This window comes from Arvicanthis niloticus, chromosome 24 (genome assembly GCF_011762505.2).
Source record: "Arvicanthis niloticus isolate mArvNil1 chromosome 24, mArvNil1.pat.X, whole genome shotgun sequence".
NCBI classification, from domain to species: Eukaryota; Metazoa; Chordata; class Mammalia; order Rodentia; family Muridae; genus Arvicanthis; species Arvicanthis niloticus.
The window spans coordinates 4,201,330-4,304,544 of NC_133432.1; the positions used below are offsets into that span (position 1 = coordinate 4,201,330).

Genomic DNA, 103,215 nt, shown 5'->3' on the forward strand with positions numbered 1-103,215 from the left:
ACCTGACAGCCCAGCTCCAGTCCAAGGGCTCCGTGCTGGTAAAGGGCCATACGTGTAGCTTCCAACACTGACCTTGTCACTCAGCAGAGAGCCTGGTCTACACTGGGGTCTCAGTAAACATCTGTAGATGACACTGTGATGTGCTATAATCGGAGAAGGGCTTCAGCCACCAGAGAAGTCTGTGGCTGTAAGTCACGGAAATCTACCCTGAACTTGAGCCTACCAGACCCCTGCCAATCGCCTCTTTTGATACAACCACAGAAGGTGAGGGACCATCACAGGCCTCTTGGGATCTCCAAAGTCCAGGATCACTGAAAATATACCTGCTTCCCATCAACGGAGTTCCCTAACTAGCTAAACACGTCCTGGACTAATAAGTATAACTGGGGCTAAGGGGGCTAAAGATGGTGCAAGAAGGCTCACAGGCATGGCCGTGAACTCAGGTCTGGGGTTCTGGGGTTCACTCTGGCCCAATGGTAGTTCGAGGTCAGCCTGGTCTACAGAATGAGTTCCAGGACAGCCAGAACTACACAGAGAAACCCTGTCTCGAAAAACAAAAAAAAAAAAAAAAAAAAAAAGAAAAGAAAAAAGAAAAAAAAAAAGAAAAGAAAGAAAGAAAAAAGAAAAAGAAAGGGCAAGGGAGCTGGTGCATGCTGGGTAGGGAGATGGGAGGAAGGCAAAAGGGTTCCCAGCATATACAAAGGTCAGGTGGTGACTGTGGAGATGCAGGTGGAGCCTTCAAGAGAGGGACCTGGTGGAAGCAGAGCAGGAAGGGGACTTGAGGCCAGACACAGAAGTCTCTGGATACTGGGGAAGCAGCTGGGCTCTCAGCTATGGGTACCAAAAGGTCTCTGGGAAAGCTTTTGCAGGGACAAGATGTGGCCTCCATTTTCTTCAAGGATGAGAGACATCTCTGGTTCTGACAGAGCAGGTGCTCCCTCTCTGGCTCCTGCCTGCAGCTGGGCCTTGGCTGGCTTTGAGTTCCAGCCCTGTGCTGGACATCAGACAGGCAATCCAACTTTCCCCAAGCCTCAGTTTTCCCATCTGGAAAGTGGGGTGGGAACATGTCCTTGGCCAGCAGTCGTAATGTTGCAAGGCAAAGCAGACACGATGGCTCTTGGTGGGTAGACATCAAACTTCCATGAGACCAGAGCCAGGAAAGTATTGCCTTTCACCAGAAGTTCACCAGAAATGGTTTGAAGTGGAAACTTCTAGTTTCTTTGGAAAATTAGTTATGTCAGATGATGGTTTGCTGGGGCACACAGGTGAAAAAGGATGTCTTGCTAAACAAACACGTGAAAGATTGCTTTCCTGAAGCAGACACAGGTGAAAGCCTGTCTTGACATAGCAGACACATGATGAAGGACCTGTGATGAAGGCGTATAAATATGACCCCACAGGCCGTGGGAGAGGCGCACTGAGCCTTGGTTTGCTTTACTCCGCCTCACTATTCTTTGATAAGGACACACATGTATGTCTTGCGTGGCACTGAACTCAACTTATGGTAACGTTGTCATTGAGAGAAACTTGCCCAAGAACTGCCCATGAGGTTCCTGGGGCAGCTTGCTGCCTCCATGGCCTCGCCTTAGGCTGGTTGGCGAGCCTGGTCATTCCTTCAGGATTGAACTACAGCTGCCTGGTGTCTGCTTGCTGTAAGCACTGGAATGTAGCTGTCAGTTTGTGCCTGGTGTCTGCCTGCCTAGAAGACTGGTCTGCAGCTGCTGAGTCGTATTTGGTGTTTGCTGTGGGACTGAATTGCTGAGAAAGAAGATCAAGCTCGCCCCCAAAGAATACTGCTGAACAGGTCCACTTCCCCCATATCCTAATAACTTTTCTCTTCCACTGCCTCTACTGGGTGGTGGGCTAGAGAAGAGATTGAACCCCCATTAAACATAGGTTGCAAAATACTTATGCCTACAATGGTTCCCAAGTATATTCACTCAGAGAAGGGGTGACGAGTGAGGACAGGAAAGATGGCAGCAGCCCTGTAACTAGCTACACTGACTGCTGTCAAGTCCAAGGTAAATATTCAGCAGCCTAGGGCCCATGGTTCTCTTTCCTCTTGAGAGACAGGTGTGTCCAAATTGGAAGATGCCCGAAAGCCAGTCCAGTGTCTCTCTGGAGAGAAAGGGGTCTCTGGGGTTGACTCATGAGCCTGTCCCACCAGGCACAAGTCCCTGTGGAAAATCTCCATGAATAATCAGGACATCCCAGGCCTGACACCTTCATGCTCTATGGTTTTGGAGAAGTCCCTTTACCCTTGGGGCCTCCTGCATCTCTATTTACAAGGTGCAATTAAATCAACAGATCTGAAGGCCACATGGTCACACGGCTATTACTGCAGCTAGGGTCCCTAACAACGTGGAAATCCCCTGGAGGACGCTATCTGTGACAGTAAAAGAGGCCTCCTTCTGGAGCAGGCTGCGGCAGGGTCTAGTCACTGAGGCTGCCACTCTCTTAAAGGGGTGCGGCTGCTTCTCGGTGGTTACTACTGGTTACTACCGACCTCGTTTAAAGCAGATATGACCGTTCTCTTTCTTCATGAGTAAACTGAGCCCAGAGTACAGGATGACTTTCCTAAGGCCACATGGCGAGGTCTACCTGAGTCTAAAACTTGAACATCTTGACATCTGACGTCTTGAGTCCTCATTTGTATCATTAAAATACTCCATCTAGGATGCAGGAAATGCGTGTCAGTCAACAGTTGCAGGTTGGCCAGAAGCATCTCCCCAGCAACTACTACAAGCTAGACTTGCTTTGGGGACAAGATACCCTTCCCTGATGCAGTTTAGGGACCAGTGAAGAAAACAACCACCACATGGAATAAGTACAAGTGTCCAAGAAATGCTCTGTGCATCCCCTCCGACCCTCTGGACACCGCCTGCTCTGGTGATACTGGGGAATGCTAGTATGGACCAATCCCCTTGACCCAAGGCTCTGCCCACTGGGCAGTCTGCTCTGTGGCTCCTTTGGCATAGGGGGTCCTCCTCAAAGCCCCCCACACACACACACACTGTCTCCCTCTTTCATTTTCCATCCTACCCTCGGTTCTTCCCTCTCTCTCTCTCCCTCCTTCCCCCATTCCTTCATTCCTTCCTGCATCCTTCCTCTCCCCTCCCAGATGCCTGACCCAAGTGACAGCCTGAAGCCCTTCCCTGCTCCCTCTGGCTTCTTCCCCCTTCAGCCTCCACACACCCCGTGTAGATGGATGCAAGGCTGCTGGAGGCCTACTCACAGTGGGGCCTGATGACAGAGGTAGGAAATAGGAAAAGTCCCTCCTTAGGACAGGTGTGTGAAAACCGGTTCAAAGCCAACAACCTCCTGAGGACAACTCCTTAGAGCATTCTGGGCCTCAGTTTCCTCCCTTGCCCTTCCTGGGGCTGCGGGGTGAGACTGGATCAGATGATGGTTCTGAGGGGTGAGCTGGCCGTGCCTCTTGCCAGGGCATAAAGTTCCAGTGAAAGGCAGGCAGGTTGGGGCCAAGCCCACCCGGGTGTTCTGTGCTCTCACAGATTCCCATGATCCTCCTGCAGAAATCAGACCCTAGGGCCCTGGCCCTATTCTTTCTACCCACAGGGTGGCCCCAGCCAAAAGGCCTCCCTTACAGATATTCTGGCTACAGTGTGTGGTGTCACGGTGGCCGGTGCCATTATCTGGTTCATTTGATCCCGGGAATCTGCCAAATCAGATAATTTGGGCGGCCAGCCGGTCTCTCTGGATCACATGTCCCATTCCTGGCCCTCCCTCGTCCCCACCTGCCCTGGCTCCCCGAACACTATCCCCCTTTCAGGTAGCTCGAAATGAGCCTGCCTGAGGTGGGCGAGGGAGGTCGTTTAGCCCTGCATACACCCTTCCAATCAGTTAGCCCAGCCAGGGTAACGCCTGTGTAGCCAAGAAAGGTTACACTGTAACCTGCAAATGCTTTACACATAATAATAATAATAATAATAATAATAATAATAATAATAATGAAATCAGTAGGAATATGGGTCTGGGTCAAAGAACACAGCTACAAACCCAGCCAGTTCTCAGGACACAGCCACAGAGTCCCGATTTATCGCCCAGCATCTTACAGCCTCCTACTCAAAGTGCGACCCCTGTCTCAGTTCTAGAGCTTCTGACCTCCATATAGGAATGGCAGTGGATGTGGTAACAGTGGTTAGGTGTGGCTCCTTTTGTCTGAGATGATGTCTGTGACCTTCATCTGTGTGCCCCTGAGAGCCACGGCTCATTCCTTATCTCTGCTGTATACTATTCCACCAGAGGAAGCCGGTGCTGTGGAGCTATAGTGTATCCCACAGCATTCGCGAGTTAAGACATAAACCTGTGTGTTAAATTTGTTAATTATGTTTCTCATCGCTGTGTCTGAATACCCAAGGAGCAGCTTGGGGGAGGAAGGCCTTCTTTTGACTCACAGGTTAGAGGGATAGAATAGCCCATCACTGTGGAGAAGACATGCCGGCAGGAGCAGGTTACATTGTATCCAGAGTCAGGAAGCAGGGAGACCAGACAGGAAGTAAGGCTCTGGACCCTCAGGAATCCATTTCCTTAAGCTGTGCTTTACCTGAAGGGCAGCTGGGGACTAAGTGTTCAAACACAGGAGTGATCGGAGAGGTTTCACATCTAATTCGCAACATTAATATCAGAGGTGATGCTGTTCAGAAAAATACAACAGAAAGGATGGCTTTGGGGATGGTGTGTGGCTTAGCTAGCGTGGCCCCAGACTGATTGATCGGGACTGATGGCCAGTACCTCATAAACTCAGCAGGTGATGCATTCTTGTAATTTAGAACTCAAGAGCTGGAGGCAGGAGGATCAGAACTTCAAGGTCACCCTCAGCTACTTCGTGGAAGCTTGGGATAGCTGCAACCAAAATTAAAAAGAGAGAGAGAGAGAGATGTTTCAGAGGCCATTTCACAATAAATGAGCCCTAAGTACATTAAAATGCCTAAAGGCAAGGCCAGGTGTATTGAATCCTAGCACTGGGGAAAGTGAGGCAGGAGGATCACAAGTTCAGGGTTAGTCTGGGCTACAAGTGAGACCTTGAAACAACAACAACAACAAAATTAAATAGGGTATTGGAGGTGGCTCAGTAGATAAGACACGGAGCCCCAGGGACCCAAATTCTAATCCCTGGAACACATGTAAATCCCAGTTCTGTAAACACCCCAACTGGTGTGTCCCCTCAGCCTCTAGGATGAACTTTCCTGTTTGAACTTAGTATGTTGCCCAGGCTAGCCTTCAACTCTGGCTCCTCCTGCCTCAGCCTCTGGGATGGCAGTTCTCTCACCCCGCTCGGCTCTCAACTACCACGGACATCACTCTGATCTCAGGTCACACAGCTCCAATGCCTAATACATGCATAGTCAGCAGTGTGGCAAGCTGTTCACAGATGCCACTCAGTCTGCCCACAACCCGAATGCACTGGGAACCGTTACCACTAGTTTTAGAACATGGAAGCCCAGAGAGGTTAATTAATTTTCCCCAAGGCTGCCCAGCTGTCAGGTGTCAGGGCCAGGGCTCGAGCTTCATCCCAGGAGTAGCTGGCCCCACAGTCCTTGGTCACCAGGATAGTCTGAAGGCCATTCCCCTCCCTTCACGAGAACAATGCCATCAAAGGGAGTTACTCACTGCTGGACACGGCCCTCTCCAGTCTCACACATTCTTTCCTTTTGCCTTAGCTACTCCCAAAATTAGAGCAAATTCTATTTTTAGAGGCCATCCCTCGAATGGCAGAGACGCATGGGCTGTGTCTATTCTGTGGACGTCGCCCAGAGGTGGTGTCTGATCTTCCACTGAGAAACTCTCTGGCGTCACCATTTGATCTTTCTGATTTCTTTCAAAGGCAAGGAGTCTGCTTGCATCTCTTTACTCTAGCAGCTGACTTTGGTCAGAAGCCCCACGCCCAGGTCACAGCGGGGGGGCCCGGGGACCAGAGCACAGCCAGCCCTCAGCCCCTCAGCGGTAGGGTTCAGAGAACCAGGCTCCAGTTCCTTCCTTCCCACACTGATGGGTCTGTGCTCTGCGAACCCCACAGCCCCTGCTCACATTCCACAGCCAATCTTGCGAAGACCAGCAACGTAGGAGTCCTGGCTGCTCTCACACACACACACACACAGGGGAAACAAGAATGGGTTGAGGAGACCCGTCAGCCTTAAATTATCTGTGAGGAAACTGGGAGAGACTTTTAACTGAGTGTCTTAGGGGTATGATCGTTGTGATCAAACACTATGACCAAAGGCAAGTTGGGGAGGAAGGGGGCTTATTCGGCTCACACTTCCACATCCCAAGCATTGGAGGAAGTCAGGACAGGAACTCAAGCCGGGCAGGAACCTGGAGGCAGGAGCTGATGCAGAGGCCATGGAGGGGTGCTGCTTACTGGCTTGCTCCTCATGGCTTGCTTAACCTGCTTTCTTAACCCAGGACCCCAGCCCAAGAATAGCCCCGCCCACAATGGGCTGACCCCGCCCACAATGGGCTGACCCCGCCCACAATGGGCTGCACCCTCCCCTATCAATCACTAATTAAGAAAATGCCCTACAGGCTTACCCACAGCCGGGTCTTACGGAGGCATTTTTTTTTTTTTTTTTCCCAACTGAGGCTCCTCATTCTCTGATGACTCTAGCTTGTGTCAAGTTGACAGAAACCTAGTCAGCGCACTGAGGGAAGGGGGATGTACCCTGAACATGGTTGGTTTCATCCCCTGGGCTAGAATCCCGGACAGAAGAAATAAGAAAGCAAGCGGAGGACCTCATTCGCCTCTGCTCCCGGTCTGTGGCTCTCATGTCACAGTGCTTCCCCTCCCTGAAGGACTCGGCAGCCAAAAGGGCCTCTTCGTTGGCTGCTTTTGCTGGCTGTTTTGTCGAAGCAACTAGAACGGTAAGAATCAGCAAACAACCAACGCAAAATGGGCAGGGGATTTGTAATTCCAGGCAGTGCTGATAAAGAGAAGAGTTGGGGGAGGCTGTGAGATTTCACACTAGTGGTACAAACATCAGTCGGCATCTTTACACACTTTGCCAGGCCTAAACTCACTCTCTAGACCAGGCCTGACACCCATTTTCTCTGAGGTGGCCATCGATACCGATACCGTGTGGTGGCCCACAACCTTCATATGGCCAGCATAGTAGGTCTGAGCTGCTCCTGTTCAGTTGGGGAAACTGAGGCAGCTTGGTCAGAGCCATTCAGGCAAAAAACAGCTAAGGGGGTTGGGGGAGGCACTTGAACCCAGTTCTGTTTAGCTCAACAGTCAAAACACACAAAAAGAAACAAGATCTCGGGCTAAGAAGGGGGCTCCGTGGTTATACTTGCTCTGCAAGTTTGAGGGCCTGAGTTCAAATCCCCAGTAGCCACATTAAACAATAGCTCACCCTGTAATCCCAGTGGCCCTGTTAAGACATGGGAGGGGAAAGGTGGGAGAACCCAGGGCCTTCAAACGGCTATCTGCAAACACAGAAGTGGACAAGAGACCACCACCTCAAGCAAGGCAGAGGCTAAGGACTGACACCTGAGGTTGTTCTCTGACCTCAAACAAGGCACGGCGTCACACAAGTTCATACGTGTGGGCTCACCCCCACAGGCATGCGCAGGTGCACATGTAACACGTGCACACACACACCCCCCCACACACACACACATAAAAATAATTTACACCTGAGCCAGATGTAGTGGCTCACACCTTTAATCCCACCGCTTGAGAGGCAGAGCTAGGTGGACCCTTGTGAGTTCAAAGCTAGCCCGCTCTACATCCTGAGTTCAGGACAGCCAGACCTGCGTAGAGAAACCCTGTCTGGGGTGGGGAGAAGTAAATAAATAAAATAAAATGAAAATATTTATGCCTAGGTTTTTTCCATTCGCCCTTGGACCTAACCTGGAGGCAAGCTAGATCTGCAAACCAGGAGCCCCTGTGTTCCACTCGTCTGATGCTTCTGAGGCCCCTCAGAGAACCTCAATGGAAGTCATCCAGGAGCCGGAGTCACACAGCCAGAAATCCAACAAGCTCAGAGAGGGAGTGTGACAGCCCAGAAGCCACACAGGCAAAACTCGGGGCCTGTTAAAACAACACGCTGAACACCCATCAACAAAACTGTCCTTTGTTGGATTTCTTTGAGCTGCCTGCCGGGCGGGCTCGGGGCCAAGACTCCAAGCAGCGGCAGCCAGCGCGCACCACGCTCACGCCAGGCGCCGGCCCTTCGCCCTGTCTCGGTGCATTGCATTTCGCTGCAGCCCAGGAGCGGGGCTCAGCGCACTGCACAGCCCGGATCCCAGGCCTGCGGCGGGCGCGGCGGGAGGCCGGGACGCAAGGAGTTAAGTGCGGGCGGCCGGGCCGGGCTGCGGGGAGGTGGCGGGCGCGGGAGCTCGGGCTGCAGACTGCTCCAGCAGGGCCGGGAGTGCGGGCGCCTGCTCAGCCCCAGCCTCATCCCCCGGCCTCAGCCTCGCTCAGCCCCAGCCCTGGCTCCGCGCTCCGCGCTCCACGCTCCACGCTCTGGGCTCCAGGTTTTCTGCTCCGCGCTGCGCCCTACCGGGCACGGAGAGCTCGGCGCATCCCCAGGTAAGCAGCGGCCGCGGGTCCCCAGCGAGCCCCAAGCTGCAGAGAGGTGACAGGCGGCTCCGGGGAGATGACAAACTTTCCTCCGGCCGCGGACGCGCGTGGGGACATCCCTGGGGCTGCCGGAGCAGCGGGGGGCCTTGGATCACACTCATACACTCCGCTGCCGGGCCAGCTTCCAGCCTGGGGAGAAGGGGCGAGCGGTGCCTGTGAGCCGGCCTTGGGGTGGTGCCCGCACTGGGGAACCAAACGGCAGCCAGGGCCCCACAGCGTGGGCTCTGTGAAGCCCACTTTGCAGATTGGCTTCTGTGGGTCCTGAGGGGCGTGTGGTGGGAGAGAGCCACTTGCCCCCGTCTAAATGCCAGCAGGCCCAAGTGCCCTTCCAGGAGACCCTCGACTCCTTCCCAGGGCCCCAAGGGGCACACCCCACTCCTTGAGATTCCAGAGGAGCTGCCCCTTTAGGGAGAGAAAGAAAGCTTTTTAAAAAAAAAAAAAATCAGATAGAGCTGCCTGCACTCCTCAATGAGAGGAGCAGCCGCAGGGAAGGGGGCTGAGGGTACCCGGGCTGCTGGTGACCTCCTGTCCAGTCCGTAGCTGCCCACTCGAGTCCCTGAGGCTGTCTCAACCTAGAACACCGCTGCCTGTGGCCATAGCACCTTTCTCCCTAGTCAATGGACACTTCTGAGAGGCCACCCCTGTGTCTACATGGAGGACATCACCGTCTTCCATTCCTGCCTGGGGCTGGGGTCAGGGACATACTGGTTGATCTTTGGTAGGCTTGATGTCCCCTAAAGACATAGTGGACAGTCTCTCTTCTAGCCTGGCCAAGAGTGGTATTTGGAAGTAAGCCCTTGGCCATGGATCGGCGTCCTGCTGGAGCTCGGTGTCTTCCTATGGGGAAAGCCTTGTTGGGGGTTCTTGAGCTCTTGGGCTGGTGAGTGAGATTCTAAAGACTTCCTGCCTAGGCTTAGGATTCTGATCTGAGACCAGAAGCCACTTTCCCAGGCTTGCCCAAACCCACGTACTCCTCCAGGGTGTCAAAGGGCTGTGGTGGATATCTTTGGGGAAACTGCAGCTCTGATTCATTCAGGAAGTGGCTTCAAACTTGCCTTTGACTTGCTGTGTAACCTATGTCCAACCACTAACCCTCTCTGGGCTACAGTGGCCACTTCTCTAAGAATGAAGAGATGGCACGTATCCTCAGAGATCTTCATTCAGGCCACTGTGTGGCCCTGAGCAATGTGACCGATGAGATCCTCAAAATTTTGGGGTGTGTGTGTGTGTGTGTGTGTGTGTGTGTGTTGCACATTAGTGTTTAAGAACTCAGGTCTCAAAGTAGATCTGAGTGGCCCCTGGCCACTCCCCCACTGTAAAGTAAGAGTTCCTTGTTCCTACTTTGGAATGGTCCTGTGAGTTGTGAGCACTCATGAGCTGATGTGGGAGCACTCGTCACGGTCTTGCAGAGTACTGGAGCACTGGGGATGCCCATGTGATGGTCTTGTGCATGGATCCTGGAAACCGTTTCCCAAGGGAGACTTTCCCTGGACCTGAGAATCCTCAGCTGGGGCCAGGGTATTAGGTCTCTCCAATTGTAGGATACCTGCAATCCCCGCCCCCTCTCTGCTTCCTTTTAAAACCACTGCTGGACCAGCTGCTCCCAGTGGGGAGCCCAGGGCAGTCTGGGAGGGCTGGATGCACCCAGCTGCTGCGTCGTCATGACAACGGGAGACGGAGGTAAGCTGTCTCCATGGCTTCAACTTTGCAGCTGTCTAGGGACCCAGAGCAGGGACATTCTGTCTGTTCCGGGTCAGGCATTTAGTCTGCCTCGGGGCTGGGCATGCCAGGCTGCCGTTTCTGGTGGAAGAGTGTTTTCTGGGTCTGTGGTAGGGGTGGGGCCTAGTCAGAGATATGCAGGGAGCGGGCAGTGGGCAGTTTCTTTCTGACTGGTTGTAAAGCTTGCACGGGTAGGGAGCAGAGTTTGTGCCAGCCACTGTGGGCAGAGGTGCAGCTTAGGGATGGAGCCACCACACACTGGTAGAGTCTGCAGGGTTGACTTTCTGAATAGAAAAAAAGAAGAAGAAGAAGAACAATTTGCTCTCCAAGTGGACTAGGGTAGAAAGCATCTCGACTGAAGCCATGTGCAATCTCTGTAGCCGTGTGCACTGCAGCCGGGTGCACGTACAGTCATGACTGTACCAAGCATGTGTGTAGTGAATAGCCAGGGTGGACTTGACATCTCATGAGTGTGTGCCTGTGGGTTTATGAGTGTGCAAGCCGCATGTGTGCCTCGGAGAGAACAACTACTCGTGAACGTGCATGCGCGTGTGTGCCCATGCACGCAGGGATGTGAGGTGAGTGTGCGGTGCAGTTAGGGACACTCGTATCTGTGTGGATTTCAGCATATCCAGGTTTGTCTAGGCATGTTTAGAGCCACAGCCTGACACATCGGCTCATCCCTCTCTGGGCGTGTGTATATTTCTGCATTCAAGTGTCTGCAAGTCTCTGCACATGATTTCCGACCCTTGCGAGTGTCCTGTCTCTGCACATGTGTATGTTTCTATAGGTGTATGCCTCTGTCTTGCAGTGCACACTGTGTGTACACAGACATACGCGTGAGTGTGTGCATGCGCGGAACATTGCATGCTTAGTTGTATCACGCGTGTGCACGTGTGTTTCCTAGTGTGGGCATCTTCGGTGTCCATTTGAGTATGCCTGTGTTCTCTGGAGTGTCTAACTTTCACACACATCTCTTGTGGGTGAGTGAGCTTCTGGATGTATGTACCAGGGCTATCGGCTTACAACATCTTGTATGTTATTGCAGTGTGTGCCTGTGTATGGCCATGTGACTTCTGCATGAGCAGGGGTGTGTGTGTGTGTATCTGAGTGGCTGTGGAGGTGCAAACTTGTGCAGAACAGGATGACTATGACCGGTGCTTCCAAGCCTGAGCTGTGACACCTCTATCATGTGCCTCATTCTGGGCGCCCTGTGAGAGCCAGTTTACCTGTACCAGCTCTAAGCTTCCTGGGCTGATGCGCGTGCCCCGGGCTCTCCAGAGCACACTCCCAGTTTCCCTCATCACCCACATGTCCAAGACTGTCTTGCCAGAAGACTCCACCTAGCACTGTTGCTGCGCACACCCGCAGATGCTGGGAGCACAGGTATGCATTCAGGCAGAATGTCTGAAAGCGGGCAGCTCGGGGGAGCTGAACAGCTCCACAGCGCTTCTAATTAGAAGCGACTTGTTTTCCTTAAATAAACAAATCAAGTGAGGGAAGAAATTGCCAGAGATTAATGGCTCCCCGGAGCAGGTCCAGATGTTTGGAAGGTGGGAATCAGGGTGAAGCGGGAGTTGGGTCTTTGGTCCTGGGGACGGAAAGAATGCCTGCTGAGGGTCCTCCTGGCATGGGGGGTCAGGGCAGGGTGAAGAGGAGAAGCTGATGAGGACCAGGCTCTTCCCCAGTCTGGCTGCTGTGGGGTTATGGGATACATGTGTTTCTGACCCCTTCTCCAATGTTGGTGGCCTTGGCCCTGAGACCTCATTTTGCTCTTACTCAAGGGGCGAGCGGTCTTCACAGCCTCAGCCCCATGGTTGGACTCAACCCCGTGACTGTCACTGCCTATTAAAGGAGGTAGGACTAACAGTACATGTGGCCTTGCTTAGGCCTCATGGAGCCCAGGCGCTTGCGTGTGTGTGTGTGTGTGTGTGTGTGTGTGTGTGTGTGTGTGTAGCTGGCTGACAGGGCTCCTGTAAGGCCTCTGCTGCCTCCCAAGCCCGGTGCCAGCCTCAGGGAGGATCAGAGCTCAGCCTGGGCAGAAACAGATGAGCTGGAGAGACCACGAGGGCTTGTTTGATGTGCATCATTGTTGTGGTCCTGACAGGGTGACATGGTGGCCACTAAATAGCTTTGACTCCTGACCCTGTCTGATCCTAGTGTTCTATATAGAACCACACAGTGTGCTGCTCGCTGTGGCCACCCTGGCCCCACCTTCTCTCTGCTCAGACCAACACAGTGACACTCAAGATAGTGCTTACTCAGCTCACACCACGTATGTCACACACACAGCACCCATCACTCACGGAAGCCCTGTGAGGCAGTTTCTGTTATGGTCTCTTGTGAGCTTCAAAAGCGTGTGTTGATTATCTGGATCACACGACCCAGAAAAGGTCTTCCTGAGGCCTCACAGAAGCCACCCTGTGTCAGAGAGTGCGTTTTAAATATGATGTCATATTGCCTCCCCAGCGCCGGAAGGCAAGTTTGACATAATGGATGTCAGAGTCGTGAGGCCTTTTCCGATTAGCTCACCTGAGGGATATGTTGGTGGGTATGAGTCATGGCACAGAACAAGCCTGTGTTTGTGTGAATGTGGGGATAGCGTCCCATCCACTCATCAGCCCATCCCCTACCCACACACCAACCCATCTTTCCATCTACCCACCCATCTGTAGATGCAGCTGTCTGTCCATCCATCCATCCATCCATCCATCCATCCATCCATCCATCCATCCATCTGTAGATACAGCTCTCTATTCATCCATCCATCCACCCACCCACCTATCTATTATCTATAGATATTTGTCTATCCATTTATCTACCCATCATCCCTCCACCTGTCTGCCTATCTGTCTGTCATTTTGTTCTCTGTTCATCCATAGACACATGTGGATACAGCTGTCCATCCATCTATCCATCCATTCATTCATCCATCCATCCATCTGTCTGCCTGCCCATCTGTCCATTTGTCCATTCATCTGTCCATCTGTCTGTTCATCTGTCCATCCATTATTCATCCATCTGTCTGTCCATCCACCCATCAATCATTCACTCACATATACATCCATCCACCAATCCATCATCCACCCATCCATCTGTAGATACAGCTGTCAATCCATCCGTCCATTCATTCATCCATCCATCCATACATACATACATCCATTCGTCCACCTGTCGGTACATCTACCCATCAATCATTCACTCACATATCCATCCATCCATCTGGTGTCAGTATTTGCTGATCCCGGTGCTTGCTCAGGTTCCTCTAAGTGACATGTTCTGTGATGACCACAGAAGTTACAGGGGTGAGATTCCCAGCTCTGTAAGGGTGTAGGCTCTGAAGGGATCTGAGGCAGGACTGTCCAGTCTTCACCCTTCCTGGGAGGGTCCCTGGTCCCACAACACAAGGCTGTTGTAATGAAGAAAATGTTCACCAAGCCCTTTGTGAGTGAGTACCTGGCACAGTCCATGCCACAATAAATGGCAGTCCTCCCCTCACCTTTACAGAGCAGACAAGCCAAATGGCATAACACAAAGCTGTCCTGGGAGGAGCTAGGACTCCAGGACCCCAGACAAGATAACCCTGTTGCCTGCTCTGAAACCAGTCTTCTCAGATCAGGACTTTTCATGCTGGGAAAGCCCCTTCACCTCAGGACAGCCTCCTCAACCCAGCCCCAGAGGAGGTACCAGACTCTGCTCAACAAGAGTGCAAAGAACAGAAAACTGGTAAATCGGGCTTATGATCTGGTTTTTGTAAATAATATTTTATTGGCACACAGCTATGCCCACTCATTTGCATGCCCTCTGTGGGGGCTCTGAGCCACGCCTGGCAGGGCTGGTAGTTGGGACAGAGAGTATAGGAGAGTAGATGGGCAGTAAATATAGCCCACTGTGTTTACTGTTTGGACGCTGCCAGAAAATATAATCACTGATCCCCAAACTCCTCCAGGTCCCCAAGCTGTGGCCGGAGAGAGGAGATGAAGCCAGCATTAATGAACTTGGCTGGATCACTGTGGATCAGGTGGCATGTGAGGTTTCTGTCCTATACTGGTGAGGTACCCAGAGGCCAGGAAAGGCTGGCCACCCCTGAGACTATGAGCCACCGGCTTCTTGAGGGATGGGAAGCAGAGATGAGATGGGGCTTCTCGGGGCCATTTGGATGGTGTGGGGAGGCAGTGGCTATGATGCAGGTGTCTGAAAGGACATCTGTGTCCCCTCTAGCTCTGACTCCAACATGTGTCAAGAGCCACAGAGAGTGGAGTACCCCAGCCCACGGGTACTGATTATCCACACTGGGAACTCGGCTGCTGGATACTACATCCCGCACTGATTCCTCTCTGCTCCGTGTGTGGTCCTGTGAATGTGAGGTTAAAGGGGAGTTCCTGAGTGGGGAGTGAAGGCAGGAAGCTCCTTCCAGCTTCGTCCGAGCAGATATGACAGCTTTGCATAGACCCCTTCCTCTGCATGAGCCTCAGTTCTCTTATTTGGAGAATGGAAGGGGACAGGTACCCAGGAAGAGGCTTCTACAGCCTGGTTTCAAAGGTCCCCAGCTCCCTTTCTACTCAGAATAGCTCTGAAGCCTCCTCTCCTGGAAGCCTTGCAGAACATCCTGATGCTTGTGTATCAGGATGGGGATGCCCTCAGAAATGGTGGTCACCATTGCTGGTGCCAAGATCAAAGCTCTGTTTCCACCACACTGGATCTTCATCTTCACTTTACAAATAGGACAGTAAGGCTCAGAGAACGTCACTCCCTTGCTCAGGGTCACACAGCCAGCAAAAGGCAGATCTGAGGCTTGAGCCCGGATATGTGTGACCCCAAGGCCTATGTCTCAGGTACCGTGCTTTACCATGAAGCCCCCGTTCACAGCAGACGTTCAAGGTGGAGGGGGTGAGCATTGAAGGAACTCTTAAGAAGTGTATCTCCGTGGCCGATGGTAGTGCACGCCTTTAAATCCCAGCACTTGGAAGGCAGAGGCAGGTAGATCTCTGTGAGTTTGACACCAGCCTGGTCTACAGATGAGTTCCAGGACAGCCAGAGCTGCATAGAGAAACCCTGTCTTTAAAAAAAAAAAGAAGAAGGAGGAGGAGGAGGAGGAGGAGAAAGGAGGAAACGAAAAAGAAGTGTACTTCCCTTCTGGTGTGTGTGTGTGTGTGTGTGTGTGTGTGTGTGTGCGCGCGCATGCACACGCATGCATGTGTTAGTGCGCGCATGTGTGTAGTTAGATATAAAAATGGCCTAGCCTGACTTGGTTTCCTAGAGCTGTCACCAAAACTGAATGCTGGGGAAGCATGGGTGACCACAAAATATAGAAGGTCCCCAAAGACAGAAAAGAGCAGCAACAAGGGCAGAGCTGAGCCAGGCTGGGCACCCGAGCTCTGGCCCTGTGGCTTCACAGCACAAAGCCCAGGGAGCTGCTGCACAGGGCAGAGGAAGTCACTGGGATTCTCCAGCTGCTTCCCTGTAGCCTCCACTTGGCTAAAGTGGCCTCATTGCCCCCTTCAGTGTGGCTTTTTGCAAAATGGCAACCTAGGCTCTGTATTGTTAATGCTTGCCTTGAGGGACTAGTTAAAAATAACAGTAATAAAACACTCACACACTCACACTCACACAGTCACACACTCACACACACTCATACTCACAGACTCACATACACTCACATTCTCACACACATAGTCACACGCTCTCATATTTACACACTCATTCACACTTACACACTCACATGCATGCATACTCTCACACACACATTCACACACACACTCTCATATTCACACTCTCACACTCTTGCACTCATATATACTCACACTTTCACACAATCACACACACTCTCATATTCACACACTCACATACTTTCACACACACACACTCACAGTCACATATTCACACACAGTCACACACTCATACACACCTACACACTCTACAACAGACTCCTCCTTTCCACTCTTGCATGTGTCACCATTCATTCTGAACACTCACCCGCACCTAAAGCACAAGAACCATGTCCCATGTCAGTGCCAGCGCCTGCTTGCTTCCTTTGCCCGCTGTTTCTCATAAGCTTGCTGACCTGGTTCTCAAGATGACCGCGTCTAGGAGTAAAAGAAGACCGTGTAGGATGGAGAAGGAGACACAGCTGGGCGTGACAGCCGGCAGCCCTGGGACACGGGTGGGTGAGGACTGCAAAAAAAAAAAAAAAAAAAAAAAAAAAAGACGCTGGAAAATGAGGCTCAATGCCAGGGGGAGCCTGGGTGGGGAGCAAAGGACCCACTGCGGTAGCGGCTTTGCAAGACAGCTGGTGGCCCTAGTGACAGCCCAGGACATGGTCAACCAGGGCAAAGAGCAGGGAGTCTGCACGGAAGGAGTCAAGCTACTGTGGGTGTCTGACATGGGGAAGACTCATCGACAGGTGATGCTTTGCTTTGGTGAAGTCTCCCACCCCAGGCTATACTGATAAGAGAAGTGGGCTCACAGCCCAGCCTCAGGTCCCCAGCATCCTGAAGCATCAGACGTGGCCAGGCTTAGATCTCAGCTCCATCATGGCAATGAGCGGGTGGCTGTCCAGCCTCCATGCCCTTCTCTGGACACTGGGTGCAGCTTCAGAGCTGGGGTTCAGTGGTAGAGCACTTGGCCGATATTTACAAAGGCCCTGGGTTCCATTCCAGTTATGAAAAGAAAACCCAAGGGGGGAGGGATAAGAGAGAAACAAATGAGGGAGGGAGAACAGGGGAGAGCATCTTGGCAGGTAGAATCTTAGATGGCCAAGACAAAGCTATAGAGAATACAAGCTCTGGTGTGAGAAGCTACACCTTCAGCTGACCCTGACCTTGGACCTGTGCTTATCCAAAGTGCTCATCACCTTCACCTGGTGTCACACACAGCAGAGAGGCAAGGATAGACGGGAGGAAGGGTCACACGCCCTGGGCTCAAACCTCATCTCTTGAATGTGTGATCTTGGCCACGGAAGCAACCCCACTGAGACTCAGCTTGCTCGTTCACCAAGTGGAAGGGAAATGCCAATGCCGGTGACCACCATCCCATGCCTTGGTTTACCCATCTGTAAATTGGGGGTGGTGAGCTTATGGTGCTAGGTAGTGTCCCCTCACAGCTGGAGGGTGTCCAGTTCAGAGAGCGAGGGGGAGAAGGTGGCCTCCCGGGGACTCAGCCCTGACTCTCTGTGGTTGTGGTGAGTTTTGGATACACCGATTTTTTTGTTCCTGGTGGATCATATGCGCACCCGTGCAGGAGCTGTCTTTGGATCTGTGAATGAAAGACACACACACATACACACACACACACACACACACACACACACACACACACACACACACATTAGCTTGTTTTTTTAAATGCCTAGGCTACATCAAAGGCTTGGCACTCCTAAACCTTCCCCTGCTACCCAAGGCCCAATGGGGCAAGTGGTCAGTGGCCACTCACCTGAAATCTCACATGGCTAGTTGGCTTTATCGCCTGTTGCTCCTGTATCTCAGCCTCCTTCCCCGAGTCGTGGAGATTCTCTCCCATTCCTCTCTGCATCCTACCATGTAACTCTAAGTGTCCTGCCCTGTGCCCAGCCATTGGTCTTGGCATCTTTATTGACCAATCAAAACCCAACTGGGGACAAACCTTCAGCGTCTGGACGTGCAGATTCCTGATGGAATCAAAGCATTAGAACCAGTCTCCAACCCTCTGTTGCCTGTTAGTGACTTCGGTAAAGATCCTCTGTGCCTCAGTTTCCTCTTTTGTAAAACAGAGGTGACAAGCATCAGATCTACCCACAAGGCTGGTCGAGAACTTAGCATTGAGAACAGAGCCACGGTTGTATCCACGGAGCTCAGGGAGTGTGCCCGGTCACTACGTCCCTGCACAGACAGTACAGGGGGCAGGGGAGGGAGGAACTGGAGACCCCTGGTTTGGGTGCTGCTCCCAGTCATCCACCCCCAGAGGATGAGAGGGGCTGGCTTTTATTCTTCTCTGTCCCTGTCTTTCATGCCAGCTCTGCCTATCCCCTACCTTGGGGACTTAACTCGAGGTTAAGCTGCAGCTTCTCCCTGAATGCCCTGGGAGTGTTCGACTCCCCCCAACCCCATGTTCCTGGCTAGCCCTCGGTACCCACATGCAGGCTCTGCTCTTCAGGGCCACCCTGTCTGTGAGTTTGAATTTAAGCGAAGAGGAGGGGGGAGGGGCAAAGGGCCTCCAGGGCTCACAAGAGTAGCCACTCAGTCATGCCATCCCCAGGCACCGGGGCACACTGGGGCTTGCCTATGGCTGTGCAGCATTGCTGACAGGGCTCGTGCTAGAACCTGGACTTTCTAAGATGCCACCTGCAAGGTTCCCTCTTGCTTGACATGAGCGCGTTCTTCCTGTAACTTTGTAACAAGTGATGGCAGGTGCACGAGCCAATGCAATGCTGACTTAGTCTCATACTCCGCAGGCCAAAGTCATAAGCAAGCCAGGAGGCTGTCATCCTCCTAGAACCTCCGAAAGCAGGATCCGTTGTCCTTCTTTTCAAGCATGTGGAAGCCACCCACGTCCTGAGGCTCACAGCCCCATGCGGTCCTGTGTCTGTGATCTATCTCCATCTGAATTCCATGCCTCCTTGGTGTGAGAATCCCTGTGAAGACACTGTCTTCCCTTCACCCCCACGTGACCCAGGCTAAGCCTGCCGTCAGGGTCTTCAACTGCAGCTCCAGAACCCCTGACGATATGGACAGGCGGGTACACCAGGTCCACTCGGTGCCCCTGGGGACTCCTCGTCTGCCGTCTGTGATAAGATGACCGTCAGGCGGCCTCTGTGTGCACACACTTGCTTACTGATGGTTGTCCTCCATATGTTCGAGAGCTGTCTGTGGCTGGTGGTGGAGCAGGAACTCGTGTGTCCTAGGGAGGAATCTGAGCTCAGGGCTGATCCAGAAGCACCCACTAGGACTGTGTGCCGATCAGCAGCTCCCAGCTGGGTCCTCTCCCTCAGGACTCTCCCTCAGGAATCCTTCTGGATCCTAAGAACTCCACTGTCCTGTCCTGTTTGGCCTAGGCAAGGTGACCACTGACCATAGTCCAGCCAGCCAGAGAAACTGTACTCATAGCATCCATAGGTGACTGCAGGGTAACCAAACTGGAATTGTTGACAAGGTGTAACACACACACATGCACACAAACACACAGAGATGCACACACACATGAGCACACACATACACAAACATGCATACCCAAACACACACAAACACCTACATGCAAACACACACACATGCACACAAACACACAAACATGCATACAAACATACACGCACATGCACACAAACATATACATAACCTACACAAGCATGCACATGTGCACACAAACACATATACACAGACACAAACACACAAACATGCACACACAGACACATGCACACAAACACACACTTGCACACAAGCATGCACTCACTTTCATGTATGTACACAGGACGAAATTTTGATACGGACAGCAACAGACCGTAGATGTGCGTTTAACATCCCTGAAACACACGCGTAGACCCCACTGTGATGATGTGTTACTTGGTTTTGTTGGTTGTTGCCACTGGATTTTCTCTTTCTGTTATGAGATGCTGAGAGGCACCCAAGGCCTCAAGCATGCTGGGAAGGTTCTGTGTCCCAGCCATACCCCAGCCTCCTGGGTGCTTCACAAACTGAAGGTCTAGATGCTGAGAGCGAGCCCCTTGACTCCAGACCCAGAGGCAGAGCTGGTATTTCAACCTTGACCCACTCCTGCCCTGTGAGCTAATGCAGGGAGACCTCACACATTTATAGGAGGGAGCGTTTCCAGAAGTCTGGAGTCGGGGCCCAGATATTTGGGCTGTGCCTAGGGAGAGCCCACAGGTCTGTGTTGCGGTGTGTCAGACTCTGTAGAGACCTGAAAAGGAAAACGAGAATCCTTCGTATTATTATGGCTTGAAAGAAGCCTGGAAACATATATTCCAAGATGGAAGGTGAGCTCATCCAGGAGTACATGCCAGGGGGGCGTCCGCAGGCAGCTTTCCAGAGAAAAGCGATGGGGGGAGGAAGCTGAGGCTAATGGCCAGATCGTGGAAACAGCAGGGGCAAAGCTGGAGGCCCCGTGACTGAACCCAGGGGCACAGGCTGGAGGGTTTTGTGAGTAGGGAGCGGATGATGGCCAGGAGAACATTTAGGGAACCTCAGGGGGTTCTGCTCTGTCTTCAGGCTCCTAAAGGGTTTGATTAAAAGGGCTGAGGCAAGCTGTCCTGCGTGAAGGGAGTCCACAGAAATCCCCCAGGGAGTCGGGGTACAGCAGTGGCTTCTATCCATGAAGTAGTCTTGGTGTTGAGGTCGGGGTAGCAGGAGGGAGAGTCCAAGGGGTTTCCTAAGCTGTTCCTCAAACCCCCTTAGTCAGCTGGTGGCCCGTGGGCTGTTTGAACGACTATTGGTGAGAGTTTCTTTTTATTAAAAGGGGACTCCCACCCTTCCGGAAAAACAACCCCCAGCTGTGTTTTGATGAAATTAAAAATGGCACTGGGGGAAATGCCACTGAGAGCTTCAGTTTTTCTCCTTATGGCACAGGAACAGATTCCAATAATAATTATGTTCCCTGTTTCCGCGCAGCCCCTTTTCCGCCCACCCTAGCGCAGCATCAGGCCCAGTGAAGTCTGGACACACACAGCTTCTAAGTACCCCCCCCCGCACCCCCCCCCCCCCCGTGCCTCTGCTCCTGGAGGCAGGGGACAGCATCCTAGGAGCTAAAGTTTCTAACCCAGCTGCCTCTGTGAGAAATGGGGATGGGGGCAGGGTGCCAGGTCGGGCTCTCTGCAAACAAAGCCCACAGATGGGTATCAGGTGACCTTAGCCCAGTCCCGTGCAATGTGGAAATAATGGTGGCGTCCACCCATGATGCATTCTTTGTGTCCTGAGAGATACAAATCTCAACTTAAATATTATTGCATTCTTTTCCTCTCGGTCAGAAAGGGGGAATGTATCCACTTACGTAAGCATCAGCTAGCTTCAGGCTTGGCTGGATCCAGGAGCTTGAGTGTACCCCTCCCCTCTCCCCCTCCCTCCCCCTCACAATTTACTTGTCCTTAAGTTCATGTTTTCTTTTATGAACTTTCTTCTCTGACAAGCTCTTTCCTTCGAACGCAGACTCTCCTCAGCATCCCCATAACCACATAATTGAACCACTTTGAGTGATTCTCAAATTACAGCCAAATTCTCTATCAGGGTTGCTGGTGATCAACCACAGCCTCGGGGACTGAGAGGTGGGTTGTGGATTGCCCTCTGTGGTTTCCCAGGCCACCGACACTGGCAGATGATCGGGGAGGGGGTGAGCCTCAGGGGAGAGCCAAGACCTCTCCAGTACCGGTCCTATCAAAGTGACTGGCAGGCAAGCTGAGTGCTTCATGGATGAAAGGAGACTTGGCGAGCATGGGCTTCCCCTGACTCCAGCACCAGGCAGCTCCCAGCACACAAGCTGTCACTGACTGACATGGTGTCCCACAGACCAGGCAGGCTCTCAGCTAGGGCTCGGGGTAGTGAGAAGAGAGCCCTCAATCTGGGAGCTCACAGCTGGACTTCACACCCGTGGACTACTAGCACCTCCCCCCTCCTGTCTGCACACTCATACGCTCATGTGTGTGAATACATGGGTGCTGAACACTGGCCTCCATTTTCTAGGAAGTCAGTTGTACCTCCTCCTACTAAGATGGGTCTTGCTAGTGTGGGTGCCAGGAGACTCCCAGGGCTGTGAAGGACCGCAGAAGCCCCCGCATTGCTCTGAATCAGATGGTGACTTCAGGCACCTTCGGACATAGTCAGCTTTGCCGTGGAGACTCAGCTGAGTGGAAGCAGTTGGGTCTGCTGCTCTCTGGGATGATTAATGCTTTTCCTGGTTTCCCAGGATAAAGCTGCAGAGGCTGAGGAGAAGGTTGGGCTGCCATACCTCCAGGGAAGGGAGGACAGCCTCCTGGTTGTCCCACTTTGAACTGCGTGCCCAACTGGGCATACAGCGCAGGGGTGCTAGCACACAGTAGGCGTGCAACAAAATAGGTCTTTGCACACTACAGCCCCAGCAACCGAGAAGAGTAAGGCAGGTCCTTCCCAGCTCTTGCTCTCTTGCTCTCTTGATCTGTCTGTCTGTCTGTCTGTCTGTCTCCCTCTGTCTTCCCCCCTCACTTCTTCCTTCCCTCCCTTCTTCCCTCTTTCTTTCTCCCTTCCACTCCCTCTCTCCCCTTTTCTGGCTTCAGCTCTTGCCTCCCCTATGCACCCCCAGGCTCTGATGTCACAATCAGCACTTGCAGAACTGAGGTTTTAATCCCAGCCCCCTCTTCCTGTGTCCACAAGCCTCTTCTGCCCAACCCTCTGCCCACTTGCTGTGTCGTGTCAGAAACAGACAGACGCGGCTGTGTTTCCATAGTGTCAGAATTTATCGACTAACAAATTTGCAAGGTTTAGTGTCTCAGTGATCACAATTTGTCATATAATTTGCCTGCCTTGGTGGCCTGGCCCAAGAGAATGCAGGCTCTTACATTACTGTCGTAATGACTAACGTTAGCTCTCAGAGCACACAGTAAATGTGTGTGTGCACGTGTGCATGTGTGAATGTGTGTACCTGCGTGTATGCATGTGTCTCTGTGAACACTTGTATGGTGTGTATATGTGTGCATGTGTGTATATATGTATATATGTGCATATGTGTGTGAAATCATGTGTGTGAACACGAGGTATGTATGTGTATGCATGTACATATGTGTGGATATATAAGTGCATATGAACATGTATGTGTAAATGTGTGCATGTGTGTGAGAACATGTGTGGTGTATATGTATGTACACTTATGTGTTAAATGTATGCATGTGTGTGAGAACATGTGGGGTGTGTGCACATGTGTATGAATGTGTACATATGTGAGAGAACATGTGTGGGGTGTTTACACATATGTGTATGAATGTATATATGTGTGAGAACATTGTGTTGTGTATGTATGCACATGTCTATGAATGTGTGCATGTGTGAGAGAACGCGTGGGTGGTGTATGTGTGCACGTATGTGTATGAATGTGCGCATGTGTGTGCATGGGGGTGTTGTTTCAGAAAGGATACAAGTCCCGGCAGCTGCCGCCGAGGTTGGGAGGCTCCAGAAGGCTGAGGAAGTCTGTGGAGGAGATGATGAGCTGGGTTGGAAGGCAGAATTGCAGAGTTGAGCCGTAAAGTGAGAGGTCAAACCTGAGACCAACAGCAGGAAATGGTCCTTGGCAGGAAACAGTGGGGCGGGTCTGGATAGGCAGACAGACAGATGGGTCAGCCGACAGTAGGCCCGCATCAACATTGAGGGACCAGGCTGGGGAGTCCTGGGTCCTTCATGTACATAGCAGGTGTCGGTAACGGGTGACAGGTTAGTGTGGGGCATGCCAGCACAGGGGTGGTGTCCATCACTTTATGGGGTCCAGGTGAGGGAGTTCCACCCTTTACTTGGTGTCTCCTAAGTTCTGGGCCCCGTTTCCCTATATGATGTTAACATACCCCTGTGTCCCCAGAGTCTCAACTCTCCCTAATAAATTTAGAGGCAGCTGCCTTCCTAACCCTGGGGAATATGCCATTTATTCCCTTGCTGGATGGGTGGAACCTGACAGATGGTATAGTTTCTGGCTCCACCCAGGGGCCCAGAGTCCTCCTCCTCCTCCCTCAGAATGGAGTCAAACCTGCTTATAAAATGGAATCTCCTTGGCAGCGTGCATCCTGGAAGACTGTTAGTATGGACACCCTGATGTCAGCTCTGTCATTTCCACTTTCTTGACCTCTCTGAGCTTCTTAAACTCATGTTGCCTGCCCCAGGACCTTTACACATGCTGTAACACCCATTTCTTAAACTCACATTACCTGCCCCAGGACCTTTACACATGCTGTGACATTCGTTTGCCCAGTTGGCTACACTCCCCATTTCAGGACAAAGCATTCCTTCTTGGCAGACCTGGGTCCCTCCCTGGATCCAGTCACATCTGGAGATGTGTCAGTCCCTTAGAGACCTATGACTGACACGTGACCTGAGTCGCCTCTTCCAGACCATCTGCCCGGGAACTGGGAACTGGGAACTAGGAACTGGCTGCCACTGGGTCTGATCCTTTTCCAGGCTCACACTGGTGCAGAGAGCTTAGTAGATTGGAAGTTCACAGATGAAGCTGAGTGGAGAGAGACATTAGGACACCCACATACATGTTAGGGCGTGTAAATCTACATGCCTGTTTGAGAACACGGCAGCGCTGACTAACGTAGTTCAGCCAGCCCCACACCATATCAAGATACAAGATGTGACGGAAAAGAAGCCACTTAAAACATCTGGGATCCCAGAATGCACAGGGAGCCTGAGACTTGAACTAAGCAAGGAATACTATACAGCCACAACAATGGACGTACGCCACCAGCGGAAGCCTGTGCTAAAATAATGCCAACAGAAAAAGGCCCAATTAGCAAAAGGCACATACTGCAAAACTCTGTAAGAAGTAGAAGGTAAACTACAGTTCTGGGTGTGCGCTCAGGGAGAGAATGTCAATCAAACGGTGGGGGGAGGGGGGAGGTGGTGCATAAGGGAATTTCCCAGCAACACTATTCACCAGTGGCTGCACAGATGTGTTCATTGTTTGTATATATAGGTCTCGATTATCACAGAGACGACCCCCATATTCCCAGATAATTCTGTCTGGGGCCAGCAGGCCAGGAAGCGCTTAGGCCCCAGGCACAGACCATGCCTGGTTGCTGCACTGCTGCAGGGGATTAGGGGGTGGGGGATCTTTTGCTACAAGGTCCCAATATGTAGTCTAGATTGGCCCTAACCTGGCTATTTCTCCTGCCTCAGCCTCCCCAGAGTTGGAAAGAGAGGTGTATGGACAGATGCCACACCCAGCTCCGCATCCTGCTTCAAACCAAGTCAGTCTCTGCTGCAGAAAATCCCCAAGAGTCCAACCTGTGTCAATGAAAGCTCTTTGAGTAGCCCCTGCCTTGGCTCAGAGGCTACCAGGCAACTGTCCCTCCTGTTCTCAAAGTGTGATAAGGTGGGGGGAGGGGGGTTGCCCCAGAAAAAAATTACAAAAGAAAAAGAAAGAAAACTCAAGATTCACTGTGACGTCTCTATCTTTGGAAGACACCGCCACAGGCAAGGAGATAACCATCCTGTGTGGTCCCAGTGACAGGGTGACAACCCCTGCAGGGTTGGGCAGGGAGGGACAAGGTACTCCAAGGTGAGGTGGCAGAGGCCAGCCCATAGTGACTGAGCCCAGACGAGGAGCTGGCATCCAGGCTCAGGGGGGTCAGGTCTCTGTAATCACTACTCATCTGGGGATCTCCTCCTTCTGCCTGGACAGGGGGATGTGGCTGGAACCTTCCTCTCCCAGAAGTAAGAGAGTGGAGATAGCCTCTGCCTGTGAACCTGGGTCTCAGCTAGAAAGCAACACCCCTGAGGTTCTCACAGACCCTTGATGCTCAACCAGAGCAGGATGGAGCTGGATTCTCACAGAGTGACCCTGCAGTCTGCTCCTGCATCCCAACTCCTCTGTTAGGTGTGATAGAGTCCCGCAAAGCTCAGAACCATTGTAAGCAGCTTGGGATTTGTCCAGCATCTCCCCTGCCTCAGCACTGAACCCCAACCCTCCCGATACCCTGGTCTCAGGCAGCCCTGGGAATGCTGAGGACTGCTCTGCTACCAGCCCTACAGGACAGACACACAGCCCGGAAGCATAGCCAGGCGCTGACTAGGAGAAGGCAGGAGGCCCGTCCTTACTGGTTGGGGTCCAGCAGGGCTTCCTGGAGGAGGTGGCATCCCAAGTGGAGTCTTTGGAGAGAGGGGTGGAGCAAGGTCATGGTGTGGACTGGAAAGGGTCACGGCAGGTCTTTAGCTCGCCGTGCTGAGCACGGAGGTTTGGGGAGAGGTTGAGAAAAGACAGGAAAGTGTTTATTAAAAGACAGCACTGGGGTCCCGTGGGGTGCCACACACCTGTAATCCCTGCACTGAGTGCTCAGGAAGTTGGCAGGAAGATTGAAGTGAGTTCCGGGCCAGCCTGGGCTATAGTGATCCCTTAACAGTCAGCTGGGAACAGGGGTCATGAGAGCTGCCATGTCTGTGACTCCATCATGGTGGCATAATGGCTCCATTAGACCTGGTGGCAGTGGTATGCACTGAATGTTTGCTGAGAGACTGAGTGACGGAGGCACACGGAGGTGGGGTCTGAGCGGGAGTCATGGTGGCAGCTGATGTTGGAGGAACGGTTGGGGCAGCACTCGGGTGACAGATCCAGATAGACGGAGCGTGTTTCTGCGGTGGCATAAGGCACACCCACTCCCTCATTCCCTCCAGGACTCTGGTTATTTCATCCTGGGCAGAGGGTCACAGAGGTCATGGTGGCCAGAGAAAATCTAACAAGGATTATGGGCAGTCACAACCAGGATTCACGGCTTTGGAAATGGAGGATCAGGTTTACTGATTCTTCTCTGGCTAGTGTGGATGGTCTCTAGAGCTGAGTGTCCCACAGGTAAGCCAGGCCAGGGGAAGCCATGGGCAAAGGCTCCTGGTTAGTATAGTGCCATCTGCTAGAAAGCTGCAGAGTGACCAGGCCCTCTTCTACTTTATCTTCCCAGGCCCTGGCCACTACTGTCACCCACCACATCCACAGGCACCCAGATTCCGTCTGCCCAGTCCCCAGTGCTGCCACCTGCCAGGCTCCTCACAGCCCTTACCCTGTTAGGAGCTGCTGGGTTCCCTCAATCACCTTTCAACACCCCACCCCCACCCTGGATGCACCACCAGAGCCAGGCCCTTGGTTGCCGGGAAATGAAAGAGTACAGATGTGGAGTGACCAGCTCTGTGTTTCTTCTCATCCCCATGGTGTGTGTGGCAGAGGTGGGTGAGCTGAGAACATCTGGAACACCCAACCACACCCCTCGTCATTTTGCACTTGGGGAAAATGAGGCCAGGAGAAAAAGAGGTTCATCCGTGGTGCAAAGCTACCTGGGATCAAAGCCCGGATGTAGCCTGCCTCTGCCCCTGCCGCCTCCCCAGGACACCTTGTACACTGTAGAGCTACCAAAACATTTATGAGGTACAGCCGCATGAGGCTCAGTGGGTCGGCTCCCAGAAGCTCCGGCTCTCTCTCCGAGAGCTTTTAGACATGAAAAGCTCTTCCACAGGGGAATGGCTAATTAATTGTTCTCTTTGGTGAGATAACACTTCTCTTTTCCTGAGACGGTGTTTGCCTCCCTTGAGGTCCAACCAGTTCTTTCCAGCAAGTCTCTGCCCTCTCCACCTCCCCCCCCCCCCCCCTTTTCTGGGCCAGAAAGAGAACTAAGCTTGATAAGAGGGCCATAGATCCCTGCCCCGACGTCACTGCCCTCCTGGGTCTGTCACAGGGCGGAGGGGACGATTTGGTTCTTCACAATGAGGGCATTTAGCAGAACCCTCATCCCCTGGGACCTTGGAGAAAACTGAGGAAGAGGAGAAAGAAGAAAGACAGAAATCAGACCCAGAAACCTCCCCATCGAGGGAGACAGGCTGGCAGCCTAGACCCAGCCAGCTCCAGTTTCAGGGGATTTCAGCAAATGCCCTCTGTGACTTGGTTTCCCCACAGGCAGCCGATAGGGACGTGGCCAAGGAACGACAAAGTTGGAGCCCCGTTCAGCTCCAGGCAAGGCTCCAACCTGAGCAGGGCAGGGTGGAGAAGGAAGGAGAACAAGGCTCCAGTGTGTACCTGCCTCAGAGTGCCAAGCTCTGAAGCCTCCAGCCAGGCTCCCAGGGTGATCAAGAAGCTACCGTGTAGCCAGAGGCTGGAGCCTGGCAGCCACCGGTGCTGCAGACTGACCCTGGGCAGAGCATGTGCAGGACAGCAAGAGGGATGTGCCTTGTGACTGACGGAGTCAGCCTCAGGGCAAAGAGGACAGCAAAGAGTTAGCCAGGTATCCATGGAAACCCTAAGGTGGGGACTTGAGCTTCCTTTCCCTGGGACGGAGGGCTGTGACTGTGACAGGGAGAGCCCCTGGAAACAGCTGGGGTGTAAGACACGGGTGGCTGGGAGTATAACCTGGGAGCATCTAGTGTTGTAAGGTGAGGGGAACCACATCTGCATGAGGTGGGTTCCTCCTGACAGCCTTAGTGTCACAGCCTGTGACACACTCAAGATTTTGCTACGTGAGCACCTCTGACAGGCGACTTAATTCCCGTGCCTCGGTTTCCCCACCTCTGACAGGCGACTTAATTCCCATGCCTCGGTTTCCCCGTATTGTAAAGGGAATCTGCGCAAGTGTTCAACCTGGAGGACTGTTCTGAAAAATCTGAGAAATGAACACAGGGCAGGCCTGGAGCAGAGCTGACTCCACTATGGTTCGAGAGAAGCAAGGGGCTCTGCCTTTGTTTTTGAGAAGCTCCGTCTTGGTGTGTGTCACGAGCAACTCAAGTTGAGGACCCGGGCTGTGCCCTGTGTGACCACAGCCGGAGTCCCTGGGTGTCTCTCTTGCAATGACCCACGTAGAACTGAGGTAGCAACACTTCTGCCTCTTCCTGCTTCCTGCTCTTGACCTCACACAAGCCACTGAGAGTTCTGGGGTATACCTGGATCTGTTTCTAGGGGAATACCACAATGGCTGAAGGCTTGCTCAGAGGGTAGAGAGACTGCAAGGACTGGCCCAGCATCCCAGAGTCAGCCATGGGGTGGGGTGAAGGTAGGGGGAGATTTCATTCCAGGCTTGCCAAGTCAAAGGGCAGGCATGTAGGGGAAAAGGACCCTGTGCCTTGGTAGAAGGGCTTGGCTGAGCCCAGGGCCCTGAAGAGACTGGAACTGAGGAAAATATTGCCAAGTCCTGAGCCTCAAACCTTTCTGGGGAGTGCCAGAGATGTGGGGAGCACTAGAGATGTGGGGAGCACCGGAGTTGTGGGGAGCACCAAAGATGTGGGGAGCACCAGAGCCGTGGAGAGTAGGGAACGCAGCTGCTGTGGTCACCACAGGCTACCCCAGGCAGACAGCAGGACAGAGGAGAAGAGAGTCCAGCGAGACTGGCCAGAGTTACAGGTCTGACAAAGGATGTGAGGGCTCTCGTCTGTCTGCACCCTGCCGGCGGCTTTCCTCATCCAGATACAGCCAGGACAGGGATGGCAGGCGGGCCAGAGGTCTAGAAGTACTGAGTGTCCCCCGAGAGTGCTGGCAGTGTGTTCCTCTCAGTAGTGATCTCCCATTCTGCCTTAGAACAGCCACACGGACAAACGCACCCCAAGGCCAAGATGGATCCTGCCCGTCTAACGTCAAGATCTGGGTCATGCCAATGCGAAGCTGCGCCCCTTCCTGGTCCAGAGCTGCCACTCGCCACACTCAGGTCTCAACTCATCCTGGATGCTGGTGTCCTTGCCTACTTCTCTCCCTTGTGGTGCCACCGTGTCCCCACGTGACCCAGACCAGCCTCTCTCTCATCTCAAGGCCTACTAATCGCATCACGATCCTGGGAAGGAGGATGTGGGTGTGTTTGGGGGGTGGGGCAGAAAAGGCTCCAGGATGCTCCCTGAGGGAGGCGTCTTCCGGTGTGCAGCCCCAGTGCACTCCCCCTGAGTGAAGAATCATGGGAAATATGGGTGCGGTGTTCACTAGGGACGGTTCTAAGAATCCCTGTCCCTGCGACAACCGCAGAGCGACTAACATGAGGAAAGTGGGTTTGACGTTCTCTGCATGGCCTGCGGGGGACGCTGTGGTTACCCAGAAAAAAACTCACCCCTGCTGCAGGGGGAGGGAGGCCCTGCAGGGGTCCTAAAGGTGGAGAGAGGTGTTTGATGCCCCGCCCCCGCCTCATCTGCTCAGCGGCCTCAGCCAAGGCTCATTACTTTCCAGGCCTCAGTTTCCCTGTTTGCATAAAGACAGTTCTAGCATTCTCTATAGTGCAGATGTGACTTCACTGGTAGCTTGTTCGGAGCTGGCTCAGGTGGTGTTGACAGCCTTGGAAGATAGCCAACATGCACGGCGGCGGCGGCGCCTCACCCCCTAACCAGAGCTACTCCCCTCCCATCGCTCCTCAGACACACAGATCCTGGCTCTCAGGAGGGAGCTGGGTTTGATTCGGGGTTTTATTCAGCCCTGTAGCCACGTGCCCATCTTACTTAGTTATGATCTGGTTGTTGAATGACTGTTTGACTGGGCAAAGAAAGGGCGGTATGATTTCCATGATAATCCAGGAGGTTGGTGCTCAGCAAAAGGCCGGGGCCCCCATCACCCTGGATATCCCAGTGAACTCGTGAGCCAGATAGAGCTGGATTCGAATCTCAGCCCTACCACCGATGAGCTGTGCGGTCTTCAGCAGGTTACTTCACCTCTCTGAGCTTTAGGTGTCTTACGTGTTCGCTGGAGATGACAAAAATACTGACTTTAGGAGTGTCTGTTTAGGTTTAAACGAGATGATATATGTGAAGTGTTTGTTTGGGTTTAAATGAGATGATGCATGCAAAGTGGTCAGGCTTAAATGAGGTGATACATGCAAAGACCAGCACCTGTCACAGAGCCACACAAATATTCAGTTAGAAGCGCTTTTATTGTTAATATTGGCCCACCACCCCCATTGGCCCAGGAGGCCATTCTGGAGGTGTGTGGGGACGCCTGTTACGAAGCGGTTCCCACACGCGGGCCTCATTCTGTCCCAGGCGAATTTCCGTAGCAGCTCAACTGCTCAGACGCCGTGTGTTGAAAGTGTTTTCCCGAAGGCTCGCCAAAACTAAAAATTTCATGCGAGGAGAAAATAGTCTTTTTTTAATTTGGTTTTGCGTCGTGTCGTGTGGTAGTCAGATGGGGAGAAGAGGGAGACAGACGTGTCGGTTCCTCACCGAGAAGAGGGGGCTGGGCTGGGAAGCCTGGGGGAGGGGCACCTCCCCTCCCATGCTCCTCTTGACTACAGGTCAACACCTTGAGAGGTGACAGAAAACCCCAGCTTAGCCAGTGGCCAAGCACAGCTTTTCTAAAAAAGGCTCGACAACGCAGGGACAGTCCCATCTCCTTCTGCTCACTTCCCTGTGAGCTGGACCCTGTACTTTCAGGAATGGCGAGTGGCGGCTGGGTTTCAGAGGAGCCTTTTGAAGAACCGGTTGGAATCTGGCCCGGTCTTTGTAGGAAGGAGCCAGTGTTCTGAAGAATGGGGTTAGACAGGCTGCGGGACTGCACAGAGGCAGATGGGCGTGGGTGTGTAAGGTGTGTGGAACCCATCCTAAACCCCAAGTGCAGCTGTCCCAGACACCCCGGGTTTTCTGAACCCCCCTCAACTCAAATCCAACATGGAGTCCCCACTTAATTCTCCCTCCCGTGGGTGTGGAGAAGTGTCCCTAGGGACACACCTGACCCCAGGGCACTCAGCACCCTCCCTCGGCCCTGGCAGCAAAGCTCCATCTCCGTGGGGCAGGGGACCTTCTACGTAGCTGGTGTGGGGGTACCAAGCATCTGATGTCCCTCCAGGCCCTTGGGGGTTTAAACAACCATGTTTTCCCCTTGCCCATCTCACCCAAGACCTCCTCCCAGAGAGTGGGTTAGCAAATGGAGAAAAGGTTGGTTTCCTGATCGGTTTTTTGTTTGTTTGTTTGTTTTGTTTTGTTTTGTTTTTTGTCAACTTGACACAAACTAGGGTCATCCTGGGAGAGGAGCTTCAATAGAGGAAAAATCGGATTGGCCTGTGCAGAAGTCTGTAGGGGCGTTTCCTTGATTGATGATTGACGGGTGGTGTGGGTGGGTCCCGCTCGGGCCCCGCCCACTGTGGGTGGAGCCATCCCTGGGCTGCTGGTCCTGGGTTCTTTAAGAAAGCAGGCTGAGCAAGCCATGGGGAACAAGCCAGTAAGCAGCACCCCTCCATGGCCTCTGCATCAGCTCCTGCCTCCAGGTTCTGCCCTAACTTCTTTCAGCGACTGGGACACCTAAGCCACACAGACCCGCTCCTCCCAGTTTGCTTTTGGTCGTGGCGTTTATCACAGCGATGGACAGAGTGTGGCCTCGAGGTGGCGGCTCCCTACGGCTCACTCGGCTCACTCGGGGTGTTTATTTGCTTTCTGCGCAGGGCTAGACTTGACTTTGGGGAAAACTTTCTGTCTAGAAAAAAAAAAAAAAAGTTAGCAGAAAGCAGAGCGTTCCTTCATGCTGGCCTCCAGGTCTCCCAGCATCCTATCAGAGCAGCTTAGGGGCTACGTATGTGTTACTGAGGCCCATGGCTGGCTGAGGGCTCCCTCTTGTACAGTCTTCGATGGTGACAACTGTAATGACCCACCGCCAGGCACAATAGTGAGCTCAGACTCAGTCGCCCGAGCCCCTTGCAACCATGGAGATTTCTCCCATCACCACAATGTACCTTTTCTTGATTTGTATAAAACAGTTAATTAGCTTGGCATATGCCTGTAATGTCTTTACTACAGAAACAGACGCAGGAGGATCATCAGTTTGAGGCCAGCCTGGGCTACCCAGCAACACATATCTCAAAAAAGATTAAAAAAAAAAAAAAAAAAAAACTTTTTAGTGTTAATTTCGTTTCTACGATTTAAAAATGGAACCATGTCATAAACAGAGATGCGGGATTTCTGAGCACATGCTGATGTCCCAGAGGACCCTGGGGTGAGGCCACACCCCAGCTGGCTGGTGGCTCTCTTCTCTCTTTCTGCCATTCCATTTACTGTTGACCCTCTCCCTCCCCTGAAGGAATTTGAGTCTGAGACTCTGACCTTGCCCCCTGTGACCACAGCAGTCCTTCTTTAAAGGTCATTGTTGTATCTGCCAAATGTCATAGTCTGGCCACCTGCTTGAAATTATAAAGAGTGATAGATACGGGCATCATAGGAGCGAATCCTCTGCAATTCAGGGGTAGCTCATGTGAGGTCACTCAGCCAGCCAGCCATGGTGCTATCCTGGGCTATCCTGGGCTCCCCTGTGCTCTCTGATCAGCGGTGCTCCAGTTTTCAAGGCTGCCTGGCCCCACAAACCCCTCCTGCGGCTGCCGTGCTCTGGGTCGGTCAATAATTTATGCTAACACTGCACCTCACCCCACTGACCCCCTTCCTGGAGTAAGGCAGAGAACTGGACACCCAGAGATTAAATTGCACACCTTAGAGGACTAGTGCCAGGGCAGGGGTGGGGGAAGAAGCAGGATGCTCCAAGCCAGAGCTCCTGAGGCTCCCAGACATGAAGTCACACCTCGCCAGGCTGTGTGTGGGACAGACAAAGCCCTCCTGGCTGAATGTTGTCTGCAACCTTACGCCATTCAGGGTGGTTTTCCCATTAGGCTCTCAGCCTTTCTGCATTTCTGGCTCTTCATATACCTGGCTCTGTGCTGATCCTGGGTCCTATTAACTCCTTCGGTTCTCATACCCTGTTGGGAAAGAATCACTGCTTGTCTCAGAGAAGCTACATACAGGTGGAGGTGACTATGTTCAAGCTCCCCAGGCATGAAGCTGCCTCTGCCGGACGCAGCCCCCTGGAACAGGTTTCTATTGTACAGTCTCTGCTCCCTGCCTCCACCCTCCCACAAGAGAGTCAGCGCTCAACAAACACTGAGCCACAAAGCTCCCACTACTCGGGTCACATGAAAGTGAGGACTTGATCTCCAGGCCCAGAGGGTCCCTGAAGCATTCCTCAATGGGAAGGCAGCTGTGAGAGATGGGCTGTTGACAATGTGGGCTTTTCTCCCTGGTGACATGTTTTCAACATAGAACTTCCCCGGGCTAGAAACACAGTCCAAGGGCTTGGCATCACTGGGTCTGTTATTGACAGCACAGTCCTCTGGGGTCCCTCATGCGCTCAGATAAAGACATTTGCCCAGCCAGACCCAGCCCACTGTGTGAGAGCTATAAGGCCTGCTCCTTACAGCTCCAGATTTAACATGGTGGCTTGGCTGGTCTGGATGACGACTTGCGATGAGGGGACCTCTGAATGTGAGCTGCTTCTGGGACCCAAAATGACAGTGAGTCATGATGGTGTGTCTCGGGGGATGGGAACACTGTTGCTGGACTGGGCTGGGCTGGCCCTAGGACTCTGCAGATCCTAGTGGCTAGACAGACAGAGCTCTGGATCCCAGCCCTCTGGGGTTCTATGTGACATGACATAAGACATATGTGGTGTGGTGTGACCGTTGGGATGATGTGATTCAATTGGTGTCCCATGAGCAGTGTTGTGTGACATGCATGTGACATACAGTTTGATCCCCAATACAAGGCAAGTCTAACCCTCCTCAGCTCCTGGTGGGACCACATCCCAGTCAACCATTTGGCATAAGCCAAAAACAGGACTGTAATGATGCTTTGAATGCCTGATTTTACAGGACACCCCAGCTCAGGTGCACACCTCTGTGTAGCCTGTGGGTCCCCCCTCAACACCATGGGGCAGGCTGGACTTATAGCCCCCTGTCACTGCCCAGTAGTAGGAGAGAGTCCTGAACTACATAATCACAGCCTGGGGCAAAGTCCCCACAGAGGACATGAAGTTTCCATGCAGGCCTTCCATATTTTGATAAATTTGAGCGTCAGAAGTCAGATCACCATAAAGCTACAACCCTCTGTAGACTATGTGTGACTCTGCCCACCATACTACAGAGAGTGCCTGCTGGCTTCTCTGGTGGAGACTGACGCACCTGAGACATAGTGCAGACCTGGAGGCTCCCCGGCTCAGTCTCAGCATCAGTATGGCCTCTTGGCATTTCTCAGAGGCAGCTTCAGTTTTCTGACTTATAAGGTGGGGATGGAACCCGGGAAGGAGAGGGGCAGTGCCTGCATCGGGCAGCCAGTTAGATAGCATTGGGAAGGTCAATATCAGGTCTTGGTGCAACCATGATGCACAGCTGGGTCTGTGGCTCTGGATGAAGTCTTCCCTTCTCTGCACCTCAGTTTATCTGTCTGTCAAATAGCATGAATTTCAACCTGCCTCATAGGGCCACCATAATCAAAACACAGTGCATTTAGGGATTGTGACAATTTGGATTGGGCGTGTCCCTGTCCCTCAAGGCTTACATGCTGAGGCTTGGTCCCCAGTGTGGCAGTGTTCAAAACTGACTGGGTCACGAGGGTTCTGACCTGGCTATCAGACCATCCACCGATGGACTCATAGCTGAATGCCCGGCTGGGAGATGGCAGGTACTGGAGGAATAGCCTAGCAAGGAGAAGGGAGGCACTGGAGGTGTGCCCTCAAAGGGGATATATTGTCCTCAGTTCTTCCTGCCTTCCTTCCTCTCCCTCCTTCCTTGGCTTCCCTTCTCCCTCCTTTTCCTGGTCACCACGAGGTAAGCAGCTTTCCTCCACCATGCGTTTCCACCATGATTTCCCTCTCACCACAGCCTGGAAATAATGAGACAGAGTAGACAGGGACTAAAACTTCTGAGCCAAAGCAAACCTCTCCTTGCTGTACGTTATCAAGGCAACAGGAAGCCGACTGACATGGGTGCAGCTCTGGGACTCAAGTCCTAAGGCCAGGACCTCGGAACACAGCCTGGTTGGGAAGCAGATTGTTGGACAGATGATTGCTGTGCAGTTGAAACACAGTAGAGTGGATCCAACACAAGAGGACAGTGACCTTTAGAGAGAAGGAGGGGCTGGTGAGATGGTTCAGCAGGTGAAGTGTCTGTACCCGCTGACCCTCATGGTGGAAGGAGAAGACAGAGCTGACTCCCATAGTTATCCTCCGACCATTGAATACTCATGATTGATTGATGATAGATAGATAGATAGATAGATAGATAGATAGACAGATGTAATCTGTTAAAGGCACCCATTCTTCAGCCCCAGCTCCCGTCACCATCTGAGGTTATCCCTATGTCCACCTTCATGGAGCAGCTTCTTGCTGTAGCCGGTGAGTGAGGGTTATGCTGGATGTTACTGGGGAAACCTAAATCTGGCCAGTGTGCCAAGAATAAGAGATGGCGGAGTGCTCAGCCTTATAAATGAGGCAGAGACCAGGAGCAATTAAGAGCCAGTCTTGGGGAAGCTGTGCAGGGTACCGCCTCCACCCTCACGCATGCGCAGTGAACCGCCTCCACCCTCACACAGGCCAGCAACCCTGGTTGTCAGTGGGTCTCACCCAAAACAGAGGCATGAGTGGAATGGACGTGTCGTGAAGGAAGGGTCCAGTGGGAGACCGAGAGGTGAGAGGGGAACGGGGCACGAGAGCCTCTCACATTTATTATATAAGTTATGAAACTGTCAAGCAATTGTAAAAATGATTTAAGATGGAGGGTAAATATGGGAGACAGGCGTGCAGAGACGAAGGCAAGCACGAGAGGAGTGGGTGGGTGCCGCTACCAATCGTCTGGTACCGCCGCAAAGTCAAGGCAAGCCTCGTGCCCTCAGACTGCAGGGGTTCTCACCTTCCTAACGCTACAACCCTTTGAACACGGTCCCTCATGCCATGGTCACCCCCAATCAGAAGTCTATTTTTGTTGCTACTTCATAACTAATGAATCATAAGATAAATATCTGATATGCGACCCCTGCAAAAGAGTCATTAGACACCCCCCCCAAGGCGTCGTGACCCATAGGTTGGGGACAACCGCCTCAGAGGGACCCCACCCCTATTGACAGGTGAACGGTGTTGTTGGTTTGTGGTATCTTGTCAGCTGTAGCAAACAGTCATGGTTCAGACCTTAACATAGAACCTGGGACGGAGTGAGCAGAGGTTCCTTTATCTCCGTGTTGGGCCCTCTGTGGACAAGACCGTAGTTTGGGGTTCAGCTGGGATTGGGATTGGGATTGGGACCCGGACCCTTCCCAGATGAAACCCATGAGCTCGTCACCTCATGCTCTCGTCTGCAGTTGGTCGGTTCCATTCTCTGTCCGTTGATTTACATTTCTACCAAGAAATTGCTTGTTTGGAAGTTAACTTACTAGAAAATATAAAACCAATGTGCTTTCCCCTAAAGAGGCTAATCACCATTCATAGTCAAAGGTGTGCTTTCCCCTAAAAAGGGCCATTTGTAGTCAAAGGCAGCAGGGCACTGCTCCAGCAGCCTTGGGGCTCCAAGCCTGAGGTTAGGGTGTTAAAGACCTGTAGGCCATAGCCAGGGCTCTCCTGATTATTGGAGGAGATTCAGCCCGGACAGTGTGACCCCACCCCCTTTCTATTGTCCTATTGAAATCTTCCATTCTGTGTAGGGTCTGTACTTGTGTGTACTTTTCCCACATTGGACAGGCAGATTTACCTCTCGGAACCTTGACCCCCACCCATGTTTATACAACAGGGTCGTCCTGGTACCTGCCTGAAAGGACACACCAGGAAATGGTTCTTCCTTGACATATTTGTGAGGTGCCAGCTCATGAATCGGGGGCCCAGGGGTGGATGCAGGATTCGGGCTGAACTCATGAGCAGGCAACGTCTGTGGCTGTCAGTCAAGGCTCCTTCCCAGGAGAGCTTTGGCAAAAGCCTTTCTCGGGAGTGTTTACTGCCCTTGGGATCTTGCCAAGGTTAAATGTGAGACCAGTCCTGGTGACACTCACTCGCTTGCAGACAGGACTGTTAAACTTGAGGTGACTCACAAAACATGATGACCAGGTAGGTAACAGCCAAAATAGTTATGGTCCTTCTCTTTTGATGAAGCCATGAGTGAGTCTACTTAATGCCCTGTGGATCCAACTAACACTAATGTCACCTCTTAGATTGGGTGTGTGACCGTCCTCAATCTTTGTCTCGGGATGCCCAGCATCTGTCCTCAAATTCTACATGCTGGGTGCTACCCACAACCCAGACCTAGAGTGTTCAGAAGCCTTGAGGCTGTCTACAGTACCCCTCACTCAGACAGGATTCCATCGGCTGACGGTGGTCTGAGAGGGACTTTCTGAAAAGAGAATCACTTATTTTAACTCAAGGACACCATGATCCACCAGGATCTTGCTTCAATTGTGGCTTGACCCAGGCTCACACGAAGCCCATCTGTTTTTAATTTCTCACATCATAGCCCACTCCCCTACCCTCGGGCTGCCTGCAAGGAGCCCAGGCTTACCTCTCCCAGGTGCCCAAATCATAGGATGTTGAAAACCTCAGTCTCCCAGCTCAAGTCTGTGAGCACTAGCTGGAGATGTTGGGAAGTGAAGAGAAGCAAAACGTGTGTGTGTGTGTGTGTGTGTGTGTGTGTGTGTGTGTGTGTGTGTGTGTGTAGGGGGTTCAATCTGAGGCTCCCAAGGTTCCTATATCTTTTCAGAAAAAGAAATGACTCATTGCAGAAACCCAGCAACAAACATATACATACATACACTTGCATATAAGCATACACACACATGTGCACTCACACACACATATACACACTCACAGATGCACATACATATACTCACAGATATACACGTAACACACATACATGTACACTCACACACATAGATGCACATACATATACACACTCAGAGGTATACACATAACACACACATGCACACACATACAGCCACAGATATACATATAACACACTCACACACACATGCACACTCACACATGCACACACCTTCATCCTTCATACACAGCACATGCATGTACTCACACACAAAGACACTCACTCTTACACATACAGACACACACAGACAGAGAGAGAGAGAGAAAGAAAAAGAGAAAAAGAGAGAGAGAAAGAAAAAGAGAAGAGAGAGAGAGAGACCTCATCCCCAGTGCCATGTTGCCTGGAAATAACAAGGTAGAAGTCAGCTTGATGAATGGGACACTGTTCCTTGCACTGATTTCACCTGGAAGCTGTAGCTATTTTGGGTTCTGGTGGAGCCCTGGTTAAGCTTAGCTGGTTACAGCACCCTGGGCACCTGAGGTAAAGGGGATGAGGGAGGAGCAGAGAGAAGTAGAGACATGGCCCTGGAAGCAGCACCCCTGGCTGAGACCTCACTTCATACTGTCAAGCTGGAGCCTGTGGTGACATTAAAGTCCCCTCTGAGTCACCACTTCTGCATCTGCTCCTACTCAGTCTTGTCCTGCCCCACCTCTGCCAGGTGTCTTTGTGCATCTCTTAGGTCTCAGCCTGGCTTCCTATCCCCAGACTGGCTGGGAATGCCCTCTTCATGATTCCACATCCTCGGACACTGGAACCCTCTAGATTCTGCATGTGCTCCTTGAGTGTCTCTGGGCAGCGACTCCTCACTGAGTCTCTCTTTCTTTGTCTTTCCAATGGGATAACTAGAACTCTTTTTTGGGAGATTTGTGTTAGATAATCATGTAATTGATTGACGTGGGGTGAGGCTCAACAAAGGCTAACTTGAACGAAATCCAAGCTGAGTAGCAAGCAGGGAAAACAGACTTCTGCTCCTTCACTGTGTGGGAAAGATGGGATGCCAGCATGGTGGTGAGTGCCAGTAATCCCTGGCTTGGGAGGATGAGGAAGAAGATTGCTGGATCACATAGCAAAACCCATTATCAGAAGAAATAACAACAAAGACTGGAGCCAGAGCTTGACCTACCGTCTCCTTCAGCTCAGTGCCCAGCCTATACAACTAGTTCAATAAGGCTTCACCTCCACACCCTAGTGTCCCCAGCACCGCTGAGCACAGACAGACCTGCACTATTTAGCTGCCCAGGGGTCTCACCAGAAAGGTCAAGTTTGATAGACCAGTGTGAACTGGGAAGAAGAAACTTTCTGAGCTCTTGATTCCAGCTGATTCCAAGGCATCCCTTTGTGTGGTCTCCCCAGTTCTCCCAGCCCCGAGCCTTGGGGTGCAGGCTGATCCCTCACATCCAAACATCTATGCAGGAATCCCCACTGCCAGCATCCTTAAGGAGCTAGCTTAAGGAGCGTTATCGTGTCCTGAGGGAACAGGGCAAGGTGAGGGACTGATGAAGTCATGGAAAACTGGACAGGAAACAGAACCCACAGCTCTGCCCAGAACTTGCTTCACAGAGACGATTGCAATGGCCATCAGAATTGCTACAGCGCCACAAACAAGATGGCTTCTGTGAAGGCACAGTCCAGACCCAAGAGAGGTTATTTTAGTTGAAAACTTATCCAAAGGGAGGCCAAGAAGCTAAGGACACAGCCTCCCTGTTCTGGGAAGGGAAAGCTAAACTCCACAGTGCTGGTGTGGCAGCGTGTTTCCTTTCCCAAGGGCATTCGCTGTGCTGTGTACTGACTGTATTCTCCATCCAAAGAAAACATCCCAGATAGAGTTGTGTGTGTGTGTGTGTGTGTGTGTGTGTGTGTGTGTGTGTGTGCCTGCGCCTGTGTGACTTCCACACAGAACCATCTTTGTGCCTGGCCTTCATTTCATATGTGTTAGTGAGGGAGTCAGACACAATGTATTGCTTAGTGCTCTGTGTTCGCCACACACTGAGAGGCGGAGAAAGATGATGTCGGTGATGTCAAGGACAGTAGACAGGGTGATGGGTCATGTAAATGTCAGTGTCGGCTGACAATGGTTGCAACAACCATGATTCTGACAATGACAATCATAGCGGCAGTTGACAATGACCATGACTGAGTAGACAATAATTGTGATGGTGCAAACAGTGACTAAGATGATATATAGATAATGATGGTGTTGATGACTGTGATGATGACAGTGGCACTTGACAGTGACTATGATGGTGTAGATGATGATGTCGTTGACAGTGTCGACATTGATGATGGTGTCGACAGTGACTATGATGACATCAACACTGATGATGATGATGTTGACAGTGACTGTGATGACGTTGACATTGATGATGTCGTTGACAGTGACCGTGATGACGTCGACATTGATGATGATGTTGTTGACAGTGACTGTGATGATATCAACATTGATGATGATGTCATTGACAGTGACTGTGATGATGTAGATGATGATGATGTTGTTGACAGTGATTGTGATGATGTCAACATTGATGTCAACAGTGACTATGATGATGTTGACATTAATGATGGTGTTGACAGTGACTATGATGGTGTAGATGATGATGATGTCATTGACAGTGACTGTGATGATGTCAACATTGATGATGATGATGTCCACAGTGACTATGATGATATTGACATTGATGATGATGATGTTGACAGTGACTGTGATGATGTAGTAATGATGAGGGTGACAGTGACAATGACACTGACAGTTGACAATGACTATGGTGACGTAGATGATGATGCTCACACTGATGACGACAGTGACTATGATGATGTTGACATTAATGATGGTGTTGACAGTGACTATGATGGTGTAGATGATGATGTTGACAATGATTGTGATGATATTGACATTGATGATAGTGCTGACAATGATGAAGATGATGAAGTTGACATTGATGGTGTTGACAGTGACAGTTAGCAATGACTATGATATTGTAGATAATGAAGTCAACATTGATGATGTTTACAATGGCAATATTGACATTGATTATGATGATGTACATAATAACGTTGACAGCTGACAATGACTAAGATGGTGTAGATAATGATGACGTTGACATTGATGGTGTTGACAGTGACAGTTGACAATATGATGATGTAACAATGATGTTGACAGTGACTATGATGACGTAGGTAATGATGATGACAATGACTATGATGATTAGATGATGATGTTCACACTGATGACGACAGTGACAATTGACAGTGACTGTGATGATGTCAACAGTGACCATGATGATGTTGACATTAATGATGGTGTTGACAGTGACTGTGATGGTGTAGATGATGATGTCGTTGACAGTGACTGTGATGATGTCAACATTGATGATGATGTCAACAGTGACTGTGATGATGTCAACAGTGACTGTGATGGTGTAGGTAATGATGAGGGTGACAATGATTGTGATGTTGACGACATTGATGATAGTGTTGACAATGATGAAGATGATTAAGTTGACATTGATGGTGTTGACAATGACTGTGATGATGACAGTGACAGTTGACAACAACTATGATGATGTAGATAATGATGTTGTTGACATTGATGATGTTGACAGTGACAGTTGACAATATGATGATGTAACAATGATGTTGACAGTGACTATGATGACGTAGGTAATGATGATGACAATGACTACGACGATTAGATGATGATGTTCACACTGATGACGACAGTGACAATGACAGTGACTGTGATGTTCACAGTGACAATGACAGTGACTGTTATGATGTAACAATGATGATGTTGATAGTGACTGTGATGTTGACAGTGACAATGACAGTGACTATGATGATGTAACGATGATGTTGACAGTGACTGTGATGATGACAGTGACAATGACAGTGACTATGATGATGTAATGATGATGTTGACAGTGACTGTGATGATGACAGTGACAATGACAGTGACTGTAATGATGTAACGATGATGTTGACAGTGACTATGATGATGACAGTGACAATGACAGTGACTATGATGATGTAACAATGATGATGTTGACAATGACTGTGATGTTGACAGTGACAATGACAGTGACTGTAATGATGTAACAATGATGATGTTGACAGTGACTGTGATGATGACAGTGACAATAACAGTGACTATGATGATGTAACAATGATGATGTTGACAGTGACTGTGATGATGACAGTGACAATGACAGTGACTATGATGATGTAACAATGATGATGTTGACAATGACTGTGATGATGACAGTGACAATGACAGTGACTGTAATGATGTAACAATGATGATGTTGACAGTGACTGTGATGTTGACAATGACAATGACAGTGACTATGATGATGTAACAATGATGACGTTGACAGTGACTGTGATGATTAGATGACGATGACGTTGACAATGTTGACAGTGACTATGATGATGTAGATTATAATGATGAAGTCGACAATGATGACAACGTTGGCAGTGACATTTGATGATGACTACGATGGCACAGAGGAGGATGACGATGGTGGTGAAGGAGGTGATGATGTTGTCAGTGATGACAGTGACAGTGATGATGATGTTGACAGAGACGACGATGATGATATCATCAATGATGATGGTGGTTAACAGTTATGGTCGTGATGATGACGCTGATGATACTGATGGTGATGAAGCCGGGGATGGTGAAACAATGGTGATGCTGGTGATGAGAACCGTATCAGTGGTGGTTGTAATGATGATGTCATGATGTCAACGATGGTGACACTGGTGCTTGACAGTGGTGGCGGTAACGATGATATCTGTGACAAGGACAGACATCTACTGCCATGCATTTCTCCGAGTGTTTTGATTTTCAGTGACCACTTTGTTGTAAGAACTTGTGATCCAGGTCCGTGGTCACTGAATTTATCCCTTGCTGTTTTAAAGGCACTGAACAAGTTGTTTTGGCTCAGTGTTCCTGTCTTTGAGGTGGAGATAAAACATCAGCTGTGGGCCGCGTGCTTAGTCAGTGTCTGACCGTGCGGGTGCTCAGGAGACACACTGGCTCTTACAGACCCTGCTTTGATATTCCCGTCCACCCCGTGTAAAGGGAGTCTTCATGATTTCACACATGGGAGACCAGTTCTGAGCTGGGCATGGCTGAGCTGGGCCTCAGGGCAGAAGCATCTCTCTGGGATTGTTTCTCACCCACAGGGCTCTCTGAACTCAGGCTAGGCTCACAGGAAGCTCCCAGACAAGCTGGGCTCAGTGAACCCAGCTAAGCCCTCAGCCAGGGCAGCTAGGACCACCACAGGGAGAGAGGGCTGTGAGGACTTGTGCTTGTGTTATCCGGGGCCGGTGCTAGTCTGCCCAGCAGACACAAGTGTGGGCACCAGTAAGCAGTATCCATGGTGCTTCTAGACTCCCAGGTCTGCCTCTCCACAAACATCCCTGTCTCTCAGGGATCAGAGAGATGAGCGCGCTGCTGCCTGGCCGATTCCTTCTTTTTATGTGACCCAGACCCCACAGGAAGGTCCCATTATAGGATAGGTCTTCCCACCTCATTGAACACAATCAATCTAGAAACTCCTCACAACTGTGCCCAGTTGGTTCCATCCAAGGAATTCAGATCCTGTCTCTTAACGATCAATAACCACCACACCTCAAATGCGTAAGCCAGGCACTCGGTGCAGCTGGTGGTTGTCATAGGGTAGAGGGGAATTGTGAAGCTGGGCCAAGCTAAGCTCACAGAAGCCTCCTGGTGAGTGCCAGTCATTCATAATGGGGGTGGGAGAAGCTTTGTGGAATGCCCTGGAAACAAGGTATAGGACATCTAGCCAAAAACTTCTGGCTCCCAAAGTCTTGTGCGGGCTGAGAAATGCCTGCGTGTGAGGTGTGAGCACACACCACATAAACACCACCAGCTCTTGTGCTCTCTACAGAGAAGCCCAGGGTCCCTGACCTGGAGGGAAGAGCTTACCTGGGCTGTCAGATTCCAGCAGCCTCCTCCCCTCAGCTTCTTCCAACTGGATAATCAAGCTGCTCCAGCTTTCATAGAATCCCGCTGCTCAGGCAAAGGTTTAAAAAAAAAAAAAAAAAAAAAAAAACAAACCCCTGTGCAAATGTGTTTTCATGTAAACACGGTGGGGGGTGGCAGCTGCCTGCGGAGAAACAGCTCAGCTCAGCTGCTGGTGCAGCTCGGGGGCAAAGTAATCCTGAGAAGTTGCAGCTCCTGGAAAACAGAGGGCAGGAGCTGGGGGCTGTGGGAATTCAGGTGCTCCCTGGAGCACCCCAGTCGTCCAGGTGAGCATCACATGAGCTCAGATAAGTGAGCAGGCAGGTGTTAACCCTGCTTCCTCAGGGAGGCAGCTGGCCAAGTGGGAAACTCACTGTGGCTTGTTGTTGCCTTGGGGTTTTTATTAAGTGCAATTTGCCTACAGGTTCAGCTTGCAGTTCTGCGAGCTTTGAGTTCAGTCCCCACCTCCTCCCCGCCGCCTCCAGCACTCCACACGCTGGGCCCCAGCAATCACTGCTCTTTGTCTTTTCCCACAGATAGTATCCTTCAGCCCTCAGACTCCAGCTTCTTGCATTCTGGGCCATGTTCGCCTGTATGACTCATCAGGGTTGGCTGGTCTGAGTTGCCCATAGTTTCTTCAAGGCTGAGTAGTACTCCCCTGAGACAGGAACTTACCACCTTGGGTTCACTTGCCTGGGACCGGAGGGTGGCAGAAGCAAGCAGACTTGCTCTCTGCATCTGATCAGTATGGCTATTATTTCTCTCAAGTTAGCAACCGAGGAGGGGGGTGGTTAGATGCCACAGTAAGCGGACATTTCTAACATTGTAAGGAACGACCTGCTTTCTTCCAGAGGGCTCCTGTTCCCGTCCATCATTGTGACTGGAAGTCCCGCCCACTCCACGTCTCCCCTCACAAAGGTTGCTTTCTGTTTCAGCCATCCTAATGTGGCTTTAAAGAGCCAGCCTCTACATCCTGCCACCCCAGACTCACTCTGCAGACACTGGCTGAGGACAGTGGTCAAGGGAATGTGCCCTTCCTGGAGCAGCCAGGCTCCACCTCAGCCCTGGTCCTGGTCCTGGTCCTGGTCCTTGATGGTCCCAGATCTAAAGGCTTGTCTCTTGTCTCTGGCCTGCTCCCATAGGGATGTGTCGCTCCCCACAAAGTGTGACATCATAACAGATTCTAGGCTTGCTATAGTTTAACAATCAGGGAAACTTCATTGTAGGGTTGGCTCAGAAGACTAAATTAAAGCCAGATGTGGTGACTGCCTGGTGATCCCAGCACTTAGAAGGCTGAGGAAGCAGAGTGAAGAGTTCAAGGCCAGCCTGGGTTATATATTGAGACCCTCTTTAAAAACAAACAGAACAAAAAAAAAAAAAAAAAAAAAAAAAAAAACCCAACATTATGTAAACACACAAATGGAATCGAACACTTAGCTGAGGTGTCTTCCGCTGACTGAGGAGGCTTTAGAGACTCTCTTGCTGTGTTAGGCTTCCACTTAGTCTTGGGGACTAGAGCTGGCACTGGGCTTCCTTTAGGAATGATATGTTTGCAGAGCCCACCAGGATATCTGGAGATGTGGCTTCCTGAATAGAGTCCCCCCATAGAGACAAGGGGGAGACTTATCTCCAAAATGCCTGTTCCTATGGAAACAGGAGATTGGGTGTCAGGAGATGGAGCACACACACACACACACACACACACACACGGGGGGGGGGGAGACAGAGAGACAGAGACAGGCAAAGAGATAGAAACAGAGACAGAGAGAGAAGAGAGAGAAAAACAGAGAGACAGAGAGGAGAGACAAAGGCAAGAGAAAGAGAGAGAGAGAGAGAGAGAGAGAGAGAGAGAGAGAGAGAGAGAGCGCACATATGCCCAACCTGAAGTCTTGGCTCAGCACTGATGAGCTACGTGACCTTAAACAAGTCTCTTGACCTTTGGGAGCCTCAGTTTCTCACCCATGTAATGGGTACATGCCTTGCAGATGCATGTTGAACGCTGGAAGTTGTGTGTTTTGAGGCTCTGAAAGCTGAAGCAAGGTAAGACTAAGCCAACACCTACCCCAATCTGAAACCAGAAAGCCACCAGCTTCCTGGTGCCGGCGGTCACATCCTCTTGAGTGCCGGGTCCGCAGCCTCATATACAGTAGGCTCTCCCTCAGTGCTAGGAGAGCAAGCCAGGGTGTGCTGCTCTGACCCAGAGTGGGCCTGGAAGGGGGGGGGCCAGATCAGGAGATATCTCTGAGTGGAGAAGAAACTCTCCCCAGATGTGAATCAGGTAGGTGTTCATGGGGTGATGAGCCCTCCCTGCTAGGATAGCCTCCAGTTCAGGCTGGTCCCCTATGGCCAACTTTAGGCTGCAGATGAGGCTGGTACTAAGGGGTGTTTGTTGATTGAATGAATGAACTGTAATTTGACTATTGGAAAACATGTGTGTGTGTGTGTGTGTGTGTGTGTGTGTACATATACACATATATATGTATGATCCAGGAGAGCAGAGAGTGCGATCTACCTGGCCAAGGCCACACAGCTATAGAATGATCTTGAAGGCAGAGTGGAAAGAAAAGAGAGAGACACCACCGCTTGAGGTGCCCGGCATGGAACCTCCTCCTGCCCACACCACCACTTGTGGGCAGCTAATATTTCTCAGAAGACTGTGTGAAATGAAGGCACCTACCTCTTCTTGTAATAGAGTCACTCTTCTAGCAATTTACAAGAAGCGTCAGCAGGACACTGACCCAGACGAGGCTTTGCTGGGTACAAGCCACACTGACTGTGGGCCGTGGGCAAACCTATAGAAGTAGGTGTCAGACCACTTCCTTTGTAGACAGGAAACAACTCCAAGAGCCTGCAGCATCTGAGGCAGGAAGTCAGTTTCACCCACTAGCTTTAGAGCCCTGGCCTTCCCTTCCCCTCTATTGGCCTAGCCCTGCGGGGCAGCTTCCCTATCCAGTGCTCCAGGCAGGCGAGTCTAATGTCACCAGTCACCAACGAAGACAGAGGCGCTTTCCCTGTCCCCAGGTGACTCCCGCACACTCCTGCTCTCAGCCCCTGGGCTGTAACCACACAGACATCTCCCCTTCACCGGGTGGATTTATTCTTGGGGGTGTGTGGGCGATGAGTGTTTGTGTGGGGGAACGTTTGTCTAAATTTAAATTTAAACGTGTTCAACAGTGGCTTATTAATGCCGGGGCTGGAGATGGATGGCTTTTTTTTTCCCCCTTTTCAAATAAACTGACGGGTAGGAACCTCCCCCAGTTCCCCCTTCTGATCCAGCCTTAGCTCTCTCTGTGCCCTTGGGGTATCTGGCCATGGGTTAACAAGATTTGAAAAATGAAGCTCAGAGAGAGACAAGGTCTCCTGCCTCTGTCCTGACTTCCTGCCCTGGCTATCTGGGCTACTTCGAGCAATCCAGGCAAGGTGTCCTGCTGCCCCCACCCCCACCGTAATGTGCCTGACTCCTGCTATGTCAAACAGCCCTCTCAGCAATCAGGGAGATAGGAGGGGGTCTGTACTCTCACCCAGTATTACCCATAAGAACTTGCAGCCCCGATGCCTTAAATGACTCCATGTTCCTTATTCTGTCTTGTGTAAGCACCAAGATCCAAACTCCCGTCTAACTGGTAACAGAGCTCTCGAAGTGGCCAGCGAGATGGATTAGCTGCTAAAGCCACTTTATACCAAACCTGGCAGATCTGACTTTGATCCCCAGAAAGCACATGGCAGAAGGAGAGAACCAACTTGCCCAAGGTGTCCTGTGACCTCCGTGCCTGTGCCGTGACATAGAATATCAAATCGTTTTAAACAACCCTCATACGCTTCCCTGCGTTTTTCAAAACACAACTTTGTAAGGGAGAGAGGGAAAAAAAAAAAAAAAAAAAAAAAAAAAAACAAGAAAGAAACAACTATAAACTCACTTCTAGCCTACCCCCTGGCTGGCGTGGTCTTTTCTGCCCAGCTATGTCTCAGCCCTCAAGGAGGCTCCTGCCTCCCGTGGCTACTGTGGTGTTCTGTAATTGCAGAGCAATTTGGAAATGACTGGAAATATATAATTCATGGGTGTGTCTTTCTCCCCAATCCTCTGGAAGGCACCGAGGCATGACTGTCTCCCTGGGAGCTTTGACCTCGACACAGAAAGAAGCAGAATCTGAATGTCGCAGTCAGAGAACCCACTGCCAATCGGTAGACCCTGGCCACTCTACTACAAGGTCCTGCAAAATGGGAACCCCGGCATTGAACCCCAAAATAGAGCCAGTAACTGAAAGCTGGGATAAAAGCTAGGTGAATTGAGTGGTGAGCATGTCTTTGCCTAGGCTTGTTCCCCAGGGCAGGTCATCCCTGTGGCTGTCCATCTATCCTGTGAGGCAGAGAACACAGCCTGGGGGCTTCCGGTTCCAGCTGGCGGTTCACTTTCAATTCTGAAGAGCTGAAGAATCTAGTTTGCAGCTTCCAGCACTAACCAGGTTTCTGGGGCAAATGGCGGCGGCTGCTGTTCCTCATTTTGAGTGGGGTTCAAGGACCCCAGTCTGCGCTGGGAATGAGGAGAGGGTGTGGGATAGCATGCTGTGATGTCTGTGCTGGGGTTGGGGAAGGGCCGGCAAGAGTGTGCCGCGAGGGGCTCATGCTTCATCTCCTATGATGTCCAGATGATTGACAGAGGATCTGGAGGACATTCCCTTTGGAGTGAGGTTCACAAGAGGGCATTGGAGGAGACAGGTTCCCACTGGGTACCACAGAACCCTTCTGGCCATTGAAGGCCACGCTGAAGATCCCAAGGGCCAGGGACCTCTGCCCCTTCTGAGAAGTCCTCAGTCCCTGCATGGGCTCTGAACACACAAAGGAGGAAGGTTCCCTCAATCTGGGGGACTCTGATCACCACGCTGTCTCCCCAGACTGCATGTGGGAAGAAGGTTCTAGACTGGTACCAACCTGAGTCTGAGAGGTGTCTATGCTGCTTGTCGGCTTCGTCTTCCATTATTAGACTGCCTTCCTCATCTGTCAGAAAAGCATAAAAACCACTGTGGAGGCCCCTGGAGAGGCCCTGATGGGGGAGATGAAGGCCCAAACTGCAGCAGATCTGCCATGGCCTTGAGGGAACTACTTGGGGGAAGGCCAGAGGTTCCTTCCCCAGTTCATGCAATCTGGTTGGGACACAAGACTGGGCCAGTGAGATGCTACTGGGTGGAAAATTCCTCTCTAACGGGGAAGAGTTTCTAATGGACGCGGTCACTGTTCCCAAATTAGAGTCCAAGTGGGTGTGTCAACAAGTGGCAGTTGTATGTGATTGTGGCAAGAAGGAGCTGAAAGAGAGCATTGTGGATATGGAGTGGCAGTTTCTGGAGCTAGCTTGGTCTGACCCGGCTTGGTGACCCTGGGTCACTCTGTTAGGTTCTCTGAGTCTTCCTCATATAAATTATCCCGCACCTTGCTCTCTGGAACAACAATGACAAGAGCTGGTCCCACTGAACAGCCTCTGGGCCTCAGTTTCCCCTTCTGTTAGAGAGCATCACTTTACCAGGTGGTCCATCTCAGCCTTCTATCCAGCTCCAGGCTTTCTACTCTAGAGAAGACGCAGCTGACAGCAGGGTGGCGGGGGTTTAGAATGCTCCGAGATGCTCCTTGGTGGTCCTCAAGACCCTCTTCAGAGGGTTCCTGTCGGCCACCTTTGCTGACACAGGTCAGTGGTTGTGTTCTTCGAAAGGCCACACTGGATGACCCCGGCTTTGTGGCCACAGGCCTGAGCCCCACCAAGAAGAGAATGTGCATCCTAGCTTTGTTCGTGACAGCTAAGTCATGACCCGGACCTGCCCCAGAAGGGACCTTAGGACTTCCCTCCTACACCCTGTGTGGTCTACCTTAGGAAGCATGGGTAGAGTTGCCCGAAGCTTGAGGTGTAGCCTCTGCTACATGAATTAGCTCCTGTCCCAGTATCCAGTCAGTACATGCTGCATGGTGCATGGTGTCCCCCTGCTGGGAACCTTCTCTGGAGTTCTCAGCTCGCAGACCTCTCTCCAGAGGGCCCATATGGCTCCGCCTTGCTACTTGGCACTTTGCAGTTATTTTAATAGAGCAGACTGGAGAAGCACCCATGAGCACAGGGATACTCAGACTCTACCGGATGCTGCTGGCTCAGCACAGCAGAGCTGGCTCCATCTTTCTCTTCTGGGGCTTCCTCTGGACTCCAGGTCCCCTCCTTTCGCTTTCTCTCTGTTCTGCCACCCCCATGGGTCTGGCCCTGGATAAACATTCTGCCCATGAACACAACCATCCATTATCCCCCTGACAATTAGCAGCCTATTAAGGATGCCTATGCAAATGAGTACTAATTGACCCGCGACACAGCAGAGCCTGCAGGAGAGGGATGGCTCCAGATGGCTTAATGATAGGGACCTAGGGCCCTGCTTCACACATCTCTCTCCTGGGGAAGGGAGTGCTGCGGGCTGCAGAAGGCAGCCAGCTGCCTGGTGGAGAGGAACGCAGATGGGAACTGGGTCTCAGCCGGGTCATCAGAACCACTGGACAGGATACAGCTTCAATCATGTCTGTCTGTTCCTCCCTTTCTACAGCTTCTTTTACTTCCCCAGGCCAGCGTTGGCAAGTATGTAACCATCCTGTCCTAGAACAAAAAAAAAAAAAAAAAAAAATCAAACTGTTGCAAACACTTTCAATTGCAGCTAAAATAATGGTGTGTGTTATGGGATGGGGGGTGGGGGGTGATGTCGCAATCAACCCTAGTGAGTGCTGAGGTAACCAAAGGAACCAGCTCATCTATTGCCTGGGACATTGGTCATTTCTTTGGGCTAGAACATTCAGAACCGGCTCTCCTTGATGTTTGAAATGGGCGATGAATCGCTGCCAACCACGGTTAGGTTAATGTGCAAACGATCATATTTGTTGAAGCAGCAGACAGTCAGGAGGCACAGAGTTAGCCCCTGTTGCCCCAGCCCACAATGTCAACACCAGTGGGATTCAGAACTGCTGGTCTGGTCGGACCTGTGGTCATTTGCATATGCTTCATTTACATACGCTTCATTTACATATGCTTCCTTCATCGCATTCCAGGCTCCAGGACTGTGCTCAGTGTCATGTGTTCTTTGGTTCTGGACATAACTCCACATGTATGTGCCATTACAGTATCAGCAGGACTGAGTCATCACCCCCAAAGTCCTGGGCTCCCCCAGTCCCTCTCCCTCCACCTCACCCCAGCTGCAGGTAACATCCACGCCATTGCTGTCTCTGTGATGCTGTGTGTCTTTTCCAGAATATCTCATGGTTGGAATCACAAGGAGTTCTTTTCCAGTGCTGAATCATAGTACCCTGTCTAGAGGTATATCTGATTTCAGCTCCTGTGGGCTCATCCCAAGGAGCACCACGGTGTTAGGTAGTTAGTGGACTAGGGGCCATTGGGAATATATCCCTCTCTCATGGACTTTGAGCCGTATAAGGAAAAAATAATTATTCCCTAATGACATTATGTACTTTTTTGTCCCAGAAGGCTCTCCAGTGGTGGGATTCTTGCAGATGCTTGCACCCTGGAGCACTCTTAACTCAGAAAAGTGAAACTTTTTGTTTTCTCTCTATATATATCTCCTTTCAAACACTGGTCATAGCCTGGGCCTTCGATCCCAGCCACTCTGGGTTTTCTCGCTCCTTCTTTGAAGCTGTCCACACCCCTCATCTGCCAAGTGATGCCTGTGCTCCACTGCTGAACCTGCCAGCTTTCTTGGACCCTAACGTAAAAGGACATGGTGCCCACTCTTCCCCCCACCCCCTCTCTCTCTCATCTCCCTCCTCCAGGCAGCTGCCAAGATTCCCAGCTTGCCTGCCACGCTGTTTTTCTCTCAGACACTAATTGTCCTTGGGCTTCCTTTGGAGTCTGTTTTAAAATTCTTTTATTAATAAACCTAAGAATCCAAAAGGGGCCCTGGTTTCCCCAGTAATATGGCCCTTGAACAGGAACTTCCCCGGGTCTCCCTAGCAGCTGGGTCAGATGGAGGAGGTTAGATTTTGGTTGCTGCTCTCCTAAGCCCTTGCACTGTGCCCAGTGCTGTGTGCCGAGGACAGTGTCCAAGTGCCTGGAAGTATCAAGGTCCAAGGCTCAGGTCCTGACTCAGTGTCCCCTTCTGCTCATCTGTTTTCTCCCTCCCTCTTCTCACAGGGACTGACATGTGCTCTGTCTTCTGTGCTCATAAGCCAGGCCCTTACGAGGCTCTTGAATGCCCTGCCTCAGTTTCCCCACATTTTAAAGAAGCTATGGAGCAGAAACTAGCAGAGAGAGAGACAGAGAGAGAGAGAGAGAGAGAGAGAGAGAGAGAGAGAGAGAGAGATTTATTTGGAGTTCTGGGTGACAGTGGAGAGAGCTAAGACTCTCCGTTTCTCTGCACCTCCATCTCTGTGCCTCACAGTATTAAAGGGAAGAGGGGACAAAGCTGAGTTTGATGGAGCTAGCCTGTAATCTAGCACCCTGGAAGTGAAAGCTGGAGGATCAGGACTCCAAGGCCATCCTCGGGTACATAGGGAGTTTGAAGCTAGCCTGGGCTATGCAAGACCTTATCTCAAAACACAACCCAGGGCAAGCCAGATGGCTCTGCACTGGCTGCCCAGCCTGAACCTGGTCCCTGGAGCAGTCTGTGGAAGAAGAGAACGGAGAGAGTTGCTCTTTGACCTCTGGTCACCCTCTGACCTCCACGCTCGATGTGGCACGTGTATGCGAGCGTGCATGCACACATACATGATAACGGATTAAATTAAACTCTAAAAGCAGAATGAGATGAAGCCAGGAGATGTACACGGGGTAGATCTGTGACTCGGGCCATCCAAGGTGAACAGAAACACCTCCTGGGAGGCACACGCAATGGGATTCCTGCCTTTCCTCTTCCCAGCGGTCTGTGCTGTCAGGAGGTAGGGGATGAAGACCGAGATGGCCCACATGGGCTCCTTCCAGCACCATGTCTTTCATCAGCCATGATTCTCAGCAGCTCTTTCTAAGGCAAACTTTGGTCATTGGCTTAGACGGTCCCTGGACCTGTCTAATCAATCTCCTAATGGCCTCTGACCCCAAGTCAGGCCCTGAAGTGTGGAAAGAAAGCCCAGCCCCTTCTTTGCCTAAAAAATTCCCATCTGTCTCCCTTGAGAATCTGGGGGGGGGGGGGGGGGAGTGGGAGGACTCTTTGCTCCTAAAGGGAGGAGCTACAAGGTGAGGAGCCTCGTGGTTTCCCTTCCCACCAGGCACCCTTCCCTGACCGGAACCCATCTGTAACCTGGCAGCTCAACCATTAAGTTGTTTCTTTTTCTTTTTCTTTTCTTTTTTTTTTCTTTTGAAAGATTTATTTTATTTATATGAGTACACTGTAGCTGTCTTCAGATACAACAGAAGAGGGCACCAGATCTCATTACAGATGGTTGGGAGCCATCATGTGGTTGCTGGGAATTGAACTCAGGACCTCTGGAAGAGGAGATAGTGCTCTTAACTGCTGAGCCAGCTCTCCAGCCCCCTAAGTTGTTTCTAGTATTAAAAACTAATCTGCATTCAGCCCCTCAAGGGCTACTGTTGGAAACACTGACCCAGATCCTGTGCATGCCCAGTAAGGGAGGGACACACTTTACAGATGGGGACACTGAGTCTCTAGAGGTCCTCTGCAAGGAAGAGCAGGGAGCATGCAGGCCATCCTCGCCTCAGTGAGTGCTAACCCCGGGCCTGCGCTTCACGCTTCACGTCTGTGACTGATTCACCTTATAGAGAAACAATGCGGCCCAGGGAAGTTTAAACACTGGAGCTGCCAAGGGAGGGGGGCCATCAGTGTGCTCCAGTCCCCAGGAAGAGGAAAGGGCTTCCTGCAGAAAGAATGTATCAGGGCTGTGGATGCATCTGTGGACCTGGGAGGATGTCCTCAAAGGTTGTGAGGAGAGAGGAAAATGCGGGTGTTTTTTCCCTTTAAACATGGCTCCTCAAACAAAGCAGGTGTTCGACAAATGGCAGCTAGTTCTCCTGTCTGCTTTGAGATGGGACTTCTGTCTGTGAGAGGGAGGAAGAAGAATGAGAGACAAAGTCTTAGGGGGAGACGCTGAGTGGAGGAGGGCTGGCAGCTCCAGGAGGCAGAGAGGTATTTAGGTTCCTCTGAGGACAAAGCACTGGGGGCTGGAGAGCTTTCTCTACCCAGACCCTCCCAGTGACAAATAATACAGCATGCTGCCCCCTCAAAGCCCCAAATTTCCACCCCCCAGTGCTACTATCTCAGCACACCTGTCCTTGGTACAAAGATTTGATCTTATGTTGAACACAAGGGTGAGGGGCAGCCCCTGCTTTCTTCACCCTTCCCACTGCGGACAGCCTGGGGGGGGGCCTACAGTACACCAGGTGCTAGGGCTAAGGCATGGTATGAGGGGCTCGGTCTCTAGAATGTGCTCTCTCGTAGCCCTGACAGGAGGGTGAGGTAGGAAGTCCCCATCTGCGCCATCCTCCCGAAGGTGGGGCAACATGGCCCCTGCTCTGTGTCCCTCTTCCCTGGGTCCCCTACTTCCCCCACTCCCCGTGCCCATCTTTTCCCATCTCCTGTCAGCTGCTAATGGGTTCAGCATCCCCAGATGCCCACTTGGCAACTACTTAAGAAAAAAAAAAATGTGTGGTGATTAAAGATCATAGAGGGGGAAACCAAAGAGCCAGATCTAGAAACATCATCCGAGAGGGAATGGCTGTGGGGACCAATGGCGTGTTCCTCACTGATGTGGAAAACAGCTTCCTGGTTGTTCACATAAGGCAGATGAGCAGGGCAGCCTGGAGTGTCTCTGTCCTCCATGCTTTCATTCAGTCCTCCAACAGTGTAAGCGGGGAGTGGAGAAAAGTCAGGGAGCTTGAGGCTGGTGGAAAACGGGTGTCTCTCTCCAGTCAAATGAACCCAGGTGGGCTACTGGCCGGGGCCACGCTCTGCCCTGAAGATCTGTGATCTGCAGAGTTGAGGGATCCCTCAGAGTACTAAGGTGACTCCTGGCTTTGTCTCTACATGGCACTTCGTGAAGTGCACAGGCTCCCGTGCACTTCACGGGATGATCTTCCTACAGCGTGGAATGTGCTGGGGATACAGTTTGGCTGGAGGGTGGCTCCTAGCATTCAGTCAGTCGTGTGTTAGTCTCTGAGAGGAGGAGGAGTCAGAAAGATCAGGAGTTCAAGGTCATCTTTGGCTACACCTTGAGACTGAGGCAGCCTGAGTTACATGAGACACTGCCGCAAAAAGGGGTAGGGGCTAAAATGTGATCATGAAACCCACACATACACACTCACACATACATACACACACACACACACACACACACTCTCTCTCTCTCTCTCACACACACATGCATGTTCACACTCACACATGCACACTAACATGCATTCATACACATGAATGTTCACACTCACACACGTGAACACTCACATTCACACACGTGCATGCTCACACTCACATGCACATTCATATAGGCACACATACATACGCACACGTGCACATTCACACACATGCCTACATGTTCTCTGCCCCTAACAGGACCAAGGTGGGAAGGACTCCTCTATCTGGCTCCACCCACTGTTCTCTGCCTCCTGACCTGGCTCTTCCTCAGCTCCCCCCTACCTAGAGAATATCTACTTTCCCCAGGCCTGTTGGGTCAAAGGCCGCTCCCTGGGGACACCCTGTTTTATCTCTGTCCCCAGGTAGCTGTAGACTGTCCACCGCTACAGGTTCCCAGGGACTCAGCAGGGTCTTCAAATCTCCTGACTTGGTAAACCCAAATCTGGGACCTCGGTGCAAGGGCTCAAGAGTTCCTCTCTGTTGTGTGCTCGGACTTATGATCCCCAAACAAGAGTCAGATCCTGGGTAGGAGTGTGTCTGACATCCTGGGGTCCTCGCAGCCTCCTTCCTTTACCAGCTGTGGGTCTCAGAACGAGTTCGTCAACCCCTCTAACACTCAATACTCAGCTTCGTAAAACAATGTAGAGCTTGGCAGAATTGTGAGAACTAAATCAGAGTGTGTGTGAGTGTGTGTGCATTGTGAGTGTGAGGGTGTGAATGTGAGTGTATGAGTATGCATGCATGTGAGTATGTGTGTATATGAATGTGCATGTGAGTGTGAACATGTACAAATATGAGTGTGTGAATTGCATTGTGTGTATGTGTGAGTGTAAACATGCATGTATATGAGTGTGTGTGGATGTGAGTGTGTATGTGAGTGTGAACATGCATGTATATGAGTGTGTGTGAATGTGTGTGTATGTGAGTGTGAACATGCATGTATAAGTGAGTGTGAATGTTCATTGTGTGAGTGTGCATGTGTGAGTGTGAACATGCATGTATATGAGTGTGTGTGTGAATGTGAGTGTGTGAGTATACGTGTATGTGAGTGTTCATGTGTGAGTAGGTAGGTATATGAATGTGCATGTGAGTATGAACATGCATGTGTATGAGTGTGAGTGTCCATGTGTGTGTGAGTGTGAACATGCATGCGTATGAGTGTGCATGCGTGTGTGTGTGCATATTTGAATGTGCGTGTGCGTGTGAACGTGTGTGAGATTGTGCATGTGGAGCGTGGCACGTGTAAGTGCTTATTAGACATTATAATGTGAGTTGCTGTTCTGTATCATGAGATACACACTCCCACCCTCGGCTTTGTCATTGTGTAGCTGTTTCCCGCCTTGGTCTCCTGCAGGCAGACCATAGATCACATAGCCTTGTGTTCCTTTCCGTTTATTTATTTATTTATTTATTTATTTATTTATTATTTATTTGTGTGTGCGTGTGCATAGGATGATGCCACAGCGTGCACGTGGAGGTCAGTGGGTAACTTTCAGGAGTCAATGCTCTCTTTCCATCCTGTGGGTTCCTGGGGATTGAACTCGAGTCATCGCATTTGGAAGCAGCCATCTTTCCCTGCTGAGCCGTCTCTCTGGCCCTGTTCTATGTAACTAGAAGGACAGACAGATGGCCTGGCTGAGTGGAGAGATGGATGGATGGGCTGTCACAGTTTGGATGAAAGGATGGCTGTGGGATGAATGGGTAGGTGTCCTGAAGGAAGATGACAGACTGACAGACGGGTGTGTAGAGGTTGAAGGTGTCGGATGGACAGATGGATGTTTGGTACTGTGCTCAGTTATCAATTCCACGTGCCTGGGAGGTGGTTGGGGTAGTAAGTACTGAGTCCCAAGGAGTATGGTGATGGACACCACCCAGAACCTCAGTAAAACTCCCCAGCTGCTGTGTGGCTCGAGAGGCCATCCCAGAGCCCCACTTCCACTGGTGATGGACAACCGGGTCCCCCTTGTATTGGCTGAGGGCATCCTGTCACCCCCTGCTGGTAGCAACGTGAAACAGCATGGCCCAACAATTAACCTACACCCAGGTTTTCCTTCTGGCAGGTGGTCCAGAGTGGGGTCCTCAACTTTTCTTACCCATGAGCCCTCTCCAAGGCCACCTGTGACTGCAGAGATGTACTTGGAAAGCTAGAACTTTTTAACACCTCTTAGGGAAATTTGAGTTCCTAACCATCAGACCCTCTCGGAAAGCCCTGACCAGGGGAGGTGGCTACAGCCGCTGGAAAGATATGGGCTCTTGCTTTGAGGCTATTATAGGCTATCTCTGAATTGTCAGGCAGTGTCCAGAATGTTTGTGGGGAGATGGTGTCAGAAAAGATTAAGAGCTGTGGGTTGACCAAGATGTGGGTTTACAAGCAAGATGGCACTTGCCTGTAAAACCAGCACTTGGAAGGTAAAAGCAGGAAAAGCAGGAGTTCAGGGATAGCCTCAGCTACAGAGCAAGTTTGAATCTCTGAGGTTTTCTTCAGACTTATGGGAACCCACATATCCATGCAAGTTTGATAAATATATGCAATGCTTGTATAGAAAGGGAGAAGCAAGCAGCTTGGGGCTGCCCTGCTGGTGGCTTCTACATACAGATTCAACCACCATGGGTAGAAAATGGGTGAGGGGGAAACCCTGGGGCTGGGGACACAGCTCAGTTGGTGAAGAATTGGCCACATAAACATGGGAACCTGAACTCAGACCCTCAGCAGTGTGAGGGCAGAGGCAGGAGGATACACGGAGCTCACTGGCCAGGCAGTGTTGCTGAACTAGCTTCCAGTATTATTGAAAAGACCCTGTCTCAAAACACAACGGGCAGTGACTGAAGAAGTTACTCAACATCGACCTCTGGCCTCAACACACACTCATAACACACACATGCACACACATACATACATCAAGACACAAACGACTCACACAGGCACACACTCATAACATACAGACACACACAGAGACACATATACACACACCGACTCACACATACACACACATAAATACATATACACACACACACACCGGAGACACACAAATACAGACACATACATACAGACACACACACATACATACCAAAGACACACACAGGCACACACTCATAACGCATACATACACACATACACACAGAGATACACACAGAGAGACACATACATACATATATACATATATACACACTGAATCATACATACAAATATATACATATATACACACCGATTCATACATACATACATACACATACCAGAGACACACAAATATAGACACATAAATATAGACACACACATGTATATACCAGAGACACACTAATACATACATACAAGCAGATACATACCACAGACACAGACACACAAATACACGCACATACATACCAGAGACACATACACACACACACACACACGCACCCACTGGGCCCATACTAAATATACATTAAAGTTCTTTTTTGTCATTATTTTTTAAGTACTTTGTAACAGCTCCTGAGCACTGAGATTGTATTAGGTGTTCTAGGCCATGTGAGATGTTTGGAAACCCACAGGAAGCTGTGTGCAGATCCTATACAAACCCCAAACTCCAGCCCAGTAATTGAAGCGTCCCAATTCCAGTGTGGAAGAGAGTGAAGGCAGGGTTCTGTGCTCCTGGAACCCACGCAGGCCTGCTCTCAAGGCACCTGCAGCCCTCTCTGAGCCTCCGCACACCCCCTTGAGGGATGCTCAGGAGCTCTTTCCGTTCTGGGCTTTGGTGGGGGGGGGCCCTCATGATTGTGTCCGATGTTTTACAGGTGGTAGCCCAGTGGCCTGAAGCTTGACCAGATGGAGTCCTTCCAGCACATGACCCCAGAAGGTGGCACACAGCTTGGTCACCTGTTGGAGGTAGAGCACAGCCCAGCATCAAAGCTGTCAGTGGAGTAACCAAGCTCCACAGCCCAAGGGGCTGAGAAGGGGTCAGAGTGACATTGCAGCCGCGGGGATCCCTCCCCCATCCCTGTCACCAGAGTTCTTTAGCCACACTCTGGGTGAGGAACAAGATGTGGGGGATGGAGACCACGTCCTGTAAATCCCCTCTCTTGGCCCGAGGCAGCTCACTTTGACGTTGGGATTCCAGCAACCTTTGTCCTTGTCACCTCTGGGCTCAGCCAGGCACTGGCTTGCTTTCCTGCTACAGTGTCTCTGTGGAAGGATCAGAGCTCCAAGCGGTTTCATTCCTGCGGAGTCCTGAGAAGCCACGCCCTCCACGCCCCTTCCCAGCCAGCCACCCAGCCAGCCAGCCACCCAGCCAGCCAGCCACCCAGCCAGCCACCCAGCCAGCCACCCAGCCAGCCACCCAGCCAGCCCTGAGCGAGTCCGGAATGATCCTGCTATGGCCAAGCTCTGGTTCAGGTTCCAGCGGTGTTTCCGGTATTTCCGCAGGAAGCCCGTGCGCTTCTTTACCCTGCTGGCTATCTACCTGACCGCCGGGAGCCTCGTCTTCCTGCACTCGGGTTTCGTGGGCCAGCCCGCGGTACCTCAGAGCCAGGCCAGCCCCGCAGTAGCGGGGAGCCCGGCAGAAGGAGCCGAGCTGCCTTTCCTGGGTGACTTGCACCTGGGCAGAGGTTTCCGGGACACCGTGGAGGCCTCCAGCATCGCACGCAGGTACGGACCCACGTTCAAAGGCAAGGATAGCAGCGAGAGAGCCAAGCTGGGCGACTACGGAGGAGCCTGGAGCCGAGCCCTCAAGGGGAGGGCTGTTCGGGAGAAAGAGAAGGAAAAGGAGGAAGAGAGAGGTAAGAGCCTGCGGGGTGTTGAGGGAAAAATGCAGACACCAATGTAGAAATAACAGCCACCGACTGGTCTCAGAGCTCCAGACACGCGTGAATGTAGGGAATTGGGCCTGTCATCTGTAATGAATGAGTCACATAGCAACTCCTTAATTGGCAACTTCCATCTGAACCCCACACTTGCCCTGGTTTATAATCCCACTGCTTGTTAAACACGCGGAAACCCCAGAATCAGTGTTCCAGAGCCCTGAATGTCCCAGGATCCGTGGTGAGCACTTGACGTGGGCAGAATCAGCTCCACAGTGCTCAACAGACCTGCTACCCCTCCTGTTGTAAAGACAGGGAGGCAGCTGGGCAGGGTGGTGAATACAGACATCCCTGCCCAGGGGAGGCTGAGCTAGGAGGAGTCAAAGGCTAGCCTGTGTTATATAATGAGACTGTCTCAAAGAGGGGGGAAAAACACCACCGGGAGCCCAGGATTATTGGCAGCTATTTAGTGAAGTGGAGCTAAGGCCATGCTAAAGAGTTTTCACCCAGGGCACTAACACTGCCCGGAGACGGGGGAGTCAAAGGCTAGCCTGGGCTATATAATGAGACAGTGCTCTAGACATTAACACTGTCCTGGGGAGGGGAGGAGTTAGAGGCTAGCCTGGACTATATAATGAGGCAGTACTCCAGATACTAACACTGTCCTGGGGAGGGAGGAGTCAGAGGCTAGCCTGGGCTAATTAATGAGCTGATGCTCCAGGCACTAACACTGTCCAGGGTAAATTCCATTGCCTGGCATTTTCTCAGCCTTTTACACCCAAAAAGATTCTGATTACTGGTACATACCACAGGCTAGAACACGGTATGCATGAGCTCATGCCTGTTTAACAGATGTGGAGGGCGGGGGTCAGGGGTGTATCTCAATTAATAGAGTGCTTCCCCAGCATGCACGAGCCCCGGGGGGTTCGGTCCCCAGGCTGGGTAGTGCACACCTGAAACCCCAGCACTGCAGAGGTGAGAACAAGTCTCAGAAGTTCAAGGTCATTCCTAGCTGCACAGAGAATTGGAGGTCAGACTAGGCTAGGAGACACCGTCTCACAAACAAGCAAATGGGACTGGACAGATGGTCCATCCGGTCGGACATCGGATGCATACTGTTCTTGCAGAGGACCCGAGTTCCATTTTCAGCACCCATGTTGGGTGGTTTACCCCTACCTGGAAGGCACAGGATTCACAGAGGGACCCATTCGAGGGACAGGGACAGATGCCCCTGCCTCAGTCCCAGCCTGAACCTGGCTCAGAAGCTGTCCAGGAGACTCTTACCATCCTTTCCTGTGAGAGAATCCAGAGCTCACAGAGACAAGAAGACAGAACAGGCTGGGGGCCTTGTCCTAGGATTCCAGCCTCACTTTAGTCATCTGTGTGGCCCGGACAATGGCATGATCTATGCCTGAATTTCTACACCTATCTTCCTTCCAGGCAGACCCGAGAGCCCAGAGAGACATGGATCCGGCAAGGATCTGGCAATGCATCTGGGACAGAACCAGCAGTTAGCCATGTTCAGTCTGTGATCTACTCAGGGAGCAGCCTTCTCTTGGCATCTCGAGGCTGGTCTGTTAGAGAAATCACTGCTCTTCCCATGTTTCCTCTCAGATTCCACCTCTGGCCACTCCAAACACCACTGGGTCCTTGAAAGTCCCCGAAGTCCCTGACAGCTTGATTCTTACATTCTCAGATTCCCTCCTACACTGCATCCCTCTATCCCTGCTGTGTTCTCACTCCATCCCCGCTGTGTTCTGACCATCTTCCTGCTTTCTTTGCCTCAGGAGCTCAGTCCTTTACCCTATTTCCTCTTTCCCCACACACATCTCTGCATAGCTCCTTTTTGGAGCCTCTGAGTGACCTAACCAGTTCCAACTGGTGCGTAGGTCACAGCCACACTCCCTAGCGTGACCCTGCAGCCATGCACATCACCATTCAAAGACATTTCGTGTGTACAGCCGGGTCTCTGCACCCTGTGCTCCAGAGGGCAGGGGTATTCTAGTCTTTGCCAGCTCAACCCATCAGCACCTGGGACAGCGCCGGGTGCTCGCTCAGCTGCACCCAACAGATGCCTGAGTGGCAGAATGGGTTGATGGATGTGGGACTCTCTCCCTCTGCCGGAGGACTTCCCGATTTCAGCTTTGTCCAGCTACAGTGCTCTGGTGCTTCCAAGTCTGATCAGATGCATGTCACATGTCACACATGTGACAGTGGATCTGTATAATGACGTCCCTGTGGGTTGGGAGAATCAAATGCCGTCAGCTCTCCATAGCTGAGGGTTCACACCCAGGGATTCAGCCCACAGACAAACAAACAAACACACACCTACGAATGCATTTGTAAGGAACACACACTGGCTTTCCCCCTTGTAATTCCAGGGTTCACACTGCGTTAGGGGCTAAAGTCATTTAGAGAGAGAACTGCTGAACAGGAGAGGGAGGAGAGGTCTGAGTTCTATGCAAATGGTGCACTTTGCAAACACGTTGGAGATGCTGGACTTCACCCCCGTGGCATACTGAGAGACCATCCCATGGCCATTGTGACTGTAGGCAGTAAGAGCGCTGTTTATTGAGTGCCTGCTCCATGCTCGCTGCTGTTTATTTCCTGGTCGTGGCTTAGAATAGATCTGTCTGTGCACGTGCCTGGCTCACCCTCTGGTTCCTGCTGTCACTTAGTAGCTGCCCTGTTGTTAGTTAGCACAACTCACTGGTGCTAACCATTGAGTGGCGGCTGTGGGCTGGACCATGTAGATTAATTCATTGCTTTATCTAACCAGCGCCGCTTCATGAACTGGAGACCGGTTTTGGTCCATATTGAACATAGTAAGAATGGACTCAGATAGCAACGGCTTGCCCTGGTTAGAGATTGCCGGATAAGTGGAGTTATTGGCTTCCGAAGCATGTGTGCCTTCTTCTCAGTCCTGGGTACAGTCCAGCAGTTGACCATACACATGTGTTATGAACTGCAAATTAAAAAAAAAAAAAAAGAACATATAGCAAAGTAGTCCCAAGCTCTGGGCTCTTGGCAGGCAGACGCAGAAGCAGGCGGGGTCATTAGGAAAACACATCCTGTCTGTTGATTGACTTATTTGAGGTTCAGCACCTTAGATCAGCACTACCAATATCAAAATGCTTTTCTGACCTGACACTGAAGCCTGGCTCGCACCCAAGCTGGCAGTCCCCTGCTGGATGTAGGCATGTAAGACCAAGAGCCAGGCCCTGCCTGGAGCTGCAGACACACACTTCACTTCCCACAACCCCACAACAGCCAGTGAGTGGCTTCGTGACTCCATCTAACCAGGAAGAAAGAAACACAGCAGAAACCTAAGGAGCAACGCCTCATGCTAGCTGCAGTGTGCACACACGTGTGGAAGTGTTCACCCCATACACGTGTGTACATGCACATGCACACATATGTGAACATTCACCTTACCCACAAACATACATACATGTTTACACATAGAAACATATGCACATGTGCACATATACTGTGAACATGCATACACTCAATATGTGTATACATTGTATATGTAAATATATATGCACGCATCTCCGCGCTCATTGGTTTGTCTGTTCCATCCATGGGTGCCACACACTCCGTCCAGTGTCCTCTTTTCATTTGGTCACATGGTCATCTTCTTGGTCACATGGTCATCTTCTTACAAGGCCATCAACCCTGTCGGTTTGGGGCTTCCTCCCTCCAGTTGGCCTCATCACCTCCTGACTGTCTGTCACAAGGTCGTATTCTGAAGCATTGGGCTTAAGAATCTGGTGTCTCTGGATTCTGAACTGGAGATAAATCCATAGCTATTTCAGTGGTCCCTGGGGTCCTGGAGATGCTGGTAGATTGTGTGAACTCCGCCATACATCCCCCCACTGTGGCAGGTCCCTGTCTCACATACCTGCCCTGCCTGGCCTCTGAGAGGTTCTGTCTAGGAAGGAGGCCGGGGAGGGCCCAGTGGTTGGCAGTTACAAGGCTGAGCTCAAACTTGGCAGTGCCATGACATTCTAAGGACAAGAGCCAAATAGGCTGGCAGGGAGGAGCCACCAGGTCCTTCCTTGATGTTGACCTCACTGGGCAATGAATGGTATGTGACATGCCAGTGTTCGGTGTATCCAAAGGACCTGTGTCTCCCTCCCTTTGACAGATAAGAGAGTAGACACTCAGGTGTTCCTTCAACAGATGTGTGTGCAAACTGTGTGGGACATCTCAGTTTAATACTAGCTTGGGGAGGGCCAGATGGAGTCACACTGCATTCAGTAGTTCAGATAGACCCCTGGGTTCCCAGAGCCCTGAGTGCCATCCCCGATACCCCCCACCCCATACACCATACCATACAAACTGAAAAAGGAGCCTCTGCCATAGGGAGAGTGTCACTTCAAACTAAAAGTCCAGGTTTGTGCTTCAATCCTGACTGTAGCCCCAGCTCGCTCCCGTGCGCGTGCGCGCTCTCTCTCTCTCTCTCTCTCTCTCTCTCTCTCTCTCTGTCTCCGCTCTCTCGCGTGTCTCGCTCTCTCTCGCTCTCTCTCTCTCTGTCTCTCTCCCCTTCCCCCTCCCCTCCCCCTCTCCCTCCTTCCCTCGCCCCTCCCCCTCCTTCCCTCCCCCTCCCCTCCCCTCCCTTCCCCCTCCCCCTCCCCCTCCCCCTCCCCCTCCCCCTCCCCCTCCCCTTCCCTCTCCCTCTCTCTCATCCTCCACCCTGGTGTTTGAGCAGAATGGACAAATCTCCCCCACCCCAAGGTTCTGCCTCAGAAGTGGTAGCTTTGGAGAAGAGGGAGCTGGGCTTGGGTTGTCTGAGACACTCCTTCTGGGTGGATTCAGCAGATCCATGGGCCATTGTCAAGTGATAACTGTGTATGTCTCGGGCCCTGAGTTATAACCAGAAACAGAAATAAACGAAGGCCCAGATGCTCAGTCCTTTAGCAAAAGCCCAGAATGAAGCGTGTGGGTGGCCCTGCCCTGTGCCCCGCAGCACCCTAGCAGCTAAGATTCTGTCTGAGGCAGGAGGCATTTAGGATGTCCAGCAAGAACAAAGGCCAGCAGGACCCTCCAGAGCTGTCACCAGTGGCAGACTCATGTGGGGCTGGAGCAGCAGTGCTCCCTTTGAAGCCAGACGATCTTCCGAGGAGCCATCACGGCTATTGTCTGAAGGAAGTCCAAGCTGCCAGGATGAAGACCGGTGTCCAGCAGAGTGGACAACAACCATGCGTGGGGGGTCCTCCTGCAAGCCCTGCTCCCCAGTATAAGGACAGTGAAAGGATCTCTTTTCATTTAACCTGGGCAGCCTCCTAGGCAGAGGAAGTGTCAACTGTCATTGAGGTTTTCCTGGTGACTCCCCGGGAAGGCCATTTAATCCCATGACCTGGCTGGATCCTTCTCTTCCAAAGGAAGGGCAAAAAGAGCCAGTGTGGGTCCCATAGAACTGCATTCAAATCCTCATTCAGCTTTTAGCTTGAGCTTCTCCTTTCTAGGCCTCGGTAAGAGCAGAAGAATACCGGGTCTTTTCTGTGTACAGGTACATCCCGAACATCCAGAAGAGGGATCTGGAGCCAGGCTGTGTGCACGACTGTCCAGCTCTGGCTTTATTTATACAAGCTGTGTTACCCTGAGCAGATAGCAACCTCTCTGGACCACAGAGTAGAGATAATATCCTCACAGTGTCTTGGTTGAGGATTCAGTAATTGATGTGTGTGATGTGAAGCACTTGTGTCCAGATGTTGGGGAAACGTCGAGGAAAAGAATAAGAGATTTTGCAACAACTGAAAGGTGCTGTCTCTGTGTATGAGTTTCGGCTAGACACAAAGGCAAGGGTTCACAGTGTGAACAACTGCATAGCTCTTAGATACCGCGTTTGAATGAACTGCTTCTTGGGTGGAAGCATCCACCTGAGTCCCCCAGAGACAAACTGTAAAGTGTTTAGCCCAGCTCCGTGAATGGCCAGTGTCTTATTCTGCTATCCAGACCCTTGTACCTAGCACACAGGACAGTGTAACAGAGCATTGGTGAGACATTCCACTCTGGCCATTGATTGGTGTTTTCATCCCCAAGAAAAACACGGGAAAGTCAACCCATCTAAGCCCCGTACACCAGAGCTGGGGAGTAACTGTATGAAGTGAGGTCGGAACCTTGAACCGTCCCAAGTGTAGTGAGATGCTTGAGGCAGGCTGTAAATGAGTGGAAGGTTCTAGAGCTTCCACGGTCACTAAAACAGGCCTTATCCTGGGTGAAGTAGGGCTCCTTCTGGGCTACAGGTGTGGCCCCAGTGTTCAGTGTCACCAGGAGACCCTGAACGTGGCTATGGTCCAGGGAAAGGAACTCCCCCTGTGCCCTACTGTCTCCAGGGTCTACAGTCTCACAGTTCCCACTGCCCTGATTGGCCAGGGCCCAGAAGTTCCCATCTCTTGCTTGTGCCCTGAGGACAGAATCAGGTGCTACACACTTGGCAAAGCCACACAGCCAGGGGCACATAGGCCGCCTCCCACAGCTTTATCCTCAAGCATATCTGACTCTTCCTCTTTCCCCACAGCCAAGTACATCGGCTGCTACCTGGACGACACCCAGAGCCGGGCCCTGCGAGGCGTGTCCTTTTTCGACTACAAAAAGATGACGGTCTTCCGTTGCCAGGACAACTGTGCTGAACGGTAGTGTCCCGTGCCCCGTGCGCCAACGCTGCCACAGTATCCCCAGACATGTCCCTTCCAACCCTTTCTGTGCGGTGTTCCTTCGATAATGTCATTTGCCTTGACTTGTCAGAGAGTAAACAGGGGAATATAGAAAGAAAGGATTGCAAGAATGATTGACTGGTGTGTATGCACGTATGTGCACACGTATAAAAATGTATATATGCATGTTTGTGCACATGTGTCTGCATATGTATGCACATGCATGTGTGTGCACATGCATGTGTGTATGCATATATAGGTATATATGTTTGTGTACGTGTGTCTGCATGTGTCTGCACATGCATGTGTGTGCACATATAAATACATATGTACATGTTTGCGCACACGTGTGTACATATGGATGAGCGTGCACATGTATGCAGATAAGCATTGTGTGCACACATATAAATGTATATATACATGTTTGTGTACATGTGTGTCTGCATATTGTGCACATACATGTATGCGCACAAAGATGCATGCAGTGGGAGTATGACCGTACAGCTATATGGAGTGTGACGAGGAGCAGGCTTGTAAGGTATGGTGTGCGTGGCCAGCTGGTTACATGGGTGAGATTAGTCTGGACAACTGTCTCTGAGATGTGGTGGTTGTGTGATCACAAGTCTTGGCAGTCCTCTTGCCTTGAGCTCTGGAGTCACAGGGATTGCAGGCCTGTGCCATCATGCCTGGTTTTAAACTCCACCTCTTAAAGAACACAGTTTACAGACACCCTGTAGACTTCCAGTTCTCCCAAGCCAGGAGGTCAGCTGACATACAAGCCCCTTCCCTGGCTGGAAGCTGTTGAGCCTTCTCTAGAACAATGTTCCTCCTCCTCGGCCTTCATCCCTTCTGGCTCTGAGGTCCAGGCTGCTTCTGTTTCAGAACTGATGGTGTACTTTCCTTGGGAAACGCTGCTTCTGTCAGTGGAGAAGGGCCCCAGAGATGTCTGAGAAGCAGGAGTATGGGGTCAGGGACATGGAGGCATGTCCTGCAAGTGAGGTTCCAAGATGCCCGGTCATGTCAGCTGCTTTTGCTTCATCTAGGAGGAGCAGGTGGATGGGGCAGGGCTAATGTCACCAAGTCACCAGGGAATGGGCAGCCATAAACCTGGGTGGCTCTGGCCATCTACCTAGCATCACATCAGGATCTGGGAGACAGCTGTTGCCACCAGCATTTCCTCTGTCAAGGGACATTCTGAGGAGCCCTCATGGCTTTGGGAGCACGGTGGGCAGGAGGCTGGCAGTGCTCTCCCTTCCCCGAATTCTCAGCCAGAGCCCATAGCCTCCTTCTGTGTTTTTAGACCGGTGTCCACCAAGTGGCCTTTTTAGGAAAAGATTCCATGGCTAGGAAAAAAAATAGCACATCCTTACAGCCTCTGGAATTTTGTTTTGCTTTGTTTGGAGGAAGAAATTTTCTTCTTGGCTGGGTATGTGAGCTTGGTTTCGTAGCCAAAGGGCTCCAAGTGCCCTGGCTCTCCCCTTCCCCAGCGCTTCCCAAGGGACCTGGCAATGAGGTGGTGAGGTCCCTGGAAGGTGGAGGTTGGGTTCTTCAGAGGTGGAAGAGGAGGGTGGTGGTGGTGGTGGTGGTGGTGTGTGTGTGTGTGTGTGTGTGTGTGTGTGTGTGTGTGGTTATGGCTGTGTATGTGTATAGTCATGAGTGTATGTGTGTGTGTGTATATATATATGTTTGAAGTGTGTGTGTGTGTGTGTGTGTGGTTATGCCTGTGTATGTGTGTAGTTGTGTGTGTATGTGTGTGTATATATATGTTTGAAGTATGTGTGTGAATGAATTGTGAGTGAATATGTATATGAATATCTGTGAATGTATGAGTATGTATGTGCATGTGTGTGTGTGTGTGCGCAGCTGTATGGGTGTATATGTGTGTGTATACATGTGTATGTGTGTATGTTTATGTGTGCATAGTTCTATGGGTGTGTGTATCTGTGTGTGGAGTGTGTATGAGTGAATGTGTGAATGTGTGTGTATGAGTGAATTGTATGAGTGACTGTATTATGAGTGTATGTGTGTATGTATGTATCTGAATGTAGGAGTATGTAATAGTATGTGAATGTCTGGCTGTGTGTGTATGTGTGTAGCTGTATGGGTGTGTGTGTGTGAGTGAATATATGAGTGTATCTGTGTATTGTGTATATGAGTGTGAATGTGTGAGTATATGTGTGAGTGAATCTGTGTGCGTGTATCTGTGAATGCCTGAGTATGTAAGAGTCTGTGTGTGATTGTATTCATATGTGTGCGTGAGTGAATATGTGTATATGAATGACAGTATGAATGCATATCTATGAATGTATGAGCGTGTGCATGTGTTCTGTGTGACTATGAGTGTCAGTGTGGACATGGAGGATATAACATATCAGGCTGTGATGAAGGCTGTTGGGTGTCCTCAGAATGTTCTCTGTATCCCTGGGGGTCTGACTCCTCACCCTCTGTGACTCCCAGCAGAATGTCCTACCCTGTGGAGTAGGCACAACCCCATTCCTCCTCCATCCCTGCCCTCTCTGCCTTCTACCCTTTTGTCCCCGTTCTGAAGTCTCCCATTCTCCTGCCTCCTTGGTCTCCATGCCTCCTGTCCCCTGAGGTCTCCCTGGTGCTGTTGCCCTGCCTGACAGCAGCTTCCCCCCCACCCCCTGCCCCCAGGGGTTACCTGTATGCTGGGCTGGAGTTCGGCGCCGAGTGCTACTGCGGCCACAAAATCCAGGCAGCCAATGTGAGCGAATCGGACTGTGACATGGAGTGCAAAGGAGAGCGGGGCAGTGTGTGTGGCGGCATCAACCGCCTCTCCGTCTACCGGCTGCAGCTGGCCCAGGAGTCTGCCCGAAGGTGTACGTGAGTCCTTCTCAACCCTCTGCTGCCTAGCCTGAGGGTCCCTGATGGCCTCACCCTCAGTGTCTGCCCGGCATCTTCTGTGAAGCCCCATGAATCCAAGGCCACAGAAGGCTTTGCCTCCCTCCCCAGCTACCACTCCAGCCACTCAGCCTCTGCCCCTGCTCTCCTCTGCCCGACTAAGTCTGGACCTCATCTTGGCCCATCTCTTTCTGAGACAAAACTGTCTGCGCTACCTAGGGCAAGGTAGTAGCCAAGACCGTAAGAGCAGGAAGCCCTTGTTCCTTTCTGATTCAGACTAGCTCATGTCATCTTCATGGTGACCCCTGAAATAGGCAGGAGGCAAGCTAGGCCTCCTGGCACAGGCCTGGCGTTCCTGCTACAGGGGAGGCTGCTGGTGGTGGTGGGGTGCTTCCAAGTCAAAGACAGCCTGGGCTACAGGGGTCACTTGAGGCTAGCCTGGGCAACATAGTGAGAACCAGTCTCAAAACAAGTTTAAGGGTCTGGGAGGGTGCTGGGAGTGTAGTTCAGTGGTAGAGTGCTTGCCTGTCATGTGCGAGGTCCCTGGGTCAGTCTCCAGGAGTAATAAATAAAGAATACAGAATAAAGGAGGGAGGGAGGGAGGGACAGAGGGAGGGAGGGGCAGTAAGACAGGAGGGAGGGCAAGGGAGGGAAGCACAAGACACTGCTTTTAGACACTCCCATCTGAGGTGAGAAACCTGTCTTAGCCACAAAGCCCATGAGCAGTAGAGGGCCTTCTGCAGTTCAGACTTCCCTGCCCTTCTGAGAGATCTCCAGGGCCCATCAGCGTTCCCAGCTCGAGCCTTGCTGAAAAAACTCTGCAGTTCGCAAACCAAGGAGAGGAAGTGTGGGGAGGGGCAGGAGACATCTCTGTGGGCATTGTCCCACGGCCCTTCCCAAAGCCTCGGCCTCCAGAGTCGCCAGGATGACAGGCCTGAGATGCCAGGCACACCTTAGGCTACACCCTTAAGGTGCCCACCGGCCATTCCAGCCTGTCACTCCAAAGCTCCCATCCCCTATACAGCGAGGCAAGAACACAGCGAGGTGTGTTTGGTTACAGCTCCACACCTGGCTGTAGGGGTGGGGCTTCTTCTCGGTGGGTGTCTCTATCGCAGTCCATTGCTTGAGATCCTGGACCTTGGCAGTAGTAGCATCGTACAAGCTTTGCCCTGCGGCGAACAGGGTTGAGCTTGCCACAGATTTGCAAGTGTGACGGTTGCACCTCGGTTCAGGCCTGAAGGTCCGGTTGGCAAAGCTCAGAGGTTGGAAACCTCAGTTGGAGAAAGCCAGCACCGCAGGCTTGGTTCTGACCGGTGGTTCTAACTAAATGGCAGATTGCCCATTCTCAGGCCTGACCGCATTTGTACTGATATTCAAGTGCTGATAATGGTGGCACTTCGGCCATCTGAGGAGACAGCCTCAAGCATCACAGACACTGACAGGGCATGGCTGCCAACTGTGGATGTAGCCGGGCTGGTGGGAGAGATTTAGGCGTTGTGTCTTGCTAACTGGATAATGAGAGCTGCACCCCACCCTCAGGTTCTCTGGTATTGTACTTCAGTCAAAGGGTTCTCAACTGGACGTGGTGTGTGACACCCACAGATGGTGGGATCTCCTGTGTGAGGTGGACTTTACAAACGTAGGGAGGACTGAGAGGCAGGGACACATCCTCCTGCTTAGTCTGCGTATCTCTGTGGTGCTCCGGGTGGAGCACCGTACTGCCCGAGTAAAGCTTCTTTGTGTTGTGTGATGTCCAGAAGGAGATGGAGCTGTTTCTACTGAAGGATTGTGCACCCTCTAGGTCACTGATTCTCAACCTTCCTAATGCTGTGACCCTTTTAACACAGTCCCTCCTGTTAGAGTGACCCCTCAACCATAAAATCATTTTCATTGCTACGTTATAACTGTAATTTGGCTGCTGTTATGAGTCACAATGGAACTGTCTGATATGCAGGATATCTGATATGTGACACACACACCCGGGAAAGGGTCATTACATCCCCAAGGGGGTCGTGACCCACATGCTGAGAACCACTGCTCTTAAGGCCCCCAGAGATGTTTCCAGTGTGGTGTGCAAGTCATGAAGCCTTCCATTGGAGAACTAAAGAAAAGCCAAGCCTTATTATGAACCTCAAGGCTGCTTCCCCTGAGACTAGAATGGAGGTGGTGTGGGTGAGAAGGCAGACAGCTGACCAGATGTCCAGCCGAGATGCCTGCTGAGCATCTCGTCAGCAGTGTGCTGTGTGGAGATTCTGAAGCAGGGCACTGTGTACTCTCATGTAGATTCGACTCGGGAGGTGCAGCCTGTCTTCCAGGCCACAATCCTGGGGTAACAGTTGGATGCCAGCAGGGTTGATTCAGCCTTGGGGGAGAGCCAAGGAAGAGGATACAAGAAAAGAATCCTGTTCTCAGGAGGGTTGAGACCATCATTCAGCCAGAAGCAACTTCCAGATTCAGCAAATGCCTCCTTGGAAGCAGCTTCCTCCTGTCTCCATTATGAACTTGTGGAAACTGAAGTGCAGAGAGCAGAGGCAGCTTTTTGGAACACCCTGGGAGACACTGCAGAAGAGAGGACATTTTGTGGGGCCTCAAACTATAGATAAACCTTTGCCTGGTAGAGAAGGGAAGGACACCCAGACTTGAGACACTACCAAGGAACCCGGGGAAATCTGAACAAGAGGAACTGGACATAGGAAAGCCTGGATGCAGATCAGATGTAACAGGCACAGCAGCATCCTGATGTCCTGGTGCCTTCTGGGAACTGAAGGTGGCTTGAAACGGGTTTTGATACCCAGCTGGAACATCTCCACTTCTGCAAGGACTCAGCTTCAGCCTGACTTCTTCTTCCCCTGACCCTTGACCCCTGACCCCTGACTCCCTTTCCTGTCTCCTGGCTCTAAGGTTTATGTCATCTCTGCTGCCTTTGCCCAGACTCCAAATCACCCTTGACTCCCATACCTGGGATCTGCATTAGCCATGAACAACTCAGGTGTCGTCTAAGTCGCTGGCTCTTGGCAAACACAGATGACATGAACACCCTTTACAGGAAGGGTGAAGAAGGGAGAAACGAGACCCCATTCACAGCATCCCTTGAGAACTCACAGAGAACACTTCCAATCAGAAGGTCCTATGGGGGCATTTATTTCCTGAGCGCCACCCTGGTGGGCCCGTGAGGAGGTTGTTTGCTCCTGTGGTAATGAAGAAATTCAGAGGTGAGCTAGACTAGTCTCTGTTGGTGCTTTGCCTTCTTGCCTTGACACAGACTCCAAGGCACACAGATTCACGCTTGGTACAAAAGAAGCAAGAAATGGACTATCTTCTTGGTGAGATTACATTTGTCACAGAGTTTGCTAATGTGCCGTTCAGTTTAGCTTTCTTCCCCAAGGGACAGACCAGCTGCTGGTGGAGAACACTGTGATTTTATAGGAGGTCACAAGAGAGTGTGTCTGCCTGAGGATGCTTGCAGGATGTGGGGTGAGAAGGTCCAGAGAGCTGTGCAGGAAGTTTCCTCAGCCTCCTCGGGTGGCTGTCCATGGTGCTGACTGCCCTCGGGTGCAATTCAAATCCCATGACTGCTACTCATTTTCCCTCCTGAAACCCCTTCCTCTCTCCCCTTCTTAGGGCTTCTTCTTCATCCTCCCCCTGGTAGCTACTCTGACCTTTGCCCTCTCTTCTACCTTGATGAGGCGTTACAGAATTCACAACAAAACTGAAGATCTCAATACCCAGCGAATACATCCCAGTCTGGGTAATAAATTCTGCCCATGACTGTTAGCTCTGGAGATTCCCATCTCTGAGAGTTAGAAGAAGGATCCTGTTCCTTTTGTGCTTTTCTGCTCATTGATACTTCCTTCCACGCCTATCTCCAGCTTGTCTGGGAAACTCATGTCTCTTTGGATGGACTTTGTCAGCTGCTTCTCTGCCAGACACTAGCATATGACACCGGTGAATCTCACAGTCCTGGGAGACAGGCTCAATTGTAACAGGTGGACTCAGCTTGGGTTTCCCTGCAAAAATCACGACACAGGCAGGCACGGGTAGTGGTGTAGATTTTTCCACCCTGATTTTTATTCCTTTGCTACACTGGCCAAGCTTCAGGTCCATTCTGAGTCTCTGATCACTGTCTGTAAATTGGGGACAACTCTAAACATCACTGGGGCCACCAAGCAAGTGAAAGCCTAGCCAGCGTTAGCAGGGTGCATGGTGCTTCTGACGGAGTGCCTAAGTTTGCTCTGAGAACTACCCAGTTCAAGCTACTTGGATTTCCAACATTCGCAGGACCTTCTGATGATGTCTAAAAATAGCTACCTTGAACCCGCCCCACCTCTGGTCAGGGAGGCTCTTTGTGTAATCCAGTACGTCTCTGACTGTAGGTAGCTCATTGGCTGAGAACAGCTTTCAGCTAGCAGTATCCCTAGCCAGGATCTTCAGTGCAGCAGAACTTGGCCTAATTACCCAGGGGGTGATGTCCTCCTTCAGACCAAGGAGGACTCCTTCATGTCTGCCTCTGAGCTGATTCCCAGTGATATTTACAGAACAATGTAGTGGCAGGGCTTCCGGCTTTCACAGCTGCCCTTAGCAATGAGTGTCAGTACACCATTGCTCTGCTCAAGTCATTCCATAAAAAAGTTCAAGCTACTGGGTCACGCACGCCCCTGATAGACTGCCAATAAGAGCTGACGCTGTCAAAATGTGGGGCACAGGCTTCGGCAACCGTCCCAGTATCCTGCTGCGGTGCCCAAGAAGAATTCTGGGAAATTAGCGTGACTGACATGGGGTCTCTGGAGCCTCACCTTAGAACTGTGCATAGTTCGTGTGGAGAAACACCTTTGATGTACAAGAAGACCAGAGACAAAGGCTATCTCTGCTCCCTGGGGCTGCGGGACCTGAAGATGGGGGTCCTTCCATGTCTTGGGCTCTCTGCCTGTAAAACGGTGTAACGGTATTGATGACCTCACAGGCTGTGGTGAAGGAAAATGAAGTCTGCCTGACATGATGATTCACACAGCAAGCTGCTGTCAAGGCCACCATTGGAACATGACTGGGAACTGTCACAGTCTGCGGCCACCGAAAGGCTGGGACCCTGACCTTTATAAGACATGCTTCCTTAAGAGTTCTTCTTACACTGTTTGCCCAGAGCTGATGCCGCAGTACCTCTGCTGGGATATGAAGTACCAGAACAAGAAGCAACCAGTAGCCAGTGCTCCATCGAGCCAGCCACTCGTGAAGACTTCCCCTAGGAAAGTCTGGAACTCTCTGCATCATGGTACTTACTACACGGGCTTCAGAGGTGACCGGCCCAAGGAACAGCGTGCTGGAGTATTTATTCCACCCCATGCTTGGCTGAGGTTGACTCCTGAGGAGGTCACCTTCTCAACACTAAGACAGGGTCTGGTCGCCCTCATCCTGTCCTGGGATGGGCTGTATTTTAAAGGGACACTGAGAAGTGTCAGTGACAAGCTACTGACAAGTAGCTGCTGCCTAGTACTGAGCCTCTAGGTGTACATGTGAAGGAAAGGGAGACCCCATTCACAGATGAGGAAGACTGAGGCTCAGTGAAAACTGAAGATGACCATCTAAATCTGTTAAATCAGAGAAGTCAAGCAATTGCACCCGATCCATCTGGCTTAAGGTTGATCTCCTTTGCACCGGGCTCCAGAGATTTTTTTTTTTTTCCAACAACAAGAAAACATCAATCCTAGTGCTGTGGAAATCCAAATATTTTGATGCCATAGGGAGGCCAAGGGAGCCAGGGGTCACCTCACTTTTATTTTCAAATATAAGAGACAATAGGCAGACGGTCACATGACCTATATCAAAGATGGGGGAAAGAGGGCAGTTGGAAGACCCAAGATCTCACCCACCATTGGCGTGTTAAGTGTCCAGCTGACTCAGCTATAAAGGACAGCCACTTAAAGAGAGAAATAGCCTCTGCCAGGCTCCCGAGAGTCGGCTGGACGCTCTCCTTGCTGACTCAGAAGGCTCTGCCGAGGCTATCCACTCTTACCCAGAGGCTCCCGAGCAGGAAGATCCTATATCCTGGTGACTGGCTGCTCCGAGAGCCAACTCCCAGCCTGCAGCTCCCTGCACCTGCTCCCCAGATGCTGTCTCTGGCTCCTTGAGACTCTGCAGACCTCGACTTGTCTGAAATCAGGGCTCCCTGTTCAGCCCTCCTCCCTGGGCTCCATTCATGGGCATCTGCTAAACATCAAAGAAGATTCCTCTCCGAGCACTGGGCTATAAAGTCCTCACGCTCTCCCGGCCCTTTGCAGTCTGGACTCCTGATGTCCAGGCTGGGACTCTCTCCCCTTGTTCTCAGTCTCGGAGCAGCAGGCGAGGAGGTAGACCCGCCACAGCTCACAGCTCCTTCACCTCGCTCCCGATACAAACCTAAGAACATTGGGGCCTCCAGCCCCTCAACTACCAAACAGAGCCAAAGACAGGGATATCTGAGACAGCGTATGCCCTAGCATGATGTAACAACCACCCTGCAAGCCCAAATGTAGTGCCTTTGCTGTGGACCAGCGCTGGTTTTAACAGCTCAGGGACCTAAAACTCACCACCCCCTGCATGGAAGTAATTCTCCATCCTTTTCCAGCCCATAAACTTAAGCAGGCGTGTCTCTGCACGCACAGGGACATGGATCCGCACAAGAACACTCCCAGATCTGCAGAGCTGGAGGCCTGTATCCTCCATAGCTCCCTATACTTTTCTGAGGCCAAACAGTTTGTTTCTGAGAGCAGCTGGGACAGAATGCGGCGTCTCTGCCAAGAGCAGGTTCTTAGTTTATCGTAGATTTTCCTCAGAGGGTTTGCCTTTTGTGGGCTTTGGGGGAAGTGGGGGGGGTTTGCTTTGTTCTATAGCCCAGGCTGGCCTCAAATTCACTATACAGCCAAGGATGACCTTGAACTTCTGATCTTGCTGCCTCCACATCTCGAACACTGGCTTACAGTCTTCCGTCCCCATGCCTGGTTTATTCGGTGCTGGGGATGGAACCAGGTTTAGTGCGTGCTAGGCAAGCTCCCTACCGACCAAGCCACCTCGCTAGACCCCTTGCAGAGAGTTTTTAATAAAGTGGCTCATGCTGGTATCTCTACAGTGCTCATCAGGGTGCTGGCACACAGTAGGGACTGTGCTGGCACACAGTAGGGGCTATGCAAGCACCACCTGCCCCTGCTCCTGTACTCAGGATTTAGATTCTTTATTGTGACTGTGCCTCTGGAAAGTCACGTTCTACTCAAGATCTGAGCAGTATAGGGCTGGGGTGTAGCTCAGGGGTAGAGCGCTTGCCTGCCCTAAGGTCCTGAGCTAAGTTTGGTTCCCAGCAGTGCAAGGAAACAAAGATACGAGACTTTAACTGTGCTTTATGAAACTTGCAACAAATCCCAGGGACCACGTACCGCTTTTCCTAGTTTTAAAAAAAAAAAAAAAAAAAAAAAAAAAAAAAAAAAAAAAAAAAAGGTTTATTCGTTGTGAAGAGAATTAAAGACTTTTTTAGAAGGGAAACAGAGAGGTATGCTCACCACCGTCCTGGACCAGCCAAAGCAATGCATTTGCCATCCCAGGGCTTTTAACTACAGGTTTGCCTCTGGCTCTGCTTCCCCAAAGCCAGCCTCAGACCACGGTTCCAGCTGTGTTCTTCAGGGGTGACTTCTCTTGAGGACCCGGCCGTGGGACCCAGGCTCTCTACTAAACAACTTTATTTCCAGGTTAAGGATCTTAAAAAGAGTCCCCCTTCCAATCCCCTGACAAAAATATCAGTCCTTGCAGCCCATAGGGGTCTGTCTTGGGTCGGTCAGCAGAGATTTCTGAGGTCTAGGAACTGTCCCCTAAAGCCCAGCGCAGGGAAAGACCCTGGAAATGGAAGGACCATATATATACTAGGATGCCGCTGTGAGCTTTGCTTTCTGTGACCCTGCAGCACTGGTCCTTTTAATGAGAATGTGGAAACCTCTGTTCGCTATATTTTCATGAATGAGGCACAGGGGTGCTAAGAGAAAGGGGACATGATGACCCACAGAGAGCCCATCTCAGTCACCTGTTGGCACAGATGCTGGCGCAGAAGAGACTTTCTTGAGATACCAAGCTCATTCCCTGGGAACAGGCTTGTTCTTTTCCTCTCTGTTTTGGCATGCTGTGTGACCTCAAGTGAATTCTGCCTTCTCTGGTCCTCAACTTTCTAGAGCTTCTTTCCAGAAGAGGGGATTTATTAGAGTGCCTTTAGTGACCGACTAGCTGTGGTCCACGTAGTCCAACAATGGCTGTATCCTGACAGAAGAGCTGTCATTGATGATACAGTCATTGTTCAATCCATGAGGCTGGGTACCAACAATCCCAGTCCGGCTCTGGAGTCCCAAGGAATTCCTGGAGAGCTGCTGGTCTTCAGTCTACACTGAGACTCCAAAGAAGTAGATTCTGATCACAGTGAGAGAGTGTCTCAGCAGCAGGATGGATGAGCTTGCCAGTGAGAGTGAGGGCAAGCAGGCAAAGAGCAGAACTTTCCTTTTCCATGTTCTTCTATGAGGGCTGATACGAGGTGTGACCCAGTGTCTTAGTCAGGGTTTCCATTCCTGCATAAGACCTCATGACCAAGAAGCAAGTTGGGGAGGAAAGGGTTAATTCAGCTTACACTTTGCACACTGCTGTTCATCACCAAAGGAAATCAGGACAGGAACTCACACAGGGCAGGAACCTGGAGGCAGGAGCTGATGCAGAGGCCATGGAGGGGTGCTGCTGACTGGCTTGCTCAGCTTGCTTTCTTATAGAATCCAGGACCACCAGCCCAGGGATGGCTCCACCCACAATGGACCCGCCCATCCTTGATCACTATAATTGAGAAAATGCCTTACAGCTGGATCTCATGGAGGCATTTCCTCAACTAAGGCTCCTTTCTCTGTGATGACTCAAGCTTGTGTCAAGTTGACATACAAAACCAGACAGTACACCCAGATTTAGGGTGGATCTTCCCACCTCAAGTTGATCCAATCAGAAAAACCCCTTGCAAGCTCACCCAGCTACTTGAATTTTAATCGGTTCCAGATGTAGTCAAGTTGATGCTCAAGGTTAGCCGTAGCTGGTTCTGACAGGTCGGTCCCCCTCTGGTTCTTCAGATGGAAGTGCGGTGTTCAGGGGCTGCTTCCGCCGACCCAACAACCTCTCCCTGGCCTTGCCTGTGACAGCTGCCATGCCAAACATGTCCGTGGACAAGTGCGTGGACCTCTGCACAGAGAAGGTAAGCTGGGGCTGTTTCCAGCACAGGGGCACAGGGGCAGGGTGGCTGAGGCCACTAAGGAGCAGAGGTAGCTCACTCGGAACACATAGAGCCACAGGTCGTGACCTGTGATGAGGTCATAGTATGTCATGGGGCATAGACCTATGACATATAGTGTGTTGGTTCGTGGATTCAAGGCAGTGGAACCGCAGAGGAAGAGTTTCCTGCTTGTGTCTAACGGTGAGGGAGTATGAGGCTGAGGATAGCTGAAGAGGAATAATAAACTCTCCTGGTTAAGTGACATCATCAGTGGTAGCCCAGGATAGCCCAGTGGGACCCCGCTATGTGCCACTTTTCTCTCTGAAGCTCCTATAGAATATCTTAGAAAGAAGCTAGACCTGCGGGCTTAGAGCTCACTGGGTGCAATGTAGAAATTTTTCTCTCGTCTTCCTGGACCCGGGGGTGGGGGTGGGGGGCTGTGGGGGAGGCGGGGGCTGTGGGGGAGGGGGATCCGGGCCATGTCTGGTTTAAAAGCCAACGGGATAGAAATAACCTGGCTACCCAGAGGGGAAAGGAAACATCCCGAGAAGGCTCTGGTATGCCTATGGCACATCTGTATCCTTTTGGTTTCAAAGGCACATCTTGGGTCAGCAAGATGGCTCAGAGGGAAGGATGGCTTGCCACCAGGCCTGAAGACCCGAGTTTGATTCCCAAAACCCACATGGTAGAGAAAGAGAAAACTGGTTTCTGCAAGTTGTCCTCTGGCCTCTACGTGTGTACTGTGGTGTGCACATGGATGCCTAGTCAGTTGACAATTTACAGCACAGATTTCGACAGAGCTTCCCAGGATGTGCGCTGTGTGGCACTGTCACGGAAAAGACAGAGTCAAGATGGACAGGGGCATGACCCTCTTGGCTCTCTCACAAGCTCTGGGGGCCGGAGGGGGGCATAAGCACAGTCTGACACTCTCTACCATGCCCCTCAACGAATCCCTTTTGCTGGAGAAGATGGCACTGACAGCAGGCTCACTCTCAGCAGGGGAAAGGGACCAGGGAGAACTTACCAACACTAGCCACCTAGCATCGCTGGGGTTGGGCTCCAGTGTGTCCTGTGGCTGCCTGGATCCTAGAACACTCAAGGGACTTACTGAGCCAACAGGGCTCTGTACATCCTCTGCCTCCCTTACATCAGCTCTAGGTGACTTCTAACCCCCAATTTGGTACTAATGCTGTGTGAAGTGTTGCTATGGTGATCACTGAGGGAAAGCAAAGGGTCCGGATGTTCAATGCCCACATAGTACTCTTCTGCAATGTTTTTGACCTCACTGTGGAGACAGCAGACAGGGAGGGTGGGCACACTCTGTGGGTCTCCTTTTGCTGCCTGGGAATGTGCAGGCACCTGCTTCTTCGCTGCCCTTCCTGGTTACGAATACCAAGTCTCTCCTGAGGTCGTATTTCAGGTAAAGGATCAGATAAGCAACGCAGAACCGGGATAGAATAAAGCCGCCAGGGCGGGACAGGGTAGTCACCGATGTCCGGGAAGGAAGATGTTTGGGCTGCGCTTGGACTTCGGTGACTCTTGCTCTGCTCTCCCGCCCAGGAGTTCCCCCTGGCAGCCCTTGCTGGCACCGCCTGCCACTGCGGCTTTCCCACCACACGGTTCCCTCTTCACGACCGGGAAGATGAGCAACTGTGCGCCCAGAAGTGCAGCGCGGAGGAGTTCGAGAGCTGTGGCACCCCCAGCTATTTCATCGTGTACCAGACACAGGTCCAAGGTAAGGTGGGACTGCTCGCTCGACTGACCCTCCTTCCCAGATGTGCCCAGGCCAGTCGGTCCCTAAGCCAGCAGTGAGAAGGGAGTTGCTGAGAGGGCAGAGGGCTGGGCTGTGGGCTCCTGGGTGTGAGACAGAAGCGAGGAGCCTGAAGGTAGGCTCTAAGGAGCCCAGTGGAGCAGCCTCTGTCCCTCAGTCCCTCACCGCTGCCCTGCTGAGGTGGCTCTTTGCTGATAGCAGAAGCAGAGATGTTGGGTGGGGAGACAGCCCAGGGTCTCCTCTCCTCCAGCACAGACCCAGTGTGTGATCCCGGACAACCCAGACGCCCTGTTCAGGCCTCAGTTAATCCATGTGGGAAGCTGTGGATGGTTGGCCTCCGAGGTCCTTTCTGGTTGCAGTTACGTTGATGTGCCTAGAGTTTCTTCTCCTCTTTCTCTCTCTTCTTTCTCTCTCTCTCTCTCTCTCTCTCTCTCTCTCTCTCTCTCTCTCTCTCCCTCCCTCCCTCCCTCCCTGTCTCCCTCCCTCCCTCCCTGTCTCCCTCCCTGTCTCCCTGACTGTCTCCCTTTCCTTCTCTTCCTCTTCCCCCTCCTCCTCCTCTTCCTCTTTCTTCTTTCTCCCCTCCCCGACTCTCTGTCTCCCTTTCCATCAGCAACAACAGCAGCAGCAGCTACTGCTTCTTCTTCTTCTTCTTCTTCTTCTTCTTCTTCTTCTTCTTCTTCTTCTCTCTCTCTCTCTCTCTCTCTCTCTCTCTCTCTCTCTCTCCCTCTCTCGCTCTCTTTCTCTCTCTGTCTGTCTCTCCCCTCCCCAACTGTCTCCCTTTCCATCAGCTTCTTCTTCCTCTCTCTCTTTCTCCCCCCCCTCCTTCCCAACTGTCTTTCTTTTCATCAGCTTCTTTCCCCCCCCCACCCCCTCCCTGACTCTCTCTCTTTCCATCTCTGCCCCTTTGCCAGGGGAACCCACACTGACTGTTTTTCCTCTACTGCCCGAGGGGATGCCAGGGATGACGGCAGTGGCTGGGTTGGTGATGATGGGGAGAGAAGGGATCGTGGGGTGATGGTTGCAATTGCGTTCATTAGTTCCGGTCAACCAGATGCAAGCCTAGCTATATCTGGGAGAAGAGGAGCTCAGCTGAGGGAGATGTCCCCATCAGATTGCACATGGGCGTGGGTGTGGGGTGCTCTCTTTATTAACAACTGAGGGAAGAGGCTCTAACCCACTGTGGGTAGTGCTACCCCTGGGCAGATGATCTTGGGTTGTATAGGAAAACAAGCTGAGCAAACCAGGAGATAGTTTCCTCCACGGTTCTGGCCTCTGTTCCTGCTTGAGTGCCTGCCTTTACGTCCCTTGCTCATTGAGTGGAATTGGGACTTGTGAGCCAAAGAGACAATAGTGATGATGGTGATGATGGTGATGTGGTGATGATGGTGATGGTGGTGATGATGGTGATGCTGGTGATAAACATGGGCAGGGGGACACTGCACGGATGGGTCAACAGCAAAAGTGCATGCGAGGCAGCCTGCACTCTCACACCCGAGAGGGAAAGCAGCAGACACCTGTTTGCGATTTGCCTATGCATGTGTGTGCCTGGTGGTCCCTAGCTGGCAGTCCCACCAGATCTGAGGTTATGTACAGAGTCCTGGTGAGCAAACACTGCTCATTTATAGTCCAGTGAGGAGGGAGGAATGTGCACTGCTGTCTCAGTCGGGGTTTGTATTCCTGCACAGACATCATGACCAAGAAGCAAGTCGGGGAGGAAAGGGTTAATTCAGCTCACACTTCCACATTGCTGTTCATCACCAAAGGAAGTCAGGACAGGAACTCACACAGGGCAGGAAGCAGGAGCTGATGCAGAGGCCATGGAGGGATGTTACTTACTGGCTTGCTTCCCCTGGCTTGCTCAGCTTTCTTATAGAACCCAGGACCACCAGCCCAGGGATGGCTCCACCCACCGCGGGCGGGGTCATTTCCCATCAATCACTAATTGAGAAAATGCCTTACCCCTGGATCTCATGGAGGCATTTCCTCAAGGGAGGCTCCTTTCTCTATGATAACTCCAGCCGTGTCAAGGTGACACACAAAACCAGCCAGGACAGCTAGTTTTCTGGGATTCATCCAGCTTCTGGGCAGAGCTGCGTGGCCGGCCCCAGCCTGGAGGAGAGTCGTGCACAGATCGATTTTGCTGTGGTCACAAGGGGCTTTGCTGAGACCCCGCTGGAAGCTGATGATCTCTTGAGAGCCTCTCTGTGCTCATTCTCAGCACCCTGTCCCCAGCCTGTTTCAGCCGCCTACACCCTGAGAAGAGTTGTATGCTGTAGACTCAGCAGACTGCCCAGACCTTGCCCACAGAGGCAGTCCTTTGTTAAGCATCTACCACACAATAAGCCCTGACTCTGCTGGTAGAAACTGAACCATTAACAAGCTGTTTGCCTGATGGTCTTTACCAGGCCTAACCCATCTAGCCCTCCAGAGGCACGATCCCATGCATGCTGTGGTGACCAGTTTACAAAGGGGTGACTGAACACAGAGAGGGTGATCAGTATGGCCGGAGCCACACAGCAAAATAGGGCAGAGTTGGGTTCCAGAACCTTACTTCTCACCAAAGCTTCTCAGCAGGATTTCGGACACTCCACTCTGAGTGACCTGTTCACTTCTGTTCCCTGCAGAGAGGAGACTGCAGTGTTACGGCAGTCAGGGTGTTGGAGAGGCAGTTGAGACTGTTGGTTCCACAGATTAGAAAACTCGACCTCTAGCTCCTGCCCTGGTTTATTGGGCTTCAGAACCAAATAGACTGTTAAGGTGCAGAGAACCAGGAGTTAGCCTGAGATGTTACAAGGTAAACAAAAATTATTTTTACTGCTACGCCAAACTTACAGTCTCCTCCAGGGTAGGAGAAGGAGGCAGCCCAGACCAAAAGCACAGGAACCTCTTCATAATAAGCAATTACAAGAGTGGAATTTTGCAGTTATTTTTATAATCACAAGAAAGGTACATGTTACAGGTTTGTGGTCAGATGGTGTCTTAGGGTTTTACTGCTGTGAACAGACGCCATGACCAAGGCAACTCTTATAAGAACAACATTTAATTGGGGCTGGCTTACAGGTTCAGAGGTTCAGTCCATTATCATAAAGGCAGGAACATGGCAGCATCCAGGCAGGCATGGTGCAGGAGGAGCTGAGAGTTCTACATCTTCATCTGAAGGCTGCTAGGAGAAGACTGGCTTCCAGGCAGCTAGAATGAGGGTCTTAAAGCCCATGCTCACAATGACACACCTACTCTAACAAGGCCACACCCACTCCAATAGGACCACACCTCCTCCAACAGGGCCACACCTCCCAACAGTGCCACTCCCTGGGCAGAGCATATACAAACCATCACAGACAGTTACAGAACACACTGTGAAATATTTTATGGTCAAACAATTCTCAGAACATATCATGAAACAATGGAAACTATTTATGATGTGCAAATTGTAAAATTACTGAGGATGAACAAGTAAAAAATAAAAAACCAAGTTGACCCTTAGTTGAGGATGTGACTGGGGAGGAGAAAAATACCATAAAGAACAACACAGAAATAAATCACAGTCTAGCATTGTCTAACTACAAAAAGGGGGGAGGGAAATCGAGTCAGCTGACCCTTAACATTGACAAAATAAAATTTAATACTGAGGACAACAGCCATTATCATAGAGCTGACCTGTGGCTTTCCAGGAAGGTCTAAGTGGAGAATTCTTTGTGGGGGAGGGGGAGATGACGCAGTGGGTTCTGTGCCCCACCCCCACAGCCAAGCTTTTGCTACCAAAAACAAACCGTCAAGCCTCAGAGAAGCAAAATGTTGCACAGGTGAGACACCCAGGGCTTCAATTTGACCCTTTCACTCTTTTACTGAGGCACAATCTCTCCACACCTCCCCCCGGGCCCCCCTATATCCTGCCATGCTGAAAGATGTGCAGTCCTCAACGTCTTTAATTACGATGCAACATTGTAATTCTCTCAGGTCCTCAGTGAGAGTCATTAATTACATTGTCACATTCTCTTGGGAATTTTTTTTTTTTAAGTCTCCTTTCCAGAGAGGGAGAAGCACCGTTTTAAGTGTGGTAGACCATGACCACTTGACAGCCCTTGCCCCTCTGGCACCAAAAGGAAGCAGAGAGCCTTCTGGCTCAGGTAGGGACTGCAGTGGGTGGGGCTGGGTCTCCAGTAGGCGGGCTCTCAGTCCCATCCAATTGAACACTGCAGCCACCAACTGTGAGAGACTTGCTGTGCTGGAGAGCACCTGAGACTGGACAGGAAGCTTGTCCTCCTACTGGACTAATGCTGGTCCCTACTGTGCGCCCGGCACACCATAGTGCCTCTCTTCCCGCTATGACCTTATCTCCAGGGCACACCGTGCTGACACCTATCTGTACACCCCACCCCCACCCCCGCAGACAACCGCTGTATGGACAGAAGGTTCCTCCCAGCCAAGTCTAAGAAGCTCATCGCTCTAGCCAGCTTCCCGGGCGCCGGCAACACATGGGCTCGTCACCTCATTGAGCTGGCCACCGGCTTCTACACCGGCAGCTACTACTTTGATGGCTCTCTGTACAACAAAGGTGAGGGGCGAAGGTGATGGAAATGTGCACCACTCGGCACGCCTGGCCTCATCGGTCAAGCCTGCCATGTGCAGGTCCTCGTCCCTTTTATGTCTGACACACACGCACACCATGGGTCTCCTGTCTTGGTACATCCCCTGAGCTTGCAGACTAACAGACATCTACCAAGCACCTAATGTGTGCTGGGCACCTCACCCCAGAGATTGATTGACCAACAGCTCTATGCTATCAATCAAGATATAATAGCTGTTTCCTTTGGGGCATTTATCGGGTGCCAACTGTTTACCCGACATCTCGCCTAGAGTATTTGTTCTGTGTCCTGCATTTTTTTCAATGCTCTTCACAGACATTCACCAGGCACTGTTATGTTGGGAATACGCTTCCCTCGGGTGGTTTTCAAGATGCATTTATGGAGCACCGACTGTGTGCCAGGTATCTAAGGGACCTAAGGGACATTCAGTGTCCCCCAGATACCATGTTGAGCTAGCGGTGACAGATGTTGCTCTCCTGCCCGCTTCCAGCCCTAAAAAGTGGGGACAAATGAAGAGAAATAACTGGCCCCAAAGTCACAGGTTTTCAAGTGTCTGATTAGCGAGTGTGCCCAGCTGTTTCCTAGTTCACCCTCACACCTTTTTACGCTTGGCCTTCTTACCAGGGAGCTAGAGATCAGGCTGGCCCTGGACATGAAGCGCTTTCCTTGGTATGGGTTTTAAATCTATGTGTGGACTACCTTTGTGACTGTGGCTGGGGCTGGGGGAGGAACGCTTCCCGACTGTGTGATCTTGGGGACACTACATTACTTCTCTGGTCCTGTGATCATGTGCCTCGTGAGGCTGATATACCAGGATGGGTTAATGCAGGGGACAAGTTCAGCACGTGGGAAATGGGTCCTATTGTTATGGCTCAGCTAAGGGGAAGCTGGTCAGCAATGGCAGGCACTTGGGACAGAAAGCAGGTGGGAGGCAGAGACTGAAGGAGTGGTGAGAGGGGAAGAAAATGGGGTGGGAGGTTGGAGCCTACAGGGGTGTAGGAGCCAGGAAGGGGTGTAGAAGCTGGGCAGGGGTGTAGGACCAGGGTAGGGGTATTGGAGCAGGGCAGGAGTGTAGGAGCTGGGTAGGGGTGTGGGAGCAGGGCAGGGGTGTGGGAGCTGGGTAGGGGTGTGGGAGCAGGGCAGGGGTGTGGGAGCTGGGTAGGGGTGTGGGAGCAGGGCAGGGGTGTAGGAACAGGCTTCCTAGTTTGCTTTCACCTGCTGTGATAAACACTGACCAAAATCAACTCAGACAGGAAAAGGGCAGGAGTTGAACTAGAGCCCATGGAGGGGTGCTGCTTACTGGCTTGTTACCCAAGGCTCGCTCAAGCTTGCTTTCTTATAGAACCCAGGGCCACCTGCCCAGGGGTGGCTCCACCTACAGTGGGCGGGGCCCTCCTATATTAATCATTAAGCAAGACAATACCCCACACACCAATCTGACAGAGGGGATCTGAGTTGAAGTTCTGTCTCCGTGAGTGTCTCTAGTTTGTGTCAAGTTTACGAAAACCAACCAGCACACGAGGCCTGTGCCTTTGGGTCCCAGCTCTCTGTATGTGGTTTGGGTTTCTCAACTCATTTAATTAGCACCTACTATGTGTAAGGCTCCTATCAGGATTTGAGCCCAGACGCTCAGCAGAACTGGAGCTGTCCTGTCATTTTGAGCTGCTGGCTAGGGGCAGGTCAGACATTGCGGATAGAACCATCGTCCTCAGAGTCCTCAGAGAAGGCACTCTGGGATCACGGAGGCCAGGGAGGGATCTGAAGGGTTTTCATCCCCTGTGTCCAGTTCAATGAACCCCACTTTGCAAAGGTTCTGAGATTCTGTTCCCCCCCCCCCCCAGTGGCTTGAAAGAGGGGAGGTGAAGCAGCCGCCTGGACACCTGGTTCTGCCCCTCCCACCAGCTCCCTCCTGGCTTCAGAGAGCGATGGAGCCTGTCAGTCTGAATGTTCATGGTACCTTAGATGGGGCCTGGGCTCAGGTTCTCCCCCTCCTGAGCCTCAGCCTCTTTATTTAGAACAGGAGGAGTCAGCAGCAAACACAGAGATTTTCTGAAAACACAACCAGATAATGGCAGGAGGGGACCTGGGGACACGGATCTAAGGCACCGCATATTGGAGCTATGAGAACACGGGGAAGCATATTTTTCTGCAGCTCTGAAGCCAGGACTTGGAACAATTGTCCGGCGTCTCCTCCATGCCTGAGGGTCACATGGTCCCCAGATAAATAGATAATTTATGTGGTGACTCTTAAAATTGATATTTAAATTTCTGTAAGGAACTGCTGGGTTCATTAGAAAACAGGGGTGTGGAGGGCGGTGGGGTCCTGGAGGTGGAATTCAACAACATTCCTCAGGGAAGCCAAGCCTGTTGTCCCTCCTCGGGGACATAAAATTCTTCTGACAAATATTCTGCCTAATGGCACCACTCCCGTCTGCTGACCATTTAGACTCCAGAGTAGGCGTTTCTCGACCAGCATGGTTAATTTTCAATCTTCACGGTATCGCATGAGGTTGACACCATGGTGGCGTCCAAGACACAGCATCTCAGGTCTCCCGAGACAGGGAAGTAACTTTCCATGTTGTCACCATTAATGACATCATGGATGCCTTCCTTTGGGCGTTGGGAACTTTTCTTTACCGTTTTTGTTGGTTTGGGTTTCTAGAGATTGGAAGTCCCACACTATAACAGGATGACTTGGACCTCAGGGCCATCGACAGCATGGGGATGTCAGGTGTGGGCCCACACAGCTAGACCTGAGGCCATGATTCTGGGGACCTATTTTCTGCTCTGAGAGTGTTGGGTTCTTGCATGCCAACTGTATCTCCCCAGTGCTGGCCTTGTGAGAGAATAGATTGCAGTGTAGACAAAATGAAGGTCTCAGGTGGAAAGTCTTTGTCTGAGGGAAGTTTGGCATGAGGCCCCACACCCCCATCCTCAGTGCCCACAGGGCAAAGTGCCTCTGTGAACGTCAGGACTGGTGATAAACAGCTGCCCACAGGTGCCCAGAATACACACAGGAAGGAATGGCCGGGTGAAGAAGACAGTGAGGAAGCCTGAGGTGGTGTGCGTGCGTGCGTGTGTGCATGTGTGCGTGCGTGCGTGCGTGCGTGTGCGTGTGTGTGTGTGTGTGTGTGTGTGTGTCTTCGCGTGCGTGTTTCTTACCCCACTCCCCCACCTCCCCAGCTTCTAACTTCTTGACTGGGGTTGGGCACAGGATTCAAAGGTGAGCGAGACCACTGGCGAAGTGGGCGGACCATCTGCATCAAGACCCACGAGAGCGGCCAGAAGGAGATCGAGGCCTTCGACTCAGCCATTCTGCTCATCCGCAACCCCTACAAAGCCCTCATGGCCGAGTTCAACCGCAAATATGGAGGCCACATAGGCTTTGCTGCCCACGCCCACTGGAAAGGCAAAGGTACAGGAGGGAGGACCTGGGACAGCGTGGGGTACGGGGTGACCAGCAAGGAGCTCTTAAGAGCCAGGAAGAGACTGTGCAAAGCAGCAGCTCTGAGCAGCAGAGGTGCCGAGGGCCACACCCAAAGCCCAGGAGCTAAGGATTCCGCCTTTACTGTGAATCTTGATAACGGGACTTTTGACCCTTCCGCTTACTTGAATAACTCTAACTTTCTGGACTTGGGGGGGAGGGGGATGATAAAATTGTAGGCTAGGAGGTACCCCCTCTCCTCAGCAGCTACGGTTCTCATTACAGTGACAGAGGCACTGCTAGTCAATCCCAGATAGCATCGATTGCCACATTTGTGGGTCCTCTCCTGGGTATCACATGGCCTGCATCCAGACCCCAGCCTATGTGGTGGCATGACCCTACAGCTGTGTGACCAGTATTACTGTAGTGAACCTACCGTGCTCGGCCTGTGTTACAGCAAGCAGGGCCCGATGCTCTTCCTTGGGTAGATGAAGAGTCCTGAGCCAATGAGCAGACAGTGGCTGGAACAGGGAGTTCAAACCCAGCTGGGTCTGAGCTGAGAACACCCTGGTTCTCTCTTTACTAATGAGGAAGTGCGCCTAGAGAGGAAAAGACCACTAAGGTCACTGGGATATACAGTGGCCAAACTAGCCAGCTCTTCTCTTCCCAGGCTTCCCAGGGTCTGAGAGAAGGGGCGTGTGGTTATCAGCTCATCGCTGTGCAGGCCCTGTTTCTGTCAAACCCTCTAGGAACTAAGGAGAAATTTCCTGTGCAGGGCATATGGGGCTTGGTACGCACCCCAGGTCTGCTGAGCTGGGATCCCAACCCAGGCATTGATTGACACTCTTACACCAGCATCTTCCCCAGCAGACACCTTGCCGGCCTCTGTTTTCTTAAAGACGCTGGAACCCCTAGACCAACACCAAGTCAGGGTGTTCGTTCAACCAACTCAAAACCAACAGAGGTCATATGGAGGATTGGTCCACACTCATCTCATCCTGGGGCTGCATTAGCCCCAGAAACCCCTCTCTCCCCAGGGAACAGAGCCTCCATTCTCCACCCCAGCCACTCACTCATTCCTCTCCTTGGACATCCTAGGGACCAGGACGGGGGGGGGGGGGGGGGGGGGGGGGGGGGTGTCATTAGCAATGCAAATGACCAGGCTCCATTCCAGACCTACCTGATCAGAGATGCTCCATTTTCACAAGCTTTTGAGGTCCTTACACACACACACACACACACACACACACACACACACACACACACCTACCTTAAGTTTCACTGCCATAAACCCTTACTATTCATGTGTGGCTGGGGACCAGCTGCAGCAGTGTCACCTGGGAAATTTGAGGGTCTGTATCCAACAAGATTTTTGCAGGGGCTCTGATGCTCTCACAGGTTTTGAGACCTGCTTCGGCCCACCCTTGATAGACAGTGGGCGGTCACCTGGGAGAAGCAGAGGCCACCTAGCAGCTGTGTATGGCCAGTCACGGTAGTCCTGTCCTCTCCTGATTAGAGCTGAGATAAGCCTCCCCACCCCCCAACTTTGGTTCTATAACGTTAATTTTACAGCCCCTCTGGAGCAGGACGGAGGCGAGATTTTATGTGATATGATTACACAAGGTGAATTGTCCTGGATCTGTTTAATGAAACAGATCCTGTGTTTAATGATTCCATGGGGAACTGGCATGGAGAAACCATTCATCAGGGCCTGCTTCCTCCTGACAAGGAGCTGGAGCAAAGACTGCCAGGCTGTGCACAGACAGGTGTACCCTGCAGCTCCTCGGGGCACCTTTGTTTCCAGATTTGTGGGTGCTTATCAACTACCAGGAGCCCTGAGCTAGCAGAGGGCTTTTGTTTCTGTTTCTGTTCTTCTTTGCAATGAAGTCGTGTAGGAGCTTTGAGAGGTGGGCGTTTGGAGTGGCGTGGGCACACATCTGGTATGGGAGAGCTCGGAACAGTTTAGGGAGCTGCTATGCTTTGGGGGCAGAGTGGAGGAAACTCAGGCCAGCAAGAAGGGCCAGGTGAGGAGTCTCAGGAAAAGCTGGGGGCCACCATCAGGGATTGCCATAGGCAGCAGTGACTCTCCTGCACCTGGTGCTCCATCAGGACCTTTGCAGAGCTTATTATCCTAAGATATCAAGGCTGCCCGTTTGCAAATCAGTACACTGAAACCCAAGGAGGGCAGATAGCACCAACAGGGTCACCCAGTGCGGGTGGAGAGGAGCAGGGTCTCCAGCCCAGGGGAACCTGGCTGCAGAGTCGTTTATAGACGGCCCCTATGTCTCAGCCAGCACCCAGAGGTAAAGGACAGCAGGAAGACAGAGAGACAGCTTCCTCAGAACAAGAGCTGCAGGTGATGGGATCAGAAGACAAGCTGGATACACCAGGCAAACGTCTTCAAGAGGGTCACATGTAGCCTCAACCTGAAGTCTGGAACTGTGGGGTGCTAGGTGACAAGAGCCAGCCTCACCCGGGGTTCTCCTGGGATGGTAGTAGCTGTCCTGTGTCACCAAGGATACCAGGAGGTGACTCAGAACTAGGGACAGGCTGAGGAAGGGAAGGAACCCCTGTGTATGCTTAAAGTCTCCTAATCTCCCAGATACATCTGGTCCTAACCCATTATAACAGTACGGGCCCAATTAGTCAGCTGCCTTGTGAATAATCTATTTGAAGAATAAAAAATAACCTGTCGTCAGCATAAATATTTCTCAAGTAGCCGCGGGGTTCCAGGAGGAGACTGGGAGAGGCATCTAAGGACAGCTCTGATGTGTTCTGTCAAGAACAGCAGCCCTTCATCAGGGTGCAATTTAGCTGTGGGAAATTTCAATTTAGTTCAGCAGCGACTCCTTCCCCAGTTCCTGCTGGGTATCAGGCTGTGGGAGGGACCAGGGATAAGGTTGGTGGTGGCAGGAGTTGATCTGGGCCAGTCCAGACTGGCTGAACTGGATGGTGTTTCCCTGCTGTGTGGCCAGGTCACTTTACCTCCCTGAGCCTTGGTCCCCCTTCTGGTGATGAGCACACGGTATTTGGTAAGGATCTGTAGTCACCCAGCAAGGGGTTAGGATTGAGGAGGGTTATGAGGATCCACTGATCTCTCACGTGCTGCTCCCTCTAGAGGAGGCTGCGGAGTACTGCACCCTCCGCAGTTAAGCCCTCAGTGTGCCTCTTGGGATTCTCCTGGCTCTCCAGCTGCTTTCCAGGCTGTTTGCAGCATCCCCGCGCCCACCTTTGGTGTCTCCCGGCTTCTCTCCCGCCTGAGCCTCAGCAGTTCTCCCTGAGATCTGTTCTACAACTGCCCCTAAGATCACGCCATCACCTATCTAAGGCACCCTCCCAGTCAGGTAACTTCTGTTAGCATCCTGTCTAAACTCCACCCCACAGTTACCTAGCAACAGCCAAGTAGGCCTGGCCCACTATAAAAGGGGCTGCTTGCCCCCTCCTCTCTCTTTTGATCTCTTGCCTCTTGCTCCCCCTAAGTCCCCTCCTCCCTTCCCCCTCTCTCCACGTGCTCATGGCTGGCCTCTACTTCTCTACTCTCTCTCTCTCTCTCTCTCTCTCTCTCTCTCTCTCTCTCTCTCTCTCTCTCTTTGCCTTTCTCTGCCTCTACTACCCTCTCAACTCCCCTCCCCATGCCCTGAATAAACTCTATACTATACCATCGTGTGGCTGGTCCCTCAGGGGGAAGCGATGCCTCAGCATGGGCCCGCTGAGACATCCCCTCCCCCATACCTCACCACACACCCATAGAACATATATTCTACCTCTTTGTCTTTTTATAAACACATCACTATCACATGGTAAGATAGCTGACGAGCTCCCAAGAGGAGACAGTCCTTTACAGTTTGAATAAAGTAGAGAGACCACAGGAAGGCGCTTAACCATCCTATCCCCAACCCCGGGGTCTCAGATTGCAGTGGTGACAGATGCGTAAGCAGGGTGGCCACACAGGAATGGCTCGCTGTGTGGTCAGGAGGAAGAAGGAAGCCTGCAGAGCCCAAAGGAAGCCTGTGTGAGCCCTGGAGACCGGGGACGATGATGTCATACTTAGAAAGATCAATCAGTGAGGACAGCAACCATCCTTATTGAGCTCTGGCCGCGCCCTGTCTACAGCCCACCATTCCCTGTGAGCAGGCTGTTATGGCTTCCAACACCTTGGTAATAAAAGGCCCACTCTGTGCAGCCAGACAGACCTCCCCAATCCTCCTCTGCTTCTCACTCTAAGTGACCTTAAACAGCCCTGGCTTATTCTATGCCTCAGTTTCCCCTTCTGTTAAATGATGACCAGGTGGTGATAGATACCTGTGGGGACTGAGCAGAGTTAACTCCTACCTACATCTGTCTAGTGAAAATACAATCACAATCCAGCAATATGCCTTTATAATTAACATGTCAGTGGAAATCACAGACCTATGGTATGAGTAATTTATGTAAGTTATACGTACTATAGATCTATTTTATAAGGCTGGGCATGGTAGCTCACGCCTTTAATCCCAGTATCAGGAGGCAGAGGCAAGTGGCTCTTAGAGTTTGAAGCCAGCCTGGTCTATAGAGTGAGTTCCAAGCTAGCCAGGCTACACAGAGAAACCCTGACCTGAAAAACAAACTAAAAACTATTTTTATATAAATTTTATAACATTTTCATAGTATAGTCTGGGAGTACGTTGGAAGTACTTAGGTACAGGCCTGATCTTTTCATCAGAATAGAGTCTTTGATGTGATGTCTTTTTTCTTTCTTTCTTTCAGTTGATGAAATCATCTAGTTTATACTTTGAGGAGGGTTCTGTAGCTAACTTTGAATTTAGTTATCCTTTTTAAAAATTTTTTCGTTAATAGTCCAAATTGAATAAACAGATGTAAATATTTGTTCATCAAAAAGTCTTGCCAGACAGTGGTGGCGCACACCTTTAATCCCAGCACTTGGGAGGCAAAGGCAGGTGGATTTCTGAGTTCGAGGCCAGCCTGGTCTACAGAGTGAGTTCCAGGACAGCCAGGACTACACAGAGAAACCCTGTCTCGAAAAACCAAACAAACAAAAAAAAAAAAGTTTTACAACCATTATTGAATTTAGTAGGACATTCCAGATAGGTATAACTCTCAAAACAGATTTAAAATGATTAAAGCAATGACTGACTATTCAGAACGCAAAGGCTTTGTTCAACTGGGAGACATTTAATCACAGGTTTAAATGTCCATTTAGTCAAAGGATAGACAAAGAGTTTGCTGTTGTTGTTTTAAGTGATTTTTTTTTGGTAATAATTACTAAGAACAAATCAATACTTAAAGTATAGAGAATTAAGCATCAATTTTATCTCAGGGCATTGAATTGATCTTAAGCTTCATAACTTCAATATTATTTTTAACCTTGTTATAACCATATCCATTTTTTAAAAACAATCCTTTTGTGACATATTTTGATCTTACTATGATGGCTATTACAAAATTTAGAAAACAGTTTTAATGAGGTAATTTTAAAAGGAAGTTCTGGAGGCTGTAATGTAAACCACGGGAAATATGGTATCTTCGATATCCAATAGTTATAAACCCAGGTAAAGCACACTGGCCTGATTTAAGTTAAATGTCTGTTAGGGAGTTAAGCCACTATAACAGGTGCCTTGAAGTGTTTTGCTTTTGCGTATGTTCCGGGTTTCGGTGTCACTGATGGGAAAAGCATTTCCTTTTATCCGTCTTTACCAGGTTATCAAAAGTATGAGGCGTCCAGAGCATGACAGAGCTTAGCATTCATGACTTTATGACTCTTTTTAATTAAAAAGAGTTGAATAATTCCTTTAAATATCTAATTACAGTGTAATACAGTAAGAAGATCTGTAAACTCTTAAGATGTCTATGCAAACCCCAAAGTAGGTTTTTAAAATGACAGATCAAAAAATACACATTTAGGGTTTTCTCACACACTGGCCTTGGCAAGATGCAGACCTTGAACACCCTCTGCCCCCGCCCCTTGTTCCTTTGCTTTTAAAGAGACTGTGGTGCTCAAAACTATTCCTGAAATGTTGGTATGCATATAAACACTCACAGATAAACAAGACACATCTAAAGCACAGACATGAGGGAGCTTTTTAATCTCTGGGATAAAGGTGTCTGGAGCTGGGTAGGGCAGAGGGCAGAGCCAGGAGAAAGCAGCAACTGTCACTAGGAAAAATGTTTGCTAGAGAGGAGAGATTGTGTAGTTACTTCATACCCTCTGCTGGATAAGGACCAAGGAGGTGGCATCTTCATCAGAATTGTATCTTGTAATTAAAGTTATTCATGTTATTCAAGTATTTAAATTTGAAAACCATGCTAATTGTCCCAAAGAAAGATTTAGGACCATTGAAAGGGCCATTAAAAGAAGAAAAAAGGAGATTTAGTCTGCGTGATCACACTGGGCAGGGGGACAGTGAGATCTGGCAAACCCCTCAAGTCTGTCTTTAGGGACTTAAAGTAAAATGGAGAGGGGCGAGCAGTCCGTTACTGTCCCTGTCTGGGATTCAGGCTTATCTATAAGTTGTTACAGTGTTGCCATCACTCTGAAATCTCTCTCAGGGAGACACCCTGGCTGGCAACCCTTCCCTTTCCCAGCATGAGATTCCTGGGGGTGATTCTATATCCTTGCTTCACACTCTATTAGTCAGACTGAGAATATCTTGAGAATATCTTCATTTCTGCCAGACTGGTCACTTGGTGGGGGGGTGGGGGGGGTCAAGTTTTATGAGGACGATGTCTAGAAAAGCCACGTGTTACTACAAATGGCCGAGGGGCAGAGCTGGGTGGGTCTGAGAAATGTCTATGTTGGTGTCCGGGCCACTGAGACATCTACAAAGTTTCTTGTTTAGACCCCACGGAAGCAAAGGAACACAGGACCTCATAGTCGGGAGAGCAGACGGACAGACGGACGGACGACGGGAGACTCCCCTTGAGGATGAGGCTTAGCTTAAGTCCTTGTGACTGCTGGGGACACACAGACATTTGCTTATCTTTACTAGCCTGAGGAATCCCCCAAGCTGGGGCCAAGCTGAGATTTTGGGCTTTGAGGCTGAAAGGAAGACACTGACATAAGCATGAGAGGGAAAGGAAAGCAAGCTTCTCAAAGAAACAGTAAGACAGGAAGTGACAAAGACTCAGACCAGGGAAGGGAAGGCAGGCCAGCGGTTTTAGAGTTTGCCTTTGTTTTGACATAAACCCCTCTAAAAAGGTGGTGGTGGTTGTTAGTATTCAGTCTAAACTCCACCTCCACAGTTACCTGGCAACAGCCAGGTAGGTCTGGCCCACTATAAAAGGGGCTGCTTGCCCCCTTCTCTCTCTCTGTCTTGATCTCTTCTCCCTAGCTTCTCTCTGTCCCCTCACCCCTCTCCTCTTCCCTTCCCCCTCTCTCCACGTGGTCATGGCCGGCCTCTACTTCTCTACACTTCCTCTCTACTCTCCCCTCTCCCCCTCCCCCCTCCCCCCCCCCTCTCTCTGCCTCTACTGGCCTCTACTTCTCTACACTTCCTCTCTACTCTCCCCCCTCCCCCTCCCTCTTCCCCTCCTCTCTCTCTCTCTCTCTCTCTCTCTCTCTCTCTCTCTCTCTCGCTCTCTCTCTCTCTCTCTCTCGCTCTCCCTCTCCCTCTCCCTCTCCCTCTCCCTCTCCCTCTCTCCCTCTCCCTCCCTCTCTCTCTCTCTCTGCCTCTACTACCCTCCTGGCTCCTGTTAGTATTCCGTCTAAACTCCACCTCCCCAGTTACCTGGCAACATGCCCTGAATAAACTATTCTATGCTATACCGACTGGTCCCTCAGGCGGACAAGATGCCTCTGCATGGGCCCTCTGAGACATCCCCTTCCCCCACACCTCTCCACACACCCACAGAACATACTCTCTTTATCTTTTTATGAACACATCAGTGGTGGTGGTGGTGGTTTTGATTTGGGGGTTTATTTTTGAGTTTTGGTTGGTTTGATTTGGTTTGGGGGGGTTGTTGTTGTTTTTATTTTTTGTTTTGTTTGTTGGGTTGGGGGTGGTTTGTTTTTTTCTTGTTTGGGGGGGGGGTTGTTTGGCTTGTTTGTTTGCATTCACTTTAACTCACATGACTCTAAGAGCTCCGGACTATTCAGAGTTGCCAATTCGATCACGTTTTGGAGACCGTTTCATGTTTTAGTTAAAGCCAATCTGTGATTCTTAAGACGTTCATTGCCTAGGACTCCGTTCAGCGCCAAAACCTAAACCTGGAGGAGGAAAGTGCTTTCTAATCTTTAGTCTATTTTGTTTCCCTCCCCCCACCCAACACTTGCAAGTTAGTCAGCAATTATCACTCAGGAGCCTGCTAAAAGACCAGATGGCCACTTGTCTGCAGGCACTTCCTCCTTTCTGGAGGCCTTGTTCTCCCCCCTCCCCCCTCTCTCATTTTCTCCTGAAAAGTCACCTGTCTATGCTAACTAGGGAGCGTGTGTTTTGGGTCATTTTTATGAGCTGGTTTTAGTGGCTCCTCCATGTTTACACAAACATGGAGGAGCTCAAGACTGGTGTGAGCAAACCTTCCTACGTATCTTTCCCAAAGAGCCAATATCCCAGCACTCCGGAGGCAGAGGTAGGCTGCTCTCTGAGTTTGAAGCCAGCCTGGTCTACAAAGCAAGTTTTAGGACAGCCTGGGCTACACAGGGAAGCTCTGTCTCAAAACACAAAAACAAAACAAAAAACCCTAACCAAAAAAAAAAAAGTATGTTTCCCCCACTGCACGTCCTGAGATGTTCCCCCTTGACTTCAGCGCACTTTGGGGTGAGGTGGAGTGGGTGGGGTGAGAGGGAACGAGTGTCTCTTGTCTCCAGGGGCTCTATCATCAGATGACCACAAACCTCCTAAGCTAAAAGTCACAGAGAAGTAGCAGGAAAAAAAAAAAAAAAAAGCAGAATTAACCATTTGAGGGGGAGTCTGGAAGCAAAGGCCGAAAGTTAACAAATCAAAAATTTTCAAGGACAAGGAAAACCAAGACCAAACACAAACCAAAATGCCCTTGGAGTGCCAAAAGCAAACGGAATACACGGAAAACAAGGTAAACAGCTGAATCTAAAATGTCTTTAGAGTTCCAAGTGCAAGCAACCCAAGCCAAAGGTTAGACCGAAAGGCTTTCAAACAAGCACTCAGAGCAGATACCTTAAAACAAATACTTTGAAAGCAGACAAAAAGAGATACCTCACAAAGCAGTGGTCTGTTAACCAGCTCAGAACAGACAAATAGGCTGTCCACAAAACCAAGGGAGGTCGGGAGCCCAGGACAGAACTCACCAACCAAGCAGCTGAGGAAACATCACCAGATAGCCAGGACTCAGTGGATCCCGGCAGGTGCCTGGCTTCCAGTCAGGCGATTCCTCTGGAGAAAAAGTGAGCCATGTTTGGAACCTCACACGTCACCATATCCGATGACATAAAAACCATAGCTCTCATCTTAAAGGGAATATGAGAGAGCTTATTCTGGAGCCAGTGAGTGACCGTGACCCAGAAACACAAATGTAGGTTACTCCAGATTCTGTGTTCCAATGGGGAAGCCGAGGTGTTTGTAGTTTGACAAAACAAAGTCGTGAACCAAGGCAGTTTAAAATACATTGGCGGGTACAGCAGAGAGGAGGGCACCACAAGACAGGGGAAGCCTTTCTATTGGGCCAAGCTGCTGTCTGGTGATGTTTTTAGCCTTGGGGTTGGTAGATGCTGTTAATAGATTCCAAAAAGTTTCTATTAGTCAGGGGGAGTTAGTTCCAACACAGAGGTGCGCAAAAGCAAGCTTTGCTACTCTGTAGGGTTTTTTTCTTCTTCTTCTTCTTCTACCCTTTCAACCCCTAACAACGATGGGAGAGAAAAAAAAAAAGGACAGAGAGGAAAGAAAGAGGGATATGATTAGAGGAGTCAGGTTTCTTGGGGCAAGTTTGATCTTTGCCGTCAGGATATCTAATTTCTTCTTCTTTCTCTCTTTCTCATTTTTTAAGACACGACTCCTTAACAAACCATAACCAACAATGACAACCAACAACCCTTCCTCCCCTAAAGGCCCTAGCATTTATCTACCCTCTGAAAAGTCCCCAGAATCCCCAGTGTCACACAATCGCAGAAACTATCCGCAGCTGGCAAAATCATTTACCTGCTTAGGACCCCAGGCAGATCATAAGACAGCTGCTGTGGGCGGTCTGAAGCGGACCCACCCACGCCTGGGATTAGAACAAAAGCATATTCTCCTATTGCTGTGTTTTAAAAAGAAACCAAAATTGTCACTACCTAGGTGTTCCAGGGGTCTAACTAGCCCAAGGCAAGGTAATTAGCCCGTGGATCTGCAACATTCCAACCACCCCCACAGAATGACAGCTCTGATCATCAGTCTCTGCCCATACAGCTTCTTCCCAGTTCTAGTTCCTGAGTTCAAAACCCGGAGCTTCAGCCTGGTAGGCAAGCAAGCGCTCTCTGCTCCCTGGCCCCTCCTGTATAATTTTGCATCTCTGTACCACCACGTTTGATGATACCTATTTACATGTTGTGGTCTGTGTCTACAGCTGTGCCTGCAGTGAACCAGACACCAGCCAGGGGGTGTGTTACCCCAGAACGCACATGTGGGCTTCAGGAATCTGGAACGTTTGTCATCTGCCCATCTGGTGGTGTGGCTGACTTTCTGCTCTCTCCCCGCAGAGTGGCCTGAGTTCGTGAGAAACTATGCCCCGTGGTGGGCCACGCACACGCTGGACTGGCTCAAGTTTGGCAAGACCGTACTGGTGGTTCACTTCGAAGATCTGAAGCAGGACTTGTTTACGCAGCTGGGCCGCATGGTCAGCCTGCTGGGCGTGGCGGTTAGGGAGGATCGTCTGCTGTGTGTGGAGAGCCAGAAGGATGGCAACTTCAAGCGCTCCGGGCTGCGCAAGCTGGAGTATGACCCTTACACGGCCGAGATGCGAAGGACCATTGCCGCCTACATCAGGATGGTGGACACAGCACTGCGCAGCCGCAACCTCACTGGGGTGCCTGACGCCTATGGCCCAAGATGATGGGCAGCCAGGGAGGGACCCAGCACCCCGTGTCCCTTGGCTTCAAAGAGCTGGCTTCCTTCTGGCACAAAGACAGCCCCAGGCTTCTGCCTCCCTTTAGGAAAGGCCCCTCCCAGGCCTCGGGAGATATCTAGATACCTTCCCCTGGATAGTAGGCTGCCTGGTTTGGGGTGTCCCTGTCCCTCCTTGGTGGGAGAAGGAAGAGGATAATCTGGTAGGGGTTGGGAGGTTCTGGATGTGGCAACTGGTGGACCTTTGTAAGCAATGAACCCTGCTCTGATTGGGTGGGCCACTGCCTCTTCCCCTGAGCAAGCACCAGCTTCCTGATCTCTCTCAGGCCACCTCTGTCTGACAGCCAGCCAGCTGGGACCTGTCTCCGTGGCCTTGGGTGTCTGACTTCTGAGGTATACGGAGTCTGGTGCTCTGACATTACAGTGGGAGTCCCACCAGGCTAAAGCACATATGAGGCCCAAGCTGGGTGTTGTCCCACCTCCAGGAACCCTGTCTTGTCTGCTCATGCTATCATGTCTCGGGGGTAGGGGTGACACTGGGGTTCTTGATCCTTCTTCCAAAGTCCCTTAGGTACCAAAAAAACAAAAACAAACAAACGAACAAAAACCCAACCCAACAGGTTGGCCAAATGTCACATACAAAGCCCGGAGGACCCATCTTTGCAAGGTAGGGCCTGCAATGGCTATCTTACACTGCCCCACTGATTCCTTAACCAGGGAGTCCTATACTACCAAGGGCAGGGAACAAAAGTGCTCCAACTCAGAGGGAGCTACACCCAAAACTGTCCCCTACCCTCCAAGTCTTCGCCACCCCCCCACCCCCAGCCCCCTTGCTTGTAGCCCAGCAGGGCCAGCCTCCACTGGGGACTCCTCAGAAACGGGGTTGAAAAATGTCTTTCCATTCCCATTATGCCGCCGTGCTCTCTCGACGCTGAGACACCAAAGGATTTCTGACTCGAGTCACTGATCACGTTTTAGGAAGCATGCATCCAGGATCCCGTCTCCCCACCTTGGATCCCTCGTCTCCCCACCTTGGATCCCTCTGGCTTCCCCTCCAGCCCTTCACCATTCCCATTACATAAACACAAAAGCCATAGTCACGGCCCCTCGCTTGCTCTTCTGTCCGGAGCAGCCCCTGCAGCCTTGTGGGGCAAGCGAACACGCGTTCCCACCTAGCCCAGGAACCCTGGAGAAGGTTCGTGAAAAGAGATATATTTTTTTAAGAGGAATATGACCAAGACATTCTGCCCCTTGGACACGGGCCACACACACAAAAAGAAGGACCTACTTTCCTTCCCCAACGCCCTCAATCTAGAGGGTTTGGACCACCCCAGGGCTCAGCCAAGGGGGCTCTGAATGTATTTTGTACGGTGTTTTCCCACCCCAGACTAATTTCTAGTTTTCTTTCACTGGGTAGTAGAGGGCCTGGCTTCTCCTGCTTGGAGGTCAGCTCTCTCTGAGAGACTCTGGGTCCAGAACCTGGGCCAATTCTTTGCTAGTGGCCGCCTCTGGTCACAGACTTTCTGTTCAAAGATTCCTCAGGTCAACACTATCATTAAAAGAGAGTTTTGTTGCTAACCGGTGGCCCGGTTGTATATGGTATGTCTCACACAAGGGGGTGTTTTCTCGGGCATGTACATATGATGAGCAGGAGAGGGGAGGCCTGAGGGGTGGAAATCTCTGGGTTTATTATGCACAGATGTGGACAAGGGTATCCATGGGAGATGTCTGTGTCTGTGAGTGACCGAAACCCTGTGTGACGGCTGTACATTGTCTCTGCAGTTAGAGGAGCCAGTGATAAACATAGAGACACCCAGGGTCCCTGTGTCTCCTCATTGCCATCAACAAACCTCCACTTGGCTTCTGCCACCAACCAGACTGGGCCTTCTGTGGGGAAGGCTGTGACCAGAGACTTAACCAACCCAATCAGAGAGAGGAGGAGCTTTTAATGTCCTGTGGGCCGTGAGGGAGTGGGGCAGCTGGTAGGAAAAAGGCAGGGAAGGGCTTCTCCCCACCCAGAGTCCTGGGCCACCAATGCAGGAGGAGCAAGGGGGAAGACTTAAGTGTCAGTGTCCCTGGGGGAGGGAATACTGCTTATGGAAGCCATGCTGGGTGTCTGAGCTCATCTGGGCCCAGGCCAACTCAGGTGTCAGCGTTAAACCAAGTCGGACCTGTCAGAGGCACCCCTCAATCCTAGACCCTTGTCCCTGGGCTGACCAATCCTAGACCCTTCCTTCGAACCTAAGTCCCATCTACATTCCTGAAGCTACTGTCACTCACCGGTTCCCAGTGAAGGAAGCCATGTGACATCAAGCTGGCCTGGATGCTTGTCTCAGGATCATAAGGGATCTGCCCCCCACTCCTTCCTGGTGCCCCAGTCCACAGCCAGGGGTGAAGCTGGGCTGAAGCACCCATCACAACAACCAATGCTTGCCCTGGGGTCGTCTGGAATCAAGTCTTTATATTTCGGACTTGGGAGGAAGTTTTAATTTTTTTTTTTTTAACTCATACGTATTTCCTGAGAATGGATTACCAGTCCACCACAGGCCCTGCGCCCTGTTTGAAAGAAAAAAACAAACAAACAAAAAAAACTTAAGAACTCCCCATCCCTGTAAAGTTCACAGAAAGCATTAGGAGAAGAGGCTAGTGAGGCCCCTGGTGGCCCCTACGAGCTGAGCCCCAACATGGAGACTGATTTCAGGGCTAAGTCTCTCACTGTGGAAAACAGTGTGTACAATAGCTGGGGACTGGGGGACATCCAGGCTGGATCCTGTTGTCCTTCCACAGTGACTTCCAGACTCAAATAGAATAAGGATGATTATTGGAATGAATTCCAGGTTTCCCCAGGCGCCCCGGAGGCGGCTGCATCCAGTGTTGGAGGGAAGAGGAGAGACAAGGGGATGCAGGCAGGTCCTCGTCTGACTAGCCTCCTGACAGAGGCCCAGCCCCTCTTCTCTTGTTTGCATCTCTTTGTCTTCTTTCTCCTCATCCC

At 51.2% G+C, this 103,215-nt stretch overlaps 1 protein-coding gene across 1 annotated transcript; it reads left to right on the top strand.

The window, feature by feature from the left end:
• Positions 1-8,197: 8,197 nt before the first annotated feature.
• Wscd2 (WSC domain containing 2) lies at positions 8,198-100,849 on the top strand. The gene is made up of 10 exons (XM_076922428.1): positions 8,198-8,551; positions 59,658-59,748; positions 60,041-60,638; positions 67,186-67,300; positions 69,977-70,161; positions 79,294-79,415; positions 80,994-81,168; positions 85,595-85,759; positions 89,005-89,205; positions 99,860-100,849. Exons 3-10 carry the CDS (start codon positions 60,236-60,238, stop codon positions 100,210-100,212), a joined length of 1,719 nt encoding a protein of 572 aa, XP_076778543.1. The 5' UTR covers positions 8,198-8,551; positions 59,658-59,748; positions 60,041-60,235; the 3' UTR covers positions 100,213-100,849.
• The last annotated feature ends 2,366 nt before the right edge of the window (positions 100,850-103,215 follow it).

Excerpts from the sequence above, each read along its gene's own strand:
- Wscd2 (XM_076922428.1), top strand. The coding sequence starts at position 60,236 with ATGGCCAAGCTCTGGTTCAGGTTCCAGCGGTGTTTCCGGTATTTCCGC. Across the intron at positions 81,169-85,594 it reads GTACCAGACACAGGTCCAAG|ACAACCGCTGTATGGACAGA; the intron begins GTAAGGTGGGAC and ends CCACCCCCGCAG. Across the intron at positions 89,206-99,859 it reads CGCCCACTGGAAAGGCAAAG|AGTGGCCTGAGTTCGTGAGA; the intron begins GTACAGGAGGGA and ends CTCTCCCCGCAG.